At 56.4% G+C, this 121896-nt stretch overlaps 4 protein-coding genes across 4 annotated transcripts; 1 reads left to right on the top strand and 3 right to left on the bottom strand.

Moving 5' to 3' along the window:
• The first annotated feature begins 39024 nt into the window (after positions 1 to 39024).
• On the top strand, positions 39025 to 57823 carry ONECUT3 (one cut homeobox 3). The gene is made up of 2 exons (XM_068981450.1): positions 39025 to 40210; positions 57531 to 57823. The coding sequence occupies exons 1-2, from the start codon at positions 39025 to 39027 to the stop codon at positions 57821 to 57823; spliced, it is 1479 nt and encodes a 492-aa protein (XP_068837551.1).
• Positions 57824 to 62577: 4754 nt separating this feature from the next.
• ATP8B3 (ATPase phospholipid transporting 8B3) lies at positions 62578 to 83419 on the bottom strand. The gene is made up of 28 exons (XM_068979974.1): positions 83400 to 83419; positions 82289 to 82347; positions 81724 to 81815; positions 81235 to 81348; positions 80092 to 80190; positions 79691 to 79752; positions 79243 to 79315; positions 78943 to 79013; positions 78462 to 78544; positions 76369 to 76527; positions 75731 to 75819; positions 74987 to 75177; positions 74656 to 74867; positions 73427 to 73449; positions 73187 to 73340; positions 72636 to 72824; positions 72442 to 72554; positions 70827 to 70991; positions 70624 to 70735; positions 69565 to 69640; positions 69263 to 69371; positions 68601 to 68985; positions 68282 to 68505; positions 65773 to 65856; positions 65409 to 65648; positions 65106 to 65244; positions 64683 to 64810; positions 62578 to 63522 (listed from the first exon to the last, which is right to left on the bottom strand). Exons 1-28 carry the CDS (start codon positions 83417 to 83419, stop codon positions 62698 to 62700), a joined length of 4290 nt encoding a protein of 1429 aa, XP_068836075.1. The 3' UTR covers positions 62578 to 62697.
• Positions 83420 to 88030: 4611 nt separating this feature from the next.
• Positions 88031 to 107106, bottom strand: REXO1 (RNA exonuclease 1 homolog). The gene is made up of 16 exons (XM_068979971.1): positions 106950 to 107106; positions 96218 to 97941; positions 95350 to 95454; positions 94319 to 94529; positions 92498 to 92661; positions 92251 to 92382; positions 92050 to 92173; positions 91459 to 91572; positions 91212 to 91349; positions 90945 to 91058; positions 90311 to 90384; positions 90004 to 90114; positions 89476 to 89591; positions 89221 to 89359; positions 88958 to 89078; positions 88031 to 88871 (listed from the first exon to the last, which is right to left on the bottom strand). Exons 1-16 carry the CDS (start codon positions 107104 to 107106, stop codon positions 88783 to 88785), a joined length of 3633 nt encoding a protein of 1210 aa, XP_068836072.1. The 3' UTR covers positions 88031 to 88782.
• A 3912-nt stretch (positions 107107 to 111018) lies between these two features.
• Positions 111019 to 121391, bottom strand: KLF16 (KLF transcription factor 16). Its single transcript, XM_068980892.1, has 2 exons — positions 120938 to 121391; positions 111019 to 112889 (listed from the first exon to the last, which is right to left on the bottom strand). Exons 1-2 carry the CDS (start codon positions 121389 to 121391, stop codon positions 112588 to 112590), a joined length of 756 nt encoding a protein of 251 aa, XP_068836993.1. The 3' UTR covers positions 111019 to 112587.
• Positions 121392 to 121896: the final 505 nt, after the last annotated feature.

A 121896-nucleotide genomic window follows, 5' to 3' on the forward strand; every position in this document is an offset into this window, starting at 1 on the left:
GGTAAATCTAGAGATACTGGAATAAAACAATCCTACCATCATCAATTAAGGCAGGTTCCAGGATGGCAGAAGCTAGTCAGTGTTGGAAAATCTATTCAGATAAAAATAGACTTTGTTGTCCTAATAGATTGGAGCAGATGAACCAAAGGCCCATCAGGAGATGCCACTGATATTCGCCAGAGATTCTAGGTAAAACAGGAAAATAACACTTTTTTTTTTTTGCTTTAATGGAAGTTAGTATTTATGGTATTTATTTTACTTTTAAATTTTTATTGGAGTATAGTTGCTTTACAATGTGTTAATTTCTGTTGTACAGCAAAGTGAATCATCTATATGTACACAAATATCCCCTATTTTTGGATTTCCTTCCCATTTAGTTCACCACAGAGCACTGAGCAGAGTTCCTCGTGCTATACAGTAGTTTCTCATAACATCAATAGTGTGTATGTGTCAACTCCAATCTCCTGCTCCAACCAAGCCCCCTTTCCCCTTGGCGTCCATATGTTTGTTCTCCGTGTCTGTGTCTCTATTTCTGCTTTGCAAATAAGTTCATCTATATCACTTTTCTAGATTCCACATATATGGGTTAGTATATGATATTTGTTTTTCTCTTTCTGACTTAACTTTGCTCTATATGACAGTTTCTAGGTCATCTTATGGAGAAGGCAATGGCACCCCACTCCAGTACTTGCCTGGAAAATCCCATGGACAGAGGAGCCTGGTGGGCTGCAGTCCATGGGGTCGGGAAGAGTCGGACACAACAGAGCGACTTCACTTTCACTCTTCACTTTCATGCATTGGAGAAGGAAATAGCAACCCACTCCAGTGTTCTTGCCTGGAGAATCCCAGGGATGGGGGGAGCCTGGTGGGCTGCCGTCTATGGGGTCGCACAGAGTCGGACATGACTGACTTAGCAGCAGCAGCAGCAGGTCATCTTAGGAAATTCCAACATTTTATGAGCTCTGAATCAGAAACAGAGACGAAGATCAAATAACACAATCAACATATCTCTACAAGTGACCCAATTTTTTTCCTTTTATGGCTGAGTAATTGTCCATTATAATATATGCACCGCATCTTCTTTACCCACTCACCTGCTGATGGACATTTAGGTTGTTTCCATGTCTTGGCTATTGTAAATAGTGCTGCTATGAACACAGGGGTGCATGTGTCTTTTTGAATTATAGTTTGATCCCTGAGTTGGGAAGATCCCCTGGAGAAGGGAAAGGACACCCACTCCAGTATTCTGGCCTGGAGAATTCCATGGACTCTATGGTCCATGGGGTCGCAAAGAGTCAGACACGACTGCATGACTTTCACTCACTCATTCACTTTCTCTGGATATAGGCTTAGGAGTGGGATTGCTGGGTCATATGGTAACTCTATTTTTAGTTTTAAGGTGACTCTATCTTTAACGTGAATGAATAAATGGACAGGACTTCTGGTATCATTGTTAAACACATGAAACCTTCACAGAAGTCTCCAAGAAACAGTGTACCAGTAGCGTCTTCTACCTTTTTCATTGGGGACCCACATGTGCCTTGACCAGGGGCAGGGGTTCACGGAGGTACAGGGAGATGGGCAAGAGGTTCATACTAAACCCTGGAACCTGCACCAGATCTCCCCACATCCCTGAAGTCTGCGCCTCAAGAGGGCTGAATGGAATGGTGAGGACCTTCAGAAGGCTCATGCCCCCTTCTCTTTTCCATGAAGCCTTCTGGTAAATCCCTTCTATGGACAGTAATTCATCATCACCAGGGCAGCTTGACCACACCATGGAGGTGCTGGCAAGCTCTATAAGGCAGGATAACAAAATAGCCCGGGTTCATAATGGTAGGACAGGTAGTACTTGAATCAATGCCCACTCTGATACCATACAGGGCCCAGGGGGCTCCTGGGCACAAGGCCTTTGATTTCCCCCTTTCTTTGATTACATGAAACAGCCTTCACTCAGCCTCCATGACCTTCCTTGAGTTCTAATGGCAGATTCAAAGCAGTTGCTAATTAGGGAAGGGAGGGGACGCAAGACCAGGGAAAAACAAAGTCAGGAACAGCCTTGGGGCAAGGTCCTGGTTCTCCAACAGTGAATACACACAACAATACCTTTGAGCTATTTTGCAGATACTGAAACCCCTTCCAGGTAGAAGTGTTATTCATTCAGTCCTGTCCGACTCTTGGCGACCTATGGACTGTAGCTTGCCAGGCTTCTCTGTCCATGGGATTCTCAAAGCAAGAATACTGGAGTGGGTTGTCATGCTCTCCTCCAGGGGATCTTCCCGACCCAGGGATGGAACCCAGGCCTCTTATTTCTCCTGCATTGGCAGGAAGGTTTTTTTTTACCACTAGTGCCACCTGGGAAGCCCTATTCACGACACCAATGAGAAAAAAACTCAAGAAGCTCACAGACATTTCAGACATATGCAGGACTTAAAAAAAACCCACAAACCTATGAAAGGACGATTAACATGGAATATATGAAGAGATGCTCCAATTCTGAAGGAAAAGACCCAAGATGATAAAAAATGTCAATTTCCTCCATATCCACCCATACAATGTTATTTCGATACAGATCAAAATTCCAATCAGATTCCTTTCCCCAGGGTGAAGGAGAACTGAATAAAATTATTCAAAAGTTCATATGGCAGAATACACTGCTGGCTTGGGAGTTGCCAGGGGTTTAAGAGTCCACTAGTCGGGGACAGGGAACTACATATTTTTGCAAGAAATTGAAATGCATTGTGAAATGACAATACTTACAAAGTCATGCTATCACTGGCCTAAAACCTGATCAAAGAATATACTGGGCTCCCCAGGTGGCACAGTGGTAAAGAATCCAGGAGACACAAGAGACGTGGACTGGATACTTGGGTCAGGAAGATCCCCTGGAGCAGGGCATGGCAACCCATTCCAGTATTACAGAGGAGCCTGGAGGGCTAGTTCATAGGGTTGCAAAGAGCCGGACGTGACAGAGCTCCCACGCGTGCATAATTGAGGTGTCTTTTCATTTTCGGCCACGGAGGCTGCTGTTGGCAGAGCTGTTACTGGTTTGATATGGGTTTTCTTTTTCCTTTGTAAATGTTTATTTATTCATCTGGCTGCGCCAGGTCTTAGCTGTAATATGTGGGGTCTTTAATTGTGTCACATTAGATCTAGCTCCCTGACCAGGGGTGAAACCCAGGCCCCCTTCTTTGGGAGTACAGCAGTTAGCCACTGGACCACCAGGGAGGTCCCATGATGTGGGTTTTCTATTTCTCTCCTTACACCAAAAGAAGCACATTCCTGGGTAAGAGGGGATGGTGTCTAAAACGGCTCACAGCTCTAGCAATAGTAAACTGCAGCGTTCTTTGACTTGTTTTTTACAATTAGAAATGATGTTAATATCTGCATCAATCTGGCCCCAAATCTTCAGTCCTTCCTTGATGGGAACTTTGCAGTGATTGTGGAGGGGTACATACACCCCTCCATCGCAGGGCTCAGTCCTTTGACTTGAAGTGGCCATGAGAAACTTCAACCCAAGCAGACTTGAAATCACCTTGACAATGTCTACCCTGTGCTCGGATGTGTGAGCCACCCTTGCTGGGTGACCAAAGACCCAAAACTTAGGGACTTACAACAACACCCATTTTTTAATTTTTAAAAATATTTATTTATTTGTTTGGCTGCACCTCGCAGCATGCAGCTGCTGAGTTTACCTGACTAGGGATCGAACCCACATTCAGGGGAGGAGACTGTCCCAGGGTGTGACTCGCCTGGGGACTGACCTAAGGGGTATTGGCAACACCAGGTGATACTCTGGTCCCAAAAGTGTGATGAGCGAGGGGATGAGTCACTCCAGTTGTCCAGACTATCCCACCTATATCCGTTGATAGCTAGCCAACTCCAGACGAGATCAGAAAAGTGACCTCCCCAATCACACACAGAATACACTGTTACATATTGTAGTATACTATACATCACTTTGCCAACAAAAGTCCATATAGTGAAAGCTATGGTTTTCCCAGTAGTCACCTATGGATGTAAGAGTTGGACCATAAAGAAGGCTGAGCACTGAATAATTGATGCTTTTGAATTGTGTCACTTGAAAAGACTCTTGAGAGTCCCTTGGACTGAAGAAGATCAAACAAGTCAGTCCAAAAGGAAATCAACCCTGAATATTCATTGGAAGGACTGATGCTGAACCTGAAGCTCCAATAGTTTGGCCACCTGATGTGAAGAGCCGACTCATTAGAAAAGACCCTGATGCTGGGAAAGATTGAGAGCAAAAGGAAAAGTGGGTGGCAGAGGATGAGATGGTTAGATAGTATCACTGACTCAATGGACATGAATTTGAGCAAACTCTGGGAGACAGTGAAGGACAGGGAAGCCTGGCATGCTGCAGTCCATGGAGCTGCAAAGAGTTGGACACAATTTAGTGACCTAAAAATAGCAACAACTGCTATTATCCATGCTGTTATATCCCAGTGAGGTATTGTGAGTGTTTGTTATGCAGCATCATAGCATTTGATGACTGATATACCCTCACTAATCAGCTTCTCTGCAGGAGAGGCCTGGAGCAGGCAGACTGAGAAACTGGGACATTCTTAATAAAGAGTGATGTTTCATGAATGAATAAAGAATGTGGTACATCTATACATGGAATATTACTTAACTATAAAAAATAATGGAATTATGTCACATGCCACAACATGGATGGATCTAGAGATGGTCATCCTAAGTGATGAAAGGCAGAAAGAGAAAGACAAACATGATTTATCACTTATGTGTAAATCTAAAATATGATACATATCATATGATGTTGCTTAAATGTGAAATCTAAAAAATGGTTGTTGTTGTTCAGTTGTAGTGCAAAGGAACTTATTTATAAAACAGAAATAAGCCTTCCCTGTTAGTCTGCTGGTTAAGAATGCACCTTGCAATGCAGGGAACATGGGTTTGATCCCTGGTCTGGGAAGATTCCACATGCCACAGAACAACCAGGCTGGCATGCCACAACTACTGAGCTCTTCAGTTCAGTTCAGTTCAGCTCAGTCAATCAGTTGTGCCCGACTCTTTGCGACCCCATGAATCGCAGCACGCCAGGCCTCCCTGTCCATCACCAACTCCCGGAGTTCACTCAGACTCACGTCCATTGAGTCAGTGATGCCATCCAGCCATCTCATCCTCTGTCGTCCCCTTCTCCTCCTGCCTCCAATCCCTCCCAGCATCAGAGTCTTTTCCAATGAGTCAACTCTTCGCATGAGGTGGCCAAAGTACTGGAGTTTCAGCTTCAGCATCATTCCCTTCAAAGAAATCCCAGGGTTGATCTCCTTCATAATGGACTGGTTGGATCTCCTTGCAGTCCAAGGGACTCTCAAGAGTCTTCTCCAACACCACAGTTCAAAAGCACCAATTCTTCGGTGCTCAGCCTTCTTCACAGTCCAACTCTCACATCCATACATGACCACTGGAAAAACCATAGCCTTGACTAGACGGACCTTAGTCGGCAAAGTAATGTCTCTGCTCTTCAATATGCTATCTAGGTTGGTCATAACTTTTCTTCCAAGGAGTAAGCGTCTTTTAATTTCATGGCTGCAATCACCATCTGCAGTGATTTTGGAGCCCCCCAAAATAAAGTCTGACACTGTTTCCACTGTTTCCCCATCTATTTCCCATGAAGTGATGGGACCGGATGCCGTGATTTTCGTTTTCTGAATGTTGAGCTTTAAGCCAACTTTTCCATTCTCCTCTTTCACTTTCATCAAGAGGCTTTTTGGTTCCTCTTCACTTTCTGCCATAAGGGTGATGTCATCTGCATATCTGAGGTTATTGATATTTCTCCCGGCAATCTTGATTCCAGCTTGTGTTCCTTCCAGTCCAGCATTTCTCATGATGTACTCTGCATATAAGGTAAATAAGCAGGGTGACAATATACAGCCTTGACGTACTCCTTTTCCTATTTGGAACCAGTCTGTTGTTGCATGTCCAGTTCTAACTGTTGCTTCCTGACCTGCATACAGATTTCTCAAGAGGCAGGTCAGGTGGTCTGATATTCCCATCTCTCTCAGAATTTTCCACAGTTTATTGTGATCCACACAGTCAAAGGCTTTGGCATAGTCAATAAAGCAGAAATAGATGTTTTTCTGGAACTCTCTTGCTTTTTCCATGATCCAGCGGATGTTGGCAATTTGATCTCTGGTTCCTCTGCCTTTCCTAAAACCAGCTTGAACATCAGGAAGTTCATGGTTCACATATTGCTGAAGCCTGGCTTGGAGAATTTTGAGCATTACTTTATCAGCATGTGAGATGAGTGCAATTGTGCGGTAGTTTGAGCATTCTTTGGCATTGCCTTTCTTTGGGATTGGAATGAATACTGACTTTTTCCAGTCCTGTGGCCACTGCTGAGTTTTCCAAATTTGCTGGCATATTGAGTGCAGCACTTTCACAGCATCATCTTTCAGGATTTGAAATAGCTCAACTGGAATTCCATCACCTCCACTAGCTTTGTTCGTAGTGATGCTTTCTAAGGCCCACTTGACTTCACATTCCAGGATGTCTGGCTCTAGATGAGTGATCACACCATCATGATTATCTGGGTCATGAAGTTCTTTTTTGTACAGTTCTTCTGTGTATTCTTGCCACCTCTCCTTAATTTCTTCTGCTTCTGTTAGGTCCATACCATTTCTGTCCTTCATCGAGCCCATCTTTGCATGAAATGTTCCCTTGGCATCTCTAATTTTCTTGAAGAGATCTCTAGTCTTTCCCATTCTGTTGTTTTCCTCTATTTCTTTCCATCGATCACTGAAGAAGGCTTTCTTATCTCTTCTTGCTATTCTCTGGAACTCTGCATTCAGACGCTTATATCTTTCCTTTTCTCCTTTGCTTTTTGCTTCTCTTCTTTTCACAGCTATTTGTAAGGCTTCCCCAGACAGCCATTTTGCTTTTTTGCGTTTCATTTCCATGGGGATGGTCTTGATCCCTGTCTCCCGTACAGTGTCACAAACCTCATTCCATAGTTCATCAGGCACTCTGTCTATCAGATCTAGGCCCTTAAATCTATTTTTCACTTCCACTGTATAACCATAAGGGATTTGATTTAGGTCATACCTGAATGGTCTAGCGGTTTTCCCTACTTTCTTCAATTTGAGTCTGAATTTGGTAATAAGGAGTTCATGATCTGAGCCACAGTCAGCTCCCGGTCTTGTTTTTGTTGGCTGTATAGAGCTTCTCCATCTTTGGCTGCAAAGAATATAATCAATCTGATTTCGGTGTTGACCATCTGGTAATGTCCATGTGTAGAGTCTTCTCTTGTGTTGTTGGAAGAGGGTGTTTGCTATGACCAGTGTATTTTCTTGGCAAAACTCTATTAGGCTTTGCCCTGCTTCATTCCGCATTCCAAAGCCAAATTTGCCTGTTACTCCAGGTGTTTCTTGACTTCCTACTTTTGCATTCCAGTCCCCTATAATGAAAAGGACATCTTTTTGGGTGTTAGTTCTAAAAGGTCTTGTAGGTCTTCATAGAACCGTTCAACGTCAGCTTCTTCAGCATTACTGGTTGGGGCATAGACTTGGATTACCGTGATATTGAATGGTTTGCCTTGGAAACAAACAGAGATCATTCTGTCGTTTTTGAAATTGCATCCAAGTACTGCATTTCGGACTCTTTTGTTGACCATGATGGCTACTCCATTTCTTCTGAGGGATTCCTGCCTGCAGTAGTAGATATAATGGTCATCTGAGTTAAATTCACCCATTCCAGTCCATTTTAGTTCGCTGATTCCTAGAATGTCGACGTTTACTCTTGCCATCTCTTGTTGGACCACTTCCAATTTGCCTTGATTCATGGACCTGACATTCCAGGTACAGCATCGGACCTTGCTTCTATCACCAGTCACATCCACAGCTGGGTATTATTTTTGCTTTGGCTCCATCCCTTCATTCTTTCTGGAGTTACTTCTCCACTGATCTCCAGTAGCATATTGGGCACCTACTGACCTGGGGAGTTCCTCTTTCAGTATCCTATCATTTTGCCTTTTCATACTGTCCATGGGGTTCTCAAGGCAAGAATACTGAAGTGGTTTGCCATTCCCTTCTCCAGTGGACCACATTCTGTCAGACCTCTCCACCATGACCTGCTCGTCTTGGGTTGCCCCACGGGCATGGCTTGGTTTCATTGAGTTAGACAAGGCTGTGGTCCTAGTGTGATTAGATTGACTAGTTTTCTGTGAGTATGGTTTCAGTGTGTCTGCCCTCTGATGCCCTCTTGCAACACCTACCATCTTACTTGGGTTTCTCTTGCCTTGGGCGTGGGATATCTCTTCACAGCTCCTCCAGCAAAGCACAGCCGCTGGTCCTTACCTTGGATGAGGGGTATCTCCTTACCGCCACCCTTCCCGACCTTCTGAGGCTGTGTTTTGCAAGTATTTAAGCCCACATGCCCTAGAGCCTGAGCAATAGGGCATCAGAGGGCAGACACTCTGAAACCATACTCACAGAAAACTAGTCAATCTAATCACACTAGGACCACAGCCTTGTTTTTCCAGTGGTCATGTATGGATGTGAGAGTTGGACTGTGAAGAAGGCTGAGCACCGAAGAATTGATGCGTTTGAACTGTGGTGTTGGAGAAGACTCTTGAGAGTCCCTTGGACTGCAAGGAGATCCAACCAGTCCATTATGAAGGAGATCAGCCTTGGGATTTCTTTGAAGGGAATGATGCTGAAGCTGAAACTCCAGTACTTTGGCCACCTCATGCGAAGAGTTGACTCATTGGAAAAGACTCTGATGCTGGGAGGGATTGGAGGCAGGAGGAGAAGGGGACGACAGAGGATGAGATGGCTGGATGGCATCACTGACTCGATGGACATGAGTCTGAGTGAACTCCAGGAGTTGGTGATGGACAGGGAGGCCTGGCGTGCTGCGATTCATGGGGCTGCAACGAGTGGCACATGACTGAGCGCCTGAACTGAATTGAGTTGAACCTAGTCCTAGAGCCTGTGTTCCACAACAAGAGAATCACCACAATGAAAAGCCCACGGACAGCAATTAGAGAGTAGTTCCCATTTGCCACAACTAAAGAAAGCCTGTGTGCAGCAACAAAGACCCAGCACAGCCAAAAATAAATTTTTTTAAAAAAAGGTAGAAACAGTTCAAGTGCCCATCAATGGATGATAAACAATATTGTCCCTCCATGCGCCTGAATATTACTTGACCATGAAAAAGAGAGAAGCACTGACATTCCCTGCAACAAAGAAGGACCCTGAGAACACGATGCTCAGTGAGAGAAACAGACACAGAAGGACACACAGGATGGGAAACATCCAGAACAGGCTGATCCACAGACAGAGCTTGGGGTTCATGGCTGTCAGGGGCTGGGGCAATGACTACTCATGGAAAAAGGGTTTCTTCTGAAATTTGATAGTGAGCTTAACTGCACAGTTCCTGAATATGCTAGAAACCATTGGATTGCACACTAAAAAATGTTTAATTTTATGATATGTGAATTGTACCTCAATCTTTAAAACAAGGATAAGAAATTCAGTTATGCTGGCAGGCACAATACAGTTATCAAAACTTATAGAAAAGATGAGTATCTACTGGTCTGAAAATATTCTCAATATTACCATTAAGTGTGGTGGGGAGACCAAAAAAACAGCATTTTGATTCCTTGGTTACAAAATGAGTACTTCATATCCACAAGGATATCTGCATGGAAAAACTCTGAACTATTATGTATCAGGATAAAAGAGGTCTACACCTGATGTGGACTCCTGGATAGGGTTCTGAAACAGAAAAAGGATCTATAAGACATAAATTAGCATTAATTTCTCATTTGTAACAAACATACATCAGTGACAAGATGTTTCCATGAGGGTAGGGGGTGGGGGTCTCTGTCTTATCGTTCCAACTTTTCTATATGTCTAAAATGGTCCTACAGTACAAAGTCTCATTCTTTGTGTTTGCCGAAACCTGGGAAATTTTTTTAAAGGGAGAGAACAGTTGTTTCAGTTCTAAGGAATGCAATTACCAATAATTAGCTTTTCTCTGTTCTTTTCAATATTTTCTAATTATTTCCCACCTTGGCAACATATTATTATTTTTTAATCAGAAAGAGGTCCTAATCTTTAGTGCTGGTCACAGTGTACGAAGCCATTCTTGCAAAATTCTTTAATATTTATGTATCATTAGTTTTCAGGAATGTATGCATCTGTATGGGAGAAATCTGGAAAGGTTTCTCTCTGGAATGGGGAGATAGATATTTTTGGTAGTGGTGGTGGATGGTCTTTATTTGACTACATTTTCACCACCACAGACTCGCAGTGTTTGTGTAATAAAAAATAATAATGGATTTTATTTTTCTACCCACGAACTTCCCCCATGGTCTCCTGTGAATTTTCCCAATGACCTTTCCCAATACCCGCAGTAATTGATTCTCAATCAGATATTCAAATAGGTGCTTAGAGGGAAGACACAGTGATTCGGCAACTTTGATGATAAAGAATTTTTCCTTGGCCCCTCTCCCATCCTGCCGACTGCTACTTGCCACCTACCCACTCCCACCCCCTTGACCCCCACTTTCCCAGCTCAGCCCCAACTTTGTGCCCCCTCCACTGCCTTGCAAATATCTTTTGGTTTTAAGAGTTCCCCAGGGACGCCTTGTTCTAAATGAGGTGTAAAAATCTAAGCGGCACACACACGCACAAAAAAAAAATAGCGAGAGGTTGGAATCAATACCCTCTTCACAGCTGCATCGATTAACAACCATATTCTTCATTTATTAATTATGAAGGGGGATTTCAGAGCCACCTTCTCCTTCTCTGACTGTGACATGGCGGCCCCCCATCCCCACTTCCGGTGGCTGCCCCTCCCCCTCAAGGCTGCCCTGGGTCTGGGGGTCTCTGGTCCCCTGACTCTGCATCCCCTAGGCCTGGGAAAAGAGGAGGAAGGCAAACACCTGCCCCCACCTGCAGGTCCAGCCAGAAACCGAGTGCTTGATAATTAGCCTTGCAGCAAATTATTTTATTCCTTGACTTCTTTGCTGTTTGTTCTCCTTGTCTCTCCTACTAGAACATAAGCTCGGTGAGGGACATCACCAGGTTTGTCCCTGCCCTGTTTCAATGGAGGTTTGCTGAGTGATAGTGCAGGTGGAGCCTGAAGAGAGGGCTGTTCGGATGGGGGCAGTAAGCATCAGTCCTTTGTCTGGGCTGAACCATTGTTACACCACGGCAAGATATCCTCAGTCTGGGAACTCATGGAACAGAGGCCAGGTCAGAATCACCTTTATTCCTGAGAGGCAGCATCAAGATAGCCCAGAAGTGACCACAGAAAATGCCTGTGGTAGACAAACAGAGGGGTGAATTTATAAATAGATGGGTGGACGAGTGGATGGACAGGTGGGTGGAAGGGTGGATGAATCAGTGGATAAATAGGAAGGAGTGGATGGGGATGAGTAGGAGGGTTGAGGAATAAATGAGTGTTAATTGATGGTGGGTAGATGGGTAGATGGATGTGTAAATTGGGTGGAAGTTGGTTGGATGGGAGGAAGGATGAGTAGATAGCTCAAAGGATAGATAAATGGCGGCATGAATAGATGGATGAATAGATAAATGCATGGGTAGGCAGGTGAATGGTTTGGTGGATGAATGGATGGATGGATGATCAGCTAGGTGGGTGAGTGGATGGGCAGATGAATGAATATGCATGTAATGTGTGGGAGAATGGACAGAGAAATGGGTGGATGGGTGGATGAGTGAGTGAGTGGATGGACAGAAAGATAGGTAAGTGGTTGGCTGAATGGGTGGAATATATGGGTGAATTGCTAAGTGGGTGGGTGGATGGATGGATGGCTCAGTGGATGGATGAATGGGTAGGTGAATGGATGGATGGATGAATGGGTGGAATACATGGGTGAAATCAATAGGTAGATAGTTGGATAGATGGATGAATGGATGGATGGATGGATGGGACACTGGGTATATTGGTGAATGTATGGATTATTGACTATATGGGTGGATGGATAAAGAGACAAACAAATGGATGCATTTATGGTTGGATGAGTTGGTAAATGCATGCAAGATGGGTGAAAAGTTTGGTCAGTGTGTGGATGGATGAATGGATAGGTGGGTGAATGGATGGGTAGAAGAGCAAATGGGGTGTAATGTGTGGGAGGATGGATAGACAAATAGGTGGATGGGTAGATGGATGGATGGATGGCTAGAAGAATAGATAAACGGATGGATGAATGGGTACAAGGATGGGTGGGTGAATCAATGACCATGTGGGTGGACGGACTGATGGATGGATAGAAAGATGGAAGAGTCACTGGATGAATGGATATGTTGGTGAACATATGGCTTTTTGACTGTCTGAGTGGATGGATGTTGGATGAATGTCTTGGTAAAAAAGATGGATGGGTGGGTGATTTGAGTAAATCGATGGGCAGGTGGATGGATGAACACTCGGGTGGGCACATGGGTGGATGAACCCAAGTGCTTAGGTGGGATTATTCTGCACGGGTTACTTCCTATCCGAGTATTTCTTGTGCCTGCACAGGTGCTGTGGGAGGAAACCCCTTGAGGGCTCAGGAGCAACCAGCAGTTCTCAGCAGAGGCTGGCACAGGGGTTGCGGGGCTGGGGAGACCTACAGGGAAGAGTAACAAGCAGCAGAAGTAGCCACGGCACAGGGAGCTGGCGGCAGGCCAGGCCTGGGAGGGGAGGTGCAGGCAGGACTCCAGACAAGGAGGGATGCTCAGAGGGGTGCGGAGCCCGAGACCCAGCCTCTGCTCGTCTAGCCCCATCCGCTTAGTCCTCCTACCCGAGGGACCCCCTGACAAGCAGCTGGCACTCCCCGCCCCCCACCTTCCGGGACCCCCCTCGACTCTGTGCACAGGGCACTTTCCCTTGCCCTGTTTGTGCCCTCCAGCCCTCATCTTCTCCAGGCGGAAGGCGGCAAGAAAGGGGGCGGTCCTGCACGGCGTGTTGGGGTGCACAGCTGCGGCAGCGCCGAGCTAACTGTGGGCACCGGATCGTGAGGAGGGGCGCGTCTGCCCGAGGTCGATGGGAGTGGGGGGCCCGGGCTAAGGTTTACACTGAATCCACGAAAATCACCGAAGCTTGAAAAGTGCTCAATACGCCATCGATCTCTCTCGGCTGATCGGCGCGGCCGCCGCAGTGGGCTGGGAACAGGGGCAAGGCGAGCACACCGCCTCCCAGCTCGGAGCCCCGCACACCGCCCCCACTCGCCCCGAGCCTGGGGAGAACAGCCCCCAGCGCCACCCCCCCCCCCCCCCGCCCCGAGCACATGCACACCGCCAAGTCTTTCCCTAGCTGTTGTGGGTGACACGGAATTAAGACAGAAAACCTGGCTGGTCCACCGCCGGGCTGTGGGACCCTCCTGCCTTTCTGACCAGCCTCTCTGGGCCCCAGTTATACAGTCTCCGTGAAGTGGGTGTCTCCACATTTACTCCGTCGGGAATTCCTGGCTTTTTCGCGTCTTTCTATGGGTTCTGCATCTCTTCCCATCTTTGGGGTGGGTCTCCATTCCTTCTCAGCTCAGGGGAGAGGGAACAGCGAGTGCAAAGGCTTGGAGGCTGGAGGCCACGTGAGGCATTCAGAGAACTGCAAGGATAGGCGACTGGGACTTGTCTCTGGAAGAACGGTGGGTGGCGGGTGTTTGTGGAAGCTTTGGTGTTTAATCCTGGAGGATGTGGGGTAGCCTGAATGGTTCAACATCTTTCCCCTCAAAGCTATGCCTCGGTTCTGACATGGCCTCTCCTGCCCCTCCGCCAGGACCCATTGGCCACCACTTCCTCTCTTGACCCCTCACTGGTTCCCTGGGGACCTTTCAAGCTCAGCTCCAACGCCCCCCTCCCCATCAGCACTCACATATCTCCAAAGGGCAGTCTGTGACCTGTCCCACTCCTCGTCTAGCCCCATGCCAGCCAGCCTGCATTGCTAGGGTCACTTATGCCCTCTCATCCCTCCTGGACTTTGTCCTCCTGCCTGGAGGTGTGTCCCCACCCAGTGCACTGGCTAAACCTTTCCTTACCCTCCAAGACCTCACCCCAGGTCTCCCAGGCAGATACCCTCCCCCCAACCCTGGGGCCTCCTTTGGACTGTCTGGTTCTGTGTCCCATGGCCATGATTGTGGGGGGTTGCTGGGGGCATTTGTAGCAGAGACTGGGTTGGGGACTTTGGGGACATGAAGCCAGAATCCTCCTCCAACAGCCAAGGAAAGTGAATCCCACCTAGGCGTCCTGCCCATTCAGCTTCCTCTTGGCTTTGAACCTAGTCCCCAGCCCACCCGCAGGGTGAGCCCACACCACTGGTTCCCAAGGAGGAGAGAGAAAAGAGGAAAAAAAAAAAGAGGAGAGAAAAGTGAAGTAGCTTCCCTTCCCTCACTCCTTCACCAAATGCCTCCCTGTTTTCTGGTCTCTTCCATGAGTTCCCTCCTCATCTGCCCCGAGTCTCAGCACCCCCAGGACCCCCATCTGACCTCTCCCCACCCCTGCATCCTTCTCCCCAAAGGTCAGGCAGCTAATTTCATTCCTGTGTATCTCTCACACCTCGATGATTAATAATTGAAGAAAATGCATTTCTTCAGGGGCCCAGAATAAATCAGAAATAAGCCCAGCATTCACATTCTACTGGAGGGCTGGGGACACCCTCGAGTGGGGGAGGTGGGGAGGAAGAGCTGAGAGAGGGGGTGTGGACTTCTGAGGGCCTCGTAGCCCGGAGAATACTCAACAGTCATCTCAAAACCATCATCATAATAGCATCAACAGAACCATTCACGGAAAACTTACTCTGCATCCAGAGGCACTGTGCTTGTGAGGAAAAGAAGCTCCTTGACCCCATTTTACAGACAAGGAAATGGAGACCCAAACAGGGGTGTGTCTTTTAAAAGATCTTTTGGCGGGGGTATGGACTATTTTAAAGTCTTTATTGAATTTATTGTCTCTGTGGTTTATGTTCTGGTTTTTAGGTTATGAGGTGTGTGGATCTTAGCTCCCTGACTGGGACTCAAACCCACACACCCTGCATAAGGGGAAGTCTTAAAACCACTGGACCACCAGGGAAGTCCCGGGGATGTGTCTTGTCCAGAGTCACACTGCTTGGGATTCAGACTCAGGTGGGTCCTATGCCACACCTGGCGTTCTGGCCAAGACAGGGTATCTTCCCTTCAACTGGAGTGTGAGGCTCAGGCCCTTGTGGGGTTGACCTGACTCCATATGGGGTTTGTTCACTGCCCCAGGACCTGCCATGTGGGGACTGATGAGGTCAAAAGTCACCAAGGTGCACCCATGTTCATAGCACCATGATTCACAGCAGCCAAAAAGTGGAAACATCCCAAGTGTCCATCAATGGATGATGGATAAACCAAACGTGGCCCATTCATACAGCAGAATTGTTATGTATTAATGCTACTCAGCCATAATAGAAATGAAGCACTGACACTCACTACAGAGTGGATGAACCTTACGAATGTGATGCTCGGTGAGAGAATCAGACACAGAAGGCAAATACTGTCTGATTCCACTCACAGGAGGTCCCTAGAGGAGTCAGATCCACAGAGACAGGAAGTGGGTGGTGGGGCCAGGGGCTGGGGGAGGAGACGGGGAGCCAGTGTTTCATGTGGGCAGAGCTTCAGTTTTACAAGATGAAAAGATTTCTGGAGCTGGATGGTGGGGATGGTTGAACAACAGTGTGAATGTACTTAATGCCACTGAACTGTGTACTTAAATTGGTCAATTTCGTTACATATATTTTACCTGCAATTAAAAAGTTTTCTTAGAAGAAGGAACCAAGCGCTGACACACACTCCAACATGGATGAACCTTGAAATTGTGATGCTCAGAGAAAGAAGCCGGACACAAAGTGCCGCGTAGTGCGTGATTCCATTTCTATGAAACATCCACAAGTAGGTAAGTTCACAGACACAGAAAGTAAATGAGTGGTGATCAGGGGCTGTGGAGGAGTGGAGGGCTAGAGCGAGAGGGAGGGGTGGCGGCTAATGGGGATGGGGTTTTAGTTAGGGGTGATGAAAATGTTTCGGAGCAACAAAATTGTAATGACTATACAACAGTGTGTACAAATTAAATACCACTGAGTTAGACACTTTAACATGGTTAACTTCACATTATAAGAATTTCACCACAACGGAAAAGAAAAATATATGCTGAGGGCTGCCCATGCCCACCTCTGAGGATCTGTCTGTTTTAATGACATTGACTCCCTCCCATGAGGTGGAGTAACAAGCTTTAAATGTTTTTTATTCAGTTTTAGACATGTGGCAGTGTGTGTCTGTGTGGGGTCTCTGTTATCCTTTTTTAAAAATATTTGTTTATTTGGCTGTGCAGGGTCTCAAGCAGTATCTTCTGTTTCGTTGTGGCGTGCAGGATCTTTCATTGTGGCATGTGAACTCATAGTTGCAGCATGTGGGATCTAGTTCCCCACCAGGGATCAAACCTAGGCCCCCTGCATTGAGAGTGCAGTCTCACCCACTGGAGCACCTGGGAAATCTCTATTAGCCATGTTCTGATCCCTGACTCATTTCAACCCGTTCCACTTACCCTGTGCTATGTTGCCAAGAGAACACATGCTGGGACTAGACTTGCTGCCCAAGGAAAGGGTATTGATAAAGAGATGCCACCTCCTTGGGTGGAATGCTGGGTGGATATTAAAGGTGATGGAGAAGCAGAAGTTTTCTTCAAACTTTAAACTTTTTATTTTGTATTGGGGAGAAGGCAGTGGCACCCCATTCCAGTACTCTTGCCTGGAGAATCCCATGGACGGAGGAGCCTGGTAGGCTGCAGGCCATGAGGTCACTAAGAGTTGGACACGACTGAGCGACTTCACTTTCACTTTTCACTTTCATACATTGGAGAAGGAAATGGCAACCCACTCCAGTGTTCTTGCCTGGAGAATCCCAGGGACGGCGGAGCCTGGTGGGCTGCCGTCTATGGGGTCGCACAGAGTCAGACACGACTGAAGCGACTTAGCAGCAGCAGCAGCAGGGGTATAGCTGATTAACAATGTTGTGGTGGTTTCATGCCAACAGCAAAGGGACTCAGCCGTACATATAAATGTATACATTTTCCCCTTAACCCCCTTCCCATTCGGGCTGGTACATAACATTGAGTAGAGTTTCATGTGCTATACAACAGGTCCTGTTGGTTATCCATTTTGAATATAGCAGTGTATACATGACTTTCCTAGACTCCCTAACTATCCCATTCCCCTGGCAATCATAAGTTTGTTCTCTAAGTCTGTGAGTCTCTGTTTTGTAAGTAAGTTAATTTATATAATTTCTTTTTAGATTCTACATAAAAGAGATGTCATATGATATTTCTCCTTTTCTGTCTGACTTATTTCACCCAATATGACACTCTCTAGGTCCATCCATGTTGCTGCAAATGGCATTTCATGCTTTTTGATGGCTGAGTAATATTCCATTGTATATACGTGCCACATTTTCTTTACCAGTCCTCTGCTGAAGAACATTTAGGTTGCTTCCATGTCTTTGCTATTGTAAACAGTGCTGCAATGAACAGTGGGGTGCATGTATCCTTTAGGATCATGTTTTTCTATGAGGAGAAATCTTAATGACATGGGAAGATGGCTAAGTGATGAAATGAAAGACACTGACCACATGACAGCTGGAGGTCACATGAGCCCATTTTGGTAAAACCTGGGGCCTCTGTCAGCATTTCCCTGGGTTCAAGTCCAAAGCCAGTAGCATGGAGCAAAGTCCTGAGACCATGGAGAAGGCCACCCCCTCATATCCACTTGCCTCTATGCCCACCTAGTGAATCAAATAATGTCCATCCATAGTCATATCCACCCGGAACCTTAGAGTGTGGACTTATTTGGAAATACAATATTTGCAGATGTAATTAGTTAAGATGACATTATCCTGAATTAGGGTGGCCTTTAAATCCAATAACTGGGGTCCTTATGAAAAAAAGGAGAGACACACAGAGACACAGAGAGAAGACAGCCTTGTGAAGACAGAGGCAGAGCCTGACCAGGGTGGGTGGGGTGACTACAAGCCAAAGGATGCCAAGATTGCCAACAGAGTCCCTTGGACTGCAAGGAGTAGTCAATCCTAAAGGAAACCAACCCTGAATATTCATTGAAAGGACTAATGCTGAAGCTGAAACTCCAATAGTTTGGTCACCTAATATGAAGAGCAGACTCATTGGAAAAGACCCTGATGCTGGGAAAGATTGAAGGCAAAAAGGGAAGGTGGCAGCAGAGGATAAGACGGTTAGATAGCATCGCCAACTCAATGAACATAAATTTGAGCAAACTCCAGGAGATAATGAAGGACAGGGAAGCCTGGCATGTTGCATTTCATGGGGTCGCAAAGAGTTAGACACAACTAAGCAACTAAACAACAACCAGCAGCTGGAATAGCCTGTAAGGATCCTCCTAAAAGAGTGAGCACGGTTCTGTGACACCTTGATCTCAAAAGGGGAGTAGAGCCTTTCTCCTCCAGACACGCTGGCCTCATATTTCCTGCTTCCTCATCTGTAAAATGGGGATGTGTTACACAATGCACAGGATTTTGAAGAACCAATGTGTACGTACAGAGCACTTAGCACAGCCTAGCTCGGTGTCAATACTCAATAAATACTGTGAAAAAGATGACTGAGGCAGGGACAAACAAGGAGGAGGAATGGGGACGGCCCTGATTCTATAACAGCTGCCAATGGCCTTCCCTTTCTGGGCCTTGGGGTCCCCATCTGAGAACAAAACTCGGCTGATATCAGCTGCAAAACAAAGAGCTTTGTGGGACACCTCACAGAGTCTGACCAGGCAGGTTCTACTTCACCCCTTGTTACAGGTGGGGACCCTGAGGCTGTGGCCCATCTGCCCCCCGGGCCACTCAGGGTAGTGGAGACACGATGCTATGCGTAGTGGGGACACGATACTACCTCGGAGAATCTGGCCCTTGCGTGCACCTCCGGGGTGAAGCTGGGCACCAACTGGCTCCCTTGGCCAGGATGTTGGGAGATTTTAAGTGGTCAAGCAAGCAGAAAGCACTGGATGGACTTGAGTTGCTACTGCTGCTATTGTTGTTATTATTATTGAAAGCAGCAGCAGGGGAAGAGGTGGCGGATGGCGGGGTACCCCTCCCCTTAAACCCTTTTCCGAGCTTATTAAGCGCCTCGGGCCGCGGCGATCGATGGCCACTGGGCGCCGGCTGCAGTATCCCTCCCGGCCGCGGGCCGCGCATGCGCGCGGGTGCCGGATTGATCGCGACAGCCTCGGATCCATCGCTCTCCGGCCCCGCCCCTCCTCCCGGCGCCCGTTGCCAGGCAACCGCGGCTCGGCGCGCTCCCATTGGCCGACGGCGCGCCGGGGTCCCGGGCGGCGCGTGGTCAGTTGGTCAGCGTGGCCGGGGGCCTGGCTCCGGGCGCGGGTCGATGCCGCCTCCCATCTGACCTTTCCCGGCTTGGGGAGGGGGATGCAGGCGGGAAGGGGGCCGAGGGAGGATGGAGCAACCGGCCTGTCTTGGAAAAAAGTTTATTGACCCGTGTGTTATCTCGGGGACGCACATCTTCCTGAGGTGGGGGCGACTGAACAGCCAGGGTAGGGGGTGAGGCGGCGGTAGGAACCCTCCACAGCGCTCCCTTGGCCCCAGGATGCTCCGGACTGCATCGGTGAGCTCTACCCTCCCTGGCTTGGCTGGGCCCTTTCCCTAACTGGGGAAACCAAGACTGGTAAGAGCTCAATACTTGCCTGAGTCACAGGTGATACGATGAAAATGGGCCTGCTACCTAGAAAGTGTGGCTCTGGGGCATCGGATTCTCTCTGCCACATCAGTCTGACCACTAGACACCCACCACCAAAGGAGATAGAAACATTTATCCAGTGCTCATTGGGTCCTACGTGATCACTCCCCCTGTAAGGAAAAACGATGACTTAAAGGAAAATGTAATGTTAAAATTAAGGACTTGGGGATGCTGTGGGTCCTTCCTATTTAAAGGGCACCCCACATTCGCAGAAGTCTAGGGAGGCCCAGACTGAAGAGTACGGACTTCAGAAAAGAGAGTTTATTTTGAAGGGGTTGAGAGAGTGTGAGGTGTTCTAAACCTCCCAGTTTAAAAAAAAATCCCCAAACCCCCAACAGTCAATTTGGTTTGTTAAAATGCATAACTGGATTTTGTCAAAGGAAGGTTTATTATAAAAATAAAGACATTGTTTATAATAAAATGGTAGGATTCTTGACATGGGGCAAAAAATATTTCTTCAAGGGTGAAAAACAGGATTGAATTATTTGCTGCAAATGTGGACTGTTAAAAAATTCAAATATACACAATAGTTTTAATATGCATCCTGGACCAAGCCCAGTGCTGAGAGGTTTATTTAAATGATCTCAACTAATTCCCCACGCAACACACACAGCTGCAAATCAGTGTGGTTTTGCGGGTGGGAGGGTACTCTAAATTCAGTTCTATAACCACTTTAAAGGGAACAAAAAAGGACAAAACTACTGGCTGCAGGCTCTCCCACCTAAAATCAGCTGTGGTCTTTCTGCTCAGGCCTCCCCAGCCTCTGTGCTGCATGTAGACACACCTTACAAGGCCGTCAGCCTCCCCTGGCTTTGCATTTATTTTATTTTATTTTTTGCATAATACTTCACCCAGTCTCCTTCCCTGGCCTTTGCGTTTCTAACTCTTAGCAACTGAGGAAGGTTGCATTGACCAGTGGAGTGTGTGGGGGTTATTTTTGAAAGCAGATGCTGGAATTCAATTTTTATTTTAACCTGGTTATTGAGTGGAGTGGGGGAGGGAAGTGGAGGTTGGCCAATTCATGTACAAGATGAAAAAGCTGGATTTTATCAAAGGCTGGGCTGTTTTGACAATGGCTGATTGGGCTTGTGATATGTGAGTGGTTCCTTGGCAGTCCAGAATATGTGTGTGTATGTGTGTGTGCAAATCTGGGTGCACTTGAGTGTGTAAATCTGCATGCATTTGAGTAGCTGTGTGCACATATGAATAGGTATGAGTGTGTGTGTGTGCACTGTGTGAGGAGGTAAGGAGAGGGAGGAGGCAGAGGCTGTTCTGTACGTGTGACTGTATATTCTTTGTGTGTGTCCATGGGTGTCAGTGGGTATGTGTGTGTGATATGGATGCACGCATGCATGTATTTGTTGTGTGTGTGAGCATGTGTATCATGTGTAAGAGTATGTGCAGGTGTATTTATGCAGGAGTGTGTGAGAAGATACGTCTGCAAGTGCATGCCTGTGTGCATGTGTGAGTGGTTACAGGTTACACAGGTGTGTGTGCTTGCAACCATATGCCTTGCACCTCTGCCCCTCTAGCTTTCCTCGCTTGCCTGAGCTCAGCTCCCAACTTTCTGAGGCTGATCTTTCTCTGCCTGGCCTCCCTGCCTTCCCTTCTGAGGTTCCTGCTGCAGGGACATGGGTCCATCTTTCTACACAGCTGACTCTTATTGGGAGCCCTAGGATTCACCACTCAGGACAACATGCAGAGAGGCACTCATTCCATAAAGGTTCACCTCCCCTGGGAGCTCTCTGAGGGCAAGGGCCTGCATCTGAAGCATGGCTTGGCCCTCGGTCCCCAGAGCCCAGGACAAGACGACCAGACACAAGAACATGACCTGGAAGGTGTGACTGGAGACTAGCGGTCTGGACTGTCGGTGCCAGCACCCTGCGCTGTGGGCGTCCTGGATGCCTCCTTGGTGGATGGGAAACTGAAGCCCAGACAACAGGCCCCACCCCAGGATGTGCCTCCCGCCTCACCAGGTCCTGACACCACTGGGTGTCAGCAGTCCTAGAACACTGTCCCTGCTGGACGCAGCCGGGCGCATGGATTTCCGAAGCCATCTCTCCATTTGGCAGCTTTATGAACCCAGTTCGATGGATCGAGTGACTGACGTGTTCGCTTATTGGCTACTCCTGTCCTCTTGGGACCTCAAGGAGGTGCGCCCACCTCCATCTCTATCAGCCCAGGAGGACGGAGGACACCAGGACCCCCTTGCAGGCCCATCACACACACATACACACAATTGCTCATAGTTACATACTTTTGGCAACTGCGTCCATTTGAGTGGATCTTTCCAGAAGGCAATGTGCCAACATCCAGCAAAATATTTAAAAGCCAAATTGAAAATGACAGTTTGGTGAATACAAGGACTTTTATCTGTCCTCTTCCTCCCCACACCAGGTCCCGAACACCTTAAAACCATGCCCAGAACATGATAGGTGCTCAGTAAATAGTAAACAAATTCCCCTGGCCTGTGTTCTCACTGCTAGAAGTGTATACCACAGGGGCACACACAGTGTGGCCATATTCAAGAGCCTGTCCTCAGCGCCGTGCATTGTTCCAGCAACAATCTGGAACCAGCTTGAACAGACAGGGATAAAGTGAAAGTCGTTCATTCATGTCTGACTCTTGGTGACCTCGTGGACTGTAGCCTGCCAGACTCTTCTGTCCATGGAATTCTCCAGGCAGGAATACTGGACTGGGTTGCCATTCCTTCTCCAGGGGAATCTTCCCAACCCAGGGATCAAACCCAGGTCTCCTGCATTATGGGCAGATTCTTTACTATCTGAGCCACCAGGGAATATAGCCAGGGATAAGATGCTATTGAAATCACCTACAGAGCGCCTGCAGCTCTGAGCATGACACAGCTGTTCCAAAGGCGAGTGTCACCCAGGCAGCAGCATTGAATGTTCCTAAGATGTATTTGGTGCAAAGGCTGGCTGCCCCGAAAGAAGTTAGCTACTTATGTCCATGCAAAAACCTGCATGAGGCTGTTGAAGGCAGCATTATTCTCAATTGCCCAAACTCATAACAAATGATGCCCTCCAGCAGGTGGACAGATCAACCAGATGATGTGGACTCAGCACTAAGGAGAAAGGCGCCATCAAGCCCCAGAAAGACAGGGAGGAACCTTAAACACACATATGACTAAGTGGAAGGAGCCGTCTGAAAATGTTCCACACTGTGGTTCCAGCTCTGGGACGTTCTGGAAGAGGCGAGGCTCTGCAGACCATAGAAGGATCAGTGGTTGTGGGTAAGGGGCATGGATGGGTGGGGCCAGAGGGGTTTTAGAGCAGTGAAACCATTCTGTTCTGTATGATGCTATAATGGTGGGTGAACAATATTGTGCTGTGAAAGCCCACAGGACTTAACAACACAAAGAGTGAGCCTTCATGTAAGTTGTTGCTATTCAGTCGCTCAGTAGTGTCCAACTCTTTGCGACCCTGTGGACTGCAGCATGCCAGGCTTCCCTGTGCTTCACCTTCTCCTGGAGCTTGCTCAAATTCATGTCCATTGAATTGGTGATGCCATCCAACCATCTCATCTTCTGTTGTCCCCTTCTCATCTTGCCTTCAACCTTTCCCAGCATCAAGGTCTTTTCCGATGAGTCGGTTCTTCACATCAGGTAGCCAAACTATTGGAGCTTCAGTTCAGCATCAGTCCTTCCAGTGAGTATTCAGGGTTAATTTCCTTTCAGATTGACTGTTTTGATCTCCTTGTAGAGACTATCCAAGGGACTCTCAAGAGTCTTCTCCAGCACCACAATTTGAAAATGTCAATTCTTCGGTGCTCAGCCTTCTTAATGATCCAAGTCTCACCCGTGCATGACTACTGGAAACACCATAGCTTTGACCACATGGACATTTGTCAGCAAAGTGATGTCTTTGCTGTTTAACACACTGTCTAGTTTTGTCATGTAAGTTACAGACTTTAATGTGCCTTAACAAAGGACCTCAAACCAAGTGGCTTAAACCACAAAAACAATGATTCCCTCACAGCTCTGGAGGCTAGAAGTCCAAGATCAGGGTGTGGGTAGGGCTGGTTCCTTCTAAGGCCATGGAGTCGTGTCTGATCCACGCCCCTCTCCAGCTTATGCGGGTCTCTGGCAATCTTTGGTGACCTTGGCTTCTGGAAGCATCCCTCCCCTGATCTCAGCCTTCATCTTCACGTGGCCTTTTCCCTGAATGTGTGTTTCTATGTCCAAATGTCCTCTTTTTAAAAGGACATTTTAAATACCTATTTAAATAGGTTTTTAAATACCTATTTGAAATGCCTTGAAATACCTATCTCAACTTGATCATCTGCAAAGACCCTGTTACCTAACAAGGTCACATTCACAGGTACTGAGGGTTAGAACTTCACTCTTTCTCACAAGGGACACAAGTCAACTGATAACAATTACTTGTAATGTATTAATGTTGGTTCATTAATTGCAGCAAGTGTACCACATCACTGCAAATAGCAAAGGATGCTCAGTGTGAGTATGAACATGTGCGGTGGGGGCGTGTATAGGAATTTCCTACACACTGTTCATTTTTCCTGTGAATCTGAGACTATTCTAAAAAAGCAGAGACTAGGGCTTCCCTGGTGGCTCAGTACTGAGAATCCACCTTGCAAGGCAGGGAACACCAGTTCGATCCCTGCTCCAGGAAGATTCCACATGCCATGGAGCAACCAAGCCCACATGATGCAAATACTGAAGCTCGCATGCCCTAGAGCCCGTGCTCCACAACGAGAGATGGCACCACACTGAGAAGCCCATGCAGCACAACTAGAGAGCAGCCCCTGCTCTAAAGCCCACAGACAGTAACAAAGACCCAGTGCATCCATAAATGAATAAATATTTTTAAAAAGCAGAGTCTATCATTAAAAAGAAGAAGCTAGGTGCCAAACAGTGAGTAGAGATGCTCACCATTGAGTACAGAAACCGGATTATGTCTATGGGGGGTGGGCTCCCACTCGTCCTAATAGAAGGACCTCTGGACAGGGGCTGCCACACTGCCAGGATGGGGCCGGGCCCTGCCTGACCCAGCCCCTCATAAGCCCACCCTCCTCTTACCACCAAGCCTTTGACTATGCTGTTCCCACTACCTGGAATGCTGTTTCCACTTCACTTTATTAACTCCTGCTCTACCTAGAGCTCTCAGGGCAAACAGGCCCTTCTCAAGCAGGCCCCAGGCAGCCTGTCCAACATCCTGGTCCCCCTCCCATTCAGCCTCCCTGAGTCTGGGTCATGCTTTAAGGTCTGCCAGCCCCAGACTGGGGTGCCCTGACCGCTGTCTCCCATCCAGTGCTGGCGCACAGTGGGTACAGTAAAGAACCTCTGAGTGATTAAAAGATTAAAATAAATAGAGACTCCACAGCCTCCTGCAGTAGGAACTCAGCAAACGGGATCACTGTTTCAAGGGTTATTAGCAGCCGTCTGGAGTCCCTCCTCCCTGAGCCCCCCAAGCCTGAGGGGGGGACAGAGGCCCCTTTAAGGGTCCACCATCACCCGGCACCCACCCACCTGCTCAAGAAGGCCATTAAGCGATTTTTTTCCTTCACTTACAGCTAGCGGCATCGACAGCGATGCTCAATATCTGAGGGGCCGCTGGCCTTGGAAGAGAGATTGCAGCCGCCTCGATAAAATATTCCCTCTTGTCATCGCCTCCCCCACCCCACCAAAGCCGCGCGTCTGATCCCCTCCCTTAATGACTTCGTTCTCTCCCCTCCAGGAGGATGAGAAGCTGTCCCCCAGCATCCCTGGCCTCAGGCTTTCAAGGATGAGAAGACGAGCCCCCCCTCGGGCTTTCAAGCTCACCTCAAGAGTTGGGGGTAGTGGTGGAAGAAGACCCGTTCTCATCTCCCTCCTCTGTCCAGATTCTGGTGGGGTCATCTCCCCCAAGAAGCCCTCCCAGACCACATGAGCCCAGGCTCCAGATTCTTGCAACACTGTTGAGCTCATGCTATGAGACGCGGGAGGGTAGAGTACACAGAGGGACTGGCACTTGAGTGGGGTCACCCAACAGTGTCTGCATGCCACCATTGTCAACTGTCCCTCTGCTCAGCAGGGAGGGAGGCAGGGCCTGGTACTCCCAGCCCTGTGGGGACAGCATGAGGGCCCAGGCAAAGTGGGGTGGGGGCACCAGAGCTACAGAACAGGGAGGGGCCTAAAGAATGCAGGGCTGGAGGAAGCCCCCTCAGGATGTGACGGCAGCAAACTGGAGGGCAGACAACCCGATGTGACTGGTCTCGTCCAGTCTGCCCGGGAAGCGGGGATGTGGGTCTGAACCCCCGCGGCAAGGGAGGGAACTCAGATGGCTAGATTGTGGGGGACAGCCCCTCTTCACACGGAAGACCTCCAGTTCTAGCTTCAGCACCAAGAACAGCTCCTTCCCCCTCTCCAGATGGGAGGGTCTTCATTGATCCAGGCATTGGAGCCCAGGACCCCCAGAGTCATGCCTCACAGGACCCCCTTGGGCCTCCTTGTCTTCAGTTAAATGAGAATGGTGCCTCGCCCTCAAGGGGTGGGGGAGTGGGGGGCAGCAGATGGCAATGCTGGAGTGAATGAGTAAATAAATGATTCCAAATTTTCCAATCTGATTCAACCTCTTGTTCAAGAAAAGGGAAAATGAGACCCAATGAGGGTGTGGTTCTTCCCCTCCTCCGTAGCCAGATTCCAGAATCTTCTTTCCAGGCCTAAGGGTGGGCAAATGGGCAGAAAGAGGTGGGGAGGGAAAAGGGTTTCTGGGGTGGGGGTAGGGCTGCCGCCCACAGAAACAAGCCCTTTCCATTGTCAAAATACTGATCCACTAATCTGGGCAGTGCCGAAGTCCCTGAGGGCCAGCTCTGGTCTGGATCTCAGGAAGCTTCCCCCCTGGCTGGTGGGGAGGGAGGTGAAGGGATGGCTGAGTGAGCAACAGTGAGAACCCCAGAGGTTGGGAGTCCCTGAGGGAAAGTGAGGATGCTTGGGTCAGGAGGCTGGGGAAGGGCACTGAGGGTTCTATCTGGGAGGGGAGAGCAAGTTGTATAGAGTAGGGGGCATTGGGACTGGGTTCTGCAGATAGAGTAGGAGTTTCCTAGCGTGAGCAGAGGGACAAACTGAAGTTCAGGCAGGGAGGCGAGTGAATGTGAATCATTTGGGGAGGGTTGGGGGAACTGAGCTGGGGAGGATGCCCCCCCAGAGGGGAGGATGGGGGTGGCCTGGGAACCCACGGTGCCTTGGCCAGGACTAGAAGCAGGTGGAGGCTGAGAGGGGCCGCTGGGGACAGGGGGATCAAAGTTGCATCTTCTCCCCACTAGCCAGACATCAAACCCAGCCTCCCTGTCTTCCAGGTTATTAATTTTTCAGAGAAGAAAATGCTTTTTGTATTTTTATTCAGGCTAAATATTGATAATGGGCTTAATGTGCCTTTCCTGCTTTTGTGTGTTGAGAGGGCTTTTCCATCGGCTGCTGCAGAGGCTGCAACAGACCCTACACACACACACACACACACACCCGCCACAGCCCCCCATCGACAGACACGCTCAGCTGCGGAGGCCCAGGTGTCGGCAGAGACTGGTAGGAATGCGGCGGGGGTGTTTTGATTGCTGCAAGGGGGGTTGGCACAGCCCCCTACCTGCCTGGAGCTCCCCACCTCTGCCTGCACAAAGCCAGACGCCTGCCCGCCCCAGAGTGGGTCGATGCGCCCTGCCAGGGGAGCTTGTGTTTCCAGCGGCTCCAGGCTGAGAGACATCTTCGGGTTGTTTGAAATTTGCCTGCCTTTCTCTCATGATGATCAGGAAGCAGGGAGGTAGGGAGGCCCATTCATTTGTCCATCCATCCTTCCTTTCATCCATCTGTTCACTAACCCACTCATGCGAATGTCACCTAGTCACTAGGTACCTACTACATGTTAGGCTGGGTGCTGGGGCCACAGCCACCAGCAAGTAGCCTTTTACCCCTGCCCTTTTGGAATTCAGTCTGGTGGAAGAGAAGGGTACTAACTCAAAAATTCCAGGAAAAAAAGATATCACTAGAAATTGTGACAAGACCGCTGTGACAGACACAGGAGTATGAGCCTGTAAAGAAGGGAGGGGGCTTCCTTAGCACCGTGACACCAGCTGAGTCCTGATGGACTAGGGAGGTCAACCTCTGGGAAGAGCAGCAACGGGGTGCTAAGCCCTCCTCAGAGCCTGTGCAGGGCCCTGAGGAAGCAGAACCTGCTCTCAGTGGTTCTGAAACACAAGTATGTATCATGGTCCCATGGAAGGCTCAGTGATGCCACCCAGGCTTCCCCCATCTCTGGGGCATTAAAAGCCACTGCGCCAGGGGAGGAGCCAGTGACTGGTGAGATCCAGACAAGGGCCGAACCTACTGTGACAGACCGATGGGGGGCCCTGGGGCCAGACAGCCTCAGGCCTGGCTTATCCTCTACGTGCTCTGGGGTGGGGGTGAGTTCACTTCAGCCTCCAAGCCTCAGTTTCCCTATAGGGAAAACGAACATGGAGAGCATCTCTGTTTCTTACAACTAGAGAGGGGACAACCCTACATGACCTGGGTTAAATGCTTAGTGCAGAGCCTGGCACACAGAAGGTACTTGATAAATGTGAGCACCAGTGATAATTGCATGTGTGATCCACGAAGGAGCAGGAGGCCTTCCCTGAGCTGGTGCCCAGTCAAAACGCAGAAAGCAAGAGCAGCTCACACCATGTATCAGTTAGCTACTGCTGCGTAACAAATCTTCACAAACTTACCAGCTTCAGACAGCATACACCTGTGATCTCAAGGTCTGCAGATCAGTAGTCTGGGCACAGCTTCACTGGGTCATCTGCTCTGGTCCTACAGGCCACAGTCAAGGTGTTGGCCAGGCTAAGTTCCTTTTCCAAGCTCACATGAGTGTTGGCAGAATTCAATCCTTATGGTTGTAGGACTGAAACCTGGGTTGTTCCCCCCTCCCACTCCAGCTTTCAGTAATAAGCATGCTAACTGTTTCCCAATACCTGCTCCCCTCCAGGGACCCCTCACAACCTGGCAGCTCAGGGACTTCCCTGGTGGTCCAGTGGTTAAGACTGCACTTCCACTGCAGAGGGGCAGAAGTTCAAACCCTGGTTGGGGAACTAATATCCCACATGGTATGCAGTGTGGCCAAAATTTAAAAAGTCAAAAAACAAAGAAACCCCAACACACCAGGGCAGCTCACTCCTTCAAGGCCAACAGGAGAATCTGCTGGGACAGGGGCTTACATAATCACAGGCAGATGTCCATCAATTTGTATTCTACTGGTTGTATGTCAGCCATACTCACAGGAAGAGATTATAAGGGACTTAACAGTGGAGACCCTCAGACCATTAAATCTCTGCTAAGCACATATTCACATGCACACAGGCCCAGGCCCAGGCTTTGCAATGGCCACAAAAGTGGCTGTGGCCATAGATAATGTTCATACCAGCAACTGTTTCTTTTTTTGCATTGTCTGCTGGGGAGCTCAGCTCCAGTACTATGGCCCACCTGTGCCAAGGGTTTAGAGCCACCTGCTGTGGGTTTTGTGGACTAACTTATCTTCCAGCCATTGCTTCTCTTGAGCTCATTTCTAACTTATTTTCTCCAGCAGCCTTGCCTCTCTTCAACCCCCTCCAACTCAACTTTCTGGACCCCAAACAGGCTGAGAAGCACCACAGTTCCGCTCTGCTCAGCCTCAAAGCACCATTCTAAGGACTGTACATGAATTCTCTCCTTCTATCATCCCTAAAACTCCCTCTTGCAGATAAGGGGATGATTTCACAGAGAGGGTGTGAGAGCCAGCCCAAGGATATCAGTTAAGAAGAGGAATAGAGAATCCGGATTAGAAGCCAGGCTCAATTCTAAGGGGCTGGCTGGGTTTGAGATCTTGGGCTGTACGCAGGAACCAGGCACCTTTGATGAAGACACCCACAGAGTCTGATCTGTGAAGCAACCTTGGAGTGGGGTGAACAAGAAGCAAGGCTGCCCTTGGTCACCCTCTCCCTGACCCTGAACCCAGAGCTGGACTGTGGGGTTGCCCCAGCATAAATAACCTTCCACAAATGTACTCCACCCACACATCGATCTGGGGGTGGGACAGAAATGCTGCTTCAGGGAAACAGTTGCTCAGGGCACCAGCCTGCTGGGGACCATCCTCCAGCCTCTGGACAAGGGCCAGAAACCATGTCCCTCCCAGAGCCCCCCAAAGGGAAGATGAAAGTCCTGGGGCCAAGGCAGGCCTCTTGCTCACACCACATCCTCCTGAACTGCCTAGGTCCCGGCCACCACTGAAATGGCATTAAGCAGACCTCCCGGGGAAGGTGTTCCTCCCTCCTGTGCGATGGGGACACCAGGGCTCTCCAAACCTTCTGTTTGTGACTTCCAGAGATGCCCAGGCTGGGGACAGAGACAGTAGACAGGAGACAGGGCAGCACATGTGTTGGGCAGAGAGGAGATGAGGCAGGACAATACGGGATTCAAGGGGCACCTCTTGAGGTGCAGTCCTCAGACACCCTGGCCCCCTTTCCAGACCTGCTTCTCTGCAGGTTTGTGCAGCCCCAGGTTCCAAACTCAGACCTGAATATGCCTCCACCCATCCTCATTAGAACAAAGGCCCTGCACTTCTCTTGCATCAAGTCACAGAAATTCCCCATCAGATGAGGAAACTGAGGCATAGTGAAATGGATGTGTTTCCTAGAGTCCATCAGCAGGGGTTGAAGCTCACATCCCCAGTAGTTGTCAAGGTAGCTGGGGTGCTGCTCACCTGTCAAAGGGGAGAGGTCACCCCGGCTTTGTCCCCAGCCAAGACTAGGGCAACAGTGAGCTGAGGCCCACACTTTGATGATGCCCAGTGATGCTGCATCCTGGCTGCTGTCATTTCTGCCCCATTGAAAGGAGCCAGAAAAAACACCCTGCCCTGGGAAGGTCCAAGGAACAGAAAATCAGGGGCTTGGGACACAGGACCCACACAGAAAACCAGGGCTGACTAACTGGAGGCACCTAAATCCACCATGTGGGCCAGGCGCTGCCTCCCCAGAGCCTCCTGTGAAGTGGGGCTGGGGTCTGGCCAGGCTTGCGGGGGTTGGGGGTGAGGAGGAGGAGCCTCGCTGGCCTCTGCCAGCCCCTCACCCTTCTCTCCTGCCTCCTCCCAGGATCAATGTGGGGTCAATGCCTGACTCGGTCCTCCTGGCCCTGCTTCAGGGCACTCTGCCCCCCACACCCGGTTTGCTTCAGCTCAGATGCCTCTGACTGGCCGCATCAGTCACAAGCACCTCCTGGATGACCCCGAGCTCATACCATGTATGCTTTGTGTCCATTCCACAGACAAGCTAACTGAGGCTCTGACAGGATCCATGATGTGGGGAAGAGGACCTTGGAGTTCAAATCCAGAACCCACCCTTGACCTTGTGGGGTTGACCCCTGATACCAAGGACCCTGAGCAATAAGCACTCACAGGGGGTTGGCGAGGGCTGGGGTCAGTGGCCTCAGTGAACAGTCAGTGTGAGGCTCAGCCTTCCTACCTGTGAAATGGCCAGTCCTTGGCAGGGCTGAATCAGCCATGGAGGGCCTTAGCTGGCTTGACGCATATGGTCCACCTGCTGCCTGTCTCCCATGCTGCTTCTGGGACCTCCAGAGGGCTTTTCCCAGGCAGCTGAGAGGCTGGGTTCCACCTCAGACTCCTCACCTGGAAGACAAGCAAGGAGTCAACCAACCCTGAGCCCTCCCCAACCCTTCCCCTCCCATCACTGCTGTGGTTCTGGGGAGCTCTTGCCTGGGATGCTCCTGACAGGAGCATCTCGCCTCCCCTTTAGGTGGAGGGTGAGCAGGCGAGGAGGGGGCTGGAGGGGCATTCTCCCCCAAATTTCCCAGGAATACATGCCACTGGGGGCCTGGCTTCCTACCTCCCCGATGCACAGGGAATTCAATAATAATGGAAATGTTGTGTTGCGTGTGTGTATGTGTGTGTGTGTGTGTGTGTTAGGTAAGGAGGAGTTAGCCATGGGTTCCTACGCAGCCAAAGTCAGGGATTTATTATGGAGACAATTACACGGGAGCCGGTGGGGACTGCCAAGGGCCAGGGTGCTTGTTAGGGAGGTGGGTTAACCAGCAGTTACAGCTGTTAGCGCCAGAGGGGAGAAGAGGCGGGGAAGGATGGGGAAGCAGGGAAGGAAGTGGAGGAGGGAAGAATGGGGAAGGCAGGAGGGAGGTGAAGAAGGAAAGGATGGGGAGGAATAGGAGGAAGCTGGAAGGAGGAGAAGGTGGGGGAGGGGAGGGGAGGGGCATTAAGACCCCCTCTTTCCTTCCTGGCAGAAGAAACTGAGACCCTTCATGTGGGGTCAGGCTCTGCTCTCCCCACCCTACCCCTGGGCTCCCCAAAAGTCAAGTTGGAGAGAGTTTGGAGGAGGGCCAGCAGTGGTCTTTTCTGGAAGAGCCCAGTTGAGTCCTCCTTTCTTGGTTCCTTGACCGACTGATCAGATGTGGGGCCACCAAGAAAGATGCAGGAGCCCTACAAACCTGAGTCCCAGAGGCCAGGCTGGGCTGCCTGTTTGCGGGCCCCAGAATAGGGGATGCCCCCAAAGTACAGGCCAGACTGTCCCTCCCAGTCTCCTTACCATCGCCCCCAAGTGCCAGGGTTTGAGGGGGTCCTGGATCCCTTGGGATTGTCCGAAGGACTGGGATTGTCTGATGGACTCCCTGCACCCTACAAATTCTGCCAGGACTTCAGCGCTGCAGCCAAGACCCACTCTATCCTCAGCTGGACACACTGATGTGTCCACAACAGAGCACATTGGTTGCACACTGGGACTCCGGCCCGGGGTTGGCTCATGGGCTGAGGGCCTTGGGCAAGCCCCAGACCAGCCTTCTGCCTCAGTTTCCTCATCTGAAAAATGGGGATGTTAGCCTTGCTCTCTCAGGGTCTCACCTCCCCAGTGGGCAGCAGGCATTGTGGAGGATGGTCAGGCAGGTAGAACCAGGTTCTGCTGGGCACATGACTCCCCCAGAGTTGGGGCCCCCCACCCCCACATCTAGGGAGGGAGGAAGGAGGCAGCAGATGACTGAAGGGAGGAGAAAACAGTTTCCTTCCAGCCTGGTGGCCCCATGTGACTCACCTGCTGGGCTCTGGTGCAAATAGCTCTTCCCCTCAACCTCGCTGCCCTGGGGGGAGGGGAGCCATTCAACCCCCAATACAACCAGGAGGATGTGTCTTTGTGTAGACTGGGGCTGGAGGGATTGTTCTAAAGGCCACTGGGACTCCTGCCTGCTGGCCTTCCAAGCCAGGACAGAAAGCCCAACCCCACTTAGCCTGGCCTTCAAGGCCCAGTTTTGACATCCACCCCCTCCTGTCAGATCCCAGCTTATCTCCTCGACTTACATAACAAATATTTCCTTGATGAAGGTCTGTGAGCTAACAACGCCAGCTCCTGCCACTGCTCCATCCCCTTCTGCCCCAAATTATTATAAGGGGTCTTTTCATCCCTAGATTAACCTTACCTGACTCAAACTCCTGCACATCCTACTAAACCCAGCCTCGAGGTCCTCTCCTCCAGGAAGTCTGCTCCTAGTCTTTGTCTTCCCTTCCCAAGTACTGAAGCTAACCTGGAGGGTGGGGCTGCCCAGAGGGATTTGTTAAATCAGGTGAATGTCAGGTCCCTTCCTCCATCCCTAACCTGCAGATTCTGCTCCGTGGGGCATGCACCCGTCTCGGCATCTAAGTGTCCCTCTGTAGTCTCTCGAGTTCCCTCAGCCCAAAGGGGTGCAGGCAAAGGACACAAACCGGGAGGGCAGAAAGGAGGAAGGGGGTGGACAGCCGTGGGGAATGGGGCGGAGCCCCCTTGCCTCCCTTCTCCCTTCCTGGCAGGGCGGAAAGGGCACGGGTGTGTTCAGATAAATGGCACATTAATGGGGCGCCAGGCCGGGGCGAGGCTCCCTTGCCGGATGCCGAGGGTAACCCACGGGGCGGGGACTCGCACCCTCCCAGAGTGGGAAGGCCGGAGTCCTCCCTACCGGCTGCGGCCTCCTTCTCCGCGTCTGGAAAGTGGGCGCTCTCCCAGGCGGGTGCTCCCCACCCCCGCATCTGTTGATCTGTCCTGGGCTCTGGGGACCCAGGGCAGGACCCTCCCAGGGGTCGAAGCTGGCATGCTGGGGCTCAGCAGAGCCAGGGCCACGACTGGACTCCGGCTGAGGTGGCTCCCGAAGATCCCCCCAGGAGCAACCCCGCTGCAGCCCGGCCCGGATACGCGAGCCTGGGGCTTCCCGGAACCCACCCACTGCGCCCCGCGCCACCCGCCGCTCCGAGATCCACCAGCCGGCTTTCTGCAAGGAAGAAAGCGTTGTGGGTTAAATATATACACATTTATATCTTTAGTCATCAAAGGAGAGACCCTTCCGGGAAGGGCCAGAGGGCGCCTAGGGCCGCCCAGGGGCGTGGGGGGCGAGGGGACCGCTCGCTCCCCTTCAGGACCCGAGCTTGGCCGCGGGGGTGGCCGGGCCCCTCCGGAGCGGGCGCCGAAAGCGGGTTTCGTTGCTGCGGGGAAATCCGCGGCCTGAGATGCCCGGGCCCACGCGGTCAGCGGAGGCGGGTAGCGGGGCGCCCTCTCCACCATCCTCTGGAGACAGCCACCCGCGCCCTGCCTGGTTTGGCCTCAGTTTCCCCGACTGCAAACCGTAGAACAGGCTCCCAGTTTCCTCACTACCAGGGTTTCGGGGGATGTGATCGCGAAGGAGAGGAGTGACCGGGGGTTCGGGCCTGACGGGCGTATTCGTGCGCTCAGTCCCTCCTGGCTGCGTCTCCAACTGGGTCTCTCCGTGTTTACGAAGAGGGCGTCCGAAGCTCCGGCCCGCAGCCCAGCTCCCGGACCTGCACGCGATCCCCGGCGCTCAGAGGGAGCGAAGGCAGGCAGAGGAAGCGGCAAGAGCGCGCGGGCCGACCTCGGGCGCCCTGGGAATCCCGAGCCCCCGAGGATCACTTTCCAGACCGGGCAGCCTGAGCGGCCCCAAGCTACACAATCCGGGCGCCCGCGCGCCAGTCGGGGCCTGGCTGCGACCACCCACCCAGGGTCATAGAGGTGGGGGTGGAACACTCTCCGTTCTCTGCGCCTGGAACTCCTGGGCCCGCGGAGGCCGAGCTGCTGGGGCAGGCGGAAGAAGACGCGGGGACCAAGGGAAGCCCCCGCCGGCCGCGGACTCCCAGCCCCGGTGCCCCGGTGCCCCGGTGCAAATAAGCGCGGTGTTTGCAGAGAGCGCGGCGGGCGACGTGGCCAGAGAGCGATGAGGATTCGATGGAGCCGCGCGGCGCGGCGGGGGCAACCGAGCCGGGGCGGGCTCGGGGATCGATCGGGCGCAGCTGTCGCCGACACGCCCGCGGGAGCATCCACTCGGCGGGCCAGCGCGACCGGGCGTCCCGCGACCGTGGGCAGGAACCTTGGACCTTCTGTCCGTCAGCGGAGAAACTCCAACGTCGTGGCGCCCCAGATTTGGCGCTGAAAAGTCCCCACACCCAACCTCGGTTCGAGAGTGGGATCTTCGGGGCGCCGTGAGCCCAGCGTGGCCGGGACCCCCGGCCGGAGAGGAACAGTCTAGCACCCTCCCCGCACCCCCCAATCTAAATAAAATCCTCCGACCCGGCCCGAACGAAGGCGCAGAGTCGGGCGGAGGACGCGGGCCCAGTCAGGTGTGCACGGCCAGAATTGGGGGGGCGTCTGCGGGTTTGGGGGTACGTACCGGGGGCTGACAAGGGTCTCTGGCTTGGGCAAGACTGGAGGGAGATGTGGATCGCCACTATTTATTTAAACCTCGCTCTAATAAAATGGAAAAAGGCACAGCGGTTGGTGAGTTTCATTTCCATGGAGGACAAATCCGATCACAGAATCAGCCACCAAAAGTGGAGGGGCCTAGGGGAAGCCCAGAAAGGGAAAACTTTTGCGTATGATACCCACCCACCCACCCACATATTTTTAGCTGCAATTGGGAGCTAAAACAACAAGGAATTCAGCCTGTCCAAGAAGACAGGAGATGATGTACAGTTCTGATTCCAGCTGTGGTAGAGGTGGGCAGGAACCCTGGCGTTGGAACCCCGGAAGAAGGCTGGGTTCCCCCGGAGTGGGGAGGAGATCTGAGCCCCAGCTGACCCTCCCAGCCACTGGATGGACCCTGCAAGCCCTCAGGTTAGCCAGTTGTGAGGTTTGCTTCTCAGCTTCTCCCAGGCTGTGAACAGAGAGGGTGGGCATTGATCAAGGCAGCCCAGCCTGGGTTGAGACACCTCCAGGTGCAGACCTGGGTTCCAGGGGTCAAACTCCAATTTTCTTGGAGGGGATACTGAGGCCAGAGAGCCTCTGCCACTTGGCCAAAGTCTGGGCAGGGTCTAGGATCAGGGGTTGCCCTGCCCCCATCCGGCCCACCCTCCCCCAACCCGCAATTTGCCTAATGACTGAAGATCGATCAGGGCCCCAGCCACCGGCCGGTCCGCGGCCAGTTCAATTCTATTTTACTAATTACTAAAAGGCTGCTCGTGGGGGAAGCCCATTCTGGGGTTCCAGGGGGCTCCCCACTCTCTCTTTCTGGAGGGTGGCAAATTTTTGCTCAGTCTCCCAGGGGGAACATAGTCTCTGCAGGTGTGGAATCCCCGCCTCTGGGGGTGTTGGAGTGTCCAGGCTGATTGGGAGGCTCCATGTACCTGGGGGACAAGGCTGGTCTCCCCACCAGGAAGCCCTGGCCCAGAGGAGACGTTTAGGGTATCCTGAGGCAGTGGAGGGGAGGGGGCCCCTTCATCTTAAAGCGGCTGGTCTGCCTCTTTCAAAATGGATACTTTCCCTGTTAGAACAGCCACACAAGCTTGTTATGAAATTGAAAATGATAATCAAGCTGGAGGAAATATACAAAAATGGAGGTAAAAGGCTGCATGCTCCCGACCCCCATGGAGCACCCCTTAGTTGACTTTGGGGGTAATTCCTCCACCTCTACTTTCCCACCCATAGAGACCCCACCCCCACAGTGGGTGCCCCCACGCCGGCCTCATTTGAGCTTGCTGGGCCCGGGATGCAATCATTTTATGAAGGCTGATTGATTTTTAGATCCTACGATTATTTTTAATTATCTGTGATTGTTGGCAAGTGAGACAGTGGGGGTGGTGTGGCTGGAGCAGGGCAGAGCCAGAACCCACCTCCTAGACTTGGAATCTGCATGCGGAGGGGTTAGTCAGTTGCTCAGACCTGTCCCTTTCTGCTGCCTCTGTTTTCCTACCTGGAAGATGGGTGTCCCTGAAATTCTATGTAAATTCTGAATTGAAAATTCAGTGGACCAGGACCTGGGGGTAGTGTTGGCACTTGGACAAAACCCCGAACAGCCACAACTGCCACTGTCTGCCTTGGACCTGTGGTGGACGCTGAACAGAGGCACAACTTCCCCTCAGGGCTCGGTGAAGCAAGAGTGTGTGCCTGGTAAACAGTAAGTGGCTACTACAAGCTGAGTCCTAAGCACAAGGCACTGGGAGGCAGTGTTTTTTTTAGTGCCCTGTTCCACTCCAGGACATGGCTCAGGCCATTCTATTGTCTGATCCCCACCCACCCCCACCCCCCGCCGTGCAAGCTGGGGGTCGGATCATCTTGGTCCCTCAACCTCCTTGCACTGGTGCACTGGGAGACAGCTTACCTCCTCCCCACTAGGGTGGACAGCAAAGACGTGCCCAGGCTCTCAGCGGGGGCAGGCAGGAAGGCACCCTCCCCTCCCCTCCCCCCACCCCAATCAGGGAAAGGGAAACTGAGACACAGGAGCCACCGCACAGACACCAAGTCCAGTGGCAGTTCCCAGAATCAAACCTCCAATCCTGCTGACAGTGGTGAGACAGCGACATGCCCAATGGTTTGCATGGAGGGGGAGCTCCCTGACGGGGCCTTCGCAGCCCTCCACCCCTGGTTTAGAGCCCTGGCCCTTCCTGCTGCGGTGGAGGTTCCTGGGGGACTCCATCACAGACCTTGCTAGCCCTACCCTTCTCCTCCCCCTTTGGGAAAAGGCAATGGTTATCCCCTAGGCAGGAAGAAGGAGTAGGGCTGGTTTTGGGAATCCCTCCTCACCTTACACCCTGCTCTTCAGTTGGGGGCACCTTTTGGGGTCTGACTTGGCCACTCTGGACTCCCCTTCCTGGCCTGCATCTCATTCCCACAAAGGGATCACAGGGCGGCGGGAGGTCTCTGAGTAAGGAAGGCTCCCTCATTTATCTCAGTTCCAGGGGTCCCTGGGCCTCACCTGTCTCCAGGTGGTGAGGAAAAGGAGCACCTTCCCTCTTCTCACCCCAAAAAGAAACCCCAGTGAGAGGGTGGAGTCTGACCAGAGGCTTCCTGGGAAGCAAAGAGGATGTGTATCAGGCCTGCCTGATCTGGAGGGGGACAGAGGTTCTTTCAGAGTCGCCCCCAAGCTGCTCTCACGCTGGAGATGGAGGCAATTAAAAGGACTTGGAAATAGGAGGAGGCTTTGGCATCCCTGAGGCCGGGTGCTCCATTGTACAGCTGGGGAAACTGAGGGCCCAGTGCTTACACATGGTAGCAGATCCAGACACTTGTAGACACAGGCTGGGAATCAGCCTGAGGACCTTCCTTTCAGCACCCTACCCCCAGAGAGAACTTTGGGGGCGTGATGTGACTCCCGACCTGTGCTAGGAGAGGGAGGTTTGGGAACAGAGGGCCCACCTCCTAGGGATCTGCGTGAGTAGGGGGCAACACCTGGATCACAGGCTCCCACTGGGTCACACTCCGGCGCACTCCCTAAATATGGACTCACAGGTGCCAGGGAGGAAAGTAACCTTCATGACCCTTGGGAGAGACAGAGAATCTGAGCCCCAGAGAAGAAGTCCCCAGCCCCAGCCTCCGTGGAGTCTGTCCTCGACCTCCGTCCATTGTCCCCGAGTACCACTGATCCCCAGGGGGCACGGTGGAGGCAGTGGTAGGGTGTCTGGCAGAACCCCGGAGTCTAGCCCACTCCGGCCAGCCTGGCGCTCCAGGGGGCCAGGGCGGGCGAAGAGCTAGTCGGCGGGAGGCGGCGGAGAGGGGAGCCGGTGGGCGGGGGCGCTGACGTCAGACCCGGGCCCGGGCGCCGGCGGCCGCTCCCCCGCCACATCCTGGTGGCCGCGCTCGCAGCCGGGCCGGGCCGTACGCCGCGCAGCCGGGCAGCCTCGCGCGCAGCCACCGGGTAGCGGGCGGGGGCCATGCGGCGGCTTTGAGCGCGCCGGGCCGGCGCCGAAGAGCGCGCGCGGCGGGCGGGCGGCCGAGCCGGCGAGGAGTCCGCGCGCGGCGGCCGAGAATGGAGCTGAGCCTGGAGAGCCTGGGGGGCCTGCACGGCGTGGCCCACGCGCAGGCGGGCGAGCTGCTAAGCCCGAGCCACGCGCGCTCGGCAGCGGCGCAGCACCGCGGCCTGGTGGCGCCCGGGCGCCCCGGCCTAGTGACCGGCATGGCGAGCCTGCTGGACGGCGGCGGCGGCGGCGGCGGCGGGGGCGCCGGGGGCGCGGGCGGCTCGAGCGGCGCGGGCGGCGGCGCTGACTTCCGCGGGGAGCTGGCCGGCCCGTTGCACCCGGCCATGGGCATGGCCTGCGAGGCGCCGGGCCTGGGCGGCACCTACACGACGCTCACGCCGCTGCAGCACCTGCCACCGCTCGCAGCCGTGGCGGACAAGTTCCACCAGCATGCGGCGGCCGCGGCCGTAGCCGGGGCGCACGGCGGCCACCCCCATTCGCACCCGCACCCGGCCGCAGCGCCGCCCCCGCCACCCCCGCCGCAGCGCCTGGCGGCCAGCGTGAGCGGCAGCTTCACCCTCATGCGTGACGAGCGCGCGGCGCTCGCCTCCGTGGGCCACCTCTACGGGCCCTACGGCAAGGAGCTGCCCGCCATGGGGTCGCCGCTGTCGCCGCTGCCCAATGCGCTGCCGCCCGCGCTGCACGGCGCCCCGCAGCCCCCGCCGCCGCCGCCACCCCCGCCGCTGGCCGCCTACGGCGCGCCGGGCCACCTGGCCGGGGACAAGCTGCTGCCGCCCGCCGCCTTCGAGCCGCACGCCGCGCTGCTGGGTCGCGCGGAGGACGCGCTGGCCCGCGGGCTGTCCGGAGGCGGCGGCAGCGGCGGCGGCGCGGGTGGCGGGACCACCGCGGGGCTGCTGGCGCCGCTGGGCGGGCTGGCGGCGGCTGGAGCGCACGGGTCTCACGCGGGCGGCGGCGGCCCGGCCGCGGGCGGCGGTGGCCCCGGGGCGGGCGCGGCGGCGGAGGAGATCAACACCAAGGAGGTGGCGCAGCGCATCACGGCGGAGCTGAAGCGCTACAGCATCCCGCAGGCCATCTTCGCGCAGCGCATCCTGTGCCGCTCGCAGGGCACGCTCTCCGACCTGCTGCGCAACCCCAAGCCCTGGAGCAAGCTCAAATCGGGCCGTGAGACCTTCCGCAGGATGTGGAAGTGGCTGCAGGAGCCCGAGTTCCAGCGCATGTCGGCGCTGCGCCTGGCAGGTAGGAGCTCAGCGCGCACCCCCCGACCCTAGGGGTCCTGCTCTGAGGAGCTCCCTAGCACCAGGCAGTGCGTCGGCGGAGAGCCCCGGCCCCCTCCCCATTTGGTGGCCTGGCACTCCGCCGCCCGCTAGGGACTCCCTTGCAGGAGATGAGAGCGCAATCTTCGCCACTGCCCGTCTATACCGTCACCAAAAGGGGGGGAAAGACTGTGCCGCCTTCCCTCCCCTACCGGAGTCTACACTCGGGCTCAGTCCCTCCAGGAACTGGGAGTGGGGTCCCTGGGTCCCTTCAGACTGCCGGAGGGTCCGCAAGTTGCCAGCAGGGTCGCTCATTGTGTGTGATGAGTGTGTGTATATGTGTGGCGGGGTGGGGGGTGTGATCCAGACGTGCCGCCGCTCTCAGCTCGGAGTGCCACCCCCCTCCCCCCGAACTGCCCCTCGCTGCGCCTCCCGCTCCGGGGGCAGAGTGTAGGAACCGTGCACCGAACACCGGCGCCTCCGCAGCCAGAGCCGGGCCCGCGCTCAGCCCCGGGCCCCAGCGCGCGCTTCTTTGTAGCTGGGCCTCCGCGATCGATAGCCCCCTCCCCCCTCCGGCCGCTGGCAAAGGTCACTCGAGAACGGGCGGGGGAGGGGCGGCCCGGGGGACCCGCGGCCCGGAGGCCTTCACACCCCAGCCGGCCGGCCGCCCTCCCCGCGCGGTTGCTCCTGGCTCGAGTGCGCGCACCGAACCCGCCTCTCTTTTCCATTTTGTGTTTCTCTCATTTCTACACTCTGTCGGGGCAAACTGGTATCTATTTCTTTGCTTGATCCACATTTTCCTCCCTGTCTCATTCTCCCTCGTCCTCTCTGTCTTGCTCCCTCTCTACCTCTCTCTGCCTCCTCATCTTACTCCCACTGATGCTCATTGACCCTCTTCCCTCTCCCAGCTGACAACAGCAGGGTCCACACCTACCCCCAGCCAGCCGCCACCCAGGACCCCTTCTGCTGAGTGGGGGGAGTGCAGGAGAGCCCCCACTCTCACCGTGGTGGCCTGGCTTGGGTGGGTGGGGGGATCTTTTCCTGGCCATTCCGGGGAGGGGCTGCAGCCGCCCCAGCCATGGGGACAATAGCAGCCCCAGGCACCTGATCGATCGCTTCTGTGCACAGGGGCGAGAGGGGCTGGATGGAGCGGGGTAGGGCTCAACCAGCCGCCCCTGGAGCAGGGAGGATGGGAGGGATTTGGCTGTGTCTGTAGCCTTCTGCTGTGAAGACTGGGGTGCCAGTGGGGGATGGAGAAGCGTCCATGTTATTTGCTCCCCTCCTCCAGGCAACCTGGACAACCTGGGGGCCCTGCACCTACATGCTTGCCTCAGTTTCCCCTCTGCAGAACAAGGTGATTGAGCCTCTGATGGGCTTCCTTCATCCCCCACGTTGGGGAATAAATCCTCCTTTCATGTGGCAGGTGACCAAGTGTGTGGGGAGGTTGCCATGAAATGTTAGAAATGGCGTCAGGAACCTGGACGGTCTTGTTTGAGGACAGGATCCACTCTGTCCTGCCCCACCCACCTCTTGACACATGCAGTGACACAGGTGTGTTCACAGGAGACACTCAAGCACACCAGTGCACAGTCATGGCCTGCCGTGTGCACGTGATGCAGGTGACATTAGGGAGCAGGCCAAAGGCAGAGTTCCAACACCACAGCTACTAAGAGGCCCCTGTCGAATGGTGTCACTGGTGAGGTCTGACTTACCGCCACTCTGGCCATCTTTGGCCTCCTCCCCAGCTCATGTATTTCGGGGACATTGTGTCTGACACATGTGTGCCCAAAGGACACACACCAGTTTCCTTTTTTTAAATTCCACTGTCACATCATGTAAGAAACAGAACCCATTTGTGGCATTCGAATGGCACATTTTGGGGCCATCCAAGAGATTGTTCAGGGCGTCTTAGAATGGCAAACCCCAGAGGAGAAGTCCCTGTGGGGGTGCTGCTGTGGGAGGGCAGCGCCAACCGGCAGGGGAGGGTGGGCGGGAAGTAAGCCCGCGCTTGCGTCCCGCCGGGCCTCCCTGACTTCGGTGGCGGTAGAGAGCCTCCTGGCCTCTCTGAGCCTCGGTTTCCCCATTTGTACTGGGACTCAGAATAGCGACCGTCTGGGGCCCCCTAGGGGAAATGCAGGGGCTGAGGGCAGGGCCTGGCACGTGCTCAGGTCCAGGGGACACTGAACCGCGACACCTGGCCTGTTTCCGTTGTTTCCCCAGGCCCCTGCCCACTCTGTGACCCTGCCGCCCGCCTGGTCCGCGCACCGGGCCCTGGGCACCTGCTGCACCTTGGGCGCTCTCAGGGCCGCGTCCAGAGCGCCGGGCTGGGCTTAGAATGTTAGAGGTGGCTGGGCCGTGGGGTAATTAGGAGCCGACCGGTCGAGAGGCCTTTAGTTCCGGTCGCTGCGCAAATGAAAAGCGGTTAAGTGGCGGCAAATCGCAGCGGTTAGGGGAAGGCGGCCCGGCTCATCCCTCCCCCACGCACCGCCCCGCACGCGACAGCCTGAGGCGCCTCCAGGCCGGCGACCTGCACAGTCCGACCCCAGCAGGCCGCACTCACTGCCCTTCCTCCTCCCCAGTCCCCATCCTGAGCCCAGCGAAAGCCGCCCGCCATCCCCGGACCGACCGGCAGCTCCGCGCCCCAGGCCCACCCCCGCGCGCTTGCGGGCCTTGGTCTCCGGCCTCGCTTCTTGGCCCAGCTGCTGTGGGCGCCCCGTCGGGGTGTCCTCCCCACCGGCCTGGACCACGAGGCGGTAAGGACGGAGAAAGACACACGCAGAGACAGGCAGAAAGACACAGAAGTAGGTAGGGAGAGACAGAGAGTGGTAAAAACAAAGTGAGAAAGACAAACAGAGACAAAGAGGCAGAAAAGGAGACTGGAAACGCGAGGTGAGGGCTCCCAACGGCCGCTGGGGTCACTCGTCTGGAACCTGACGGCTCCCAGCTCCTCCACCTCCCTCCTTCCCCAGGAATGAGGGACTGTTTAAGCCAGTAGATAATGAACCCACTTTACAGACCACCGAGCCAGGGCTGAAAGGGACGCACTTGCCGAAGCTGCACAAGCAGGGGGATGTGGAGCTGGCAGTCCTCTGGGGTTGAGGACTGAAGGGGGAATTTCTTTCTTTTGAAGCATCCAAGAAATCTGGCCAGGTAGACCTCAAGGGTTCCCCACTCCATTGCTCCCAGACCTGTCTGTTCTTTCTGACTCAGTTTACCCATCTGTAAAATGTGTGCACTCGGGGAGACAGGCTCTGGGTCTGAATTCTGAGATTCTGGGGACGGCCAATCCTGCAAGGCCCCAAGCCTACTGCCCTGGTGGGGTCTCACCCTGCTCCACCCCCAGGGTCCTTAGAGCCCCGCAGCTTCCCAGCCGCCACCTCTTCGAAGCCCTCCCTTGGAAGACTCCGTCTCAAACGGTAATTACGGGAGAGGGGCTGGGGGAGGGGCTGACGGACTTCTCTGCGGGGGCGGGGTGGTCGATGAATTCGAATTACCGGCTCTAATTCATCACCGCCGCCTGGTCGATAACTTCGGCCGTCTTCAAATATTGTTTAAATTGCAACTCCGGAGGAAAAGTATTTTTTGTAACTGATCAGAAAATATATATAAAATATCAGATGGTGGCGATTGAAGGAAGGGCCGTCTCCTCCTGGCTCACTAGTGATCCCTGAACCCAGAATCCCTGAAGGATGAGGGAGACGCTAGTGGGGGAAACTGAGGCAGGGAGGGAGCTATTTCTGGAGCTGAAGATGGTGGGCACAGTGAGGGCAGTGACCAGCGGTTGGGAGTCTGGGGGGGACGGTGATGGAAGGGGAAACTGCCCCAACTACCCCTCCCCCCAGACTAGGACAGGCCTGTTCCCCACCCATTCTGTATCCACCATCAGGTACTGAAAAGCTGGTGGGCAGGTGGGGTGGAGGCTTTCCTAGGCTGAAGAGACTCAACTCAGAGGTCTACTCTGGGAGGACTACTACCCATACCCCATAAATGCTCTGCCCACCCCACCCCTCAAAGGCCAATGTGAAAGTGAAAGTGAGGTCGTTCAGTCGTGTCTGACTCTTTGCTACCCTGTGGACTGTGACCCACCAGGCTCCTCTGTCCATGGGATTCTCCAGGCAAGAATACTTTCTGTAAAACTTGACCTTGAAGCAACCACAAGGGCCCATACCTCTTACAGACCCTTTAGGAAAGACATCATAGCTGAGAACTTGGAGAACTGGCCTCACCTGCGTTCTATCACTAACTCATCCTGGGCAAAGGTCTGAGTCTCAGTTTCCTCATCAGAGAAATGGACAGAATCAAGTGCCACCTCCAAGGTGCTTGTTGAGGTTTTTCTTATCAATCCGTTCCCCACCACCACCACCAGAACCCCTGAGGACACATTCACAGAACCTGCACCCTGAGGCCACATTGCTTACTCACCTCACCTGCTCACACCCACATCTCCTAGTCTGTAGGGAAGACCCAGGTTGCCACCGGCAATCTGTGCTTCATGGAACCCACAGAGAGTGGGCAGGGGTGCTGGAAGAGGGTCTGGGACCCAGAGGGGCCACTGCAGACCCCACCCCGAGAAACAGGGAGTAGGGGGAGACTGTCTGGGGCTGTGGGTACCAGAGCCTTGTGGGTCTGGTATGGTACCAGGGGCCCCCACACTAGCCCCCCTTCTAGAACACAAGCCCCAAGTGGAGTGGTGCCAGCTCCCTGCCCAGGTTCCGTGATTTTGGCTGTCAGATGGGGAGGGGGCTGTGTGGGGTGCTCAGAGCCCTTCCCGTCCCCTAGGAATGAGGGACTGTTTAAGCCAGTTCAGATAATGAGCCCACTTTACAGACCACCACCGAGCCAGGGCTGAAAGGGATGCACTTGCCACTTGCCGAAGCTGCACAAGCAGGGAGATGTGGAGCTGGCAGTAAGTGGGGCTTGAATGGCTCAGGCTCTTATCCCACTCAGGGTCCAGCAGAGACAAAGGCTGGGAGGGGAACTCAGTGGACTGAGGCCAGGACTAGGAGGAAGGCTCTCCAGGTTACATCCAGGTCCAGCTTACAAACACTTGGGTGGTGCTTGGGCCAGGAGGGAAGGCCTGCACTTTTCTCCTGACACAGAGTTGGACAGACTCCTGTGCCCATGGGAGCTCCCCCAGGGACCACCAGAGACCCTCGACGGGGTAGGGGGTAGATGGGGGGTGGAGGTCGAGTCCCAGTGATCTTCTGCTGAACACAGAACCACCTGCTTCTGCTTCTCCTGGCTGCCGGCCTTCGGGGGGAAATTTGGGTCACTGAATGTCCAGCCTCCCTGGACCCCAGGTCGGAGAACTCCTTCCTGCCTGAGAGACTGGACGGTCACCCCCACATCACAGAAAAGCACACAGAGGTCCTGGAAATGGCCTTTGGCTTCTTTATTCTGAAGTCTCCTTAGCTGAAAATCCTAGGGCTCACCAAGACATGGCCATTTTCCCTAGCCTCCGCCCACCCCCGACGCCCCGCCCGCTATCAATCATCACCACTCTAGTCTTAGTAAGCCACCTCTGGCCGCCGCCTCCTCCACTCTGGTCTCCAGGCTCCACCCCCTCCCCTGGAGTCCTCTCCGCAACTGGAGGGGGCTCACCATTCCTCTTTAATACCATGCCTGGTCGCTCTCCAGATCCCAGAAGTGGAGGCGAATTTCTGTTCTGCCTCAGTGCGGGTGGAAACACCAAGGACAAAGGCTGGGAGGGGGGAAGCCAGAGCTGCTGTAAGGATGGAGGCCGGCCCCTACGGCTGGAGTCTTTGTGTGTAGCAGCGAGCTCGGCTTAACCAGGGCAGCTTAGGCTGGTTTGAATCAAGTTTTTAATTAAGTATGGCCCTTGATCAATAAGGAAGGCTGTGCTCCTAGGGGAGGAGAAAAGCTGGTCTGGAGCCAGGACCAGCCTGGGAGACCCATCTGACCTTGGGGTGTCCTGGGGCACCTGCGGCCTCAGTTTCCCCACGGCCAAATAGGTGTGGATGTGAGTGGGGCCGGTATGCGGATGGGGCCAGGATGTGGGTGGGGTCAGGATGGGATTGGGGCAGGGTCCCTCCTGCCGCTGTTGTCTTGCCCTATGGACTGATGTGGGAGTGGGCGAAGGGCTTAGACCTAAAGAGTCACACGCACCAAGCCACAGATTGGCAGAAGGAAACGGACCAGTAGGGCGTCCATGATTGGCGCCGGGCCGCCGGAGAGAAAGGACGGAAGTGTAGACGTCCCGGGGACGCAGTGTAGAGGCGCATGGGGAACTCAAGCGGAGATGCAAAGGAACGGGGATGTGCGGGTAGGTCCTCACGGGACACAAGTAGGCGCCCACGTCCACGCTAGGACAAGAGAGCGCAGTCTCCGGCTCAAGTCGGGTCTGGCTATCGGAGGCAGCAACCGGGCGCTGAGGGTGTGAGGAAGAACGCGCTTCTCTCTCCTGAAACCGCTGCGAGCCGCCAGGAATTATTCATGGACCCGCAGCTGGGCCGCCTGACCACTTCTCCTCCACACCTGCTTCCAGGCAGTTGCTGTCCGACCCTACTCCCTAGTGCTTGGGGGTTGGGAGAAGGTCGCGTTCGCGAGCGGTGACGGGGTGGGCAATTGGGGGCCTGGTAAGTGCCTTAGTTCCCACTGCCCCAGGCCGCCGCCGCCCCGCAGTGCCCGCCAAGCCGCCGAGTGCAAAACCCGGGCCGCCGCGTTCCGCCGTTCTGTCCGGCGAACGTGGGATCTCCGAAACCCGAAAGGATCTAGCGTGCACCTGCCTTCTACAGCTCGGCGGGAGGTGAACGCGCGCGGCCCAGTGTAAGGAGACTGGATCACTGGCACTGCACACCCGCGGCGTCCCAGTAGGGTCACCGGCGGCGCTCGCATCCCACCACTAGGGGGGAAATCACATCTCACCCAGGGGTAGCCGTGTCTGGGTTCGCCTCCCTCCCGGCCCAACCCAAGGCGTCGTTGGACTTGGCATGCTCGACTGTGCGCTCGCTCGGGTCGCTGCGCCTGGAACGCAAACGGTTCAGCGCGGGGGAACACGGGGCGCTCCCAGAGAGGGAGGCATGGGCCGGCGGCAGCTCGAGCCCGTGACCGTGGACAAGGCCTGTCCCCTGAGCACTTCCGTTTCCCCAAATGGAGACTAGAATCCGCAGCTGGCTGAAGCACAAAGCGGATAAAGAAAAAAGCTCCTGTGCGTTGGGGAACCTCGACAAAGACCCTGCTCGACCCCCCCGCCCCGCCTGCCTTCTGCCTCCCCAGCCTGTTCTTTTAAAAACTGCTGTATTATTTTTTTTTTCCAAACAACGGACACATTCGCCAAGTCCTCCTTTCTATAAATCGCAGTTTCTATTTCTCCTTGTAAAGAGAGGTGACACTTAATCCAGCACCCCTAATGCACGTTCTTTTCTTTTTCCTCTTTTAAAAAAATATCACCGAAAGACCACCCACCCCCACGCCCCCGCAGTTCTCCTGTGCTTTTGCTTCCTGACATGGAACATCCACATCAGGAAAGAGAGCCTCGGAGGCCCTTTTGCCAGCTGCGTAATATTCTCTTTGGCCGTTCTCCATTTTTCAACCACCTCCCCGGCCCGGTGGACACCTGGGCGGTTTCAGATGGTTTGCGGTCGGCCCCAGGCCGCAGCGCGCACGTGCACTGCCACCATTTCGCTAGTGAGTTTATCTGTGGCTGAGTTTCCCAGTCACTGAGATGCTGGCTTCCCCTACCCCTCCCTTTTCTGCGCTTCCCCCCACCCCTCCCTTTTGTGCACTGGCCTCTCTACGCTTTTTCTTATCACCGGTTCCTTTCCTGTCATCTTTTTCAAATCCATTTCCAACTGCTGGCCGCTGTGACTGTTAACAGTTTTTTTTTTTAAAAAAATAAAAGCTCTGTGTGCGCACTGATGCGGTTTGCCCCCCCCCAACCCCCCGCCCGCAGTGCCTGAATGGGGAGGGGGTTCGAGGCGTGAGAGTTGCCCCTGGACACCCCCAGCGTCCCCCGTCACAGGTATTGCAACCACCAGATGGAAACCCCCCTCCCCGCCCCCACCACGGGCAGCCCAGAGTCCAGTGGAAATGCTCATTTCTCTGATAAGTCTTTGAAAGGCTCAGAACTAATTTGAAAATGCGGCCATTAAAATCCCATCAGGGGAAGGAGAGGGGAGAGGGATAGAGGGAGGGAGGGAGGGAGGCTGGGCGACAGCCAAGGTGGTTCAGACGCTAGGAGATGGGAGGTGTGGACCTGGCGAGCAGGGCAGAAGAGGAAGGAAGGAGTCGATGTGGAGATCCGGGAGGCAGCAGAGGCAGAGGGGGCTGCTGAGGCTTCCAGAGGGTCCTTGGTTTCCCTGCAGATGACTCGGCCCCCCCATCCATGAGAACCTCTAACTGGGGCCCGCAGTGATGCAGGGTGTGGATAAAGAGGATGGAGGTATGAATGTGCTCAGCTCCCCTCCTAGTGGCTCACTGTGTGACTTTGGGCAAGTCACTCATTGTCTCTGGCCAGGGGAGGCCAGCGGGGAATGCTCAAGGCAGACAGCCCAGTGGGGACAAACCACCAGGTGGGTGTATCAATGTGCCCCACATCTGGGGCTGGGCAGCTGGTGGCCAGGGTGGGATGTGTCGCCAAGGAAACCAGTCATCATCCCAGCCGGGGACCTGGCTCCGTATTGAATTGTCTGCTCCAAGAAGCTGAGGTGAGCTCAGAAGGTGGCTGGAAGGAGGGGACAGCGAATCCAGCTCCTGCTCCCACACCCCAACCTGTCCCCAGGTGGATGGACACTGTGGGGTACAGGCTTACGAGGCCAGGGGGCAGGGGACCGACAAGAGCAGCTCTTTGAGGACCTTAAACACAGCACAGAGTGCGACACAGGGACTGAGATAACGCTCCTAGGTCGCTGATTTTTGGGGCCATCGTCTGGCTGTTGTCCTCTCCTGTCAAATCCAGCCTTTCTTGGGGAGTGTCACCCTTCTAGTGCGAGCCTGGCCCCTGCCTCGTCTCCCTGGGCTTCACTATGCCTCTCCCCTGTTGTCCCCAGATGTCAAGCTCAGCCTCCTATTTTACCCTCCATGCCCAGATCTGTTCCCACCCAGCCAGCCTCAGGTCTTCCCCTACAAATAGCCCACCCACACCCGCCTCCACCCCCGCTGCACATCAGGACAGCCATGGTCTCCCTGTATCTCTGATTGTTTGGCTAGCATGTCATCACATCAGATCGCTTCAGGCGGGGGCTGCATCCATCTTACTCGTTGCTTTCCCCAGCAAAGCCATCCAAACAACACACACAGTAGGCGCTTGATCAGTGCGTGGAGAAAGAGCTAGTGAAGGGAGGAGTGGCGGCTGCAGGCCCACCCTGGCCTGCGTTTGGACCGCTGTGCGGTGGGACCCCCACTTCCATGGACGGATGGGGACATCAGGACCAGGGTCGTAAACCACAGAGTGTATGCGAAGGGTCACTTGGCCCCTGGAGCCTGCTGACCGGGAAGGACAGGGTGGCGGTGGCGGGGGGGCAGCTAGCAGCCCCAGGACAAGAGCAGACAAGAACTGCCCTAGGGTCTCGGTGGCCCATCCTGCATTCTGTACACTCACACCCCATGGGCTCAGGGCCATCCACACTGGCTGTCACACCCAGAAGTCACATTACGCCCTTGACTCTTCACATAGCACCCTCCGTCTGACGTCCACACTGTGTCCCCTACACCCTCCAGGCCACCTGCAAGGCAAGGTCACACTGAGGTCTGCTGGCCCCTGCATCTTCCCGTACTGCCCACTGACCGGCCTCATCCTCTGAGCCTTCCCGCACTGTCCCTCCCATCCACCTGTCACACCCAGGGCCCTGCCTACCATCATAGGTCACTTGCTGTCACTCACACTGGTGGTCTGCTCTGCATGGACACCCTCCCAGTGCAGCAAAGTGCACTGCACACACCACCTCCCTCTCACACCTCTGTCCATCTGGCCGGGCCCTGTGCGTCCTCACACAGGCACACCCAACAGACAGGGACAGACAGCCCATGTGGTCAGCTGGCTGGGTTAGGGATGGCCCCAGATGGGCATAGCGGGGCCACTCCTTCTCCAGGTCACCCTGGTGGACCACAGCGGGCCTCTGGAGGAGGAAATGGAAGGAGGAGGGAGAGGATGAGGGAGGAAGATGCTGAGGAACCTGAAGGGGAGGGGGAGACTGGCGGGAGAAGGGGAAGGAAAGGAGGAGAGAAGGAGAGGGGGTGTCTGGGGAGAAGGAGGGGGAAGGCGGCAGGTGTGGGTCAGACGGAAGCTAACAGGTGCAACCCCAGCTCCTCCCAGTGGGGGCCTGGTTCTCGCCACCCACTGAGGGGGTGACTGAATCCAGGGCCCCAGCTTCTCCCTGGCCGACTGCAGACAGGGCGCTCCTGGGGTCCCGCTGCCTTACCTGGCTCTCCAGGGCAGTGGCCACCAGGTCTCCCTGTGTGGGGTCTTCCAGTCTGGGCTAGTCCTCAGCCACCCACAGTGGGGAGGGCCGTCAGTCAGTGGACAGACACAGCCGGCCCACAGCCTTCTGTGGATCCACTCTGTGCTGGATATCAGAGGGCTCCCAGGGGAGGGAACTGGGGCTCTGCTGAGGGTGAGGGGAAGAGTTTACTGGGGCAAGGGCCACTGAGTCTGGGCCTTGAGGGATGTGTAGGAGTTCTTTGGCTGAGGCAGTCCTGCTCCAAACCTTGGCCTCTGCATCCCTCCCCTCTCCAGGAAGATTCCTGGGAAGGTGCTGAGGCTCGAGGCATGTCCTGAGGCGGGGAGGCACCTCACAGCTGCACTGCAAGTGGGGGCTGGAACCTAGCCCCTCCCCTGCACCCCCAGATGGGAGCTGAGAGCCCCAGCTCAGTGCCATCACCCTATTCAGGACTTTCCTGGCTAAACCCGTTCTCAGAGCCTGGCAAGGCAGGGCTCATGACTAAGACCATTTTCCATGTGAGGAAACAGGCTCAGAGGCAGGCACCGGGCAGTAACCCAGGGGTGGTGGGTCTGACTGCCCCCTTGGCTCCTGGAGGTAAGCAACTTCCTAGAACGGCAGGAGGCAGGAGGGACAGAGGTGCTGTGGGAGCAAGCCTCAGAGGGTCTGAAATTAAAGGGAACTTGAAGGTGACCCCCACTTACCTCCCTTTGCCATCGCCGCCCAGATGCAACCCAGCCTGGCTGACCCTGCTTCCTGGAGCCCCGCCCTGTGCTGAGGCAGAGACCACAGCCTCCTGCCGGTCACAGCGGGGAAACTCCGGTCGGACTGATAGAAAACCCCACACTTAGTTTTGAGGATTGGAGAAGGAAATGGCAACCCACTCCAGTGTTCTTGCCTGGAGAATCCCAGGAACGGGGGAGCCTCGTGGGCTGCCGTCTATGGGGTCACACAGAGTCGGACATGACTGAAGTGCCTTAGCAGCAGCAGCAGCCCTTGAGGGGCGCCCTAGGAGCAGGCTAATTTGGAAAGGGGCCTCTTTTGTATCCCCTTGGATCTCCTCCGGGACTCCCAGGAGCAGCCCCAGACCCTCCTTATCCCTGGATTCCAAAATGACTGACAGCAACGAGATGGGGACCCTGTATGCTCTAAGATCATGGAATCTGGCTCCGAGTATCAGATTCTCCATCCCTGGGGTCATGGAGGGCGGACAGGAGAGAAAGTTGGAGCCAGAACCCTCACTCCCTGAGAGAATGGTAAATACTGTCAGGGGAAAAGGAAGAAAAGAGCTGAGCAGGGAGAGAGTTTGCAGAATTAAATTGGAGAGGGGGGTCAGGATGGCCCTCGCAGATGAGATGAGAGCTTCGAGTGAAGATTAGAAGGAGACGAGGGAGCCATGAAGAAACGTGGAGAAGAGCGATGCAGGCAGAGGTGACAGCCAGTTGCAAAGGCCTGAGGTTGGACTGTGCCCGGGCTGAAACCAGTGTGGCTGCGAAGCTGTGAGCTGAGCCGGGGCAGCAGGAGGACAAGAGAACCGAGAGACCGTGGGGGTAAGGGGCCGAATGAGACGAGGAGGGGCGGATAGCTGATGGCACGTTGAAAACTGTTTGAAGGAGGCAGAGGGTGCCAGTTTTGCACTTGAGACTGAAGCAGGCCTTGTAAAGGAACTGACTCCCTGGGTCCCAGAGAGACAACCCCCCAGAATCCCACAAGCCAGCCCAGCTGGCTCCTCCTGCGCTGTCATGGCAACCATGGTCCGTGGTGTGGGCCTGAGTCTGGAGCCCCTCCCTGTCCCCCCCCCACAAGCTGGGAGGCCCTGTACTCCCTGTGCTAGTCACATACAGGGTGAGCCCTAGGATGGGGTTTGATGGTACAAGTGAGGCTATCGGAGGAGACAGCTTTGGAGGTGATAAAATGGATGGTGTGAGGAGTGCAGGTGGAGGAAGTGATGGGGGCAGAGGTGGTGTTGATGGGGTGGTGGTGGCATAGTGGAAGAGGAGGCGATGCTGGTAGAATTGGTGAAGGTGGAAGTCACGGAGGTGATGATGGTAGGTGGGCACCATGGTGGTGGAGAGGAGGTGAGGGCAGAAGAGGCAGCGGAGGTGGAAGCGATGCAGATGGAGGAGATGGTGATGGTGGAGGTGCCAGAAGCAGAGGGGATGGAGGGCACGATGAGGTATAAGCGACTCTGACCGGGGAGGAAGAAATGGAGGTGGACGAGCTGCAGGGGGAGCAGGGGATGGTGGAGGAGGCTTCTAGGCATGCCCCAGTGGTGGGCCCCAGGGGAGATCACTGGAGAGGCGGCCCTAGAAGTGGCAGGGCAGTGTCTGGGGGCCGTGGGTGGGGAGGCCCCAGGCTGCTCCACACAGCGGTCCTTCTTCCCCAGGACTACTTCCTGGTCAGTCCTCTCACCCTCTGTTTTCACTTCTGTGAAAGGGGCCCATTCCCTGTCCTCTCCTCCTCCTGGGGCTGCCTCCAGGGACTGCAGCGGTTTGGGGGCTGTACTGGGGTGATCCTGAGTGCTGGAAGGGAATCTGGTGGGCAGAGGAGGCCGCTCTGGGCCGCCTCCCCTACCCGCACTTAAACCCCCGCAGGGCCAGGGGCCTCCAGGCCGGCGCCGCTGGGGGCTGTGGGGGATGAGGCGGTGACAAAAGCTGCTCGCGGTAAACAGCTCCGACTGGAGCCTGGATCGATCCGGGCTGTGAGGAGCTGTAATTAGATTGAACGCCCGGGAAGGGGGGGCAGAGCTGAGCCTCTTTTTGCTGTGATCGACAAAACGCGAAGTTTTTTCACGACTCTGCTGTGGCTGCCCCCTCCCCCAGCCTCCGCCTCTGAGACCCCCACGTGGCTCTGGATTGGAGAAGAGGGAGGTGGGTGAGGAAGAGGCGACCCACATCTTACCTCCCTCCCATCTCCCAGTCAACCCTGGCTCCTGTCCTGTCTCTGCCAGGACTTGCTGGGTGACTTTGGGCAAGTGGCTTACCTTCTCTGAGTAAGAAAGAATAGCCTTGCATTATGGAATTATCTTAAGGATGGAAAAAAAAAAAAAACCCAGCACATTGAAGGCCTTGGACGTGTAGGCCTTGCAGAAAGCTCTTGCAGGCTTTCTGAAAAGTGCTTGTATCTCTGCCCTTCCTATAAATGCATGTTGAATTTGTGAGAACAGTTCTAAGTGAGTGAATGAAAGCATGAGTGAATGAATGAATTGAAGGTCACAACAGGTGGCAAGAATGTAGAGGCCTGGGCTGTGTTTTGACTCTTCCCTGATGTTGCTGCCTGAGATCCAGCTTTTCCTTAAAAGAATGGGGATGTGGCCTCCTCTTGTGAGCTTCACAAGCTGGCCAGTTCCAAGGAGAGGTCAAGGTGGTTCCTGGTACTTCCTTTCCGCGTTTCTTTTAAAATTAATACTTATTTTTAATTGAAGGATAATTGCTTTACAATGTTGCATTGGTTTCTGCCATACAGCAACATGAATCAGCCGTAGGTATGCTTATGTCCCCTCCCTCCTGAACCTCTCTCCCATCAAAGTTTCTTCATGCAGATAAAACATGAACAAATGTTCCCTCTCCCCACTTTGTATACAAAATGTTGCCTGGTACATGGTTCATCTCCTAGGTTTTACCTCATACAGTACTAGGATTTCTGTCTCCTTTCTTGTACAGCTGTTTGTTCTTCCAGGAATTTATGGTTGCCTATCACAAACTCTCCCGCATCCTCCAACAAAATGCAAAACTAACACCTGTTGGGACAGCTCCCCTTTCTACTTCTGTTGGTGCACTGGCTCTGATCTTGGGCTGACCTCTTGTCCTTGGTGCCTTTGTCCTGCTGTCTTTCAGGGTCTCCCTTCTTCATATGGAATACCTCTTTTCCTTTCTTCTAGGTTGAATCACATTTCCTGAATCCCACATCTTCCTTTTTTGATTTACTTCCTCATGTTGATGAAACTGCCCTCTAATAGCTTTCTGAGAAAAGGGTGCACAAAAGTCAACTTTTGGAGACCTTGAATGTCTGACTATATCTTTAGTCTCATGCTTGAGTTTGGCTGGGCACACAATTCTAGCTGAATATAGATTTTGCTCAGGATTTTGAAGGCATTGTTCCACTGACTCCTAGCTTTTGAGAACCCTAAAGCCACTCCGATTCTTGGTTCTCCAAATGGCATGTGGCTTTCCTCTCTGGGAGCATTTATCTTCTTTTCACCCTGGGTCCCTGACATTTCACAAGGGTGAGCTTCAGGGAGTCTTTTTTAATTTATTGAACTGAGCATTTCATGAGCTCTTTTAAACTGAATTCTCATGTCCTCCAACTGCTTCTCAGGTGGTACAGTGGTAAAGAATCTGCCTGCCAATGCAGGAGACACAAGAGATGCAGGGAATCCCATGGACAGAGGATCCTGGTGGCCCACAGTCCATGGGGTCATAACAGGTTGGACATGACTGAGCGCGCGCGCGCACACACACACACACACACACACACACACATTATTCTAATCATATTGATATAATTTGTTTGGGCTTCCCTTTCTCTAGTTTTGGATGGCCTCTTGCTCAGATGACAAACCTGCACATTCATCCTCAAACTTTGTTATCATCTTTCCCTCATTTTCCATCTCTGCATCCACTTATATTTCCAGGGATATTTGCTTTATGTTCCAATTCTTCTTCTTCTTTTTTTTAAAAAACTTTTTGGCCATGCCACATGGCTTGTGGAATCTTAGTTTCCCAACCAGGGAATGAACCTGGGCCCTTGGCAGTGAAAGCAGAGTCCTAACCACTGGACTGCCAGGGAAGTTCCTATGTCCCAATTCTTACATTGACTTTATTCCTGCTATAATATACTTAAATTCTAAGAGCATTGTCTGCCCCTCTCATGGTCCTTTCTATTGAACAGCATCCAGTTCTTGTTTCATGGATACAGTATTTTCTCTTACCCCTCCCAGAATCTGACTTCTAATTGCACCTGTCTTATCTGTTTCTTCTGAGAGCATCAGTCCCCAGTCCTCCCATTTTCTCACTTTCTCTCTCTCTCCTTCATTAGAAGCTTTTTTCTGAAAAGTCCAGTAACCTCTGCCTGCCACTCTTATTTAATTAGGAAACCTGAAACAGCCAATTAGAAGCACTGTGTGTTCCAGGTCAGAAGAAGCCAGAGAAGGAAGTGGTGCATCAGTCCAAACGGAGGGGGGGACTTGGGGGCGAGAGGGGGAGATGTCATCACTGAGAAATGAGCCACAGCACAGGGGACATTCATTTATTTTTTACGGACATGTGTGGACATTGATCTGGCATGTCATCTGGTTCAGACTGTTCCAGAACCAAAAAAAAACCAGCTTGGTACGTGGTCCCAGCAGGCTACCAGGGCTGGTAGCGGAGATCTGCTAGTACAGCCCGTGCCACCAGCCACTCTGGGAGTGACAGAGTCGCTGGGGCAAGCGGTTTGTGGGAAGGCAGGATGGGGTGGGCGTCCACCACCCACTGTCCCTGACTGGTGTGTGGTCAAGGAATTGAGACCCTGATGGAGTTTTTGCTGATGCCAGTCCCCAGGTGGAGGTAGCCAGCTTTGGCTGGTGAAGATCATGTTTTCCATCTGCTGGCCCCACAGCATTGAGGGGAGGGGCCCACTTTGGAGCTGGTGCAGGGGGGAGCACGACCATAGGCTCCACCCTAGCTCCACCACTCAGATGCTGCCACTTCTCCTTTGCAAGCTTCTACCCACCACAGGGGGCTTCCCAAGTGGCTCAGTGGTAAAGAATCTGCCTGCAATGCAGGAGATACAGGCAAACATGAGTTCGATCCCTGGGTCAGGAAGATTCCCCTGGAGAAGGAAATGGGAATCCACTCCAGTATTCTTGCCTGGAGAATCCCATGGACAGAGGAACCTGGAGGGCCACAGTCCATAGTATTGAGAAGAGTTAGACATGACTGAAGTGACTTAGCACACAAGCACTGACCATAGGGCGGCCTCCTATGCCTTCCCCATCATCTGGGCCAGGTGGTTCTGGCAGAGGGAGGGTTGGTTTTGCAATTCCCCTGCTCCAGATGTTCCCTGGGGGACCTGAGGGATGCCAGGCCTTGGTCTCAGCCTGCTAGTGGAGGGAGGCCAGAGTAGGGGCTCAGAGATCAGAATCAGACCAAGTGGATGACCATGTTAGCTGGATTCTGGATCCCTAAGCTAATCAGGCCTCAGGTCACCAGGGAAGGAGACATGGATTGTCACCTGTCTTCTGAGAACCTAGTTGCCCCATCATTCCAGGGGGATGTTCCTGGGGTGTGTGACCCCACCCCCGGCAAAGAGGTATTAATTAACTAATTCTTTCACTCAGGTCTGCTGCTGCTGCTGCTGCTTCTGCTAAGTCACTCAGGTCTACACTGAGCCAAATAACTCACATGTAGGGTTTCCGGGTTATTTCCCCCAACATCTCCCAGGTGTGGGCTGCAGGAGGGAGGGCAGAAAGCCACCAACATTAGTTGTACCCTTGAGGTCAGGATTCTTGGGGGGTGAGGGGCAGTTTGGGGACATGAGGCTGGGAGGGGGTCAGAATGCAGAAAGGGTGTGGGAGGGTGTGACGACCCGTGCCTGTGGAAGTGTGCTCACACTATGTCCCTTTCTTTGTCTCCCCTACCCCCCATCTGCCTCTTTGTCTCTGTTCCCCGCCCACGACTGTCTGCCCCCCTCTCCTTCCATTACTGGTGGTCTCTATCGACCTACCGCCTTCTTGCTGCCTCCTGCTCTCTGTGTCTCCTTGTCTTTTTGGCCCTGTCCCCGTGTCGTCTCTCCATCTCTCGCGTTTCCCGCATTTCTGTGTTTCCTGTCTCGGTGCTCCGGGACACGTGGCCTGTCTTCTCCTGTCCGGCCGCGCGGTGGCGCCGCGTCCCTCTCGCCGGCCCGCCCGCCCGCGCTCGCCCGCAGCCTGCAAGCGGAAGGAGCAGGAGCAGCAGAAAGAGCGCGCGCTGCAGCCCAAAAAGCAGCGCCTGGTGTTCACCGACCTGCAGCGGCGCACGCTGATCGCTATCTTCAAGGAGAATAAGCGGCCGTCTAAGGAGATGCAGGTCACCATCTCGCAGCAGCTCGGCCTGGAGCTCAACACCGTCAGCAATTTCTTCATGAACGCGCGGCGCCGCTGCATGAACCGCTGGGCCGAGGAGCCCGGAGCTGCCCCCGGGGGCCCCGCCGGCGCTGCCGCCACCTTCTCCAAGGCCTGAGGCGCCCCAGCTGCGCGCCCTCCCAGCCTCCACGGCCCGGGCGCTGTCCCCCAAACCTACATTCCCCCCCTCAACTCCCACCCTGCCGGCCCGGAGACCCGCCCCAGGGCGCACCTGGAGGGGCTGCCGACCGGGCCCCCACACCCAGGGAAGGGACGCAGCACACCCCCAGCCCAAGTGCACAAAAAGGGTCCCCCCTCCCTCCGTCCCCATCCCCTTCAGGCCAAAGGAAGCCCTCCACCCCCCGAGAGGGAAAGGGGTGACAGAAAGGAGCGCCCCGGCTCCCTTTCAATTCAGGACGCCCGGGGGACCTCGAGGAAAACCAGGGCTCACGTGTCGTCCCGAAAGCGGGTCAAGAAGCACATACTAGAAACAGAAACCGGGTAATTTCAAAAAGGAATTTAAAGAATAGCCACTCCTTCGCCAGCTCCCGCCCGCAGGAGGGAGGCAGGAAGGCTTCGTCTCCAGCGGTGCCCCACGGACCCTCCCCCAGAACTCAGCTCTTCCGAAGTCGCCAAAGCCCACGTGGAGCTGGATGCTCACGCCGCTCCCTCCCCCCACCAGGACCACCCCCGGTCCGCCGGCAGAACTGCCCCCACAGCCAAGAACCCAGCCGCCTCTCCCGACGGCCAGGGTTCCTTGTGCCAAGAATTGCCTGCCTTAACGTCTGGGGAGGGGCCTGCCTGCAGCGGCTACCGGTGAGCTCCCATCCCCACCCAGTCCCGGACCGGAAGGGACGGCAGCTCAAACAAGCGGGTAATTCCAGAGGCCTCTGTCCCAGCATCCCTCTGTCCGGGATGCACTTTACCGCTACGCACCTTGATGAATGATGCGGGGAGAGACAGACCCCAGGCAGCGGAAGGAAACACCCAGATTCCACAGAGAAGCGGGCCCCGGGAGGGCAGGGGCGCACCTGAGCTCCTGAGCGCTGGGGTCGCGGCGCCACCCTCGGCTCGGAATCCTCTGGAACTCGCCCCGCCTGCCAGCGCTCCGGGCTGCGGCGCTGGGCCTGCAAGGGCGCACCTGTGCTCCTGCCTTTTCTCCAAAGAGAGAAAGAAGAGGATGAACAAGGTGGAATCTGCTTGCTCTGATTTTTGCCAAAAGAAGAAAAAAAAAGACAAAGGGGAAGGAAGGGTCAGAAATGAAGATAAGTACGCCCCCTTCCCCACTCCCTCCTCCTCCAGGTGACCTCCAGGATTGGCCGGCAGCTGGATCCCAAGAGCCTGCTTCCCCCTAGCCGGGGGTTCAAGAGCTGGAGGCTAGAAGGAGCCTCTTCCCCCACCCAAACCCGGCTGACCCCGCCGCCTCCCAGGGAGGTGGCCAGCCCCTCCCACCTTTGAGAATGCAAGAGACACTTCTAGTGAAATGCCCCTCCCCCTCCCCAGGTAAATGCTACCTCACTCAAATGCTCATGTCTGTGATTGGAAAAATCACGCCTGATACCAAAGATTCCCCCCCCCCCCGCCCCCGAGGACTTGTGCTGGATGCTAAGATTCCCTCACCCAGGTAGCAGGTGTGAGCGAGGGTCTGCTTTGGGGCCCCGCTCTCCAGGTTCGCCCCCCACCCCCGTCCCCCACCAGAGAGAGCAGAGAGAGAGAGACAAAGAGAGAGAGAGAGAGAAGAGAATGAGAGAGAAAGAGGGAGGGAGAGAGGGAGAGGGTGGCGAGGTCGATGAGTGCCTTTTTCTTGAACCAAAGACGTGTGTGATGTTCTCTCGTCCTTATCGACTCGCTGTTCTCCCCGCTTTTCAAGCAAGCAACTGGATCTGAGTGATGCTTCTAGAACCTTTGGGTGTTGGGGCAGAGTCCTGAGAGTCCCCGTTTCCCATTCGGCAACTAACTCCTCCCCCAGACACACACATACACACTCCTGTGCACACGCCACTCACCAAGCAGGGCACTGGGGTCTGAGTGGGCTTGGCTCCTCCCTCCACCCACTAGGGGCACCTGGACCCCACTGGCCAGAGCAGCTGCTAGCAGGGTTCAGGGCTTCTCTGCAGGTTAAGTCACTTGCTGGTCCTGCATTCAAGGCCCAAAGGTTAGAGGCCAGGGCCTGGGTCTGTCCCCTGCTGGACACTTAGGAATTGACCTGGGACTCTTCTGGGGATCAGTCGCTTAAGCTTCACTGACGCTGGTCACAGATACGTCCCTCTCAAACACCCTATGACATGTGCACACTTGCGCTTCAGCACACACACCATTTCCCTCCAGACAAACCCCCCCCCAACCTGGCCAGGCCCCCTCCCCCAGTCCCCCCCTCCGCTCGACCCAATTACCCAGCCGGTTGTCACACACCAAAGACCATTCTCCACCCAGGGAATGACACTTCCAGCACAGCTCCTTCGAGCCTTTGACAATTTTCTCTGAAATACCTCAAGATATTTAATGTATAGTTTATGTGATTAAAAAATATCCTTAGCTAGTTTTTGGAATACGTGACTTGAAGCTTTATACCGTTAAATTATAATTTTGCAGACGATGGTATGTCGTTTCTTTGGTGAGTTCCGTGGGAGACGCGGTGAATGTCAGGGGCGGTCAGAGGCGAAGGGCCGAGGGAGCGTGAGCGAGAGAGTCCAGGAGAGCGCGAGGAAGGACCGGCGGCGTTTACAGATTTCTTATTTCAATGAGTCCTTTAGGAAAGAGAGAGAGCGAGCGAGAGCGGGGTACCTTTCTGTTCTCTGGCGTGTTCTGTTTCTTGTTTTTTGGAGTCATGTCTTATTAGACTATTTATTATTCTATGTGTTCTGTGTTCAAATGTAATTTAAGGAAAAAAGGAAGAAAAGTGAAAAAAAGACGCAATGGAATTTGATTTGATGCATGACTAATGTACTTTTTCTTGAAGATGATGTACTGGGCGGAAGGGTGGGGGGTGGGGCGGGGCCACGCGGGGGCGGAGCCCCAGGATTCAGCGTCGCATCTTGTGTTTCATGCCCCAAGGGGCGCTGTTCGGTGCTCCATGGCGCTGCTCTATGTTACTTTCTCCCTTTCCAAGGATCTGTGTCCAGCCGGCGGCGCATGGACGTGCCTCAGGTGGAGAAGGCAGGCGACAGGCACTCAACCTGCACGCCCACGTCTCCACCTCCTGGCGCCGAGTCCCTCCGGATTCTGGTCCTGGGGCGCCAGTGGGCGTCACTGCCACCTTGGGTCCCCCACTTCCCCGCCCCTGGGGCTGGTCGGGTTTCACATTAGCATGAATTCCCAAGTGTCTTGTTCAGAGGAGTCAGACAATCAGCCAATTTGAGTCATGTCGCCCAGGGTGGTGGGGGGCGGGGGTGTCCCCCAACTTCCCCAGATCCAAAGGACCCTCCTGAAACAACCCCCACCCCCCAGGTAGGCACCTGCCCTGCATGGACTCCACCCAGACACCCCAGGCTCCTAGGGCCTGTCCAGGCATGACTTCACCTTTCCGTCTGGCCTGGGAGGTGGATGGTGCACACTTGTGGAGCTCCCTTTCCAGCCCACAATAGGACCCTAGAGAACAGAGGGTACCCCCAGAAATCATGGAAAGGGGCTCTGGGGCAGTCTCCTGGCCTGGGACTCCACTTCAGCCTCCAGGCCCCATGCTCCCACCAGGGGAGAGCCTAGCTTCTAGGACAGGCCCCAGATAAGGGGGGGTGGGGTAGCCAAAGGGGGTCCCTCACACCCTGAAAGTCAGAAGGTCTGAGTTTGGAGGGCTGGGCCTGGGGGTGCAGATTCACCCACCTGAAATGAGGATAGGGGTGGGTGGAGTATGTTCTAGGGCCCCTGCACAGGCTGGAATTGGGGCCACTCATATTCTTTGCCCAAAGCAGTTACAGTCACACCAATCTATCAGTTCCTGGGCTCCTCCTGCGGCCCCAGCAGACCCCTCCCCCAAATGGCTGGTCTTTGGCGGGGGGATTCTCTTTGCCAAGGGTGAGGGAGGGTCAAGAGGCCACATGGCCCTGTGTGTGTAATCACAACTGGACACTAGGGCAGCTTTCGGGGGACACAAAATTTGGGTCATCTAAATAAAGACCCCTCCACCTCACCCTCAGGTGACAGACTTAAAAGTTTAAATTAAAAAAAAATCCTCATCGTTGTGAACCATTGCTGTGCTGGATTTGTTGTTTTGTTTTTCTCCAATAAATTATTTTCTAGTCACTCACCGGGGCTTGTGCATTGGTTGAATGGGAGGGGTGGGGGGTGCTGGTGCAGGAAGGGGAGGCATGGGGCCCACCCTTTGAAGGGAGAAGGGGAAGAGGGAAAGAGTAAGTGGGCCTCTCCATGCTGAACACAGCCTTCCCTGAGATCCCACCCCACAGGGCTCCACCTTCCATGGAGCCTTTGGGTCACCCGAGTCTCAGGATCCTGTGGGCTCTGCTTCTGAGGTGTCACCGTCCACTACCTTCTGAGCACCAAGTGTAAAGTGATTTGCTTGAGGAGAAGAAATGAGGGCACCCTGGTGGAGGGAGAGGCTAGGTGGTGCCAGGGCCTTATAAACTGTACTGAGACAGGACAACAGGCAGCAGGCAGGAAGCCAGCGCTGGTAAGCAGTCTGCTCTGCACCTTCCTCCCTTCTGAGAGCAATAAAGCTTTTATCCACATTATCTATCCCAGGGTAAAAAACAAAACAAAACAAAAGCAGCCCAGCTTTCCCCACAATTCCCCATTATACCACAAGAAGACAGTGTTTTGATTTTCTTTTTCTTTTTTCCCTTAAACCAGAAAAAACTTCCATGGGCATCACAAAAAGTACAGGAAGAGGGAGCCTCAAGGAATCCTAGGGTCAGACAGACTGTGATTTATTAGGGAAAGAAGAGCCGGTGGAGCCCTGTCTTCAAGGGATGGCCTCGTGCTTGCTGGATGACACTTACTATGCCTGAGCAGTCACTGATGCCCCAGGGGCCAGGGAAGCTACTCTGCCAGATCAGGTGCAGCTTGGTCCCCACTGGGCTCTGGCAGCCACTCCATAGGAGACGGCTCTCTCTCCACAGGTGAGGGCTCCACCTCCATTGGCTGCTCGCTGATGGATGATCCTTTTGCACTTGGTACAGTTTCCATCACAGAACTAAGGTTTGAGCTGGAAACTGGCAATATCCCCTCCCTGCGGGGCTCGGGCTCCTTTTGCCAGATGTACGACCAGTTCTTCCAGGACAGTTTCCGGATATTCCAGAGGGATGTCTTCTCCTGTGGCAGGTATGCTGGCTGGCTCTGCAGGGAGAGCTGGCTCGAAGGCAGCGTCTGGCTCTCAACAGGGGTCATTTGGCTGTCTAGAGCTGACAGTGGTATCTCGGTTGGCAGCAGGTTCTGAGGAGAATATGGCAACTTCTCCTGTAAAGATCCAGATGGCCAGGTTTTGTTGAGAGGCTGGGGATGAGGAGCAGACCGCCTATCCATGGTCAAGAAGGAGCTCACCTCAGAGGGAGGCTGCATGTCCTCAGAGGACACCTTCCCATGGTGTGAGTGCCTCTTCCTCCCAAGAAATGACATCTTCCTTGGGTACCACAAGGACTCCTTCATGCTCCCAGATGGTTCATCAGGTGGCATTGTGTGATCAACCAGCATGTCACTGTTGACCCCCGGTGACCTCCACAGAATCGTGCCCTGCGTGATGAGGTCAGCATAGCCCTCCCGATGGGAGAAGGCATAGCTGGAGCGCCGGGCCCGTGACTCCCTATGGATACAGGGCACAGGCTCCACGGTGATGACCTCCTCACTTGTGACTTCCTCTACCTCTTCCTACAGAGCAAAAGAGAGAGTGAAGTCATCAGGCTCCCAAGCCATGTTGATGATGTTCAGATCACCTGCCCCTCCAGTGAGGGCCAATCAGAGTCCTTGGCCACTATCGATTGTCCAGGCTCTTTCCTAGGCAAGATGATCCAACTAGAGTCCTCCATGGGACCTGACTTTGGACCAACCAATCAGATTCCTCCGCATGGACCTGACTTTGGACCGGCTAATCAGAGTCCTCTTCCTGGGACTTAACTCTGGGCCAGCCACACTCACCTTGTGTGCCCTCTGGTGGCAAAGTCAGAACTTACCCTGGGGCAGCCCCATGTCCAGCCTGTGTGGCTGAAGGTGGTAGTTTGCGGCCAAGTCCTAGTCCACCATTCCAAGTCAACTCTGGGGCCCATCCCAGCTTCAACTCATCCGTTTAGATTCTGATACTATGGGCTAGTGAGTCCCAACTCCCACCTTTTTTCATTGTGGTAAAATACATATAACATAAGATGTACCATTTCATCCATTTTTAGGTGCACAGCTCAGTGGCACATTCACACTGTTGTGCAGCCATCCCCATCACCCATCTCTAGAACTTTCTCATCTTCCCAAATGGAAACTCTCTCCCCATAAAATACTGACACTCCTTTCCCTCCCCCAGCCCCTGGCCCAACCATCTGCTTCCTGTCTCTATGGATCTGACTCCTCTAGGGACCTCCTGTGAGTGGGATCAGACAGTATTTGTCCTTCTGTGTCTGGTTCCCGTCACTGAGCATCACGTCCTCATGCTTCATCCATGTTGTAGCAGGTGTCAGACTCGCCTTCCTTTTAAAGGCTAATATTCCACTGTACATATATGTCACATCTTGTTAATCCGTCACCCACCGATGAACACTGGGCTACCCCGAGTCCCTCTTCTGCTTATCCCATCTCCAAATCACTTCTGTCGCGTCGGCCCCCAAGCCCCAGGCACTTCCAGGTGCTCCCACTGCATGCACCCCAGGAACCACACCCCACTTGGGGGCCCTTCTGCCTGTCGTTTGGTCCCTCGTGGGGACACTGGGTGTGTGTCTAGCTCTGCTTCTGCCTCATCTCTGCCTCTCCTTCAAGTCCCAGTTCCCAGCACAGGCTCTGGCTGTTGGGGTCCTCCATGTGTGGCGTGGACCCCCACCCCTCACCTTGCGCTGTGGCTTCTTGAGGGCTTGGTAAATGACACGGAAGGCCAGCACAGGCAGGGTGTTCAGTGACACATTCAGCAGGACCACCAGCATGATGGGGGGCTGGGACAGCACGTTGAGGTCAGCGTCTGGAAACAGGGCAGGATCACAGCCATCCTGGGCTATGGCCTCACCAGAGCCTGCTTGGTGCCTCTCCCCTCCAACACCCTATCTCTTTCTCTTCCCTTCACCCCAGGGAAAGGAGGTGAAAATTCTAAGGAGACACTAATGCTTCCTGCACACACACACACACACACACACATACACATACACACACACCCCTACCTCACCTGCATGGCCAAGGAGCTTGAGGTTCAGAGGGGGAGAGAGGGTGCTCTGACGGGCACCCCCCCCCCAACTGCCCCATCCCTGCTGGGGGCTTACATAGAAATGGGAAGTTCTTGGGGAAGCGTTTGAAAAGCCACATGCTCTGGGTGAGGCTGGTCATGATCACGTAGAAGAAGAGGCTGAGGAAAATGGCCAGCACAGACAGGACGGTCCAGTACTTGGTGATTAGGATGACCTGCACAGGGAAGGGGCATTAAGGCAGGGGGGATGGGGCTCCACGGTGAGGATGGAGGCCCAGCTCCCAGGGCCTGTGAAGGGGCAGGTCACTGCCAGGAAAGACCTTAGTGCTTGCCGAGGCCCACCCCACCAGGGGAGGGGCAGGCAGATGGCCATTCCTACCTCCATAGTGATGGACAGCAGGTTGGACAGGGCCACGACCACTGAAAAGGACTGGTAGTCACTTAAGCTGACAGGCCCAGCTGAGTCCTGGCTGACCCACAGGGTCATGAAGAAGTTGACCAGAGAGGTGGCTGTGCCGTGGGCAATGGCTTGCAGGATGACCCAGTAGTTGAAGAGCTCCTCCTTCTGGCCTGTGATGTATAGCTCCGGCAACTCAAGGCTCCGCTCTGCGCTCACATCCTGATGAGTTCACGGTGGGGAAGCTGGCTCTTGGGACAAGAAGGGGATGGCCCCTACCCTACCCCAGGCCCCAGGAGAAGAAACATGTACAGAGAAGGAGGAGCCAAGACCTGGAGCTGCTCACCTGCTCAAAGAGCCCGATATAGAGGACCGGGAGGGTGCTATACACCAGGTTGAAGAGCGCCAGGAACCAACCTTCGTACAGAGCCTGTGGTGGGAAGGTGGAGGGTGCAGAGAGGGGAAGGGAGGGAGAATGCACTGAGCCTTCAGAGCCAAATGGCCAGAGACAGAAACGATTCTCTACCTAAGGAGACCCATCCAGGCTTGTTTGTCACCTGGAGAGGATGCCAGGTGACTTAGAAAGTCAAGTGACAATCAAGGTTGGAGCTAAGATTGGGGCTGCACAAAGTGATAAAGACTAGAAGAGAAAAGGTATGGAGAAAGGAAAGGCTACCCACTCCAGTATCCATGGACCGTACAGTCCATGGGGGTGGCAAAGAGTCAGATGCAATGGAGTGACTTTCACTTTCACTTCAATGCTTTTAAAGTAGCACCTTGGAGTCTGTTTCAAGTGATGACTGTAATACAAAGTTTACAGGAGGGAAAATGGCTAGAGAGTGTGTTTTAGATTTTTCTTTTTGCCATGCTGCACATCATGCAGGGTATTAGTTCAAACAGGGATCGAACCTGTGTCCCTTGCAGTGGAAGTATGGAGACTTACCCACTGTACTGCCAGAGAAGTCCCTAGATTATTTTTAACTTGGGAAGTCAGTGATGGGTAACAGAGCTAGAAGTGATCTCACAAAGAGACCAAGTCCCTTCCTGAATGCACAAATCCAGACGAGTGAAGAGAGCATCAGTTTCAGTTCCCAGAATGGCTTTACGTGAATTCTGGTGTTGAACAAATAAGTAACAACAAAATTTTTTTTTTTTTTACCAGAATCAAGTTTCTCACCATTGGAGATGAGTCACAAATAAGCACGTGGAAAAGGCTAAGCTGAGCCTTGTTCTGTGGGGTGACTGGAATCAGAGGCATCAGTGTGAACTCATATGCACATGGATAGATCAGTATAAGCGCAGGTGTAGATGTGTGTCTAGACACAGTTAGTATGTGTGCATCTCCTGCCTCTGTCTATAGAGAGAATATTGGCATCCCACGTGCGATGAGCACACCAAGTGCTTAGATCTTGGTGTCTAACTACCATTCTCTGGTGAAGAGAACTGGCATTCCTTGAGGGAATGGTTCATTCCAGGCTTGGGACAAGGAAAGGACAAAACGAGCCAGGAAGCTCTTGAAGCGCCAGAAAGTGAGGACATGCTCAGAGAAGAGCAGGCACAGGGCAAAGGGACAAATCGGAGACAAAATGAGCAACAAGGCACAGAATAAAATGAACATATGTGAGTCCATACTGATAGGAGTAAATATTCAAATAAATATGTGGGGGGGGAGAAGGAACATTAATTCCAGTTAACAAACATAGAAAGACTAAACATTGTGCCCTCTGACATCAGGAACAAGACAAAGATGTCTGCTTTCACCGTGGCTATTCAATACTGCACTGGAAAAGTCCTCACCAAAGCAATTAGGCAAGAAAAAGAAATAGAAAGCATCCAAATTGGAAAGCAAGTGGTAGAGCTGTCTCTTTTTGCAGAGGACGTGATCTACATGCAGAAAATCCCAAAAGACTCACAGGAAAACTACTAGAGCCAATAAAACAAACTCAACAAAGTTGCAGGGCACAGATCCACACGCACACACACACACACGAAAGTGTTTCTATACACCAGTGGTGTATAGAAACCACGGACTATAGCCCACCAGGCTCCTCAGTCCATGGGATTTTCCAGGCAAGAATACTGGAGTGGGTTGCCATTTTCTTCTCCAGAGCATCTTCCTGACCCAGGGATCGAACCCGTGTCTCCTGCATTGACAGGCGGATTCTTTACCATATGCACCACCACATGGTACCACTTCCTATACAGCAGCAATAAGCAATATCAACAGGGAATTAAGGAAACAATTCCATTTATAGTAGCATCTAAAAGAATAAAATACCTAGCAATAAAAGGTAAAACAAAAATATATATTTATGAAGAATTCTCTTGTAAAGCTCTCTCTCAGCTGTCTGGGTATTGGTTACAGGGAGGCCATTCTGTTTCATGAAAGTCTATTTTCAGACCACAGGGGACATCACTGCCCTACATATGACTCCTCTGACACTCTGGAGAGTTTGGAGAGCACATCCAGTATTCACCATGATACTGTCAAGAACCTTGAAGTCAGGGACCCAGCCCTTACAATCTTACCTTCTCTGAAGTTCAGGTTCTCGTTTTTTCCCCTTGAAGAATGTACGTTTGGAGCACCTGTCCTGCCCTTGCTTCAAAGCTCAAATTTGCCAAACATCCCTGAAAATGCTCAGCACAGAGCTGGGCACGGAACCATCCCCTGCTTTATGTAGATTCTATACCTCTGTTAATGCAGCCAGATATTGATTGAAGGCTGCTTTGCTCTGTGGCTTCAGATACACTCTGCCCTCTGAGGACCTCTGAGTGGGAGCATGCCTGCTGCCTTCCTGGAGGCTACGGGAAGGACACAGCACCCCTTAGAGGGGAGGGAGTTCCCTCCGGCGCACCTGGGCAGTGAAGCCGCTGTAGAAGGCGAACCAGATCTGGACCATCATGCTGGCCAGTGTCTTGTACAGGAAGAAGCGCAGGAACTTGCAGACGCGCATGTAGGACCAGCGTCCGTGCACCAGCAGCAGCCGCCGCAGGAAGCAGAACTGGGCCAGCACGTAGTCGCTGTTCTGCACTGCCTGCATGCCCTCCTGACCCGCCACCCCTACGCCGATGTCTGCAGCTGCAGAGGAACATGCAAGCCTGTCGGCCCAGGGACCCCAGCCCACCGCTCCCACCTGCTGCCAGCCTCCCCTGGCCCCGCTGCCCACCACCCACTCTTGATCATGTTGATGTCGTTGGCACCATCCCCGATGGCCAGGGTCACCACGTTCTGGTATTTCTTGACCAGCGCCACGATCAGGGCCTTCTGCTTGGGTGTCACGCGGCAGCAGATGACCGCCTGGCATCGGGAGGCCAGCTCCATGAAGGCCCGCTCCCGCCGCTCCTCAGAGCTCTGGAGGGTCTTGGAGTCTTCCTGCTGGGGCGCCAGCCCCGAGCTCCGCAGCTGGATCCCCAGTGTCCGCCACATGAGGGACAGGCGCCTGGCCTGCAGGAAGTCCACCCTCTCCTCTCCCGGCTCCTGCCAGGACTCCAGTGGGTCCACGTTCACATTCTGGACCAGGGCTCGGGGTTCCTTGCGCAAAGACAGCAGTAGCTGGTCCTGGCTCACGGGTGACAGGGGCGGGTCACTCTGCTGCACCCTTCCCTCTCCCCACGCCACTCCCCAACTGTGCCCTCCTCCCATCCAGGCCTGACTGCACCCTCCCTTGCTCCGGCCCAGCTGAGAACTATCTCTCGGGGTGGCCATCACCTTGGCTGGTCCAATGGTGCATCTGAGGGCCTTTCAGTGGAAGCAGCCCCAGCCTCAGCCCGCAGCTCCTCCCAGGCCCCTCCCCCGGGTACCAGGGCTCCACCGTCCACTCTGACCTAACACTGACCAGAAACTCCCCGTTAATGACCAAGGCCATCTTGGACTGCAGGGGAAGCTCTTTCTTTTTGCCACCTTGCAGGTTGTTGTTGCTCTCCCAGTAGACCTCGAGGATCCGCCTGCACGGGGGTGGGGGTGGGCGCCCAACCAGGCCTCAGCCACGTCAGCCACACAGGCTTCCTTGCACCCACACGCCAGCCACAAGGAGCCCGGCCAGGCAGACCCCAAGGCCATGGCTGTGTCCCGGGCGTCCCGTCCCTACCTTGACCCCCATCCCCTGTCAGGATCATCCACCCCATCCCCACTTCTTACACGATCTCCTTCTCCTCCAGAATGATCATGTTCTCTGAGAGCAGCTCGCAGGCAAAACCAATGTTCACCGCTGTCTCTGCAAACCAGCCCAGTTCAGCCCTTGCGGGGAGGCCCCCCGGCCCCACCCACCTTGCCCATTACAGCGGCATGCCCCTTCCACTGGCCACAGCGATTGGTTCAGAGGAGGGCATGTGACCATGGCAGCCAATGAGTCAGCCCTGAGACTTTCCAACTCTTAGCATACCTAGGACTCCACTCCTGGCTGGGGCTGGGCGGCTGCAGAGAGGTGAGTCTGGGGCCAAGGTCAAGACACCCTTAGGCATTTCAATGCCTAGGATCCCCACAAAATGATTTAATGTCTGGGGGCAGGGAGGGGGGCTGGAGAAAAACGTGACTTAACTTCTTAAGAAAAAAATAAAGGAAAAAATGAATACAGAAATCCAACCTGTGGGACTTCCCTGGCAGTCCAGTGGTTAAGACTCCATGCTGCCAATGCAGTGGGCCCAGGTTCCTTCCCTGGTTGGGGAACTATGATCCCACATGACCGGCAATGCGGCCAAAAAAAAAAAAATTCCACCTTGGAGACTGGTCTTTACACCAGCAGAGCTGTTAAATGTCATTCTAAATATTTGGAGTGTATGTGCCTCCCGCCCACAGAAGTCCTAATGGAGCCCTGTAGGCACCAGTGCTCAGTGAAGGCCCCCCCAGAAGCCTCAGAGGGTGGGAGAACCAGGGCTCCACAGCCACAGGACCAACTTGGCCCCTAGGTGGCTGGGCAGCCTCAGGCAGGGGCCCAGTGCTCTCTGAGCCCTGGGAGGTAACCTGGACCCCACCAAACAGTGCTGCCAAGGGGGCCAAATCCCCAGGAGGCGCTCAGCATGGCATCAGCCCACCTGAGAGAGGCATCTAGGGCCTCGGTTCTCCCTTCCCAGGGACACACAGTGGTGGGCTACAGTGAGCTCAGACAACAGGGAAGGCCTGATGGTGACTCTGGGATGGGGTGAGCCCTCCCTATGCCTCCCTTCTTCCTGCGCTGGTGGCTGCCACCCTAGGACCCACCTTGCTTGTCCCCTGTAAGGACCCACACTTTGATGTTCCCCTGCTTGAGACACTTGATGGTTTCGAGGACACCATCCTGGAGCTTGTCCTCGATGGCTGTGGCTCCCAGGAGCTGGGGTGGGGAGGAAGGAGTGGGTGAGGACAGACTGAGTGGGCTCCCCAGTGGGGCTGGGGTGCAGGGCCCCGCCCCCGGCTCCACCCACCTCAAGGCTCTGCTCCATCTCCTCGTACACCTGGTGCAGGGCCTGGGCGCGGTTCTGCAGCAGGATGCTGGCCTCCTGGTGCCGCTGCCGCCACTCCTCATACACTTCCTCATCCACCTCTTTGCAGGCCAGGCACAATGTCCGCAGGGTCTCCTTGGCAAAGGACTGGGGCCGGCAGGCAGATGACACTGGCACCCCTGCCACTCCGGGGAACCCCTGCAGCCTTCTCCCTCTGCCTGGGCCCCCAACCTGCCCCTACCCACACAGTCTGTCCTCCGGTGGCAGGGGGAGGCTGGGACCACACGCCACCCTGCTCCACACCCGCTCTGTCTCAACCCTTCTCCCCCAGACACCCCATTCGCTCTGTTTAGCCTCCAGATCTCAGCCTGCCTATTCCCCTAGCCAGGAACATCCACCCTATGATTTGTGCTGCAAATTCTAACCATTAGGCAAGACCCTCAGTGAAGCCCTGCCAGACCCCTTCCCAATCAGGATTCTGTCCTCCCTGGAGCCCTCTCTCTGCTTCACTTCTCAAGGAACTGAGGTAGGGGGTGGGGCACGGAAAGGATCCTGTGGGACTCTTGTCTCCAGGCCCAGGCGAGGACCCAGTGCTCTCTCACCCCATCACAGCTCTTCCCTCCTAGGCTCCAACCCTGCCCTGGGTCTTTTGCCCCAACAGGCAGCCCCTCGACTGGCTTCTGCTCCTGACTGACATGGGCTTGGGTGGCTGTATGTGGACATGTCGAGTGCCCCAGACAGGCCTGTGCGCCTCCTCTCATGCCTCAGTTTCCCTATCCATACCGTGGGTAGTTGAGCCCAGTCATCCTGCCGAGATCCTGGGCTCTGGGTCACTGCTGTGACTGCACCTCTTTGGTTCTGGGTCAGGACCCAGCCATCTGCTCCCCACCACTCCCTCCCGGCAGAGTGGGGCACTCTAGGAGACCCCTGAGGGGAGGGACAGAAGACATTCTTTCCATAAACAGCCCTGCTGGGCCCTGTGCTGGGTGAGGCTGGGGACCCATGGGTTCAGGACTGGGCCCGCATGGCAGGACAGCCCATGTCAGAAAGAGCTCCCTGGAGGTGGGGACCCAAGGCTGAACCTCGAGGACAGAAGGATGCTGAGCGCCTGAGTGGAGGGAGGACAGGGAATAGCATGTGCAAGGGCCCTGAGGCAACACCGGAACCGGGTTCTGGGAAACCCCCCGAGGGCAGGGAAACCAGGTCAGAGATGACAGACAGCAGGAAACAGAAGGATGAAGCTTGGAAAGGGGCCAAGGCTTTTGGGCTTCACCTGGAGATGAAAGGTTCGGGGCAGAGTGCGCAGAGTGTGTCCTGGAACCTAGGCCTGGCTGGAAGAAGGGGGCGGCATCCAGGGCAAAACCCACCCACAGGGTGTCCTTGCCTGACTCAAAAGAAGATGTCCCCACTGGGCAGTGCAGCTTGGAGCTGAGCTCCATCTTCAGCCCTTGACTGTGTGTTTGTGTGTTGGGCAGAACAGTGTGCAACCTGACCAACTGGCCACGGCTTCCCTGAGGCCATTTCTCTGCACACTCTTTTCCCCTGCCCCTGTGACTTCGACTCTGCCCCTCCACCCTCCCTTCCCACAGGGACTCACGGCCAAGGCCTCCTCTGTGGCCCATTCTGTCTCGCCTTTCTTTTGCAGGCGCTCATAGATGACTGTGTCAGCCCCTTTGGTGTAGAGGTAGATGGAGCCCTCGGGCTTGCGGACTGTGGAGGAAGAGGCCTGGCTGCCCACGTACACTCCCCTCCCTACCTCCCCCCACCCCACCCAGGACCTCGGGCACTCACCCAGCACTGACATCCGCTTGCGGATGCTGTTGAAGTCCATCATGGCCAGGACCTGGTACACACACTCCTCCCCCAGCTCCATCAGGGTGATGCTGTCCTGCGTGCGTGCCAGGAACACATAGCCGAAATTTCGGGCCGCTGTGACTAGTGCCTCCTCGTCCGGGGAAGCTGCCTGGTACACTAGCTGGTCTGGCCAGGGAGGGTGCAGGGCGGGGAGGGGTCTGAGAGCTTGACCTTGTTGGAGACCCACCACCCACCTGTCTCCACCTGTTTAGCACAGGGAGGAAACAGTGTATTTGCAGGACGACAGTTTCTTGGACAGGCACAATCTCTAAGTCCAATAAAAGAAAGGGGCGATTGCATCCCAGTCCACAAGTCCTCCTCCTCCCTGTATGATGACAGGCCAGGACACCCTTGGTGGCAGAGGATAGGTGGGGTTCAGGCTGGGGGCCTGGGAGCTCTCTGATCGGGATGAGAAGGCCCTGGCAGCTGGTGGGAGAGGATCTGGGGAGCCTGGGCCTGGCCACCCCCAGGGCTGGGGGGCCACTCACCGTTCTTCTGTACCATCACCGTGTGGCAAATGGCCAGCACGCGCCAGAACTCGCGCACCCTCCAGTCCTGGTTAGCCCACACGGCCTGCAGGAGTTGGGCGTTGCAGAATAGCAGCTTCCCATCAGCAAATTTGTTCCAGAGGAAGGGGTTCTCCTGCGGTGGGTGGGGCACAGACCGGCACTGAGTGGGTCACTGCCCTTCCCCCCACCACCCAGGGCTCCGGGGAGGCCAGAGCTCACCTTGCCTGGGGTCTCCTCTGGGCCTGGGGAAAGATTCAGCTTTAGGCCTCAGCACCCCCTCCCTGGGCCAGGCTTCCTGGGGCTGCCGGCTGCAGCTAGACCAGCCAGGCCTGCGCCCTGCACCCAGAGCCCCAAGCCGCCAAAGACCCCAGCCTCAGCTTCTGCCTGGAGAATAGGATGCAGCCATGTGTCCCAGGGGCCCCCTCCAGGGCGGTGGGGTGGAGGGCGTAGGGGAGTGGGGTTCAGCCCCGTAGAACATGTTTGGTTTGACCTCCTCCTGGTGTCTTTTTAAAATTTGGACTTGGCCACCTACTTTGAAAAATAGGGTGATTTCACAGGAAAACCTGGGTCCGTAGCACTTCTAGAAACATCAGAGACCGGCCAGGGTTGGTGCCGCTCACCACGGGCCTGGTCAGCACCTGACCTGTCAAGTGGCATCAGCCCAAGGGCGGGGGCCCAGGTCTGTCATGAGACTGCCCATGAGGCCCAGTATCACCCAGTGGGGCCCTCTGTCCGCTCCTGGTCTAAACTGTGTCTGCTGCTTATCAACTAGACCAGAGACTGGTGAACTATGCCCCCACATCGGGACCAGTTTCTGTGTGACCTGCAAGGCTATAAATGTTTTTCACATTTCTAGAGAGTTGGGAGAAACCTGAAAAGAAGAATATTATCTTGTGCGACCCGTGGAAATGCCGTGAAATTAAAAATCCAGAATCTGGGTGAAAGCAGCAGCTGCTTTCTGGGGCCAGAGACCCAGCGGCCTTAGTGGCCAAAAATATTGACCCGTGGGTTCTTTATAGGAATAGCTGCTGCTGCTACTGCTGCTAAGTCGCTTCAGTCATGTCCGACTCTGTGTGACCCTATAGACGGCCTCCTACCAGGCTCCTCTGTCTCTGGGATTCTCCAGGCAAGAACACTGGAGTGGGTTGCCATGTCCTTCTCCAATGCATGAAAGTGAAAAGTGAAAGTGAAGTCGCTCAGTCGTGTCCGACTCCCAGCAACCCCATGGACTGCAGCCTACCAGGCTCATCCGTCCATGGGATTTTCCAGGCAAGAGTACTGGAGTGGGGTGCCATTGCCTTTTCCGTATAGGAATAGCTAACCAAACCCCACGTGAGAGGGAGCCCCTTGGCAATAGTGGTGGGGCATCAATTGGTGTGGGATGCTGGATGCCGGGCCACTGCCGTGAGACCCTGGATGCGGGGATCAGGGCTCGGGCGGGGTCCCACCGTAGACAATTCCGTTGATGCAGCACTTCTTGAAGGTCATGATGTTCTGGGTGAGCGTGCCCGTCTTGTCGGAGAAGATATACTCCACCTGGCCCAGCAGGTCGTTGAGGCTGGTGCTTCGCGCTTTGGCAGGCAGGTCCTGGGGCTCATAGTACATGTGCTCGTCCCAGCTGATGAAGACGCTGTTCCCCAGGTAGATGAATTCCACCCTGCTGATGCACGCATGCGCACTCGCACGTTGGGTCACCGCCCGGCCCTTGGGCCTGCTGTCCCTCCCCCACCTTCCCTTCCGGCTCAGCAGCGGGCGGGGCTGGGAGGCCCCGGGGCTCACATAATGAACATGGCCATGGGCACCAGGACGCTGAGCAGGATGAGAAAGCTCCAGAAGATGAAGAAGGCCTCCATAGCCACACTGTGCATGTGCATGGCAGACACGTAGTGGTGATTGGCGTTGAACTCCTTCACCTTGTGCCAGAAGCCAAAGGTCATGGCCGCGGAAATCACCGCCATGGACACAAAGATCTGCGCGCGGAGGGGAGGAGGGGCGCAGCGTGAGGGGGGCCCAGGCGGCAGCGAGGCACCTCAGGGACGCGCGCACCCTTAGTGTGAACCGACAAGCACGGGGCAGGGAGCGGGTGTTCCCCAGCACTGCTTCAGGATGGGACGGGGGTCGCGGTGGGGAGGGGATGGCAGTCCAGGGGGAGGGCAATTTGGAGGTTTTCTGCCGAGCTTCGCGGCTGCGAAATTATTATTTCGATAATTTTTAAAAAGGTAAAATTTGATTTAGGCAAAAAATTAAGGATTTCTAAAGATCAGTGGAGGATAGGGGGCATCTTATCTCCTGCGGGTTTTGGAAACGTTGCAATCAAATATTGCTTTATAAACCACCCCCCCCCCCAAATCGTCATTTGAAGAAAAAATTCTCTGGCCTGACCAGGCGATCAAGCTGCATATTCTTCAGAGGAGGGAAACTGAAGCCTGGAAGATGACAGCCATGGGGCTTCTGTGCGGTGGGGCCCTTTCGCTCCCCTCCTCCATGGCCCCCCACCCAGGGCAGTGGGTCTAAGAAGCTCACCAGGACCACCAGTCTGTTCATCAGATGGTCTATCTTGGTTCTCTTCAGATGGATCTTGCCACAGTTCTTCATGATCTTTGTGTCAAAACCTGCAAGATTTCCATCCACTCATCCATCTGTCTGTCTACCACCCATTCATCATCCATCATCTATCTATTCATCTATCCACCATCCATTCATCCATCCACCCATCCCTTCATTCATCCATCCACCAATCCATCCACTGTCCACCAACCATTCATCCATCATCCATTCATTCATCCATCCATCCATTTACCATCTGTCCATCCATCCATCCATCCATCCATTTATCCATCCACTCTCGCGTCTACTCATCCATCCACCCACCCTCCATCTCCATCTATCTACCTACTCCATCACCCATCATTCCATCAATTATAAATACCCCCATTTCTCCAGTCAAAACAAAGCTGCTGGCTCAACATGTCCATTCCTGCAGTTTCAGAAATAAGAGTCCAGAGAAACCACGCCAGGAGCCCTTCATCCCATAGCAGCAGACATGCGGCACCCAGGCCTGGCCTTGTGACTTCCTGCCAGTGACCTCAGGGTTCTCCGCCACCCAGCCCTACCCCTGACCTGGGCAGGATGGGCCCTGGGGCCCCAGAGAGCAGCTGTACCGGCATAAACGACCAGTCCATAGCAGGTGTCCGTGTTCCGGACCTTGCAGCCTCGCAGAAGGATGTTGCCACTATCCAGTGGGTATTTCTTGCCCTTCCACTCCAGGCACCCGATGAAGTGGTGCATTCGGCTGTTGGGTTCCTCACACACCACCTTCCCTGTGGGCAACCCAGTGTTCAGGGAGCCACGAGCATGGTGCAACTCGGCCACCCCTCTTCAATACGGGTTGGAGGAGGGGACTCAGGGAATATTCCTGTCACTCTCCAGCCAGGGACACCTGCACAAGCCCCACACTACCCCAAACTGGCCCCAATGGCACCTCCACCCCCACTATACAACACAGCCTCCTCCTGGATGCTCCAAGCTGGGTGTTCCTGGCCTCAGGGCCTTTGCGTGTGTTGTCTCCTGTGGCGGTACACACACCTCCTCAGGGAAGCCCTCCTTGATCCTCCAGCCAGATATACACCTCCCTCCATTGAGCCCCTTCCTCCCTGCCAGTGTCTGACGTCACCAGACGTTTATTCCTGCAGCCATATCAGTAATGTCTGTGAGGGACTTCCTTGGTGGTCCAGTGGCTAAGACTCCCTGCTCCCAATCCAGAGGGCCTAGGTTCCATCCCTGGTAAGACAACTAGATCCTGCACGCCACAACTAAGAGTTTCCATGCCACAACTAAAAAGGTCCCACATATCAGCACAGCCAAATAAATCAATAAATATTTTTTAAATGTTTGTAAGGTCCACCAGTGCAGGCACCAGCCTTATCTCAGTTGAGCTGGGGACACCAGAGCCCAGTCCAGCACCTGACACAGTAAGTGCTGAATACAAATGAGGAGGGAGGGAAGGAAGGGGTGCACCCATCCAGCACCCTAAACTACAGGGACCAAACACAGGGCACAGCATTCCCCAGCAGGCAGTAGGGGAGGGCCTGTCCACCATCACCCTGAGAGAGTACAGCCACTGGGCTCACTTCTGTTTGACAAAACCCACCCAGCGTGCAAAGGCTGGCCCAAGGCAGCATCTGGCAGGGAGTGGGCTGGGGGCCACAGGGCTCCTAAGTGACCCTCACCCTTCCTTCTCTGGGGCTGGACCCTCTGTTTCCTGAAGGTAGACATGAGAGCTGTCTAGGGAGGGGCAGGAGAAGGACGGAGGAGCCATGGGGCAAGCCCATACCTCTCACTACCCCTCTGAACCACAGTCTCCCCCTCTGCAAAATGGGCAGGGGTGCTGGGCTGTCTGGGGTAGGTCAGGACCCAGAGAGAGGTGTCAGGGTGGCAAGGCCTTTCCCCAGATCCGTGAGCAGACACACAACCAGTGTCTGGATGTCGGGAGCAGAGGGGCTGTGCTTGAAGAGAAAGGTTCTGGCATGCTCCAGAGCCAATTAGAGTAACTTGCCTTTGTAATGTGACAGGAAAATAATGATAGCAAATAGTAACAATAAAAAAATTATCCCCTTGCTGGGTCTCAGCAAACAGTAACTGAACCAATAGGTGTGAAATGTCATACTTATCTGGCAGAAAATAATAAACCTGATGTCCCTGTGGGCCTCTCCCAAATGTGTAGGTGAATTGCTAGCCAGTGTACATGGACTGCCTTGGTTTCTTTGTTTTGTTTTGCTGCTTCTTTCTGGTCGCACCACTCGGCTTGTGGGATCTTAGTTCCCGGACCAGGGACTGAACCCAGGCCCTGGCAGTGAAAGTGCTGAGTCCTAACCAATGGGCCTCCAAGGAATTCCCATAGGCTGCCTTTTTGAATAAACAACTAAAAGCATTTGCTTTAAAGTGGTCATGGGTTAAAAATAAAATGTAACACTTGATCAAACGCTGTAGCATGCTTTGTAATAACAACGGAAATGCCTCCACTGCTGCATTGGTTTAAGGAATTTGTTATGGACCTGGAAGAAGTCTCTCTGCTAAAAATTCTCTCAGCCCCAGTGGTCTGGGAATAAATAAGACAGGATAACAGAGGGTAATGTGCCCATCTGGATGTCAGAAGCTGCACAACACCCTCCACCTAGCAGGTAGGGAACCTGTGGTCCCACTGCAGGGGGGGAGACAGGGCCCAGAGGGGCTGGATGGGTTTGCCAGCTCCCACCTTGGAAGGAGGCTATCTTCCTTATACTGGTCAGCTCGTGGTGCGTGATCACTGGGGCCTGCCTGAACTTCAAGTTGGTCTCCCTGGTGACAAGAAGGGGAGCAAGACAAAAGGTGGGACAGACAGTGCCTGGTCAGGGCATGCCCAGCCTCTTTCCAGAGCCACTCTGGCCTTTTCCCTAAGCACCTACTGTGCACCAGCTGCCAAGCAGGAGGCTGAGGCCCAGAGAGGGAGAGAGCCTTGCCCAAGGTCACACAGTGTGTTTGCCAAAGGGCTGAGGCCAGACCCTAGGCCTTCTTGCTTTGGCACCTGGCTCATGGTGGGTGGGGGAGATGGGCTTCCAGAAATGGTGGTGCATTTTTATTGCCCCAGCTGACATTCAAGTGTCCGCATGCTCCCAGGGCAAAGGACCACAACATCCAAGTGGGCTGGGTGTGCAGCCCTCAAGTCCCCAAAAGCCCTAGTGATGATCTGGTCTCACCCGTCGATGTCAGCCGTCTCCACATAGCATAAGCTGCTGGGCTCTGTGCTGGCCAGCAAAACCAAGTCAGCCTGGGGTGAGGAGCAGGGTGGGAGATGACAGCCTTGCATGGGGGTAGAGAAGGGGGAGACCAGTGGTGGGGAGAGGGGGACAGCCCTGCCTCCAAACCACCCCCAACCCAGCTCAACAAGGAGGAGATGATGGCCTTGCATAGGGGCAGAGTGTGGGAGATCAGCAGGGTGAGGGATGGGGAGGAGGGAGGGAACTGCCCTGTCTCCGGAGCACCCCTCTGCAGCTCACCGGGACAATGCTGTCTTTATGCAGACAGACCAGGTCTCCCACATGTAGATTCTTCCATTTTCTCCACAGAAAGCTGTGTGGGTGGGGGTGGCAGGGGTGGGGTGGGGGGGTCCTCCCACCCCTGCCACCCCCCACCCTGATTACCCCCTCCTCCCAGATTCCAACGCCCTTCAGACCTTCCTGCCCTCCCCTTTGGCTGAACTCTGCTCCATGAGAGTAAACAATTGGATCTTCAGCCCCTGCCCCTTCACAGGGCCCACCCCAAGCCTGGTAGACAGCAGGCATCTAACAAGTGCTGGTCTGGGTTTCTCCTGGCCCCATAGGATCTCCAAGACCTCAGAAGATGCTGGATGGTCTTCCAGGCACACCCCCCGTGAATGTCCATCCATCTGCCATGCTGGGGTTGCCCCCCTTGGATAGATCCCACACCCAGCTGCTGCGGCCTCACCTCTTCCCCATTAGGATCTGGCACGGCCGATTGTTGACAATCTTGTCACTCCTGTGTCGCCCCTGGGCCGATGGGGGTAGGTCAGAGCAGCAACGATTCCCCTCATGCCGCTCAGGCAACAGACGCAGGTGCCCAGCTAGAGAGCCCAAACCCTGCGGTGCCTGTCTAGTGACCCTGCCCCTGGGAGGGTGTTGGCAGCAGAAAGAGGGCAGTTTCCTGCAGGCTGCCACTGTGGACACTTGGATGACCTGCTGAAGGGGCACTGGCACCTGCCCCAGTGGTCACAGAGCACAATGGACAACAGCCCACTGGGGCTGCCTGTGCGGACCTTCCTCCCACCGCACCCAGGAGTCAGGAGGACCCACCTGATTTTGCCCTGCCCCCACCCTGTCCCTGCTTACAATATCGTCCACCAGGTCTCGGATGGCCCGGATGGTGAGGAGGCAGACGAACGGGGCGAACAGAGTGAACCAGGGCAGCGTGGAGATCTCGGGGATGCCCTGAAACAGAGGATGGGTCATGCCAGCCAACCCTCTTGGGCACCCGACTGCCTCCCCTCCCCCTAATCCTGCACCCTTCTGCCCACACATCCAGCACCACAACCTCACATCCTGCCGTTCCCACCTGCAGGCAACTCCCCTCTGGGCCCTCTCCCTGCCTGGACCTCCTGCCCAGCAATGCCTCCTCTTCCTTCCATGCACCGCCCCCACATGTCCTCTCCTCCAGGAAGCCCTCCCAACCCTATGCTTGTTCCCTCCTCAAGGCCTTGGGTCTCATGGGATCCCCTCTGCGCAACCTCATATCTGCCCTCAGCACAGTTTGGGAGGGGGCCCACCCCATCACTGGTTCCTACCATGTGGTTTAATGACAGTCATTTCCCCCAGTCCTGAGCCACCTTAAGACAGGTGTCAGGGCCACTACTGGGTCCCCAGTGCCCAGAACAGGACCTGCATACAGTGGGTGCTCAATAAGTGTTTATTGGCTCGATGGATAAAAGCAGTGTCTCACTTTACTCAGATCAGAATGAGATACTGGGTAAGAGTTAGGATGTTTTGGAAACTTCCCTCACCACACGGGGCCCCATCTCTACCCACCACTGCTCACCCATCTCCACCCATGACCAGCCTGATGCCAGGAAGTAACCCAGTGGGTCCCTAGAATCTGATCCTTCCTCCTTGCCCTCTGGGACCTGCTGAGGCCAAAGGGGTCAGGAGGCCTCCTCATACCTGGAGGAGCCATCCATGCACTCAAATCCTTCAATATATATTGAGCACGTCCTGTGTTCCAGGCCCCTGGCTGGGCAGTGAGGACCCAGCCATAACGGAACTCCCAGTCTGTGGGGGGTGGACACTGACCCACTAACCACACAGACAAACACATGGGTCTACAGAGCCATGTGGGAAACACCCTGGGTCTACAGAGCCATGTGGGAAGGTGGGAAGTGCCGGGGGTGGGGATGGGGGCTTCCTGGAGGAGACAGCTCAAGCAGGTAGATGGAGTGGAGTGACCATGGGCACTGACTCCTGGGGCTGCCCCCACCTCACCTGGAGGAGGATGATGAGAAGGAAGTAGAGGTTGGAAAAGCGGTGGAACTGCTCATACAGGTTCAAGGGCAGGAAGGAGAAGACATTGTACTTGGCCGTGTGGATGACGTTCTTCTGGAAGGAGAGCTGGTATGGGGGTCTGCCTGCCCAGCCCCACCTGGCCTCCACCCACCTGCCACTCCAGCCATGAACAGCGTGAACAGAGCCCCTACTGGGTGCAGGCTTGGTGAGCCAGGTCGGTGACCCCAGGATTCCCTGCAGGTAGGTAGAGCCTGACGGACACACTGTACTGTGAAGGCTGCCTAGGAACATATTTAGGGCAGAGGAGCCACGTGGGGCATCCGTGCTGGACCAGTGACTCTGCGAGGCCAGCACTACAGTCCTCAGGACCAAGTGGGAGAACCCAGAAGGCAGAGCCCCGGTGACCACTCTCCCTCACTGGCAGGTACCCAAAGCCCATGGGAGCGGGGACGGGGGAGGCCTGCCCACCTTGTACTTCTTTCTCTGCCAACACAGAAAGACCTTCTCCTTGAACTGGCTGTTGTAGGCCCGGTTGTTGGCCTGCACTTCCCAGGTGAACTCTAGAGGATAAACACAGGCTAATGACACCCCAGAGAAGGGCTAATGGGCCCCCGGGGGATCCAGCTGGTAAACAGACAGGAGGGCCCTCGATCTCTGTACACGGTAGTTACCTGCTTGGGGAGCCCAGGTAGATCTGAGGATCCAGCCACCCCGAGACAACCCCTAGGCCATGGGAGACCTATTCACACCCACTCCTTCTACAGACGGGTAAACTACAAGGCACTGGGGATGAGCTCCAAGGTGTCGGAGGCTCCATGCCCAGCCCAGGTGCTCTGGGGCCCAGGCTTCCAAGTCCTGAGTCCACCCTTCAGTCCCAGGATTTTGAACTATCTGTAACCCCATGAGAACCCCACACTGGGCCTCCTGTCTCCCCACTTCAGCCACTGTACTTTCTAACGCCCCTTGGCGGAGCCCACCTTGTGCCCACACCTTTTCCCCCGACCCTATGCCCACGCTTCGCCCAGACATGCACCTGAGTTCTTCTCCTCGTCAAGGTCTTCTTGGTACGTGAGACTGCCCATGCTGGTGGGGCTGTTGGACAGAGTGGCCTGCGGTCACACTGGCGGCTGTATAGTGCCCACCACTCCAACCTTCTTGGAAAAGTAATTTCCTATGCCCACCTGCTAAAGTCTCCTCCCCTGAATCTGAAGGTCCAGTCACCAGCTGTGAGTCCTTGCTCACTGCTGTGGTCACCTGGCCACTGTTCCCCACCCCACAGCCCCGCACGGCCCTCTGAGGTCCAAGCCCCTGTTGCCACTCCTGGAAAGGCTACACACATGTCCTTCCACACAGCATAGGACATTCAGCCTGCCCAGGTGTTCGATCGATTTCTTTGTTGACAGACTAAATGGGCCTCCAGGGTTCCCTGTCATATCTCGAAAGGGAGTTTATGAGGCCAAGGGGCTGAGAGGTCTGAGTGTGGCCCTGGGGTAGCAACCACCAGACTTCCATAGAGCCAGGAGCCTGGTCCCTCCTAGTCCTTCAGTGCCCCTGGCAGCTCCCCAAATGACCCCCAGCCCCAGCACTCCACACCCCTGGTCCCACTGTTCCCTCTGCCAGCAGGACCGTTCCCTCTTGACAGGCTGGCCGGAGGCGCCTCACCCATCTGCTCTCAGCTCATATTTCTCCGATGGCCCAGGCTCGTTCTGGCGCCTCCTCTGGGCCTCCCTTCTGCCTGCAGGGTCCCCCATTCCAGCTCTGATCACCCTTTCTCTGCTTCTTCTCCCATCTGGGTTGCCTGCTGAAACCGGAACCTCCTAGAGCAGGGACTGCTGGCGTCTGAGTCATTAGTGTCCCCAGGGCCCCGGGGTGGGATGGCCTGGCTCAGGGCCGGTGCTGATGCTCCCGGGAGCCTGATGAAGGCCAGTGCCCATTCGCCAGATGAGAAAAAACGAGGCTCGGGGTGAGTGAGGCTCAGCCTGTGGGACCAGAGTCACTAGGAATCCCGGCCCGGGCCAGATGGGGTTAGAGGGCTGCTGCCGGTCAGAATTCACGCAGTGTTTTGGGGGATGGCAACACGCCTCCCCCAACAAGGGCTTGCTTCCTCCTCAGCGCACTCTCGGCTCACCAGAACGTCCACTAACCCCGGGGAAATCCCGAGCATTCCCACAGCGAAGCGACGCAGGATTCGATGCCCAGCCCCTGGAAAATGCACCAGGAGATCTCGGTCCACTACACACCGTGAGCTCCGGCGCCCGTCCGGACCCTGGCCGGCGCGGACCTCTAGGGGGCGCCGCCTCCGCCACGGCCTCCCGCCTTCAGGCCCGGCGGAGTTCAGAGAGGGTGCGCGGGCCCACAGAGACATACAGCTGTGGAAGCGCAGCCGCTCACCTGCGCGGGCTGGGGCGGGTGGGGCCGGGCTGCCTGGGTCAGTCGCTGGAGTTCAAAGCGACGGACGTGGTGGAAGCTGTTAGCCGGGTGCCAACGGGCCTGAAACGGGCGGCACGGGCGCGGGGCGGAGCTGGGCGGAAGGGCGGAGTCTAGGGCTGAAGGGGGGCCAATACCAAAGTAGGGGCGGGGTCGAAGGCGGGGTCGAGCGAGGCCAAACTGAACAGGGTCGAAAGAGGCGGAGCCGAAGGCAGGGCCCAGTGACCTCGACGAACGGGGAGAGAGCGGGCGGGGCTAAGGTGCGGGACAACGAGGGCGTGGCCTGAACGGAAGGTGAGTCCAAGGAAGAAGGGCGTTACCCAGAGGCAGGGCCAATACCGAAGGCGGGGCGGGGGAGAAGGCGGGGCCGAGAGTCATCCACGCCGAACAGGGCTTGAGGGGGCGGAGCCTAGTGTGACTAGAGGAGCTAGAGGGGGCGGGACCAAGGGGGAGGGGCCGAAGGCGGGGCCGAGTGAGGCCTTGCCAGAGGGGCTGGATGGAAGAGTCTTAATCTGGGCTTTTGTATTAAGGGGCTATGGCAAACCTGTTGGTTCATTTCAGTCGCTCAGTCGTGTCCGACTCTTTGCAACCGCATGGACTGCAGTACGCCAGGCTTCCCTGTCCATCATCAACTGCCAGAGCTTACTCAAACTCATGTCCTTTGAGTCTGTGATGCCATCCAACCATCTCATCCTCTGTCGTCCCCTTTTCCTCCCGCCTTCAATCATTCCCAGCATCAGGGTCTTTTCAAACGAGTCAGTTCTTCGCATCAGGTGGCTTTTTTTTTTTTTCCTTTAGGATGGACTGGTTGGATCTCCTTGCAGTCCAAGAGACTCTCAAGAGTCTTCTCCAACACCACAGTTCAAAACCATCAATTACTCGGTGCTCAGCCTTCTTTATTGTCCAACTCTCACATCCATACATGATTACTGGAAAAACCAAAGCTTTGACTAGATGGACCTTTGTTGGCAAAATAATGTCTCTGCTTTTTAATATGCTGTCTAGGTTGGTCATAACTTTTCTTTCAAGGAGTAAGCATCTTTTAATTTCATGGCTGTACTCACCATCTGCAGTGATTTTGGAGCCCCAAAAAATAAAGTCTGTCACTGTTTCCATTGTTCCCCATCTATTTGCCATGAAGTGGTGGGACCAGATGCCATGATCTTCGTTTTCTGATGTTGAGTTTTAAGCCAACTTTTTCACTCTCCTCTTTCACTTTCATCAAGAGGCTCTTTAGTTTTTCTTCACTTTCTGCCATAAAAGTGGTGTCATCTGCATATTTGAGGTTATTGATATTTCTCCTGGCTATCTTGATTCCAGCTTGTGCTTCATCCAGTCCAGCATTTCTCATGATGTACTCTGCATATAAGTTAAATAAGCAGGATGACAATATGCAGCCTTGAGGTACTCCTTTCCCAATTTGGAACAAGTCAGTTGTTCTAAGTCCAATTCTGACTGTTGCTTCCTGACCTGCATACAGGTTTCTCAAGAGGCAGGTCAGGTGGTCTGGTATTCCCATCTCTTTAAGAATTTTCCAGTTGTGAATGACAAACCTAGACAGAATGTAGGAAAAAAAAAAAAAAACAACCAGAAACATCACTTTGCCTACAGAGGTCCATATAGTCAAAGCTATGGTTTTTTCCAGTAATCATGTATGGATGTGAGAGCTGAACCATAAAGGCTAAGCCCTGAAGAACTGATGAATTTGAAAAGTGGTGATGGAGAAGACTTTTAAGAATCCTTTGGACTGCAAGGAAATCAAACCAGTCAATCCTAAAGGAAATTAACCCTGAATATTCATTGGAAGGACTTATGCTGAAGCTCCAATACTTTGGCCACTTGATGTGAAAAACTGACTCATTGGAAAAGACCCTGATGTTAGGAAATATTGGAGGCAGGAGGAGAAGGGGATGATAGAGAATGAGATGGTGGGATGGCATCACTGACTTAAGGGATATGAGTTTGAGCAAGCTCCAGAAGATGGTGAAGGACAGGGAAGCCTGGCATGCTGCAGTCCATGTGGTCACAAAGAGTCAGACGGGTTAGAAGTCAAAGTCTTCTCCAGTATCACTTTTCATATGCATCAGGGCTTAGCCTTTATGGTTCAACTCTCATATCCATACATGACTACTGGAAAAACCATGGCTTTGACTATACGGACATCTGTCAGCAAAGTGATGTTTCTGTTTTATATTCTGTCTAGGTTTGTCATTCACAACAAACTGTGGTCTCAAAGGACATGGGGGTATGTCCTTTAGTGGTGGAATATTGCACTCGGTGAGGTGGGTTGGACCTGGTTGAAGCTGGGTGGGGCCACAGGGTTGGGGAGAGGCTAGAGGCAGAGGAAGGATGCTGGGCTGTTAGATAATCGGGAATTAAGTCTGAGCCATGGGCCTGGGTTCTCTTTCATTCAGTTCAGTTCAGTCGCTCAGTTGTGTCCTACTCTTTGCGACTCCATGAATCGCAGCACACCAGGCCTCCCTGTCCATCACCGTCTCCTGGAGTTCACTCAGACTCACATCCATCGAGTCCATGATGCCATCCAGCCATCTTATCCTCTGTCATCCCCTTCTTCTCCTGCCCCCAATCCCTCCCAGCATCAGAGTCTTTTCCAATGAGTCTACTCTGCATGAGGTGGCTAAAGTACTGGAGCTTCAGCTTTAGCATCATTCCATCCAAAGAAATCCCAGGGTTGATCTCCTTGCAGTCCAAGGGATTCTCAAGAGTCTTCTCCAACACCACACTTCAAAAGCATCAATTCTTCGGCACTCAGCCTTCTTTACAGTCCAACTCTCACATCCATACACGACCACAGGAAAAACTATAGCCTTGACTAGACGGACCTTAGTCGGCAAAGTAATGTCTGCTTTTGAATATATTATCTAGGTTTTTCATAACTTTTCCTCTTTTAATTTCATGGCTGCAGTCACCATCTGCAGTGACTTTGGAGCCCAAAAAAATAGTCTGACACTGTTTCCACTGTTTCCCCAATCTATTTCCCATGAAGTGGTGGGACCACATGCCATGATCTTCGTTTTCTGAATGTTGAGTTCTTTCATTCATCCTAATTCAATGAGCATCTCCTATGCACAGGTAGAGTGTTGGACGTCTGGCTGGGGAAGGCTGTTAGAACCACTGAGACCATCCTACCAGGAAGCAGCACAGAGGGTTGCAGCCTGGAGTTTGCCTACTCAGCACTCAGGTAGGGCTCCAGGGGCCTTCCTGGAGGGGGCAGGGGTGGGAGACAGCAATGAGGCTTGGGCAGCATTCAGGCCAGAGGTGGGGTACTTGGACCAGGGTGCGGCAGTGTGTGGGGGGCACTACTAAAGGTAGGGTCCTCTTAAGAGGGGCAAGTTTGAAGGTTCAGGGGAGGTGATTAAGCTGTTTTTCATATTCTTTTAAAGAACCTTCTGAAGAACAGAAATTAGGAAAGTACTTCCCAGCTTTGGAGTCAGTCGCTCCCTCTGGCCAGCTGTGACCGAACAGGCCAAATGTACCTGCCTGTCCTGCCTTCTAAACTGATGTTGGGTGAATGAATGATGCAGTGGAGACAGCACACAGAAGCTGACCGCCCCATCAGAGCAGCAGCCTCCACCATTTCTTGGGGAGCCCTGCACATCGAGCAGAGTCCAGCTCTTCCAGCTCTATCCAGAGCTTACTGAGAAACACCCTGGGGAGGGGCTTGGACAAATTGCTCCAACAGCCTCCAGGAGACACCACCACCAGGCGCAAGCCTATGCAGAGGGCATTTGATATTCAGCACTCCCCCTCCCCACATAGTGACAAAAGGGAGAGCAGTTTCCCAAGCAGGCAGAATCTGGTTTGCAAAGGCTCTTCAGCCTCTGTGAACCAGCAGTTTTGGCAAGCTGAAAGCTTTCGTCCCACTCCCAACCTGACCCCCTCCCCTGCATCCGAAAGCCCAAGGCTTCCCTGGGGTACTCATGCTCTGGGGAGGGGGAGAGGGATGGAACCCACACAGCAATGTCCTTTGGAGACATGCTTGCATCCTGTATTTAGAAAACCACTCCTTGTTCAAAAAAAGGGGGGGAAAGTCAACAGGTCACTAGAACATGGGTCATAATGGGTCCCAGAGGGTCAGGATGGTCAGTGGCTGGTGGCAGGGGCCTGACTCTTGGCTGCTGGCTGTAATCACCAGCACTGGGAAGGGTCTGGAAGCATGGGGCCCTGGGTCCACGAGGGAGAGCAAGGTCCTGACACCTGCCCCCAACTAGGGGTGACAGTGACCTCCACTGTGCATGGAGAGCCACACCTGGCACCAAGACCACCACCAGATGTCACAAGCACTAAAATCCATACAAACATTTATTCTGCCCCTGCCTGGGGGTTGGGGACGGGGTCTTGGAAGGTGGGGCTGTGGGGCTTTAGAGAGAAGGGGAGGGCGGGGCTCTGGCGGGAAGACAGTGTCCAGAGGCCAGTAGGCCCTAGGGTTTCCAGAAGGTGAGGCCTGGGGGGCTGATGGAGGGGCTGGATTGGTTCCCAGAAGCCCCAGGGTCCAGGAAGGCTGAGGAGGCCAGATCCCACTGTCCAGGCCCAGGCTAGGTGGAACTCCTAGGTCCTGGTGGCCTTTGGGGCCCCGGCTGCACTCCCAGCTCCACCCCCACCCCCCAGGAGGGAAGGCAGCACCGGGGTCTTGCTCCTCTGGGTGGGGAAGACAACTGTCAAGTCATCAGGTTTAAATTCGAAATAATAAAAATAACAATACAAAATAAAAAGACAAACCCCTGTCACAAACAAACCCTTGACAAGCCTGCCACCCCCGCACCCTCCACCCACAAGAAGGGGCACCAGCAGGGCCTGTGGGGGTGGCAGGCCAGCCCCGCCAGTGGAGTCAGCAGCAGTCTCAGAGGACAGAGGTCAGGGGCAGAGGTGGGGATGGGCAGGGGCGGAGGGGCTCAGGGCTCCAGGGTCGGTCTCGGCGCTGGGCTCTCTGCCGCCAGCTCATCTGGTTCTCTTGGTTTTCTGTGTCTCGGCGACGTGGACAGGGTTAGCTCTCGAGATTTATTGCACTGTTTTGGAAGAGGCCTGGGGTAGAGGACGGGCCGGGGCTGTGGGAGAGGCGAGTGGGCGGGCAGGCGGCGGTCACCGCTTGGTCTTGGCGTCTTCTCGGATCTTCCAGATCACCAGGTGCATGCAGGCACTGGCATCCTCGCTGGAGCTGTGCCCGTCCACTGCAGGCAAACGGAGGTGTCAGGGCCGGGAGCCTGCAGCCCCCATAGCCCCCAAGGCCCCCATGTGCCCGTGCCCCAGCACTCACCATTGTCCTGGATGATCTGTCTGAGGTAGTCGGCCATGAGATTCCGCAGGGAGCGCTTGTAGGGGAGGCCCAGGCGATGCGGGAATAACACAGACGTGTCCACCACGGTGCTGTGGATGACCTGCAGGCGGGTGGACAGACGGTCAGAGAGGATCCCAGAGGGCATGCCGGGGCCTGGCCTCAGATTCCACAGCTCCCTTCCTGGATTGAGAACAATGGGCCCCAGCCGCTTTCTGGGAACCAGGACGGAGGGGACAGGGTACCTTCAAAGCCAGCAGGTCACTCTCCAGACTGTGACCGATGAGGACGGTGTCTGAGCTGAACATGCTAAGCAACACAGCCTGGACATCCCGGAGTGAGATGCTCGTGTCTGCAAGGTCAGCCTCGGTAACTCCTGAAAACCTGGGCGGGAGGAAGGAGGTGTTATGGAGCTGGGAGGCCCCAACCTGGGGCCAGACAGGGACTGGGCTGCAGGCAGAGGGTTGGACCGTGGTGGGGAATGGGCAGAGGGCACGCACCTAGTGTTATAGTCGACAATCTCGTTGTCTGGCCTGACAAAGGTGTCGTACACAACCTGGAGATCCGTATCCACCACTGTGACGCGCGTCAGCTCCAGGCCGTACGTGGTATAGGACTGCGGGGCCAGGGGACATGCCTCAGATGGAGGATCCTGACAGCACTTCCCGCTCCACAGCCCAGGGTCCCTGAGCCCCATAGGCGGCAACTCAGGCCCCACTTTTAGATACGGAACCCATGCCAGGGGCCTTCCAGGGGCTTCTCTGGGGGGTCAGAGGGAGATAAGAACATGGGTCCCCTCCCCGCGCCAAAGCTGAGCCAGGGGCTGTGTTGTGCACCAGGCCCTCATGCTCAGGTGCTGGCCAGGCTGTTGTGATATGAGCTCGGCAGGGAGATGGACTCACTGCCAGACACCCTCTTCTTCTGACGCCAGCACGGGCCCAAGGTTCTGCAAGAGGGACTGGGAAGCCCCTCCCGGGCAGCAAGCCCCCCGAGGCCTGAGGAAGTCCAGGGTAGCCGGGCTCACTCACCATCTCACAGTCGAGGGCATAGACTCCTGGATGCGCATCTCCTGAAAGCTCTTTCTCAAAAGTCTTCACGAACCCTTCCAAGTTTTCCTTCCGGCCATCCTGCACATGTTGCTTGGGGTGGGAGGAAGGGAAGATCAGGTGGTAGGCTCGGAAGGGCAAGGCTGGGCTCAGGGGCTGGGCTGTGCTGGCAGCAGTCACAGACTGTCCTTTACCCATGGTCTCCACACCAGGCGGGAAAATCAAGGATGGGAAAAGAGAGGCTTGGGGCCAGTGCTCCCCAGGACAAGGAATGACCCAGGACACTTACCTTGGCGACCTGACAGCCGGTAGAGCCTATGGCAGCTGAGCAGCACGTGTACTGAGTCTCCCAGCCACCGGCCACTAACAAACAGATGCAGTCAAGCAGGTCCAGCCAACACCCCGGCCCAGTCCACCACACCCAGTCTGCCTGGTGGGCAGGGGCTTCCCAAGCCTCTTCCCTAGAGGGGCACCAGGCCCAAGCAGGGCGTGAGGGGCTGAGACACCTGGCAGACCCCATCCCACCCTCACCCAGCACCAGTTCTCCTCACTAGGCAGTGACAACAAGCTTGGTGTAGCCCCAGGGAGGCTTGCTCACCCAGAGAGGGTCTAGGGTAGCCAGCGGGCAGAACTTAAGGAGCCCTGTATGTGCCCGTGAGTGGGAAATGGCCACACTGGCAACAAAAGGAAGCAAGCAGCCACAAGACAGGATGAAGCCTTGGTTCCCTTGGGCCAAACTGCCCCTGTTCTTCAAAGGCAACAGGGGTGGAAAGGGTACCCGGTGGGTGGGGCTGGAGACCTTCCTTTTATGAATGCTGTCACAGAAAGGCCTTTGTATTATTTTTTCCATAAAAACCCACAGTGGAAAACAAGTTACAATCAGAGCAGGCGACCAGCCCAGCCCAGCCCGGCAGGGGTCTCACCTCGGTTCCGGCGGAGCCGCCCCCAGTGGTAGTAACACTCCTCCTCGCGCACACAGCGGCCAGAGGAAGACACCAGGTACTCAGCGCCGCAGCGGCAGCAGATCCTACAGGAGGCTACCGGGTGGGGGGGTGGGGGTGGGGTGCATCAGGCCAGCCTGCCTGGCCCTGAACTCTGTGTCCACACCTGTTGGCTGTAACACTCCCTGTCCACAGACGGCCCCCTCCCCAGCACCCCAACCCCAGGGCGGTGGTGCAGAAGGTACTCACAGTCCTTGGGTTTCTTCTCCTCGGCTGTGAAGATGACGGCGCCACCAGGCTTCTCGGGGTGCGGGAAGGGGTAGCCATTCTCCTTGAGCTGGCCCTCCGTGAGCAGGTACTCCTTGAGGCGGCTGTACAGGGCGGCCCCTGGGGACATGGGAGAGGCGGTCAGCCCGTGGCCACACTGGGGCCACACCAGGGCCCTGGGAAAGGGGGCTGAGAGCTGCCGGGGCAGCCCTGGAGGAGCCAGGTTCACCTTTCAGATCCTCCACACGGGGGCTGCTAGGGCGGCTGAGAGAAAAGCTGGTCCTGGCAGCCAACTTGCCCCCCAGCACCACTTCATGGGACACCACCCTCCGGCTGCTGGTTTCTGGAAGAGGGTAGTGAACACAGTTCAGCATGAGTCCTTCCAAGTGCCCCGCTCCCCAAAGAAGGGAACAGCTTGACCTCCTGTGACCCTAATCTTTGGGGACCAGTAGGCTGCCTGGAAGCCCCTCCCCCTCCCTGGGGTCTTCGCTGCTCAGAAGGGAAGGGCAAGACCTCCATATGGGAGGAGGGGGCTGGCCTGCGCAGACGGAAGTGCAGAAGGCGCTAATGCATCCTTTAAGAAGCTTAGGAAGCATCCTCCTGCCTCAAGCTTTTGAAGAGGACCCCCCATTAGCAGCGGCCCCACAGCTCACTGAGGGGGACGGTTAACAGTGAGAAGAGGCTCTTTTGAGGGCGCAGGGCCAACATCACCCTCCCCAGGAGCCAGAAAACCAGGGACGGCAGAGCCTCTGTCTGACAGCCTCCTGACGGGAGGGGGGCTGCTGAAGGCTGAGGCCTGGGTCTTCCGGACACGACTTACTGTTGAGACCAGCTCCGGCACCCGGGCCCAGGCCGCGCAGCTTCTTGAGGGTGTTCACAGCCACGTTCAGGTAGATGTTCTTGCTGGGGCTGCGGTCGTAGGCTACCTTCTCCTCGTTGAGCGCCTGTGGGAGGACATGGACTCAGCCCCACCCGGCCCCGCCTCCCAACATGCCCCCACTCTCCCACCCTCACCACGCACCTTCTCTATGGCTTCCTGGTTAGAAGAGCAAAATTTGAGGCACTCTTCAATAAACAGGTTGAGATACCGCTGGCGGATGACAGTGGGGACTTTGCCCCCAAACTCTTTTGGGATAATGGGCTTCTTTAAACTCTAGAGAAACAGAGACCAGCAGAGGGTGGCACGCTTGTTCCCACCTGACCCTGGCCTGACCTAGCTCAGGGTCGACTCAGTTAAAGGGAGCCAGCAGGCAGTACAGACGGCTCACCTGTAAGGACGGGCTGTGCGCCACGCGCTTGGGGGCCATGGTGGTGGTGGTTTTGGATGCCATGCCCGACAATGTGCGTGTCTTCAGGGGCTGGCTGCCTGGCTCGGGGCCGTTGGGGTGCTGGCTGCTGCTGGCCGAGAGGGTCCTCTTGGCGCCTGTGGGGGCTGTGGGGGGACAGGGGCCGTGAGAGCAGGAGGACAGCACGCCCATCACCGAGCTGCAAAGCACCAGGCGGCCGTGGCCGTGGAGCGCCAGCAGGACATGCATCTGGGAGCACAGAGGAAGGGGCCGGGGTCGGGCCCGAGGGCTGTGAAATGACATCAGGCTCTATCGGCTTTCAGGTAAGTCCATCGAGGGGGTGGGGGTGAAAATGGGGCTTCAGAGGCCGGCTCAGGCAAGGTCACCGCCAGGGTGGTGCAGCGAGTGGTGGGGGGTGCAGGGAGCCTCTGCCACATGTTCCGGCCCCCGACTCCAAGGCATGGAAGTGTGAGGGACAAAAGGCCCTGGCTCCCGGGCTGAGCACCAGAGCATGCAGGTCGCCCCCAGCCAGCTCATTGTGACCAGCTGGCTGCCTGCAGCTGCCCCAGTGTTCTGCCGCTCCCTTTGATGAGATCACAAACCAGACAGAGGAGGGGGCCACCAGCAGGGCTGTCTCCAAGGGCCCCAGGCGGAGCAGCAGCTGGCAGTGAGGCTGGGGAAGGGGCATGGGGACAGAGTGAGACCACCAAGGCACGGACAGAGCAGTGACCCAAGCCTGCCCACAACAGGCTCAGCCATGAGGGAGGGGAGCTCCCCACCAGCCTCGTCTCTAAGGATGCACACTTCTCAGTGACAGAAGCGCTTTCAGGGTCACGTAGAGTAGGAGGCATCGGCAGGTGAGTCCCCCCTGAGGCTTGGGGGAACCACCCTGCCACCAGAGTGCAGGCAGTGACACCGCCACAGAATTGTACTAAGTCACCGGAGATGACCAGACAGCCGAGAGCAAGGTTAGACTTCTGAATGTGCACCTCAGGGCCACGGTTCAGTGCTCTCTCCCTTCCGGTCCCCTCGTGCCCTGCTGGAGATGGACTACATGACCGCTGGGAGCTCCACCTCAGGCACCCTGTGGGGAGGGCCAGGAACGCCGAGGGCTTTTCCTATGGGAGGCTCTAGCACCAGGAAACCTAAGGAGCCTTCAGACACTTGGAGCCGTCTCCTCAGGGCTGGCTCTTGGAGGGGTTTGGAAGCAGCAGCAAGGACACCCAGAGAGTTGGTCAGACAGCAGGGTCTCCCACCCAGGGAAGCCGAATTCTCTGCATCTGGATAAGCCTTCAGAGGCTGCACAGCCCTGCTCTTTCTGCATGCCTAAGCCCCATGCTTATCGGACCACTGAGGTGTAACAGCTTTAAGACAAGCCCAAGTCAGAGGACAGTAGCCTCAGGGTGGGAGAGGAGGAAACCCAGCCCCAACCCCTCCCCCAGATCCACTGGTTTGACTGGAGGGTTGAGGGCCTCCAGAGCCACTCCCTCATTAACACCTTGTGAGGTGCCACACCTGGGTGGGAGCCTCCTAGACCAGGCCAGCAGGGGAGGGGTGGAGAGTCACTCTCAGTCTGAGGACAGACAGTGAAGGCAGGAAGCCACCCTCAGACTCCCCAGGGTAGCCCCGCCAGGCACCTCCCATTAGCAACGGGGCTGCTTCACAGATAAGCATAGACATCCAGCCAGCAAGGCTCAAGGCCACAACCGCCCCCACCCCCCACCACCCCCCGCCCCGGCAGAGCAGGAGCCAGGCTGGGGCTCTCCCTGCTGGTGGCAGCACTCCCCAGCCTCTGGGACCCACCTGCAGCCAGGAGGGGGTTGGGGACATGGGCGATCCTCCGCTTCTCTCCTGGGGCCGAGATGTGGACAGAGCTGGGCTTCTCACCCAGCTGCTGGGCGGCCTGGAGCCAGCCGGCTGACTCCCTCTGCGCCTGCTGGGCCCGTCGGTAGCACACCTCCTGGGCGGTCGGGGGCCGGGCAGGGGGCGCAGGGCCTCTCCTCATGGGCTCCGCCTGGGTGAAGAATTTCAAGCCCAGGACGCTCTGGGTCAGAGGCCAGAGCAGGCCTTCCAGGACATCAGAGGCAGCACTGCAGGATGGGGCAGGCCAGCCCAGGGACCTTCTCCTGGGCGGGCAGGTGCCCTGGAGGGAAGCAGCTGGTCTTCATCTGAGTCTGCTGACCACATGGAGAGAACCAGCTGGGTTTCCTCCCAAGTGTGCTCATACCCAGGCAGGAACCACCTTGGCGCTTCAGCACTCAAATTCACCGTGATGCTTGACTCTCCCCGGCCCTGCCCAGCCCTGCCCTGCTGGCTTCTGTGTGCCCAGTCCCCTCAGCCCTTCTGTAGACACAGGCTGTGTGTTCCCACCCACCCATTAGATTATATACTGCTCGATCCAATCTTCTCTGAACGGTATTTTCAGAATGCCCAGCAGGGTGCAGAGGGACTGGTGAGTGGATCACCTCCATTTCTCTCTTCTGCCCCAGTCTTCCAAGTGCTAGCTCACTGACCAGCCCCACGGTGACTGACAACTGATCCTGTCTGTACATGACAAGGGAAGAACCCTAGGCTCAGAGATGTGGCAGCACTTGCCCAGGATCACAGACCACCTCTGAACTGGGGCTGGGCAGTGTGACCCTGCTGGAGGGCTGCCCTCACCTGGCTTACCACGCTCCGTGCTCTGCCCCCCGGCACTAAGCACACCTTGATGACCGGATGTGGGTCCCAAGACTTCTCTGCAGGGCACGAGCAGAGCCAGAGGCCCCCAGCAGCAAGGGAGCGTGAGGAGGCCCTACCTCTGTAGATGGGTGCCCATTCCCTCAGACACTTACCTCCTTGCCTTGCTTGGAGAGGTGAGAAATCCTCCTCTTCTGCCCAGGAAACAGCGTGGTCAGGCCTGAATGCCCCTTGTCCTCAGTCTTCTCCTCCTTGGGGGGCTGAGACACAGATCTGTCCCTCAGTGAGCACCCCCCACACCAGCCACAGCTCCTCTCACTCGTCCTGGCCTGGGGTAAACCCAGGCCTGAGACAGGAGCAGGTGAGAAGACACTAACTGGCTGCCTAGCTGGAGAAGGGGTTTCAGGGTTCTCACCTCCCCCTAGAATGTGCACAGGCCCTGCCTCCAGGTGAGGACATAGACTTGGCACCTGGGCCCATCTCTCAAGGCCCCCAGAGGGTGAGTTCTGCAGACCACCCAGCCCACACTTCCACCCACCCACCACAGGGACCAGTGCAGGTTCACAATTGCGGGGATGAAGGAAGAAATGAGAAAGGCATAGGGCCAGGAACAGGGAGGGGCACTAAGGAGGGGGGAGCAGGGGGTGGGGCAAGGGTCCCACTAGGGATCCCCCCGCAGCTGCAGGTTGCCTGTGGGACTGGCTGTGCCAGCTTCGTTCAGAGCAAAGCTCCCTCTGGTGGTGAGGTGGGGACACTGCAGCAGGAAACCAGAAAGGTGGAGGCTGGCTGAGTTTGGGGGTCTGAGAAGAAGGAAAGGGGAAAGGAGGGGAAGGGGGACTGCAAGGAATATGGAAGCAGTGAGAGAGGCAGGGGAGAAGCAGGATCAGGAGCGGGCAAGTGGTAGCCATCCAGGGGTCTGAATTATGAACGAGTTGAGAGGCTGACGCTGAGAAAGCTGTCTCCATTGGGTGCCGGGACTCCGGTCACAGGAGTCAGGGAGGTGCCTGGCTTGCCTGCCCTCACCTGCCGGGCCAGGCGGCCCTTGTCCTCAGTCTTGACGGCCGTTGACTCGTTGAAGATGCGCAGGCACTCTTCCATGGGGTCGGAGTCAAAGTCAACTTCCTTCTCCAGGGCCGAGTAGTCCACGTCAGAGCCCGCCCCCGAGGAGGAGGAGGAGGAGGAGGAGGAGGGGGGCGGGGAGGCCTTGAGGCGCTTGGGCGGCCCCCGCGCGGCCGACAGACCCAGGCTGGAGTCGGAGTCCGAGTCTGAGTCTGAGCTAGAGCTGAGGCTGGGGGGAGCGGGAGGCCGGGTGGCCGGCGCCTGGGGCCGCGGGTCCTCGTCCTCACTCTCATCCCCGAAGAGCTCAGCGTGGCTCAGGGTCCGCCTGGGCAGCTTGGGGGCGTCCCGGGGGGCGCCCTCGTCCAGCGAGCGGGCCTTCCTCTCTGCCAGCTTCCCTGACAGGGTCTTCCCAGCTATCCTATCTGACGGTTGGCGGGCTGCCCCCTGTGTGGGGCTCGGCAGCGGTCCTGGCCGTTCAGGTTGGCCATTCCCTGAGCTGGCCACCGGAGTGGCTGAAGATGGCTTTTTCTTGGTCCCTTGGGGCCGCTCTGCCTTGTGCCAGGGGCTGCCGGCCTGCGGGCCCCTCCTGTCTGCAGCGGGCTTCTCAGCCGGCCTCCCTCGTGCACCATCCTTGCCCTTATCTGTCTTCCGGACACTGTCCTTGTGGCTGGCGGTGGGTGGCACCCCACTTTTCTTCTTAGGCCTCCCCTCCTTGGGGCTGCTGCGCTCTGGCGCAGCCCTGGCTGGTGAGCTGGGCTTAGCCAGGGGTGGCCTGCCTGGGCTCCGAGGAGGTGGCCCGAGATCCTCCACGTCACACTGCACCGCCATCTCCTTGGTCTCCCGAAGGCTGCCCTCCTCCAGTTCAGGGCCCTCCCTGGAGCCCGGCTTCCCCGGGGCCTTGCTCTCAGCGCCCCCTTGAGCTCTTGAGGGGCTGGTGGTGACGGGTTTGTCACCCGGAGCGACAACAACATCATCATCCGAGTCCGAGAACCTGGCATCACAGCTGCCAAAGGGGTCACAGGGCTTCTTGGGTGCAGGTGTGTAGGGCTCGCTGCCACGGGAGCTCCGGGGCCGCTTGGGGGCCCTTTCGTCCTTGGTGCTGGCCCTGCTGAGCAGGCGGGCAGAGAAGTTGGACAGGGGGTCATACTCCAGGTCTGTAGACGGCTTTGAGTTGTCTACCACGTACTTACTGCTGGAGACGGGGCGGCCATATCGCCGGGGCTGGCCCACGGCCTTGGGGACATACTCCAGGGCACCGCCACCCCCTCCACCATGGCCCTGAGCCCGGTCTGGCGAGGCCAGTGAGTACTTGCAGCCAGGCTCAGCAGTGGCAGCCAGTGGGGTGGGCTGATAGCTGGCATCGGGGCTCAAAAGGCCATGGCCGCTGGGGTTGTAATCGAAGGACAGTGGGAAGGCATCCCCATCCAGGCTGGTGGCGGGACAGGCAGCAGGGCCATGAGGTGCCAGGACGGGGGCCTCGGCCGAACCACACTCCCGGGCCGTCTCCAGGAGCTCCTGGTAGCGCCTCTGCTCCAGCTCCACCTCAGAGCGCACGGCCTCGATGGCCTGGTTGACCAACTCCAGCTCCAGGATGTCTGAGTGGGAATCAATGCCTCTGCCCAGGACGCCATTCTCCCTCTGTGAGGGGGGCTTGGGCAGCTCAGGGTTGTATGGGTCATAACCGAGCCCTGAAATGGAGAGGAGAAACAGCCATGAGAAGCCTGGTGCAGCAGCGGCTACCTGAGCTGGTGACTGGCCACTGCCTAACCCCAGGCCTTGACCGTTGGGGCCAGCAGGGAAGAGCAGAGAACCAGCCTTCCAGAACCTGCCAGGGCCAGGTCTATGGCTGACCGCACAGAAGCTCTGGCAGCAAATCAAGGATCCTGGAGGGTCCCTCCATGCAGGTCCTGCCACCAACTGGGGTGTGGGGTGCAGAGCCTGGGATCTTCCTGACCTGGAACATGGATGGTGAGGTCTGGGGAGCTGGATAAGGGTGGGCTTCCCACATGGCTCAGCCCACGCTTAAGCCATACCACGCAGCTCCCTGAAGCCAGGGAGGCAGGACAACACTGGCAGAAGGCCAGCCAGCCAGGGCCAAAAGCACAGGGCACAGAGCCATCTGACTTGGGGGCAGGGAGCAGAAGGTGGGCCCGACACAGCCCACCCAGAGCAGCGGGCAGCCATGCACAGCCCTGCCTGGTGCCTGTGCCTTTAAGGCTCTGTCCTCCCACAAGCCTTCTCGCCCACAGAAAAGTCCACCGGTGGCGCATATACCAGTGAGGACATGGAAAGTCCTGAAGGGTCGACTGTGAGGTGGCAGCTGGGGTGTACACAGGACAACACAGCAAAGTTCACAGGGGAAGCAAGGCATGCTGTCCCCAGAACGATGCCAAAGTGTAAGATGTTCAGACAACACGTGACGTTGGGGAAGCACAGTGGGGTGGACAGCAGGGCAGGCATGGAACACTCACGTCTGCATCAGAACAGGGGTGGTGGGGCAGCTGGTGGGCAGGCGGCTGCTGTTACTGACCCGTCTTCAGGATACATTACACAGGAGCAGCCCAGCACCACCCAAGCTGGCAGGGACCTCACAGGAGACTCCCTTATGGACAAAGGTGCAAAGCTTCTCTGTAAGATGTGAGCAGGTAAAGCCCAATGCCCCCAGAAGTAAGCAGTCAACTAGATTCAATTGTTTCAGAATTTAAAATGGTTCCTGGTTAGAGCATCTCCCAGACACGAGTCTGTGAAACTCTGAAGAAAAAGTGACTTGTTCTGATGCCCTGTGCTTGGCCATGCTACAGGAGCCTCAGGATGGAACCAGCTGTGGCTCCACTCTGGGCCTCTGACCTCCAGAACTGCCAGAGGAAACCCTGTGCTCTTCTAAGGTACCTGGTGAGGAGGGCTCTTACTGCAGAAGCCCCAGGAAACGCAAACACCCCTGAGAGGGGACGCACAGGAGAACTGGCGCTGCTGCAGGACAGGGTGAGTACCTGGGCTGCTGGAGGACCAGGAGGCCAGGGGTGCAGGTTCCATCACAGACCTACTGTTCGGCTTTTACCCTGGAACCTATTTCTCAAGTGACAATTGAGAGGACATGTGTGTCTGTGCTTCAGACCACCCCAAACACACCCAGCCTGCAGGTTATAGACAGGGTGGCAAAACCGAGTCGCACAGGCCACAGCGGGACTGGGTGCTGGTGACTGGTCAGAACACAGAGCCACTTGCCCTCTGCCCCAGAAGAGGTTCCGGATGAAGCGACCATCCAGAGGTCCAGAAACCCCCAAGGGCAGGATCCAGGGCCCTCCCCACAGCTGACCCTAACCCACAGCGGGCCCACAGCCACTTGCAGCCCATGTGAACAGAAAAGCCAGTGCTCTCTCCTCCCCTCGAAGTCTTGGATGCCCAGAAGAGTGGAGCACCTAAAACACAAGCTGAGGGGCACTGACGGGGCATGCCAGCAAGGGGTGGGCTGGGTCCTGCAAGTCTTGGGGGCACTCCAGCCCCAACCCCCCTCACTCCCTGACCTCCCTCCTCCTGAGGCTGAGATGGCTCCCAGTAGCAGGGCTCATCTGGGGGAAATGCCCCTCGCCCAGGAGGGAGTGGGGTTCTAATGGATGGAGGTCCTCCCCACTCTGACCTGCTCTGGAACAGGCGGCAAGGTGCCCCAGCAACACAGAAACCCCCCGGAGTGCCTCATGGCCTTCTCACGCCAGAGTTCAGACCTCTGCACTTCATGGTGTGACAGGAATCCCACCACAAGCCCGCACTTGGGAAGCAAGGAGAGGAAGGAGGTGCCCAAAGGGCCAGGCCACAAGTAAGGAAGAGGGCGGCAGGCTGCCAAGGCCCCAGGGGGGCCCCGCTGGGCACCCTGATGGGGAGATGAGCTCCTGCTCTCTGATGAGGGCCTGCATTAACGTCAGGGGGCTTCCTGAGGGCAGTACCCCCTCCACTTCCTGCAGCCTCCACGGCCCAACACTCAGACTCTGAAGGGAGTAAGCCCCTGGCCAGGCCCAGCCCCTGAGATCTGGGCATCCCAGAGCCCTGCCAAGGTGGGATGTTTCAGTACCAGGGAGGCTCCCTCTCCACACCCCACCAGGCTAAATGGAAAAAAAAAAAAAAAGAGAGAGAGGGCAGAGGATCTAGGTCATGACCCTCCCCTCTAAGCCTCAGTGTCCCTGAGGTGACACCAGGCTGCAGGTCTAGGCACATCAAGCACACAGCTGCTGGGGCTTGGCTGCAGACCCTGAGGCTCAGAAGTGTGTGGGAACTACAGTTTGACCCCCATGCTTCTGCTGAAGCTTCTGGAGGCCTCTGGGGGGAGGCAGGTAGATGGAGAAGGCATTTGTGATGCTATCTAGCCCCCACCCCACCCTGCCTCAAGGGACCAGCCCTCAGGGGACCAGGAGGAACTGGAGAAGCTTCTTGAGAAAACCTTTGCCAAGCAACAAGTGACCCTCAAGAGGTGGAGAGGGGCCATGGCACCGCAGAAGCACCTTCCCGTTAACAGGGAGTTAATCTGGCTGGAAGCCAACAGGCGCTCCTTTGGGGTTTGTACCAGGGAAAAATGCCTTTGGTAAACAAGACTAATTGGCTGTTTTTCAGCAAGAGATCAACTCTCAAGCTGACTGGGAAAGCTCCTGCAAGGCCTGGCTGCTGGGGTTACACTCTCAGAAGTTCCTGCCCCAGACCCTGGGCAAGAAATGGGCTACCAAGTGGGGCCACCACTGAAGAGACGCCTTAGGGAGGCCCCTGGCAGCTCCTGGGCTGTCTCCGAGCCTGGTCTTTGTGTGACAGCCCCCTCCTGGTTCTGGCACCTGAGGCCGCTCTCCCCATGACCTGGTCCCAACACGCCCTGGTCACCAGCTCCAGATGGCCAGGCATCCAGCATGGCAAAGCCCAGGCCGGCTGTTCCACCTCCAGCCAGGAACAGATACTCACGGCCACGGTGCTTAGGGAACAGATCGCCCAGAGAGCCCACTTTAGGTGGAAAGACAGTGTAGGGTGGCAGCTGCCCGAATACCTCTGAGCCCTGTCCTCTGCTCCCCGTCGCACCCTCAGTTGAGGAAATACTCCGCAGACACCTGGCCCACAAGCTCCAGCTGCAAGTGCAGTTAATGAGCAGACAAGTGGGCAGGAAGGTCCCACTGGGAGGCATGGGCTCCAACGCAATCTACTCTAACTCTGAGGCCTTCCCCTTTAATCCTCACACCCATCCTGCCTGCTCTGGTCCCCCTCACAGAAGAGGCTGGGACTGGGGCAGTGCCACACCCCAAAACCCTGGCTCCCCTCCCCAGACCAGAAGACCCAGTACCACCTGATTCTCTATGGTCTGAAGGACTCTCCACCACCCGACCTTCCCCCTACGCCTCTGGCCCCCATCAACAGACGACATGCACATGGCAGTGCAGCCCCTACTTTGTGCCCTGGTGAAACAGCAGTGGGGACTCTTTCGCCCCAGGGGATGGTCACAACCCAAGGGGGCAGGCCAGGGGGCCAGGAAGAGACAGGCACCATCTCTGTCACATGAGAAATGAGTAGGACAAAAGAACCAGTCAAAGGAGAGCAATGAGGTCAACTCCTTTGGCAGGAAGCTGCCCAGGTGGCAGAAGCCTCGAAGGCAGAGAGAGGAGGACTATCAGCTTCCAGACACCAGGCAAACTCCTATTCATCCCTCAAAACCCAGCTCAGCAATCGCTTGCCTGGGAATACTTGCCCGACTTGTTGCAACCAATGGCTCGCTCTCCTGGATTCTGGCCCAGATATGTGCTGCTGGACACTTCTTCCCTCCCAGAGGCCCCCAGGTGATCTACAGATGAGTACTGAATTCAGACAGACCCGAAGAGCCCTGGAGGGTGCCAGAGCCAGCTCCGGATTTCACAGCTGACTCAGAGGCTGGGTGGACCATGCCTGTGTGTCTGTGCCGAGCTCACAGCTAAGATGGCCAAGCCCCACCTCCCTCTGCCCTCGCCATGAACGCTCAGGTCTGCCAGCCACCTGTCCTGCTCCCTACACTTTTCTGGGCTTCCAACCCTGCCTGGAACCTATGCAGACTGCTCGGGGTGGGGTCAGCCTTCACAGAAAGCCTCAGCCATGGGTCCATCACCCTAAAATGACTGGCACAGTTTTTGTTGTGAGTTAGATCACACCGACAGAAGTCAACCTTCCACACAGGAATGGCTTTGACACCAACAAACCAAGTTCCTGCACAACCACTGTTCAAGTGCAATGTTCTCGTCAAGGGGATTCTGAGGGAGGAGCCGGGGCAGAGGAGGACAGCAGGGCAAGGATACTGCGCAGGACAGCTGGATGGGACAGGAGAGGAGCACTGCTTGTTGAGGGGCCTATCTCGTGGCCCCACCCTGCAGAAGCGGTGGCCGAGGCTGAGCAGTGGGAGGCTAGGCTCCTCGCACCATGGAGGATGCTGCCCCAACGCCTTCACCTGAGGCTCTACTCCACCTGTGGGGCTGCAAGCCTGCCGTGGGGCTGGTGCCTCCCCTCTGCTGTATGCTCTGGGGATGGGGTGCACTCAAGCATCCTGCATAGCCCCTGAGCTCTCCGTGCTGCTGTGCTGTCCTCGCTGACCCAACCCTGGCGCTTGGGTCCCGGAGGAGCTGCGCCGGGGCGGGGGGGGTTGGTGCGGCAATTCTCAGGGTGGTGCTCTCTCAGCAGGCTAAAGGCGGCTCTCTCATCCCATCCTCAAATACAGAAGAAGGACAGGGCTGGGACACTATTCAGGCTCCTCCATCTCGTTTGACAGCACTGACACTTGAAGCTGGACAAGACCACACGTATGCAGGGAAAGGGAACTGTCACGGGCACTGTGAAGCGCTGAGCGGCATCCCTGGACACCCCTTCCCCCTACCCCCCCGGTGCCAGGAGCCCCCTACTTCCTGACAACCACAGATGTGTCCCCGGGAAGGTCAGTATGAACTCCAGGAGAGACACTGCTTTGCTGACACTAAGCAAAGAACCCTAAAAATGCAAAAAAAAACCAGCTCTGGGGGCAGGTGTATCCTTATTCAAATGGCCCGAGCCTGGATCTGGGCAAGAAGGCTGGTCTAGAAAGCTCCCCAAGTGCTTCAAGAGGGGCCACCAGGTGTGGGAACCAGAGGCACGGGGCAGGCCTCACATCTCGCTGGGGTTTCTGCAACCTCGACAAAAGGACCCAGCTCCCAAGAAGGGCAGGGTTGCAAGTACAGGAAGGACAGACAATGTCCCAGGTTGGGAGGAGGCACAGCAAGCCTGCTGACGCGGGAGTGGGGACATCGCCACATACAAGACACGTCTCCTTTGACTTTCCAGTGGTTTCCTGTGTGTTTAAAATGAACATTACTCTGAGTCCAAAAAAAAGCACTCTGAAGAGAGATGACTTAGCTGGGATGGGACACTGCCTCTGAAGATAGGGGCTGCACCACCCACTGAACCTAGATCACCCTCGCCCTGGCGTAAGGGATTCGTGCTGCTCTGAAAACCCACAGCACCTCTCCTCCACTCCCTCTTCACAGAGAAGTCAAGAACAATGGAACCACCCACCGGATGGCAGTGCAGGCTCCTCCCCTGGGAAGTGGCAAGCCTGGGTCCCCTGAGCCTGATGGCCCAGCTCCCTTGGCTGAGCTGCACCTGTGCACACAGCTCCCCAGGAGAGGTGGGGAGGTGAGACTGGTGACCCGGATCTTTTCCAGGGTGCTCCTGCCCCCAGGGAACACTGGGTGAAGTCTGGGGACACTTGTGCTTATTAAGATTGGGGGACTCCTGGCACCAAAGAGGTGGGGCCAAGGAGGCTGCTCTACCCTGCACAGAGCGCAGGATATCCCCTCCCATAGCCCCCCACCAGTTTCTGGTATTCATGGCTCCACCCTCTCCCAACGAAGTCAGAGGCCCTTGACAGGTCTGACCCAAGACCACACCTGGCGGCAAGCTAGGGAAGCCCTGGAGGTAGTCAAGTACCTGGCCAGACCTTCAGATACACAGGTGACACAGCTCTCTGCTGGGCTTTCCCTCCCAGGAAGGGTAGCAAAGGGTTATGCATGGCTCACTCAGGAAGAGAAAGCACCATACAGAAAAACACTCCCCTTCTGTCTCTGAGCACGGCCATCAGGGCAGTGGGGAGTCATGCCCTTGTGAATCCTCTGGCCCCAGCCCATGGGGAAGGCAGCGAAGGGCTACTGCCCCTTCAGAAGCACACACTTCTCTGGCTGCAACCCCCCCTTCCCACCTGACTCCTGGCCCTTAGCATCCTTTAAGAAGCAAGGCTTGCTCTCAGGACACCAGACCACAAGGGTCCCCCAGGGGCCCAATGTGAGACCCAGGCAAGCTGCCACCACCACCAGCTGCTGCCACCACCACCAGCTGGGGCCACCCTGCCTTCCAGCACAAGTCAGGGCTTCCTCCGGCCGGTCTTTGGGAGATTTCAGTGCTTAGGCCCTGCAGCATGGTGAGGCCCTTCCCCAGGTCTCACTGCTGCCTCTAAGCCTCAGGACACAGCACTGACCCCACACGTGATGGGCACCCAGGTGCCCGGCAGCAGGAAGTGAGGGGGCAAGGGCCTGACGGCCCTGATCCGACCCCATGAGGCGCACTTACCGACCACGTGTACACAGGTGTGTGACTTCCCCTCTCTGGGCCCGTCTCCTTGTCTGTAAAATCGGGACAATTGTCCCTCCCACCAGTTAAGAATCATGAATAAAGAGTATGCCTGAGGGTGCACGGCAGTAAACTGGGCAACCCCAACGGCGCATGGGGGTGAGGACCCTGGAGCACAGGACGGTGGATCTAAGGGTCGGAAAGAATGGGATGGGCCCTACATGGGCCTCAGGGGGCCGGCAGACCAAGGCCGGAGGTGCTGGAAACCCTACATCCCAGCTGCAGGCAGTCAGTACCATCTGCATCCCTGCCCAGCCCACCCTGGCCGAGCATCTGCTCTTGGGCCATGTCAGTCTGCTCACAGGGGGACCCAGACAGAATCTGGCCTGTGGCTGCAGCCTCTCCAAGCCCCACAAGAAGTGTGCCTGTCAAAATCCAGAGCAAGGGGGAGCTGAAAGGTGCAGGGGCAGGGGGAGGCACACCTGAGCCCGCCGAAGAGGAGGAAACAGAGCATTAGAGAGGCCCCACAGCAAGACGGAGGTTGAGCCGCAGGAAGAGCCCCACCCGACCCCCAGAGGAGAGGAGGACTGCTTGTTCTCACCTGCAAAAGGAAAATGCAGACACACTGGGGTCAGGGGTAGGCAGCTGCACTTTTTCCTGTGGGAAAGTGAAGCAGACAGGACCACATCACCAATGGGTTCTAAAAAATGACACTTTGGGAAACTGGCCATTTGTGACGCAGGAAGACATCAAGAGACCAATGAACTTGGGAGAACACATGAGAGAGAAATCAGCGCTCTTGGATGGCTGGAAGTCAACCTATGGGCCTGCAGACGAGTCACTGCCCAGGGTCTGAGGGAGCCGGCCTGCCCCTAGGCATCAAGGGCTCTTTACAGAACACCATGCAGACCGCACCTGCATGTCAAAAGATGGAGTCAAAAAGTGCACCCGGGCAGGGTGACCCCCAAGGAGCGTCCCACTCAGGCCTGAAGCTCAGGCACCTGTGGGCACAGCCATCTTCCTTCCTTGAGGGAAGGTTCCCAAGAGCCAGACCGGTGTCCCACCCAGGTGTGCAGCCTGACCTTGAATGACGGCATCTGGGCAGTTGATGCAAGGCCAATGGGCCAAGCAAAATTTATGGTGGAAATCTGAGACAATTCTACCTTTTTTTCCCCTTTCAGGGGGCGGGGGAAACAGGCCTATGACTTCATACTAGCAAGAGTGCTTCTCAAGTAAAAACCTCTGAGATGAAGATCTGTGTCTTAAGCAGAAAGAGAGAGGAGACTGAACAAGGAAATCTGGGTCCGATGGACAGAGGCAGCCAATCCCCTAGAACAGGGGCCACAACCGGAGCCTGAATTCCCCTGAAAGGAACAACACATATCCTCCCCGGAGACCGTTCCTTGTGATGCCCCTCTTTTTGCCCCCGTTCTTCATGTCTCTGCTCAAGGCCCACACCTCCTAAGAGAAACAGTGCCTGCCTCCTGGCAGCTCTCACCTGAACTCTGTGACATTGACAATCACCACGTAGAGAGACGCGCAGCCTCTGAACGTCCTCTCGGAAGTCTGCCCCTCATCCCAACACACACACACGCAATCAATCAGGTTTGACTCCCTCCCTGACCCTAGCATGACACACAGGGCTCGACACCCAGTCGGAGAGCTCCTAAACAAGACTTTCTCCACTCCGCTGTTGTCAACAGGGGCGGCCACGAGCAGAGGTGCGGCGGGGGAACGGGCGCGGAAGTAAACAACGGCTGCAACCAACACCCCGGGCCGGGGAGGGGGCGGGAACGGTTCCCCCGGCAGGAGTCCCGAGCCTGTTGACCAGTGCTGGCCGCGCTCTTTTCCCGACCCCCACGCGCTTCACGCTCGCGACACCTCTAGGAGAACAGGTCCTCTCACTGTTTAGGTTTTACACTTGCGAAAACGCAGGCTCAGAGGACCTGAGACCGGCACTGCGCTCTGGGGTGGGTGGCCCCGGCTTGGAGGGACGTCGCTCGCTAGTGTACAGGGAGAGAGCTGAGCGGGGAACGGGAAACCGGGGAAGCCCGGGTGCTGGGGTCCAACCCTCGACGGGGAACCGAACTCGGAGCGGGCAGGCAGACATTACCTGCTGCGGGGGACACCGCTCCACCTTCGCCGGGCGCGCCCGGGCCCCGGGCCCCGCGGTGCCGGAAGTGGCAGTAGGGCCGCCGGCAGGGTCCCCCGGGCGCCCCAGCCCAATAGGGGCAGTCGATGGCCCGGAAGAAGCCTGTGGAACGTAGCATGGTCCGTCCCGCGGCGGCGCCCCGGCCCGGAGCCGCCGGGCCCCCTGGCCCCCTCACTGATGCCGCGGTCGCCGCCGCCCGCGCCTCACGGACCCCGCCGCCGCCGCCATCTTGCTCCGAGGTCCCTGGAGGCCCCCGGGATGTTGCCGCAAGGGACCCCGGGAGCGGCTGCCCGAAGTGCGCCTGATCAGAAACGCCTGCCCCCGCGGGATCGAGACGGATCGCAGGCCCCTGGTCTAAGACACATGGCCCCCAAGAGAGGGATAGAGGACATAGGCTGCCCTGTCTGAAGCCTCAGAGTGCCTCGCCGGCGCCTCCGCCGGGTCCTCTAGCGGCAGCAGCGCCATCTTGAGCCCCAGGCCTCTGCGGCGTCAGGGCTGTCCAAGGCGCGCCTGATAAAAAAAAAAAAAAAAAAAAAAAAAAACCCTCACTGCCAATGTTCTTGTCTGGAGAATCCCAGGGACGGGGGAGCCTGGTAGGCTGCCGTCTATGGGGTCGCACAGAGTCGGACACTACTGAAGCGACTTAGCAGCAGCAGCCCCGCTACGGCTTATTTGCATTCAATTTGTGTTTTATTAGCTTGTCTTCCTAAGGCGCCCTCTGGTGGTCTATTGGAGTTCTGCAGATGCATCTCAACGGCACCTGAGTTACCCAGTTCAGGCTGCGAAACTCAACTCCGCCCGGGTTGACTTGCGGTAAGTGCTTCATTTCCCCCACCTGGACACTTGCGGCAGTTAAATCTCCAGGTACACCAGAGGAGACCTGTTCCGATTCATTCATCGGTCTACCTAATATTTGAGCACCTACTGTATATCAAGGCCATGCACCAAAGTATATTATCCAGTTACCAGATGATGGAAATTTCAGTGGTTTCTGGTTTTCGTCTATGGTGAATCGTGCTACTGTGAACATGCGTATATATGTATGTGAGCACCAGTTTTGTTTCAGTACTAGTTTTTCAAATGGTGTAAATGTGTTTGTTGCCCATTTAAAGAATTGTGAGAGGACTTCCCTGGCGGTCTATTGGTTAAGACTGCGCTCTCAATGCAGAGGCATGGGTTTGATCCCTGGTTAGGGAACTAAGATCCCGAATGGCTGCACGATGCGGCCAGAAAAAAAAAATCGGGGGAAATGTTGCAAGAAACTACAATTTCCAGGCTGTCCACCATCTGGCAATTACCAAGGATCCCACTGAGCAGGGGATAGTCTTCTTAGGTCACCTCCCACTTATCCCAGCCAACTTTTCTCCCTACCACAGCCACCTGGCCCTGCAGACACAGAGGCTTGAGACCCCCTAACCCCCTGGGATCTCTCGATGCCTCTCCTCCACTGCCAACAGTGGGGTGAGCTCCTGAACAAAGCAAATATCCTCACCCTGGTGGAGGTAGTGTCTACATGCTGACAGACAACAGGAAATCAGTAAGTGAGATATCACAGTACAAGGTAAAAAGTGCTATGGGGTGGGGGGAGTAGGACGGAGTAGGAAGTTCAGTTTCTCAGTTGTGTCCGGCTCTTTGTGACCCCATGGACTGCAGCACGCCAGGCTTCCCTGTCCATCACCAACTCTCGAAGCTTGCTCAAACTCATGTCCGTCGGGTTGATGATGCCATTCAACCATCTCATCCTCTGTCATCCCCTTCTCCTCCTGCCTTCAATCTTTCCCAGCATCAGGGTCTTTTCCAATGAGTCAGTTCTTCGAATCAGATGGCCAACGTATTGGAGTTTCAGCTTCAGCATCAGTCCTTCCGGGGAATATTCAGGACTGATTTCCTTTACGACTGAACAGAGTAGGGGGCTGGGAAAAGGGAGTGGTCCATGTAGTCCTATGGGAAAGGTGGGATTTGAGCAGTTCTGAAGAAAGAAACGGGGACGCTGAGCAGACATCTGGTGGAAAGGCATTCCGGGCAGAGGGCACTGTACGGGCAAAGGCCCAGGGGCAGGACTGCATCAAGCTTATCGGAGCAACCGCGGCGAGGAGAAGGCCAGTGTTGGAGCAGAATGAGCGAGGGAGGAGGGGAGAGCAGGGAGGGGACCGGGCAGGTCATACAGGCCTTGTGAGCCTTGGGAAGACTTGGACTTTTACCCAAGGGAGGTGGGAGCCCTGAGGGCTGTGGGCCGAGAAAGGAAACCTGACTCAGGTGCTCACGGGCGCCCCCTGGTGGCTGTTGTGGGCAGCTGTGGGTGCACCAAGCAGGGGAAAGCTGGACTGGTTCAGGTGAGCCATGATGGGGGACCAGGTGGAGGCAAAAGAGAGGGAAGTGGGTTGACTCTGGATACGTTTTGAAGGTAGAGCTCCAGGGAGATTTCCGGAGGTACTAGATATGGATGGTGAGCCAAAGCGGGGAGTCAAGGACGACCCCAAAGATTTTGCATGCTTGGAAAGACGAATATACAGTGGGGGAGGGGTAAGAACATACTGGGCCCAAAGTTGAGGGTGAGGCTGGCATGAACCAGGGGTTGGTTGTCTTTTCACAGGGGGACCTGAACCTGGGGAGGGGGGCTAGGGGGTCCCCGAGATCACTTGCCAATGGAGCGTCTAGGAGGCAGAAATCCTCCTGGTGATTCCGGGACACGGAGAGTGCATGAGAGAGAGATTTAAGGGGGCTGAGCTTGCGGACCTAGCATTTCAGGAACCCTGCTGCAAAGGACCAGAGAAGCCTGCCAGAGCTGGAGTGGGACAGGGGTCCGGGGAGGGACATCTGCGGGCTTTCGGGCCATATTCCAGTAAGAAAGAGAGCAAGGGGGGAGGGGGTTCCAGAGAGTAAGACGAGGGCCATGTGTCTAGATTGGAGCGACCTTGGCGGCCCCAAGGGCAGGACCCTGGGGAGGGGAATTAACGGAGCCGGTGTTGCAATGCCGTGGGCGACCACCAGATGGCGGGGCTGCCGCCTTCTCGAGGGCGGGAAGTAGCAAAAAAAGCCTTGGGGAGTGTCTGTACTGCGTGTCACCGCAGCCCCACTGTCCTTCCGGGCTCTAGAGATGGCTGGAATCTGGGGTGCACTTTTCCTAAGAAGGGGATAAGAACTCTCACCAGTTTCCCAACGCTCCTTCCCCTCCGTTCCATTTGGTAGCCGGCATACAGCAGGCATACAATGCAGGAGCGGCCAGACGCCTGGGCGGTGGTGCGGGATACCCTCGGAAGGAACCTGTAGGGCAGTGTGGAGAAGTGCGGGCTCCCCGCGGCCGCGGCGCCAGAAAGGGGCGGGCAGCAGACGCCCCAGGACGCCGGGTAACGGAGCGGGAAGGCGAGCTGGGGGCTCAGATGCCCGAGGTGTGGGTGCCTCTGGTCTGCAGCGCGAGCTGAATAGGGCAGCCCCCTCCTCTGGCTTTAGGGCTAAGGGGCGTTGCCAAGACCGCCAGCAGGTCGCGGATTCACCAGCCCACTGGCTCAGTTCCCCAAGAGGAGGCTGAGGATCCCCACCGGCAAGGGGGACAGAGAGTCCCAGGAGGCCCACCACCTTGGACCGGCGAAGGGAAAAACAACACAGGCTCCGGAATCGGGTTTAAAAAAGACTTGTTTAATTAAATACCAGGATGAGGCCAGGCAGGACAGGGGGGAGGGAGTCACCCGAAAGCAAAGTCCCTTGGGGCCCTCCCCCTCCACCCACCTCTAGAGGCCACAGTTAAATGGCTGGAACCAGGTCCGGGTGACCACCGGTCCCTTCAGGCCCCCGGACACTGGGGAGGGGTGGGAGGGCGAGTTCTCAGCTCCCTGGGTCCTCAGACCACAGTCCACTTCCTGTGGACAAGCACCGGCCAGCGCTGGGACAATATGGGGAGGGGGCATCCAGACGGACACAAAGGGAAACAAAGTTAGGCCCGCCCCACCCCTCCCCCCTTCCCTCCCTACCCCGGGCTAAGGCATCTCACCCTGGCGCAGCCCTCCTCCCCTGGGACCCTAGGCGCTGCCCCTGGATCCTGCCAGGGCCGGTTCGGGTCCACACTAGTGCCATCCAAACGCCCCAGTCCCCTACTGGGAGACAGGAAGTTTCTGGAACAGGTTGGGAGGGTGCCACAGATCTGCACCCAAAGGCTATGGAATAGACCTTTTCACGGTAAGGGACAGGGAGCCTGGGTCCCTTCCCATTCCAAGGCCAGGGTCGTCAGTCTCCGTCCAAAATGAAATCCAACCTCAGCCACAGTGGGAGAACCCCAGGAGGGGATGTGGCATTTATCCCTCCCCTATCCTAAGTTCATGAAGATCCTCCCCCCACACCCACAACCCCTGAGGACAACAGACCACCCACAGGGGCCCAGATCAAGGAAAGGATTGGAGCCTGAAAAAATATTCTACCCGGTCCAAAAAAAATCGAGCTATACTTCCCGCCCCCGCGGGTGGAACCTCAACCGAGGGTCCAGGGGCCACCCTGCCACCACCACCAGGGGGGCAGGATGGAGCCAGGGCCCGGGGCCTCTTTGCCCCCATCCAGGTGCTGGGAAGGGGTCCATTTGGCCCAAAGGCTGTTCTGGTCCAAACAGGAGGGACTGATTGTCACATGATGCTGCTCAAGGCCAGTGTCGGGGACTCTTCCCCTTGCAGGAGGGAGGCCAGCAATGGCGCCAGCTTCTCCCAGTCTCTCACTCACACACTCGCACACCCACCCAGCGAGGGGCAGTGTAGCCCCCATTCCAGCAGACAGAGGACAATAAATAAGCCTGCATTTACTCATATCCCGTGATATCCACCCCCTCAAGTGAGTCTAACTGCTCTTTGGAAGAACCCCCATTTTTCTTCCTCCCTACCCCAAGTCTCAGAAGCAAATCAGGACCCCTTGTAGAGACCCTACCACTTCCCCACCCCCACCCCGCCGGGGAGGCTAGGGAACTGAGGGGCCCCTCCCTTGGGCAGTGGGCCAGAGCCTGTGGACACCTGAGATTGAGTACCCGAATGGGGCGGCCAGGCCGCACCGTTTCCCTGAATGTCTCCAATGGCTTTCGATGGGGTGAAGGGCTCCCGGGGCGGGGTATGGGGGGACAAGAGGCAGCCCACGCGGTAACCCCTAGTTCACCTATGGCTCTGCACTTCATCCCAACCTTGAGAGAGGGGCCTGGGGGCCAGGTCTGAACGCTGGTTAGGGGGTGCCTTTCCTGGGGCACCTCCCCCCAAGGCCCACATGCCACCCAAAACAAGGAGGTGGCAAGGGAGAAGGGATGCCTTCTGGCCCCCCACCTAGGGTCCCTGTTCAACAGCTGGGAACAGAGTTAACATCATGGCTATATACAGACACGGGGCCATGCTCCTCCCGGAGAGCAACCTCCAAGGCCCAGATGACCCCGGTCCAGTCTCAGGCCCCCTCCTGGTTTTCTCGAGGGGCCAGGGGCAACTCGGGGGGGCCTTCGGGGGGGCCCTCAAGGGGACACTGAAAAGGGCCGGTCTGGCAGTCAATCCAAGCCCCACCAGGGCCCGGGACAGCAGGCGGGTTGCTGGTGCTCCATGCCCAGGCCCAGCGGGGGTGCACTCAGGGCGGCTGGAACAGGGCTCTACAGGCCGACTGGGGCCGGGCTGGGCACTGGGCTGGGCGCGGGGCTGCCCGCCAGGCTGCAGGGCAGCGAGTCGCTGGGCGAGGTGCTGCGGGTGCCCTGGCGCCGGAGAAGTTCCGGGCGGAAGCCGGGGTGACGGCGCGCGTGCTTGGTCAGGTGGTCGCTGCGGGTGAAGCGCTTGGAGCAGAGCGGGCAGGGGAAGCGCTTCTCGCCGGTGTGCGTCCGGTGGTGGCGGGCCAGCTCGTCAGAGCGTGCGAACTTCTTGTCGCATCCCGGCCAGTCGCAAGCGAAGGGGCGCTCACCTGTGTGGAGGACAGACAGTGGTCAGTGTTGGGGGTGGGGGGCTGGGGGGGAAGAGGGCCGTTCCATCAGATCTCAAAAGGTGCTGGTCATTTGTCTCACCTCCTCTCCCCCGCAAAACTCGTTCGAGAGGCTGAATTCTGGGTGTGAATTTAAAACGTGTAAATGTATAAAGAAAATGACCCCAACTCATTTCCCGAACACTGTGAATATCCCCTCGTCTATTTCCTACGACTAATGGTAATTACTAGCTTTCACAGGTGGCGCCAGTGAAAGAATCCGCCTGCCAATGCAGAAGACAGTTCGATCCCTGGGTCGGGAAGATCCCCCTGGAAGACATGGCAACCCACTCCAGTATTCCTCCTGAAGAATCCCATGGTCAGAGGAGCCTGGTGGGCTACAGTCCATGGGGTCGCAAAGAGTTGACACGACTGAAGCGACTGAGCACAATGGTAATTAAAGACTGGGAGCAGCTGCCACGAGTTGAAAGGAAAACCTACAGAGACCCGCTTCTCCCAGGCCTGTCCGCCTACCCCTACCCCTAAGACGGCGTCACCTTGGTGACGTGTCTCCCAATGTACTTGCCACACACGTGCCCGCTCCGATCTTAAGGCAGCAGTTCCTGCTGTCTCCGCCCCCGCGAAACTCCCTTCCACCTTTCCTGTGGGGTATTCCGAGGGCTCCCAGATGCTGGCGATCCCAGCTAAGCCCCTTCCTCTGGGAAATGACCACCAGGGGCGCAGGTGCTGGGCATCATCTGGGCGGTTTCCCATGCCTGACGCCACCACTGACCCTTGTGGCCCTCTACGAGCAGAGGAACATGTGAAGGGACACCCCCAACCCCGGGCCGCGCTAGCAGGTGGGAAGGGTCAGAAGGCGCGGCGGGGATTGCCCCTGGGTTCTGGCGCGGGAAGGGGCGGAGCCCGAGGCAGCCCAGGACTTGTCCCGCCCCCGCAGAGCAGTAGACTAGGGGAGGGGCGGGCCGCCACCGGCAACTTCCTCCGCAGACCCCTCCCACCGCCTGGCCGGCCTCGCCCATCCTGCCCCGGCGGCCGCCGCCATCCCCGCCCGCCGGTCCCCACCCGCCCATCCCATGGGGGTCTCCGCCCTACCACAGTGCCGCCCGATCCCCTCTCCTCAACCGTGTATCGTCAGCGTGTCCCCAGCCGACTCGGGGGGACCTCCGCCACGCCCGTCCTAGGGGCGGTGAGCTCCCCAGAGTTTGCACCCTCCGGGACCCAGGGCGGGGTACCTGGGATCCTGGAACCCCCGAGACGTTGTGTGCCCAATGCGCAGGGGTTTTGCGGGGTGTGTTGGAGGAAACAGATGCGGACATGTGGGCAGGGTCTCCCCTCGCGGCATAGACTGGAACCCAGAAGAGGAAGGGGGGACGCCAGCTGGGGGACAAGACAGGGGAAGCCACAGTGGGGGTTAGAGTAGGTAACACACTGGAAGGCCCAACCGGGCCCTGGGGACTTTGGTGACCCAGGCTGACCCTGCCTCAGAGAACACGCCCACCGCTGGGAGGAGGTAGCGAGGGAGACAGACTTGAAGAGTGTCCTCTGCCAGGGGTCAGAGAAGCGCCCTGCTGGGGGAATACAGAGATGACCAGGAGCCAGCGGCAGGGGCCATGGGACAGAGCCGCAGCCATGGGGGAGTGGGGGAGGGCTGGAATCTCAGGGTGACCCAGTGACATCTCCGCCCTGGAAGCAAGGCCTGCCTAGGGAGAAAGGCTAGGAGGGAGGAACCGCAGAAGGGCACCAGTAGACTTCAGAGAGGCTCCTATCACCCGCGGCCCTGGAGGCCCAGTAAATCCTCCCCTCCCCATCCTTCCTCCTGGCCAGACTCGGGACACCCCCAGCACGGCACGAAAGGGTTCCAGTAGAAACCCCTCCCCCAGAAGATTTCTTGAGGGATACCTGTCGGTTATGCTTGCAGCAGGGGGCGGGCAGGCCCCAGGAGGCTGCGAACCCAGAAGTGCTGGTGCCACCTCCCTGGGGGAGGGGAGTTACGGGCCACAACCGTGCTGGAGGGAGAGCAACTGTCCCCAAGACCACAGGTGGCCCCAAATCCCCGAGGCTGTCCCCCACCACCATTCGGCTCCCCTGGAACAATCCAGAAGGCAAAGTCTGCAGCAGCTGGGGGGAGGGTTCGGGGCGGGGACCTCTTCAACGGAATCACGGGGCTCAAAACAGCGCGGGAAAGGACCCCCCCACCCTACTTGGAACCCACAGGTCCCGAGGGCCGAAGTCTGGGGGAGGGGCAGTCTGGCGATGGGGGCGGGGCTGCTGGCTTCCAGGCAGACAGTGGCGGGAGGTGGGGAGGGACGCCCCTCCGTGGGGCATGCGGCCCTGTCGCCATCTTGCAAGGCGCAGGCGGGGAGGAGCGGAGGGGTTGGGGGGGCAGGTGGTGCCGGTGGCGAGGGAGGGCCCTCCCGCCCCGGTTGGCTCACTTCCCCATTTAGGGCAACGGGTCTGGTCCGACCTCCCACCCTCTCCTCCCTCCCTCCCTCCGCCCCGCAGCTCTCCTTCACCACCACCCGCAGGTTGCAAGAGCGGTGCCGGGGCCCGTAGGGGCTGAACGCACGCAGCCGCCGGGAACACAGCTGCCGCACGTAGCTCGGCGGCGGCAAGGACAGCCGCAGGCCCAGCCGGCTCTGCTCACGTGGTCACACTCCCGCCGGGGCCTGGGGTCGCCCTGCCGGCTGGACTGCTGCCAGCCCCGCCCCACGCCGCGTTGCCCGGGAGTGCGGCGCACGTGCACACGTGGGTGGCCGTCCCGGAGCGCAGGCTTCCCGCCCCCACAACGTTAGGCGAATGCCTGCAGGATGCCATGTCCTGCCACCCTCTCAGTCCACTGGCTGGGGAGGAAAGGGAGGTGGGGGGTGGGCGTGTTGTAATATTCGGAGGCTCAGAGCCTGGCTGCACCTGGCCCGACGCCTGTCTCCAGAGTCTACCTGGGCGCTGGAGAAGGATGCGGCGGGCGGGGCTGCGGTGGACTTGACCCTCTGACTTGGGCTGGGCTTTGGGGTGAACTCAGGACAGCCAGAAAATGAAGGCCAGGAGGTCCGGGCGACCGTGCGCCAGGCCTGGCTCAGCCTGCTCCGCCTTTGAAGAGGGCGTGGGGTGGGTCTGGGAAGCCAGTGCCCCACCTCCCCGGGCTGTAGGCCAAGGGTCCGACAGCTAACCTTTTCCGTGACCTCCGGAGGTCATCTCTAATCTAAGAAGGGAAAGGTGCAGCCCATAGCCAACCCTTACACAAATGCCCACCTGCCAGGTGGACTGCTCTGGGGGCGGGGCTCAGATAAGGCAACATCCCAGGACAGCTGGAGAAGGCTGGGGCTGCAGCAGGTAGCAGGGTGGGTAGCCAGAAGCCAGGAAGCTTTCCAAAGGAGATGGGGCTGAACAGGCCACAAAGAACCCAAAGGGCAGCACAGAGATGCAGCCAAAATAATGGAAAATTGATGGTGAAGTCTGGAGAGCCTGGCCCAGGGCCCCTGTGTGCTGGCCATCCTGAAGGCTTTACAAGGACCAGCAGGCGTGAGGATCCACTCTGTGATCTTAAGTACCCCCCAGATGTTAGCCCCCTTCCTCCAAACCGAAGACTTCCCATCTCCCTCCTTCCCAGTCCCCACTCCTACAGGTTTTCCATTTCAATTGCTCTGCCTGTTGCACCAAAAGCTTATTAGGCAGAGATCTCCCAGGTTCTCACCTTCCCAGGTGGTACCTGGCAACAGATCCCATCAGAGCCCCCTTCAAAGAGAACCAAACCTCCTTGTCTCCAGGCCCTAGCTCTGGCTTGGACTGGTGCGGCCGTCGCTGGTGCCAGAGCCGCCAGCTCAGTGCTCTGATCTTGGGCTCAGGGTCCAGGCTGAAGTCTTTACCAGAGCCTGGATGCTTCTCACACCCCTGATTCCTGCTGCCTGGAACCTCTGCCCCTTCCTCCATCCCATGTCTGCTCTACCCTTCAGAGCACACTCTCCTGGCATACCCCATCCACTGTCTCTGTTCTCAGCTTTCCTATGCTGGAACTCAGTCTCTGCTGGATGTGATCTCTGCCCCCAGGCAACCCTAAAGCTGAGGGCGCAAGCCTGGCCCCCTGAGGGTGCATGATACACATGTGCAGAGTCTACAGGGCCCGAGTAGACAGAACGATGCTGGAGTGGGTGGCTCCAGCGGCAGCTAACCAGCTGCCAAGCGTGCTGGAGCATCATCTGGTTTACCCCCCAACCCCCAGGTAGGAGCCACCCCACCCCCCAAAGCCCTGTTTAGTTAAAAGGCGGACCCCTGCTGCTTCACACCCTGCCTCCCTCCCTGGGAACCCAGGCCTAGCCCTGGCTTTACCACATCCCCCACCCAGACTGGCATCTTCAGCTTGGGGGCTGGTGGCCCTCTCAGTGCCTAGGGCTGAAGGGTCACGGCCTCCTCAGGCCCCCAGAGCATGTGTGTTCCAGAGCCCTGCTGTTCTGGAAATAGGACTGGGCGAGGGTGGCTCCCTCCCTCTCCAGGAGGCTGGCTCCTCAGGCTGGTATCATGTGCCCACTCCCGGGCCATCTGGGCCACCTTTATCAGGGAGCCTGGGTGGGGGGTGGTTATCACCCCCACAATGTTGGGGCACCCTCTCAACCCCCCAAAAATGCTGGGGCATCCTTCCCCAGCCCCCAGCTGGGGGTACAGGAACTGCGGGGCCAGTCCCAGCTGCTCACTGCACTACTGCAACAGGAGGGGGCTAGATGGGGAGGCTGTCCTGGGAACTCGCACCCCTCCACACCACCTCAGCACTGCCACACTCTGGCCCCCCAGATAAGCCAGTAGTCTGAGCCCCACCTGGCCCTAGAGGCACTCATGGCTCTGCAAGGGGTAGAGGTGAGATCTGCCTCCATACATAGCCCCCATGCCTGCTGCTGCCTCAGTTTCCCCATCTGCCTCCCCTCCTGGGGGCCTGTTCAGCAAAAAATACCCCCACCTGCACCACCCCCCTGGGTCAGCACACAGGGGTTCCCCTAGCCACCTCTTGTCCCCAGTGTCATGGGGCTTCTCTCTGCCTCCCACACCACAGCCCCCCTCCTCAACCCTTCTCCTGGACCCTAATCCCGTCCTCATAAACGGATTTTCCTCTGCAAAGCCGGCCTGCTTCCCCGCCCACCCCCACCCTGCCCTGGGGATTAACCAGACTGCTCACCTGCTCGGCCCCCTCCCCACCTTTCACCAGAGCCTCTAGTCTCCCAGTCCATCCCCCAGGGCCCCTGCCCCCATCCCCTGCAGCCTCGGTGCTGCCCTACTCCTGAGACACGCCCTTCCAGGCTGCAGTCAACCCACAGCATCCTGCTTCCTCCAGGAAGGCTTCTCCTCCATCACCACTGCTGTCACCGCCCCCCCCCCCCACAACGTTCCAGGGGTCCTGGGGGACAGGGATCGGGTCATCCCCACAGTGCCCCTCTCACACACAATGAAGGCTGAGCTACTGTTTCTCTGGCGTAACCAGACAGGGGTCTCAACAGGAGAGATCCCGCAAGCCCCAGGGGACACTGTGTGCTGTCTGAGGACATCTGTTATTGTCACAACTGAAGGTGCCCCAGGTGGGGGCCAGAGAGGCTGCTCAACACCCTACAGTGGCCAGGATGCCGAACAGAGAATGACCCGGTCTAGGAATGAACAGTGCCAAAGACTAACAGGCTCCCCCACTTCAGATCTGAGCTCCTTGTGGGGAGGGGCCTGAGCCCCCCAGGAGGTGCTGGGCATTGGGGGCTCTGGGGCAGGAAAACTGGGAGATGAGGGAGGTGGGGAGAGCAAGGAGTAGACTGCCAGCCCGCCTCCGCCCCCGCCCCACCTCCCTCCCTCTCCATCTCGGTATCCACGGCAACCGCGTCAACATCTCCTGCAGCTTCCAAGTCTTTCCCTGCCCCACGCGGAAGCAGGGGAGCTCACTGTACGCCAGGGACTGCAGGCCAGACCCAGGGGACTGGAGGCCAGCTATCCCAGCTCCCAGCTGCTCCCCTGCAGCTGTGTGGCTCCGAGGAAGACCCCATCACCCCTGCACATCTCCCCACCCCAACCCTCTGTGCCAAATGGAGCAGAGACGATGACAGCTCCTGCTGGGCCTGCTTGCTCATCTGTAAAATGGGGCCAGGCCAGGAAAGGAGTTCTCTCTACAGAGAGAAGAGCTGCTGTCAGGCAGTGATGGGTGGGACAGGACCCCCTCCCAAAGACCCTTGAGGCACACTGGCTCCTGCAGTAGACAGCCAGCATCTAATTAAGGCTGCTCATCAGATCTGTCCCCAGGCTTGCCCCTGGCAGTGGGCAACACCACTCTATCGTACAGACCTAAGACATGACTTCGCCACCCCTGAGGGCTGGAAAAGCCCAAAAGCCTTGATACAGAGGCTTTTGATAAGGTAGAGTCTGGTGGTCCTGAGTGCCAGAAAGATGCCGCATTAACCATCATTAAGCATGAAGGTACCCCAAAGCATCCAAAACTGGAACCAAAGGAGCCTGGGTACAGGACTTTGATTCTCAGTACCCAGGTGCCCCCCAGTGCCCAGCATAGTTATTATCAAGGGAGCAAGGAATGGAGAAATGGCTCCCTGCCCTCCCCCACCCATCAGTGGAACATCCAGAGTTGGTCTCCGTTTCTCTTTAAAGCCGGGAATGGCAACACGGACAGACACACAGGCACTGGACAAGGAGTCCTTTCTCCTCCACGGGAGTAGGGGGCAGTCAACACTGCCTAGGGACTCACGGAGATCCTTAAAACCCCAGCAAACCCTGGGGAAGTGTCCCTGGGGAGCTACAGTGGGAGGTGGCCTGCCCCCGCCCCCCTCCTTCACCAGACCTAGAGAGCAGGACAGAGTGCGGGGGAAAAAACCAAGGCACCATGGGGTCTGAGCCGCTTTCAGGGGTCACACCATCCGTGTCTGCCACAATTCCAGGGGCAGTCCCACCTCGGCCCTCCACGTGCCCCTACAACGGGAGCATGTCCACCGAGCCATGTTCATGTGCCCTGGGGTGACCCACGTAAGGACCCAGAGGAGAAGGCGGTCAGAGGGCTCTTTATACAGACAAAAAACCCATCGAGAAGAGGAGGTCTTGTGCTAGAAAGCGGCAGAACCACCGAGTCCAAGCCCACGCCCACCCAGCTTCCCTGCCCTTCCCAACCGAAGGATCACCTCCAATGCTCAAACTCAGGCCGGTGACCACCATCCCCTGGCCTCCAGCCCAAGAAAAAATTCTCAGGGTTGAACATGAAACTTCATAGGGAGAACTGGAAGGAACCGCAAGAGGAAAAAGAGGGGGGTGCCCGAGAGAAAGGGTGGCCAGAGCCCCCTGCCGCCGGGCTGGGCTGTGAGACGTGACAGTATCGCCGAGCCCTCCCCCGCCACCAAGCCTCGGCTCCCGGAGCAGGTGGGAGGGATCCAGTACGCTGGGAAACAGGGGGATAACGTGACGCCCTCAGGGATCCCCCTCCTCCCGAGGCTCAAGCCCTAACCCACACTCCCAGCCCCCCTTCCACTTTATTAAAACACAGCCAAGGACAGAGAAAACGTGCCGGGCATCCCCCAACCTCGCCGAGCACCAAGCGCTCGGCCGCTCTCCGGGGTGAATCCTCGGGGCCACCTCGGAGGCAGCGCCACGGTGCCTGCTGCCTTTCTACAGATAAGGAAACCAAGGCAGGGGAGGGGACGAGAACCTCAGAACTGAGCTCTTCGACCACGTTGCCCACCGCCCCGATCTGAAACCAACGGAAAACAAAAGAGAAACCAGGCCAAGGGCGAAGGGGACTACCCGGGAGCCCCGATCCCGCCCGCGGACCCCGCAGCAACCGGCACCCGGCAAGCTCCTGCGCCCGCCATCCGCTCGCCACCCGACCGCGTGGCCGCCACGCCCCCCGCGCGCGCCCCACCCACCGAGGCCCCGCCCTCCCGGCCGGCGCGGCGGCTGCCCGGGCGCGCCCCCCTCCCCGCCCCCGACGCGCCACGCAGTTTCGGGGTCCCGGCGGGGGAGGGGGCGCGGGATACCGCCCCCGCGCGGGTCCGGCTCGCGATCGGGCTCACCTGTGTGCGTCCGCAGGTGCGACTTGAGGTGGGAGGACTTGTAGTACGCCTTAGCGCAGCCCGGGAAGGGACAGCGGTGGCTCTTGGCGGCGGCGGGCGCGGCGCCGGGGGCGCGGCCAGAGGACGGGGACGAGGCGGCCGAAGAAGAGGAGGCGGGCGAGGCGCCCCCCGGAGCGACACTGGGCCCACCGCGCAGGTCGGCCAGGATGCTGGCGGCCAGCAGGTGGGGTGCGGCGGCGGCGGCGCCGGGGCCTGGGCCTAGGACAGGGGCCGGAGGCGGCGGCCCAGTGGGTCCGGGCGGGGCGGCCTCGCGGCGCGGCGCGCGCACATCCAGGCCGGTGGCTGGGCCCGCGCCCTCGGGGCCCGGCCGCCCGCGGTGCACCACGGCACCCGAGGAGATGGCCATGAGCACGTCGGCGGCGAAGTAATCCACGCACGCCACGGCTGCCGACATGCCAAGCAAGGGCGGGCGGCGCGGCCGAGCGGGCGGAGCGGAGGCGGCAGGAGCGGCGCCCGTCCGGCCGGTGGCGGCTGCTCGAGTGCGGGAGGAGGAGGAGGCCGGCGCGCGCCGCCGCCGCCGCCGCCCGCGCTCTGCCCGCCCCGCCCCGCCTGACGCGCCCTGACGCACCGGAGCCCGCGGGGGCGGCCGCGGCCCGCCCCGCCCGGAGGACGCCCCCTCGGGGCGCGCTGCCACGCCCCCCGCCCGGCGCGCCCTCTACCACCCTGCCCTCTGCGCGAGGCCTCCGGGGGCGGAGCCCGGACCGAAGGAACCGCCCCCTGTCGCGCCCACTCTGGCCCCACAGTACGCTCTCCTCCCTCCCCGAGCGCGCCTTCCCCACGCCGGGCAGCAGGCTGAGGAGCCAGCCCCCTCTGGCGCGCTTTTCCCTCAGTAGCTCCCTGCGGTCCGCCCTCAGAGAACCCCCTCCTCACGCCAGGAAACTCCGCCCCGTCCCTGGTAG

This window comes from Capricornis sumatraensis, chromosome 9 (genome assembly GCF_032405125.1).
Source record: "Capricornis sumatraensis isolate serow.1 chromosome 9, serow.2, whole genome shotgun sequence".
Classification (NCBI taxonomy): domain Eukaryota; kingdom Metazoa; phylum Chordata; class Mammalia; order Artiodactyla; family Bovidae; genus Capricornis; species Capricornis sumatraensis.

What these genes read in the sequence shown, in the direction of transcription:
- REXO1 (XM_068979971.1), bottom strand. Translation starts at nt 107,106, where the DNA reads ATGCTACGTTCCACAGGCTTCTTCCGGGCCATCGACTGCCCCTATTGG. An exon ending in GGAGAAGAAACCCAAGGACT is followed by an intron (nt 91,059 to 91,211) that starts GTGAGTACCTTC and finishes CCCACCCGGTAG; the next exon opens with CCTCCTGTAGGATCTGCTGC. An exon ending in GCGGCTCCGCCGGAACCGAG is followed by an intron (nt 90,385 to 90,944) that starts GTGAGACCCCTG and finishes TCTGTTTGTTAG; the next exon opens with TGGCCGGTGGCTGGGAGACT.
- ATP8B3 (XM_068979974.1), bottom strand. Translation starts at nt 83,419, where the DNA reads ATGCTCGGGATTTCCCCGGG. An exon ending in CTGGAGGAGAAGGAGATCGT is followed by an intron (nt 69,372 to 69,564) that starts GTAAGAAGTGGG and finishes ACCCCCGTGCAG; the next exon opens with GCGGATCCTCGAGGTCTACT. An exon ending in CGACATCAACATGATCAAGA is followed by an intron (nt 68,506 to 68,600) that starts GTGGGTGGTGGG and finishes GTTCCTCTGCAG; the next exon opens with CTGCAGACATCGGCGTAGGG.
- KLF16 (XM_068980892.1), bottom strand. Translation starts at nt 121,391, where the DNA reads ATGTCGGCAGCCGTGGCGTGCGTGGATTACTTCGCCGCCGACGTGCTC. An exon ending in GCACCTGCGGACGCACACAG is followed by an intron (nt 112,890 to 120,937) that starts GTGAGCCCGATC and finishes TCCTCCACACAG; the next exon opens with GTGAGCGCCCCTTCGCTTGC.
- ONECUT3 (XM_068981450.1), top strand. Translation starts at nt 39,025, where the DNA reads ATGGAGCTGAGCCTGGAGAGCCTGGGGGGCCTGCACGGCGTGGCCCAC. An exon ending in GTCGGCGCTGCGCCTGGCAG is followed by an intron (nt 40,211 to 57,530) that starts GTAGGAGCTCAG and finishes GCTCGCCCGCAG; the next exon opens with CCTGCAAGCGGAAGGAGCAG.